Source organism: Choristoneura fumiferana, chromosome Z, assembly GCF_025370935.1.
Source record: "Choristoneura fumiferana chromosome Z, NRCan_CFum_1, whole genome shotgun sequence".
Classification (NCBI taxonomy): Eukaryota; Metazoa; Arthropoda; class Insecta; order Lepidoptera; family Tortricidae; genus Choristoneura; species Choristoneura fumiferana.
Window position 1 is genome coordinate 31,600,974 of NC_133472.1, and position 144,179 is coordinate 31,745,152.

Consider the following 144,179-nt stretch of genomic DNA (forward strand, 5'->3'; position numbering starts at 1 on the left):
AAAACAATACCATGATTGTAGTATGAATTCAGTGTCTTTTTGGTGCCAATATCAAGAAACGAACTGCACAGACTAAACAGGGCCGAAAAAGTCACATTGACAAGTAGTGTTGTTAGGAACAGTCGATATTATCGATATTGTAACAGCATAGTGTTGTGTGTTGTTTTTATCGATATATTGTCAAAAAACGGCACGCAGTGGTGCGCTTTTTATTAATTAAATGATCGAATTAAAGAAAAAAAAAGTTGTTTTTCTTAATAATAATTTATTTTCATGTCATGGATCTGTTTTTCTTTACATAGGTAAATACAGTTTCACGTTACACAAGTATTGTATTGTAGTATTGTATTGTCCGTTTTGCACTGCACAGCACTTGTGGAAGGCTATGCATGTAAATATTCCACACTGGGCAACTCCAAAGCTGAACCTGAAACAAAGTTAAATTTAGCCAGTAGCTTACACTAACTAATGCAAGATAAAATAAAATTGGTACGCACAATCCAATTTTTGTCATATTGCAGGTCAATGACCTATGTTTACCTAGACAACTTTCTTACAATTTCTTGCCTTATTGTCAAATATGTCTTTACTTGTCAAATGAATGAAATGAAATGTAAGGTGATCTTGGAAGTTGAAAATACATAATTTTGTATACCTCTGATAAACAATCTACTTGCCATGCCAAATGTAATGAAATTAATTCTGTAGTTTTTACCCGATTCTGGTGAAGCCCAAAAGGAGGATTATATTTTGACCTGTATGTATGCATATCCATTTCTATCTCCTCTAACTACTAAGCAGCTCAACCTATTTTTAACCCCTAACGCAAAAAGAGGAGTGTTATTACATGAAGTGTACCATAAACACAGACAATACAGAAAAAATGGTCAAGTGCGAGTTGGACTCGTACATGAAAGGTTGAAAGGTTCGGATTAGCCCGAAACATGTCGAGCTAAACTCGATTTAAGACGTGAGTTATCCGGGTCATTATATTTAATATGAAAGGTTCCGTAAACAGTTCAATAAAAGTTTTTCTGAAAATTCTTCTAATATAAGTTTTTTTTTTGCTGACTGTACTATATGCCCCTGGTTACCAAAGTACTCGTCAAGACGACAAACGAGTCCAAACTCGATGCAGTTGTGTTGTTTATCACAGTGTTCCTATGGTCACCCGCTAGCTTTATCATCAGATCAACTCTAAAATTCTAAATTATGCTATAAGGTATAGATTTTTATCAGTGATAGCTTACCTGTTGTATTGTCAGTTTTACACTGCGCACCACTTGTAGAAGGCTGTGCATGTAAATATTCCACACTGGGCAACTCCAAAGCTGAACCTGAAACAAAGTTTAATTTAGCCAGAAGCTTCCACTAACTTATACAGGTGAAATATAATTAGTTTGTATAGCCAATTTTTCTGTCTATTACTAATGCTCTGACCGGCAACTATACTATACACTCAAAATACCTAGCATTATTATTGATGACGAAGCAAATTAATTTATAACATATATTGTATATAAAAAAAAATATGTGCATGTGTATTGATGGTATTTATTAGGGTTATGGTTTATGGGGGCGACTGAAAAACCGCGCCTGTCAGCCAAGGGACTTTGTTCTGCAAGGTGCAGGCATAAGCTGAGTCGCTTTCCCTTTTGATAGTTTGATTGTACTTATTATTTGTTATGTACCTATGTAGAATTTGTAAACAAACTATTAAATCAATATCTTTTATTATTTTATTATTATTATTATAAGATGCAGTAAGTCAAGTTGCAATAGAGATAAATTGAAAATAAAATAAAGTGTTTACCTTGGCTGTTCTTGCCATCTTTAGGGGAAACCCTTCAAGAATTTCTTCAGAAAGAGGTGGCATGGGAAGTCCCAATTTTGGTATGGCTTTCTTCTTCAGCCGGGTTTTCGATTTTGTGAAATCTCGTTGCCAACTACTTTCACCCACTGCTTACAACTGAAATAAAATTTAATTGTGATACTATATAATACGAATTGACGTCTGCCAGCCAAATATAACCTCAACACCTATTATCAGATTTATCAGTAACTTTACTTACACATGTTCACTTAGAGGAAATCTAGCAAAGAACATTTTGTTTTCACAATGTTTTTCTTGAATACCACAAATTTCGCATCTCCTTATGTTGAATGGTTTCTTAGTAAAGGACAGCCGTGAAAATTACGGTAAAAACTAGAGTCCTGTCTCGAATAAATGCACTTTAGTGAAAGAAAAGTTAATGCGGAGGAGAAATAATCTCAAACTCAACGCTATTAACAAAACAAAACACCAAAATAAAACTGTTTTGCATTGCAACAAAACAGTTATTATGTGTGTGAAAAAAACACACAGCATTTATTGAAGAAGCGTCTATAATTTTTTATCAAAAACCATGTTAAAGAGTAAAAACGCCTTTACCTTTGTATGAAGTTACCGTTTCCTCTTGCTTGTCATACTCACACGCAGCAGAGCGCGCTGTAAAAACGCTCCCAAAAAGGCGCGCAACTGTCATCTGTCACTCATAAGTCTTCATGATCACCAGCAAGCACCTTGCTGCAATGCTGTGTGTTTTTTTCACACACATAATAACTGTTTTGTTGCAATGCAAAACAGTTTTATTATATGTGTTTTCAAAACACACAGCATTTATTGAAGACCTGTTTGATATCTGCTGGTGAAAGAGTATTATACGCTATGTGAAATATCAAAAATAAAAATCTATTAATCAATGAACATAACCATTTATAGAATCAAAAAATTGCAACAAGATGTCTAACAAACTGCAGTCTCCAAATTATCTGCAGGACATAACTCTTAAAATTAAGAAACAAAAAACAATTAGGGCCCTGGCCATAATTAACATAAAAATATAATTAATCAGAGTACTGAGTACTCAATCTATGAGATCAATCATCACAATAGGAATCTAAAGTAAAATTTTCTTCATGAAAATTTACACTATATGTCTGAGAAATTATCTCTTAGCTGATCACCATTATTACTATTATCCTCATTTCTTTCTATCCTACGACAATAATGATTGCGAAATGTTTGAGCACTTTTCCAATTTGCTCGCTTTAAAATGTCCTCCAAAGGCCTATTTTCTATAAAGCTTCTAGATGCCACAGCGGACCGTACACTTCCTGGAGGTGCATCTAGGCCTATTTCTTTGAATATACTTCTAATCCATCCACCTATTATAGTGCGGGTAGCGGGCTTAACTGCTCCATTAATTGATATAAACAGATTGGTTAATTTATTATCTACAGATCGTCTCTCTCTTGTGCTCTCAATTAATTTAAGAACATGTCGAACTGGGCAAAGCTTTTCGTCTGGGTGCTTCTTTAGTAACCAACCTGATTGTCTGCTCTTTCCACTATCTGTCTTGGAACCAAATCTTGGCCACAGCTCCAGCTCATTGTCCCTGTTTTCGAAAAAACTGTCTTCAGCAATATCTAAAAGTGTTAGGTCGTGAACTCTTCGACCAGAAGCTAACAGTAAAACTATTGCTGTTCTTCTTGATACATCAAAAAGTCTATCTGTGCTTGGTGTATCTCTAAGCCAATCAAAGAGTAACTTTGTATCCCATATTCCAACTTTCTTTTCTTGAGGTCTGGTTAAAGAAATTGCCTTAATAATCTGACGAACAAAAAAGTTTTTGCTTATTTCTTCTGGACCTGTGGCAGAGTAAGTAGCTATTGCAGATTTATGTACAAGCATTGTACGATATGCAAGCTTCTTCTCAAGAAACAAGCTAGCTAAATATCTTGCAACGTCATTCCCCAGGGGCGCTCTAGCATTAATACCATTTAAATTGCACCAAGAAAGCCATCGTTTAATAGGAACATTATAAGTGGATAATGTAGAATTTCTCCAGCTCTTCTTAAGAAGTTCCTTTTCTTCTAAGGACCAGTGAGCGACCTGGCTGGCCCACCCCCAATCTTCCATGCCTGAAGTACTATCCTCTCTACCTGGGGAGGGGCTCTGCCCGTTGTCAGATCTATAAGATTGTTGTGCAAATTGTGAATTGGGTACGGTTCTGCTAGTGCCCGAGCACGCAGATCCGCCAGCCAAAAGCACTGCATCCAGTGCGGTGCTATTACTATGTAAGTTCCCACGGCCATATTGAGATGTCTTAGTACCCGAGGTATTAGGTTGGGCGGCGGAAATACCCAAGCCAATTTGAACTTCCATGGCCGACTGAATGCGTCGCAAAAAATTGCCGACCCATCTCTGGAGTCCCATGTTACATAGCGGTCTACGACCGCGGACTCGCTGGAAGCGAACAAGTCGACTTCGGGAACGCCCCAAATTCTGAACACGGCCTCCGAGGCCGGGGGCAACAAGTGCCATTCCGGCACTGGTCGATTCCTTGATAGGCGGTCGGCTATGCCGTTGTATCTCCCGGGAGATACGCCGCCGAGATCGTGACGTTCAACTGTGACGTCAGCTCTAGAAGCTTCGTCGTCAACTCGAGTAGGGCCAGGGAACGCGTGCCCCCTCGTTTCTTATGTAAGCCACGAGGGTCCTGTTGTCTGACTGAACTAAAATATGTGCGTTGCCTAGCCTCTGTTGGTGTCGACTTATCGCGCCGTAGACGGCGTATAACTCCTTGAGGTTTGAGTGCCACGACCTCTGGTTTCTTGACCATCTCCCCGTCAGGTAAGTCTCGTTGAGGTGAGCACCCCAGCCGGTATCTGCTGCATCTGTTGTTAAAAAATGAGTTACTTCCTTTCGGTGCATCGCCACTGAGCTGTTGTCTATGGCCCTTTGCCACCAGTGTAACTCCATCTGAACTGAGCGGGGTAGAGGTTTCCTCTCTCTTGGTCTGCAATTCATTAGGTTCTTTAGGAATCTCTGGGTTTGACGGCAGTGTAGCCGCCCTTGGGGTGTTGTTAGGCTGGCAAAGTTTAGCAGACCCAAAATGCATTGAGTTTCTCTGAGGGAAGACCGAGCTCTGGTCATAATTTTGCCTATGGACTCCTTTACCTTTTGCACCTTTGATATGGGCAAGGCCATGGTTACTTGCTGTGTGTTCCACGACAGTCCCAGGTATTCCAGCTGTTGTGTGGGTGTGAGAACTGATTTTTGGTAGTTTACCTGCCAGCCTAGATTTTCTAGGGTGCTTAGAGTCTCCATGACTTGTTCGGCCAGCTTGTCTTTGTCCTGGTTTGCAAGGATATAGTCGTCTAGATACACAAGAAGTCTTATACCCCTCTTTCGTAGAAACTCTGCAATCCAATTTGACACTGCTGCAAAAGTCCGGGGGGCTGAAGACAGGCCAAATGGTAGTGCAGTTAGTTGTAGCACTTCTTGGTTGTAGTAGACTCTCAAAAATCGACGATGAGTCTCTGCGATTGGTAAGTGAAAATATGCCTGGTGCAGATCTATTTTTGTCATCCAGTCGTTCATTTGTAGGAAATCTGCTACATCCAACTGAGAAACTAACTGGAAATGCTTGGTGGCTACATACTGGTTTAGGCCCCTTAGGTCGAATATGGGCCTCATGCTTCCATCCGCCTTCTTTATCAAAAACATCTTTGAAAGGAAGCTGGAATTCAAAACTGGTGGCACCTCTAGCACTGCCTTCTCCTTCAAGTCCTTGATGATTGCAGACATCTCTGGGGAGGTTCTTGTTGTAAATCTGTTTAGCATATTTTGTGTTAGATGTTGGAGAGGTGGCTTCTTCTTGAAAGGTATCCGTCCTCTGGTTACAATATTTATAATGAATTGATTTGCGCCCAGCTCTCTCCATACTTGTGCATGCTGCTTTAAACAACCCCCCCGGAATGTCTGCCTTTGAATGTAGTCACTTCTGCTTATCTTGATTGGTGAAGTTCTTCTTGCCAGTGTAGTTGCCTTTGTTGCGAAAGTTATTTCGCTTCTGAAAGGTCTGTGAACCTCCTTGCTTGGCTTTATTGTCCTGTCCGGGATTTCTATTCTCTTGTCCATTATTTCTATTTCTCCTGTCTTGTTTATAAGTTGATGAGCGATCACGACTCTGTCCCTTTTCCTTTATATAGGAAGGTCTGTTAAGCCAAGTGTGAAAACCTCCTAGCGACTGTATTAGAGGCTGTAAGGCATCCCTGCTAAACAAGTACTCCGCGCTTGGTGGAATCTCACGCAATGAAGTTTTAAGGTTGATATTATTTACTTCCTTCAAAATCCTTTCTCTTCTTATTTCGATGCATTCACCTCGTCTGCCACAAATTACTTGCATCTTCCTTTCTGAACATTTGTGTAAAGGGGAGCCAGGTCCTAAGAGAGAAGTTGCTTTCTCAAGTAAAGATGCTGGGTTTAATTCACTGGGGTTCCTTGCCGCCCAATTGATGAGCTCCTGCAGCCCCCCTCTCAATAGTTCCTCATGCTCCAACTCAGCATTTGTTAGTCCGGCTAACATGTTCTCTGCAGAAGCTAAAAAATCTTTGGTAGCTTTGAAGTGAGTAAATTCCTCATTTACCTTTAAGGCTACAAAACCTGGAGTCGCTGAAAAACCCTGTAAAATCGACTTATATTTCAAGCCTTTCCAGGCTTGTGTGTTAAAATGCTGGAGCTTGGTAACCTTCCGAAGGCGCTCCTCATTAGCAGGTGGTACCACCTTCTTGTCGTCAGAGTCCGTCTGTAACTCACCCAATGTAAAGGTACCTGTACCTGTACCTGCACTGCAGGGGTTTACTAGGTACTGACAAGCCGCTGACGTACTAGGCTGCTCAACTCTATTATTAGAGGTAGGTGGGTTGCCCTGATTGTTCTGAGAGAAGGCCGTCAAATATTGCGGCAACTGTGTAAGATACCCAGATATGAAATTGACCTGATTGACCAAAGAATCAACTCGTGGATCCACAGGTACATAACCTCGATCGCATCTACGACGCTTATTAGGGGGAAGCGATGAGGAGCCCTCATCGTCTTCCGAAGACGACGAAGACTCACTCTGACCATCTGAGCCACTCAAGTGGCGCCGGGAATTGCGTTCTTCGCCCGAAGCAACGCATTCTTCCGACCGGTCACTAACGACGCTAACAATGTCGTCCTCCCCGCCTTGTTTACTCATTCTAGTGAGAAATATCGACTCACCTGTTATCCAACAACACTTTGGTAACACTTATACACAATATCACTATCTATTCACTCTCTTTTCTATTTATTTTGATGAAAGAAAAATTTTTTGAACATGGCGTGTGAAAAAAATTATACGCTATGAGTGACAGATGACAGTTGCGCGCCTTTTTGGGAGCGTTTTTACAGCGCGCTCTGCTGCGTGTGAGTATGACAAGCAAGAGGAAACGGTAACTTCATACAAAGGTAAAGGCGTTTTTACTCTTTAACATGGTTTTTGATAAAAAATTATAGACGCTTCTTCAATAAATGCTGTGTGTTTTGAAAACACATATAATACACGAAAATACAAACACGAAATCTCGCGAAGGCGTCCGTTCCCACGCAGCAGATGAAGGTTTGTGGGTTGCCATATAAAATTGAAAAATAGAACTAAAATTTTTTCATTTACTTAAATAAAAAAGGATATCCAGTCAGAATTATTTTTATATTGTATTATTTATCTTAGTAATATTTTTTTCCGCTTATTTTTTTTTTTCACAGCTTAAAATGTGAAGAATTGCAAATATTATAATTTAAGTGAAATCTTCTAAACACAGATCATTTCATAAATATGGCAACCAATAAGTTATTTTGGAGAGGTTGGTACAAAAAAGACACTAGCTCCATACATTAGATTTTTTGTATGGAGTTTCAACCCACTGTATGGTAGGTAACAAGCGCTATCAGGTAGCTAACTGAAGAACTAAATCTGACATAACACACACATGTACATGCACGCACACAACAAGCTTAACGTCTATAAAGCCCAGTTTAGACCTGTAAGAAAATTGCGCAAGTTGCATTACATCGCGAGACCGGAAAGCAAACGAGTTTATGGTGGTCACTTCACCTGGTCACCCAAGCGGAGCAATGTAATACAACTTTCAGAAAACAGCAATAAATCAGATAAACTTAAAAATCATCGGCGAAAGCCAGACAGCCAACATACAGCGGAAAGATGGCGAACAGCAGGGGGGGGACAGTCGCCTATACCGTACTAATTCATGTCGATAGCGCCGCCATCTCCTTTATCTAACCTAAAATAAAACAGATTGTTGTCGTTTGTTTCAGATAGATGTCACTGAAAGCTTGAGATCACAAAATTTTATTTATTAAAAAATATTTTGTCGTTGATAATTACCGCAAAAATGAACTTTATTTTCGAAATTGACAATCGTATTGTAATTTCTAATATAAAAGTCACATAATTGTATCCGCTCAGTCGTTACAAATATTTTTTGTGTAGCAACCCTCTATGTCAGGCCAGGCGTCTATTCGCGCTCAACAAGGAACAAGATGGCTACGTTGCAATCGAAACTCGTGCACATCGTCCACATAAAAAGTAAAGACAGTGCTGCAAACGGAAAATTGAGGCTGGTTTAAACTTAAGAAGACTGAATTCAAGCGGTCTCACTTCTCTTTGCAGCCCTGTTTTTAGTTTTTATGTGGTTTGAGCTGGGAAGGTTTTGCGGACGATATATCTATAGTTTTTCCATGCTCATCCAGCCTGACGGCGAATATTAACTTAGAATGCATCCTTAATACAGTAATTTCCTGGTTAAGTGATCATAACTTAGAACTAAACCTAAAGAAAACCAAAATTATGCAATTTCGACCTCACCAAAAGCAACAATTAAAAATAGATTTTTGTTACAATAATTCAATATTAGACACTGTAGACCATTTTCCATTATTAGGCTTGAATATAGATACACATATAAACTGGAAAAATCACATACAACAAATTGCTAGTAAATTGAATAGGTTTACTTACGCGCTGTACGAATTGAAAAGAACTACCGACACTAAAACTGCAACCTCCGCCTATTATGCGTACGCACACGCTTGGCTGCGGTATGGGATAGTTCTTTGGGGAAACAGCACCAACTCTAACAGTCTTTTCATTTTACAGAAAAAATGTATCAGGATTCTCGCAAATATAAAAGCACGAGTCAGCTGTCGACCATTTTTAAAAATTTAGGAATATTAACCTTATCCGGATTATATATTTTTAGAAATTTGTACATTTGTTAACTCTAACTTAACTTTCTTCTCTCTAGCTAAAGATCATTTCACCCGCCGCATAATTTACGATATCAAAACCGATTAGCTTTGCCAACCTCTACTTGAATATTCATTCCGGGCCTTATGCGATGTGCATCAAAATATATAATAAAAGTCCAGATTTAATTAAAAGCTTAAAAGGTCAAACATTTAAAACTGCACTTACTAAATACCTGTAGAAAAATCCTACTACACTTTACAGGAATTTTTAGAGGATAAGCACTAGCCAGCACTATAAGAAAGTGTACAATTATTAATAATATCTTGTGTTTTACTAAATTGTTATGTTGACTAGTTTTAGCTAAGTTTAAGTTTAAGGTACGAGCTCATATCCATATCTGCGCTCATAAGTTTAAGGTTTATTTTAATAATAGCATTATTGCAGTGCCCTTACAGGGTTTGATTCAGTATTTTGTATTGTTTCAAAGCAAATAAATGAGTTTGAGTTTGAGTTTGAAGCAAATCCAGTAAAGTAAAAGAATACCTGTGACTATTAATAGCTATACGTATGGATGATATATACATCAATGGTACTAGTTAGGAAAATGCAGACGGCGCTTCAAAACAGTCTGCATGAATGAGACGAGAGAGGGCTCTCTTTTCCCCGTATATTATACTACTCTTTGGCGAACAGACTGAATTTTTCAAGTCCGCGTTTGACACATTTGTCAATTTAGTGCTATCATTTTGTCACCAGAGGCGCTTGAAAAGGTGACGTTTTAAGTGTGCCCCCACTGCTTTCAACCAAGGAAGCCACTTCGCACAGGGTGGGCATCGTATAGGTGGGAAATGTGGCTCCACCGCGCTCCGCTCAGCAGGGCAAAAATATTGATAAATCCTTTATTAAGTGTTGATATGGGTTTACTCAAACTGAATTTTAGAATCTGTGAAAAGTTTGAGCTGTCAGGCACTGTAAAAAAGGGTTAGAAAATAAAAGATGGCAGCTGAACATTTGCGTTGTGTTTAATTAAATACAAACCATAAAATACAAATACAAAAACAAACATGATGTCAGGTGCGGTGCCTCCCTTGGTCTACGAAGGAAATCTAGGTGAGAATTTCAAACAATGGAGCCAAAGATTAAACATCTATTTGACGGCCAACGAACTCGACAAGGCATCAGAACAGCGAAAAATTGCTATTCTTTTAAACTTTATTGGGAGTAAAGGCATAACTATTTACAATACTTTTACAAAAGAAGAAAAAGATACGTTTGATTGTGTTGTCGAAAAATTTGAAAAACATTTCTCACCGAGGAAGAACCTAATGATTCTTCGAAATGACTTTTTCCTCATCCAACAAAATGGCGGAGAACGTCTCGATGAATATTTTACCAAAGTAATAAACCTTGGGCGTCAGTGCGAGTTAGGAGAACTGCAGGAAAAATTAATTGCAAGTAAAATTATTGCTGGATTGGATCATAAATATGACGACCTTAAAACGAAATTGATTTCGGAAGACGATGACAAATTAAGTTTAGATTATGTTACGACGTATCTAAAAAATGCTGAAGCATCTAGACTGTATGTGAGAGGTGAAATACAAACCAACCAAGAATCAGAAGTGTTAGTCATTCAAAACAAGAGAAATCAACGCTCATCTTCAACCATAAAAAATTGCAGGAATTGTGGCAAAACGCATCCAATCAATAAATGCCCTGCATATGGAAAACCCTGTTATAACTGTAACAGAAATAACCATTTTTCAAACATGTGCATGAAGAAAAAAGTACATCTGATACAGCAAGAGGATGAACAATTGGATGAAGCAAGCGGCTCACTGGGAGACCATTTTTTCATCGGGCTGGCCAATGTTAAGTCATCAGGAAACGAAATTACACAGAACTTTTACATCAAGGACCACCTCATTAATGTAAAAATGGACACTGGAGCAGGTTGTAACATAATCGGCACTGAGGTATGTAAAAAATTGGCTATTCCAAAAGAGGAAATTATGAGGTGTTATAAAAAAGTCATGCAATTGGATGGGAAAAGTATCAATGTTCATGGTGTTTGTAACTTATCGATAAGACATCCCAATAAAAACAGTTACATGATTGAATTCATAATTGTTGAGGGTTCGGTACCCACACTTTTAGGATGCAAAACATGTATCGAATGTGATTTTATTAGTGCAAATCACAAATTAGTAAATGTGCATAGTGTAGAACTAAAACAAAGTATAATTCCTGATTTAGTACAAAAATTAAAAAATAATTTCAGTGAGCTGTTTGACGGAGGTCTTGGTTGCCTACCTAACACAATCAAGCTGCAGTTACGAGAAGATGCAGTTCCTGTTGTACAAGCAGCACGGCGGGTTCCATTTTCATTGTTGCCTGAACTACGTGAAGAACTAGACAAAATGGAACAGCTAGGGGTTATAGAGAAGGTAACAAAACCAACTAAATGGGTCAATAGTTTAGTCTTAGTCAGAAAACCAAATAAGAAATTGCGAATTTGCCTTGACCCAAGAGCTTTAAATAAATTCATAATTCAACCAAAATTTCAATTGCATACATTAGATGAGATAAAGAGTAAAATGCAAAATGCAAAAGTATTTGCATTATTAGATGCATCAAATGGCTTCTGGATGCAAAAGCTGGATGAGCCTAGTTCAGATCTGTGTACATTTCAAACACCATATGGTAGGTACAAATATTTAAGAATGCCCTTTGGAATTTCTTCAGCCCCGGAAGAATTTTGCAGAATAATTGCGCAAATGTTCGAGAACCTAGAGGGAGTTTGTACCTACTTAGATGATATTTGTTTGTGGGCTTCCAGTGTTGAGGAATTAAATGATAGGCTAAATAATGTTCTCAAAATAGCATCTAAAAATGGCATTAAGTTTAATGAAAGCAAATGCAAATTCTTTGTGAAAGAGCTGTTGTTCATAGGACATAAATTTTCATCAAACGGTGTGACCCCGGATCCAACAAAGGTAGAGGCAGTAATGAAAATGGAAACTCCCAAATGTAAAAAAGACCTTCAAAGGTTTCTGGGTATGTGCAATTACTTATCAAGGTTCATTCCTAAGTACTCAGATATTAATCAACCTTTACGTGAATTAATGAAAAATGACAGTGTGTTTTGTTGGGAAAGCAACCAAGAAGAATCTTTTAACAAACTGAAACATGCCCTATGTAACAGCCCATGTTTAGCATATTTTGACACTAATCAAAGTATAACTTTGTCAGTTGACAGTTCGTCCACAGCGCTTGGAGCTGTAATTTTGCAAAATAAAAAACCTATTGCTTTTGGTTCAAGAAGCTTAACTTCAACAGAGCAGGGTTACTGTCAACTTGAAAAAGAAATGCTTGCAATTGTTTATGGATGTTACAAGATGCATCAGTATGTCTATGGCCGCAAAGTGTTTGTTGAAACCGACCATAAACCTCTGGAAACACTCTTTAAGAAACCTCTGTATAAGGTGCCCGCTAGATTACAACGAATGATGCTGGCAGTACAAGGATATAATTTAGATGTTAAATACAAACCAGGGCGTGAAATGTATATTGCTGACACACTTTCTCGAAGTTGTAGCAGCAATGAAACGGAGAGTAAAATACAACAGCTTATTGACAATAATATAATACATGTCAAACTGCTTCGAGAAAGTTTGCCAATATCTAATGTCTGGTTAAAGAAAATACAGGATGAGACTAAAAATGACAGAGTATTAAATGCCGTAAAATCATATATTCAAAATGGATGGCCAGAAAACCATAATGATCTAAATACAAATGTAAAAGAATACTGGACTTATCGGGATGAACTGGCAATTTTAGATGATATCATCTTGAAAAGTAATCTTGTTGTCATACCCAGTTCACTAAGGAATTATATGTTACAAAAAATTCATGAGGGACATGTAGGTTTAACTACATGCAAAACAAGAGCTCGTGCATGTGTTTTTTGGCCAGACATTAATAAAGACTTGGATAGATATGTGAATAGCTGTGCACCTTGTGCAAAGTTCACACCTAACATGCAAAAGGAACCATTGTTAAGTCATGACATAGAGCCCTTCGCATGGTACAAAATAGGTATGGATATTTGTACTTTTGACAGTAAAGAATATCTCGTTATGATTGACTATTACTCTAAATTCATTGAAGTATGTAAATTGGAGAATCTAACCAGTGATTGTGTGATTACTCATTGCAAGTCAATATTTGCAAGGCATGGAATTCCATCCTTTGTTATAACAGACTGTGGAACCCAGTTTACTTCTGATAATTTCAAACAGTTTGCTTTATCTTATAAGTTTACACATATAGAGACAAGTCCGAAACACTCACAGGCAAATGGCATGAGTGAGAGTGGTGTCAAGATTTTTAAATCCATTGTAAAAAAATGTAAAGAGGATGGCTCTGATCCTTACCTTGGCCTGTTAAACTATAGAAATACTCCGAAGCCATACTTGCCATCGCCGGCCCAATTAATGTATTCAAGAAATTTGAATACATTAATACCTGCACCTTTGAAATCTCTTAAACCTAATGTTGTTAATATTGATAAAGTTAAACATGACCAACACCGTAATTCCATTAAGAAATACTACAATAAGAATGCTAAACCGCTGTCGAGTCTATACATGAATCAAAGGGTAATGTTCAAGAAAAATTTAGACTCCCCATGGGTCCCAGGTAAAGTCCTAAAGACTTGCAGTGAGCCTCGCTCATACTTGATAGCGGATGATAGTGGACGAATCTATCGCAGAAACAGATTATATCTAAACGATAAACCTGAAATTTGTAATGAATATAGTGAAAATTTGTGTAATCCTTCAATGATTACTGACACTATTAGTAATAATGATTTATGCTGTAATGACAACTTGCCTGGTAATGCAGACATGTTGAGTAATGAAGAAAATAATGTAATAAATTCACCTCAACCCTTTAAAACTAGAAGTGGCAGAATAGTTAAGGTACCTAACAAATTGAACTTGTAATTAACATGTATGGCTAATAATTATTATCCAATTAAGAGGGGGGATGTTGATATGGGTTTACTCAAACTGAATTTTAGAATCTGTGAAAAGTTTGAGCTGTCAGGCACTGTAAAAAAGGGTTAGAAAATAAAAGATGGCAGCTGAACATTTGCGTTGTGTTTAATTAAATACAAACCATAAAATACAAATACAAAACAAACATTAAGTTTATAAACCATAGAATAAAACTTAACAGAAACTAAATCGGTCATTGAATCGTGTAATGCGGGTTACCGCTACCTTTTTCGCGCTCACCAGTTGGCGCCACTGTAGACAAAGGTCCTGCCTGAAAGTGTAGTGGTTAGATAGTTATTACGGGCGTGAAATAGTAGATTGATAACCAAGGGTGGAAAGTGACTCATTTCACCTGAGGTATTTATGTTGCTCGAACGAAGGGAAAAGGGTAATTTCACCCAAGTTAGACACTACTTTTCATTTTCGACTGTGATGAAAGTAAAAAAGTACAAACAAAATAGAATAGTAATAAATTGAATTTCGGTATTCAGTGTTCAGTAAATTGAATTTACTCATATCCAACCTCCAACGGTAGCTTTTCGACTTGCCACCTGCCACGGCCGACTATAAAAAAATTGAGTCGGTCTCTAGTATAGTCTCTATATACTTACAAAAACTGGAGGTTGAACGCCGAACGAAGAAGTTTGAACTTTATTACTTATTTATATATTCCATCTCTTTCTTTCACATTTCACGAATGACTTCCATCTCTTTCTTAACCTAACTAAAGAAAGAGATGGAATATGTTCGTGACGTAATAAAGATCAAATTTCTTGTTTCAAACGGATGTTCGGCGTTCAATCTCCAGTGTTGTATATAGGGAATGCAATCCCGACTCGAGATCGTAAAGTCGAGATCCCGCGGGATTAGAAATATCAATCCCGCGGGATCCCGAGATTTTCGAGATCTCGTCTAGTTAAAAAAATCTCATCACTGTAAACGATGAAAACTACTTCTTGGTTATAGTGAGGTTAAATAAAACAAAATATTATTGGAAACAAAAGCCTTTATCCTTTAATTTAACTAAAGTAACGCAATAATTAACAGTTTTACTAAAATAATCAAAACAAGATATAGAATACTTAAAGATTAAAAAGTAGTTATGGGTGATTTTGAAAATAACTTCTTAAAAAACAAAGTGCATCAAGTGTACTATCTGCCAACCGGCATCTAATATCCTTTGCAATGTAGCCAGCTGCTGAAAAGGCCCTCTCCGACTCAACACTGGTTGGCAACAGCAAGATTAAGCAATTATATGCAAACTGCAAATATCTCCCCCTTGTTCCTTCACACTCAAATAAATCCATTTCTTTTTTTATAACTGACTCTAATTTATCTAAGCTTGTGGATCTGGCTACATGTATGAAATCACTTTTAGACGCTCGCAGAGTTTCTTCTAATTCCTCTTGAAGTGAAGGATTACTTTGTGTAGCAGTAGAACTTAAATATAAATCCTCTGCAATCATAGAAAGTGGCAAATCATCTACTCGGAATAGTTTGTTCGGCACTGCACTCCCGCCTACCCACCCGGCCGTCCGTCCGTCAGTCAGCAAAGACTGTCAGTCAGCGCACCGCTCGCATCGCGAGTGGATGTGTGTAGCATCGCTGACCATTGCCGCCTAATCCCGTCAATCTAGAACGAGATCTCGTCATATTATGCTTCGGGATTGATCCCGAAAAATTACACGGGATCTCGCGAGATCGGGATCCCGCGAGATCGGGATTGCATTCCCTAGTTGTATATAAGCGACTTGGTCACGACGTGTATCTAGATGGCCATGCCGAAACGTGAAAACAAACTATTTTTTTTTAATAAATTAGATAATTTCTTTTCGTTACTTAATCTGAACAATTAGCATATAGGTAACCCACTTCGAGTACTGCCTTTTCGCAACGTAAAGTTTGGCAACCTGTTTCATTTCGCAAACTCTAAAACTGTAAATGTTTCAGGATTTATTTCAGGGCCATAGTGTAGAACCCTTTAGGTTAGGTTAGGTTAGTTTTATATAATCCTGAAATATTTACAGTTTCAGAAATATTAAACAGTTGGGAAATAAATGAAAAGTTCCGAAATGAAACAGGTTGCCAAACATTATTCGCCGAATCATTAGTAAACCACCTAACTTACTGGTTAGCTTGTTGCTTCTTTTTCCTTTTCGCTTAACGAGTCGGCACCGTGTTCAAAAAATATACTTACCTAATCTAGATCTAAAAATTTCATCGAAATCATTAGAGCCATTTTTATCTACCTTATTTACGAAAAATTAAATTAGTACTTTATCTCAATAAACAACAATCAATACAGGGGTAGATTTTAGGTTGCGTAACATCTCACGAGAGTTCTAATTAAGGCATAAAAGTATTAAAATGCTCAGCTACTTGTTGTAGGGTTACCACCTGTACCTGTTGACAAAAATGGTAAAATAAAAAAATGAAAAAAATAATAATTTACAGTTCTCATCCAATCTTGTAGTGTGGGGTATCGTTGGATAGGTCTTTTAAAACCATTAGGGGGTTGCAAAAACGATTTTTCGATTCAGCATTTGTTTGCAAAATAAATTCTCATTAAAATCGAGCCCTTTAGAATCTAAATAAGTAGGTGAAAAAATTTGAAAAAATTCAGGATGATCGTAAGTATATCAAACTTACAAGGAAAACTATAACGGTTAAGTTTTTTTTAGATTTATTAGTAGTTTAAGAGTAAATAGCAGCCTAAGGTTAAGGTATAAAATATACCTAAACTTGGAATATTCCGTACAAAATACGAAATCCTTAGAAAAATATTACTTAAATTTTTCGTAATGGCTACGGAACCCTCTTTCGGGTGTGTCCGACACGCTCTTGGCCGGTTTTATTTTTGATTCCGACGAGGTCTATGGCTTTTAAAAATGATACAAACTTGATAAGTTGTGCGAGAAGCACCCAAAAAATTGTCTTTCAAACATGAAAAGAAGAAAATACTGTTCATTTTCTAAAATACTGTTTATTTCCCTTAATATACTTTAATTCTTGAAAAAAAAAGTTGGCAACCCTAGCTACTTGCTTGTTATTATGTATACTTGAAAATTTTTGTACCTTACTCGTCGTGTCATTTTAGTCATATTCCAATATCTATTTCAAGCTGTTATATTTTAATCTTTATAGTAAATTAAGCGGTTCGGTTATATTGCGCAAGATGATTTTAAGTAACAATACGTACTCAATAATTTTTAACCCAAAAACAATGGGTCACCGATGTTTGCACAGCAGTCAGGCATAGCTACAGCGAAGATATGTTACATGTGGCACTCGTGTTGGCATGAATTTGTAGACACGTAGCGGGTGAAGTTGCGTTGATAACGCACTAGTGATGCACTTCGATCGATGCATTATATTATAGCGATGTTATCGTGGAACTTCATGAACTATGTAAGGCCGCAAAAGATGGCGCATGTGACCATTCTTTTACTCTAAAAAAAGCGGCATACTAGACCAACACTTGCTATGAATTTGGGATGGGCCGAATATTCGTTTTATATTCGGTATTCGGCATATTCGGCAGGTTTACCGAATATTCGTATTCGGCCGAATATTCGGCTAAATCAACGAATGTTCGGCAAAGTGGTACTCTTATTTTTACTGTATTGAGCCATGTATTAGGTGAGTGTTAAATGTGTTATTTTTATAAGGTACAGTGAGGCTTTATGTTTTTTGTTGACACTGTAGCTTTATTTTCAATACCAGCAGATAAAAAATATGATTATTTAATTAAAAACAAAATATAAGTATGTAGCTGTTTTAAGATTAAACTATAGAAAAAAAATTAGCAATTTTTATGTTTTAATCAAGAGTTGCATGATTAAACATTTCAACAAAAATGAATCATATTTCTAGTTTCTACTTAGGAATCAATTATGCCGAATATTCGGTCCGGTAAAAGTTTTACCGAACATTCGGCCGATTATTCGTATTTGGTGAAACCCATGTTCGGTCCATCTCTACTATGAATGAATGTTAAATGTAGCAATTGAGTAGTATGAATAAAAAATAAATTATTCGTCAATAAAACCAAAAAAATGTATAATAAAAACTTTAACAAAAAAAAATAACCGCCGAAATAACTGAAAAGCAAAAATAATACCTTTTTTGATTGACCTTAATCTGGGTACCAGTTTGAAGTCGGTGCCTCAGCACTAATTAGCAGTGGACCTATAGTCGTCTACCTGCATTATGGGCTTCTATCACTCCTCCTGGCTCGAGCTGAGGTGCCGACTTGAAACTAGTAAGTACTTACCTAGATTAAGGTTAAATGAAAAAGGTTTATTAAGTACTTTTTGCTTTTGAGTTTGATTGATGGTTCTTTTAAATTTAATTTCATTATAGATACAAAGCGAATCCAAATTACAATTTTAGATCTTTTAACAAACAAAATTAAATGTTTTAAGTTAGTATAAATAGGTACATACTACATAGGTATTAAATCGTTGGGAAGACCAAAAATACTCGTTTATACACTAATGCAAAAAGCTTTAGGTAGGTAAATATGAGTTATTTTTATCATTATACTATCGATCGACAGTACTAACTACTATCTTCGTTATCGATATGTTTATCAATCACAGACGCGCTCCTCACTATCGCGGCCTAGCACAACACCGTTTGTCTTTAATTCTTTTTTTATCATTTTCTTGAAGCACGACGCGAGTGTAGCACGCACGATGACTTCGGCTAACACCATAACCGTAAGTATTATATCAAAAAAATATGTTTATCATATAAAAGTTTTATCGGATCGGGTACGCGATAACTGCGTTAATTGTTGCTAGCGAAGTATCGTATTAAAAATATATTCGGATGCTGATGCGAACTGAAAACATATGTCTTAGGGAAAGCCGGTTTCCATTTTTATTAAAAAAAATCAAGTGTAGTCGTCTCAGGATGTAGTTCGAAAGACACGTGTAGGTACTTAAGTAGGCACCTAGCTTTAAAACGACCTTTGAGTTGTTAAAACTTTGGAGCTTCTAATTTAACAATTAAGCATATGGTAAAATTAGTAAGTATTCGAATACCGTTAAACGGGATTTTATGCAAATATTGGTGGCAAGTTAATTCACAAGTCTATATTTTGCTTTCCTAACCTACTTAGCTAAATAATTTTCGGAATTTTTCTTAATTTGTAGCAAAAGTGTGAGTACTAGTAGTACAATCCATACTTCCATACAAATATTATGAATGCGAAAGTGTGTATGTTAGTGTGTTTATATGTTTCTCCGTCTTTCACGTCGAAATGGAGCGACGAATCGACGTGATTGTTGGCATAGAGATATTTTATGGGCCAGACAGTGACATAGGCTACTTTTTATCCACAGGAGAGAACAGCGCGCGATAACCGAAATCCACAAAGCTAGTACATAATATATTAATATAAAGAGTACTTAAATAGCTACCTGAACGAACTAAATTAACTTACAACGTAGGGTTCCTTGTCTCATTGGACGGCGCTCCATAACTGGTACCTACGGTAGGTAGGTAGGTAGGTAGGTATAGCTATTATACCTGCATGCACTTAAGAGTCCCCTGCGTACGCTCGCATTTTCGTAAGTACAAACGTGTTTCATTCTAATTTACACAAGCAGTACTACGGATACAAACGCAACTTTGCAACTGTAATGGGAGCAGCCATACGATGCTTATAATTAGTTTTGGTTAAAATAAAATGTAACGAAAAAACGATAATGAATTTCCATTTCTTATACAAAACTTAAAATTAATGTGATTTTATTCTGTGTAGGTATACATTGAATATGAACGAAAACTAATTATATACATCAAAAAGCTGCTCACATTATACCTAGTCGCAAAGTTTTAGTTTATTTCTCTTTCTCTATATTCAAAGCATTTAACTTTAAACAACAGGTAAAATAGTATTTGAATTGAATCGCGGGTATTTACATTCGCACATCTCGTTTAATAAGACCTGTTTCAATAATCCGCCGTTAACTCTTAATAAGCATGCAGCATAAATCAGTTTCGATCCGCATCTTTGATGGCATTTAAAATCTGTGAAACGCCTATTCTATTCCTTTGCCTAGTGGAAATTTCTAAAAAATCCTTCTTGTTGCACCTCTATTACTTAAGATTATGTGCCTATACCGTGTCATACATCCTAGCGGTGACATGGTGTCGTATGGTTTTCACTCACATCAAATAAATGTACTACAAAAAACCGGCCAAGAGCATGTCGGACACGCCCAAAATAGGGTTCCGTAGCCATTACGAAAAAAAAAACCGGCCAAGAGCGTGTCGGACACGCTCAAAATAGGGTTCGTAGGCATTACGAAAAAAATAAGTAATATTTTTCTAAGGATTTCGTTTTTTATACAGAATCTTCCAAGTTTAGGTATATTTTATGCCTTAGGCTGCTATAAATTTACTCTTAACTAGTAATAGGTAATTCTCAAGCAAACTTAGCCGTTATATTTTTCCTTGAAAGACTACCATCCTGATTTTTTTCAAATTTTTCCACCCACCTGTTTAGATTTTAGAGGAGGGAGGGGGGGACGCTCGATTGTTATGAAAATTTGCACTTTCAAGTTGAATATTTAGCAAACAAATCACTGAATCGAAAAATCGTTTTACCAACCCCCTTATTTTTTTTAAAATACCTATCCAACGACATCCCACACACTACAAGATTGGATGAGAAAAAAAAAATCACCCCCACTTTACGTCTAAGGGAGGTACTCTAAAAAATTTTTTTTAAATTTTTTTATTGTACCATTTGGCGGCATAGTCTACATATATTCGTGCAAAATTACAGCTTTCTAGCATTGATTAGTTAGTTACGAGAAAACAGAGATCAATCTGTCACCGCCATACTTCCTGGCGGGCGCTATCTAAGTATTTCATATTTAGTCTCTCTCTACTAGTTCCAATGCCTGTTCCAACGTTGTCTGTCAGTCAGTCAATTAGTTACAGTACCTACCGTTATATAGGAAGAGATAGACTGTTCAGAATCGGTTAACGTTTACTAGGTTCGTATAAAAAAGGCTTTCGCTTTTATTTTAACCCTTGTTGACAAGCATTGACTTATTTATTAAAGTGGTAAGTGATGTAAGTACCTAGCTGATTAATCTTTCGCAGTGGTGGCAATGGCTGGTCCACACAAACGACATCAAGCAGCTGTGGGCCGCTCAGCCGACTTACCTGATCTCGCAAGCGGTGTACATGCTTGCTGGTGTCATCACTTTGCTGCATGGTAAGAAATTGCACCTTAACATAAAAACTTTTAGGTATTGATTGAGCGTACCTAAACTACCTATATCGCGGAATTCGCGGACGAGTAATAGCTAAGAAATATAAAGTCGCTGGTACGGAGGGACCGCCGAGGCCGTATTGTCTAACGCGCTGACGTTCGCGATCGCATTCACCATCTCTTTCTACGTTCGTCGATTCTAAGTGTTAGGAGACAATAAGGCCTCCGTGCAAACCACGTCAGCTGGGCTAATACGAAACTCGAAGTTCGTATCGTACCGTCCCTCTCGCTCTTGTATTAAATAGTATGTGTCAGAGGGACCGCACGACACGAACATCGAGTTTCGTAGTAGCCCAGCAGCTAGCAGTCTTCATTGCTGTGTGAGAGAGAGAGAGAATAGTGAAGCAGATACAGCTATGCATTTAGTGCTGCCATATTGCAAGTGGTTGCCATCTTGTAAGTTTTGTTGTAACCACACATCGCACAGCTATAGAAAAGAAGATTATTAAAAATGAGTCAATTTGTTCGACTGTACCTACATAGGATGTGTGTGTTACGACAAAAACTTACATACACTACCTTACTTAAGGAGTGTGCCTAACTATGTATGTTCTTAGTCATTGTATAGGAGTAACGTACTCGTACGACTATGTAAACAAAACATAATAAAGCATTTAATATTATTACTTCGCTGTAAGTATATTTCTTTCAGTTAAGTCTACGTAAGTAAATGGTGATTCTGTGATTTATGCCACAACTATAAAATATGAAATATCTATAAATAAGTAACGGCAGTGGACTGAACATTTTCGTGATTTTCGTTAGGTAAACCGACCCGCGAGAGTTAGAAAAGCGTGAGTTACAACTCCTCGCAGTTCGTGTACACATGCTTTGCCAAACTTGTCATTTATTTATTCATTTAGAAATGCTTACAGTTGCAAATTTACAGTGAGGAAACAAATCGCCATCACTATCATGTAAAAATTCAGGCAACTTGTTGTAAATCGAGTTGTTACGACCCCACGCCACTGATATGTACGTATACATACAGACTTCAGTAGGTAGGTACAATACCACACTCACCTGCCACAGCGGAGCGTGCAAAAATAACTGCCATCTCCTACTGGTTATAGAAATACTTAGTCTTTTCAGAATTATATATATCGACGGTAGAAAGCATAAACGCTGTAACCCACACCTTTACCAAAAAAATTTTATTGCATATTTCGATTCAGTTTTTTTTTCTGCGTCGAATGCTGTAACTCTCGTTGCTCTACGACGCTTAGAAGTTTCTGGACAGCGTAGGAATTTTTACAATTTTTGGCTATTTATGGTACGTCAAATGCTGTAACCGACACGAAAAACGAATAAAAATAGAGTCCTGTATCTTACTTCATACACGCGGAACAATATTCATCCACACGATGTCACTTACAGCGTTTAGGCGCAATAAAAAATATATCATACGTGGGTTACAGCATTTACGCTGATCGAGAATGTATTGCAGGTGAGTGTTAAAGCATTCACTGGGAATCAAAACAACTGAATACTTAGGGTTACAGCTTTCTATCAAAAATTTTCAAGGCAGTTCCCGGAGCATTAGGATAAGATTCATGACGTTACAGCATTTGAAAATGCATAATATTATTGTTAGTAGTCAATTTACATCAATTTTACAACGCTTTTATTAGCTTTTCATGTACGTTTTTTTGTAACCGACTGCTTTGAACTCGATTTTGACCCACTTTAAACGGTCAGATTTAATTTAAACTCTGTAGACTTACTTATTAGTTATTAAGAACCGATGACAATACAATAATAATAAGTTAATTATCAAACTAACACTAAATCTTCTTTAAAAAAAAACTAACAATATATCTACTAGGTACTAGACTTACTATCGCCCCACCCCGGCTTCGCACGGTCACAAATTTAAAAAAGGTCCTATACAAGGACACCTCACAAACATTTTTCAGCTCCATTTCCCGCGCAAACGGAACGCTTTTTTTAATTCGTATCTAATATTTTTTGAGTGGAATGTCCGATTATTTAGAATAATTCAAAAAGTGATCTATAAGTATTGAAATATTCTTGAATATGAAGTAATTTATTTGGATAAGGATTAAGTAATTTATTTGGTAAAGATTAGATAATATGGTTTAATTTTGGTCGGGATTTCTATCAACTTTTAAAACGTAAAAAAGTACCTGTATCTAGTTATAAGTGACATAGTTACAATACATGGACATATCGTTTTTTTCTAGATACCGATATAAGGCTTCTTCTTCAGCCTTTCTTAAACTTCTCGGTGTAGGCCTCCTTCATTTTTTTCCACTCGTCGCGACATTGAGCTTTTTCGATCCAATTTGAACCAGCAACCTTTTTACATCGTCTTTCCACCGCATCTGTGGTCTACCCTGAGGTCGCTTTTCCCCCCATGGCTTCCACTCTAGGAGACGCTTGCACCACGACTGTTCACTCCGGGCCACATGTCCAGCTCAGTTCCACTTTAAGCTCGCCACTCATTTTGTCACGTGTGCGACTTTGCTTTGATCCCGAAGCTATTTTTTTGTTTTGCGGTCCATCAGCGACACTCCTACCAGCTTCTTCTCCACTGCCCTCTGGGCCACTTGTGATCGATTGATCACGTCTTTCGTGAATACCCAGGTTTCAGCACCATAAGTGAGCACCGGCAGGATGCACTGATTAAATATCCTGGCTTTTTGTTCCGCAGAAATTTTGTTCTTAAAAGCAAAGTCCAGTTTCGAGTATGCTGCCCACATACCTAAGCCTTATTCGTCTGTGAAGTTCACTAGTTTGGTTATCTTTGCCCATCCTGATCTCCTGTCCCATCCCAGGTATACGTACTTCTTTACCTGGTCTACGGTGGTTTGGTTGATGGTTATGCTTACGGTATTTCCATCCATGTTCGTCATAATCTTGGTTTTTTCCAAGTTCATTTCCAAAACAACTTGTTAAGAGACGTCACTCAACCTTGAATCATTACCTGTAATTCTTCTCACGGAGAGAAGAACTATGTCATCTGCGAACCTTAAGTTATTCAGTCTAGCTCCTGCTATATTTAGACCTCGATTTTCCCATGCGAGTTTTTTGAAAACATCTTCCAGAACCAGAGTAAACAGGTTTGGATTAATTGGATAATTTTTCCTTTGTTAGTTCTGTTTTTTTTTCTAATAAAAGCTTGTTTTTGTTACACCTCAAGTTACATTATTAAAGTTTTAATAGTACGAAACCCTAACTTTTTCTGGTAATAAATAAGGTGTGTATGTCACTTTGGGATAGTGTAGCATTTTAATGCAGAAAAAAAAATGAAATCGGTTGGGTACCTATTTTTCGAGTTTATTCGTAAGAAACATCCAAAATTAGTATAGACTAGTATAGATATCCAAAAAAAATACAACAAGTAGTAAAAAAACTTGAAAAATCTCATTGACAAAATTGATTCCACAAGTAAGTTCAGGAGTATTTGGGATTGCCAGCAAGTAAAATAAAAAAAAAAACAAGAACTATCGAAGAAGACGCGGATTGCGAAACATATCAAGACGCATAAAAACACTTTTCCCTAAATTATTTTGTCGTTTTGATTAATTACTGTTACGATTAATCAATAATACTAAATAAAATAAGTATTTTCCATTTTTAAAGTCCCATAATATTTTGACCAGTTGCTGATTACGCTAATTAATTTTACATGGATTGGATTGATGTAAGCTGTTACTTCAATTTCATTTTTCATTTTGAGAATCTAAACCAGCTTACAACACTTTATATGATCATAAGTACTCTAAAGTGTCCAATTACGACATTTATGCTTTCCCAAAAAAATACACTTTCTACTATTTCATACATTAGTGTATTGATGTAACTGCGTTTTCGTGGTCTAAAGCAAAATATTCAAATGCTGTAACCTACCAAAACTTCTTTGCTGACTACTTTAGAGAAGATTTTTACCAAGAGAATGATAGCCTAGCCAAATATACATCATTTGTCAAAGAATGGTTACTTTAGGCCAAAAGAATCAAGAGTTATGATTTTTTTAGTAAATTTTAAAAAGTTTTTTGGCTCTGGTGTAAACTTTACACATTTTGGGTTACAGCGTTTATGCTTTCCACCGTCGATTTGCACGTTTTGTTGTGTCAGATATGGATGAATGAAAATAGCAGTAAATGTACTTATTATACGCATTTTTGTAAACAGGATATTATTGTGCCATAATAGTTTATAACAGTCTAATTTCATTTAAATAGCATAATGTAACCGTAGTTTTTAAGCTTTAATGCAAGTACGTAGGATGTCTTACTTTTTAGTTGCCTAATGGATTAGATAACATTATTATAAATATGGCATGGCTATACCCTACCAGGGTGCATAATAAATAAATTGTAAGACTTATTAGAATAAGGCCTTATGTATTTTATGTTTTTTGCCAAATAAATAAATAAATAGATATTGGTGCTGGTGACTATAGGTAGTATCAGAAAGTAGGTGCTTTTAGTCACACAATAATACTTACAAGTTAAAATGAATTGAAAAACTTTAATGTACGTTTTTGTAACATTGATGTACCTACGATCTAGAGGAAAGTTTTTCCACCGTATTTTTGCTGGAAAAGTTCGTAACTTATTTATCTTGCTTTCTCAGCTAGCTTATTGTAGTTTACTGACCCTAATTGAGAAAGCAAACGAACTTATCCGACAAAAAAATATTCACTATATCTGTGTGTGTGACGGTTACTCAATAGTAGATTATTGTCGTGGCCTGGAAGTAGGCAATTGCTGGCTGATATGAGTATTAAACGGACGAGCTTGCGAGTCCGTTTAACTAATACGAAGCCAGCAATTGCTATTCCAGCCGAGACTAATATAAAGCTTTTCTCAAAAATGGTGAATAATTCTGAAATAGAATACTTTTTCTCAAAATATATTAAAATATATACTAAAATTAATTTTATTCCAATATTTTTCTTACGTTTTTCCGCCTTTTTTCATTAAAAATAAACTGCAGGTGTATTTTTCCACCGAAAACACCACAAGCTATTTCAGACCCAATAGAAAAAGTCCGGAGATCCAACAAAATATCTGATACCGGTCATTAGACTTGGCTGTATTACGACTTGTGCCAACATTTCCATGGCCTTTTTAACTTTAAAACAAAATGTGACTGATTGCAGGCGCGCTAATTCATTATTGTCGAGTTAGCGCACCTGCAATCTTTTTTACTTTTTAATTTTTCGCTGACCATAAACTATGCACTTCAATTCAATTCAATTCTTGAAAGTATAGCTCCATCGATACTATCGATGATTCCGCCAATGTCGAGGTTGGAAAAGACACTATCAGTTAACTATGCACTTCACCTTCTGATATGTAAAGAATAATGTCAACTTTTACGGTCATTTTTGAGAAAATAGTATTTTTTTCCCGTCACAACTCTCGGGTAGGCAGGTATAAACAGGTAAATCGATACTAGTAACTTGCAAAAGATTATTTCATTAATACGAACACGGTGGTATAGGGTTGTCTGCGAAAAATCAGTCCTGAATTCCGTTTGTCGAATTGTTATGTAATGCAATTATTGTTATGCAGTATATTTATTGACATATTAAATTTAATATAAAATACGTTTCATCCATTAACCAGTTCGGTGATAAGGTCGTACTTAAACGGATCTTCTACTATAGGTACTAAAACGCGTATTATAATCAGCTTTCAGAAAAGGCGGTCGGTGGCCCTACTTCTGGCTGGCCACTGTGCTTCACGGTCTCTATTCTGACAACTTCTGGCACTTCGTTGTTCCCGAGTATGACAACTTCTGGCACTCTCAGACTCCCGTCATCCTTCTTGGCGCCAGAATGCCGTTGCACATTATCTTCGTGTGTGAGTATTACGATTGTAATGTCAAATGTGTAATATTGGATGGAAAGTCATTATATTTTTTTCTATGGTTTCCTTTCCAATGAGGGCTAACATTTTTTGTCTCACTAGATGGCGCACTGTTGCGTGATGTTTTTAAGTATGGCTTTCAAAGTCTGTTATTACGGGCGTGAAAACAAAGTTTAGATTAAAATCATATTTAACACACCTTAAAACCGTACCATAAAAATATTGAGCATGCCACATAGTGTTGCATAGTCCCCGTCCCCGTTTTGTTCGGAAAAAAGGGAGGACAAAGGTTTTCGAAAGACAAAACTGTCTCAAAACACAGACATTCATTGCCCGGGAACGCATATTTGTCATAATCAATTTCAGATATTGCAAAATATTCACAAAATGATTCTAATTATAAATAAACCCGGGTAGCTCACCCAAAAACTATGAGATTTAACATTTCGGAGACCTCACGCTACACTAGCGCCTCTAGTGGCGAATTCATACGCGATAGCCCTCATTCCTATCATGATACGTTATTGAACCAAGAGTAGGTAAATATTCACATTAGATCAATTTTTAAATCCGGAGCCACTAAACAATTAAACTAATCCCAAAATTCTACACTTGCCATTCCGTTTAATAAGATGAAGCGTCATCCTGCTGAGGCTTGGTGACCGTCCAACGTGCTTTCGGACAATAAATAAATAAGTAAATAAAATTAAAAAAAACCTTTATTTTCCGTTGACACGTACAGTCAAGTGCAAAAATAAGTATCTCTGCGAACCACTCAAAAATATGCTACTACGGCCTTATTGCGTCGGAATAGAGGTGGTACTTATTTTTGAAACTTTGAATAAGTTAATACTTTTACACTTGACTGTAGGTACACTAGTACGAATCATAGTAGTAAGTAAGTAATAAATATTATCAGTTCTATATTATTTGCATTCTTTCGGTCAATACATAGTACCTATGATAGTACTTAATGATTAATGAAGTGGCTACTCCATTAAAAAACATAGTGTTAATACCATGAGTATTCACGAATTAAATATCGATTCTAGACCCTGCCTTCATTTACCATGCCGCATACGCCGTATCGAAGCTGAACCTGCCGCGGTACGCCGAGCCGTTCGCAGTGGGCTTGGTGACTGTCCTCATCGACATCCCCTACGACATCGTGGCTGTCAAGTTCGTGCATTGGACGTGGCACGACACCGACCCCAACATCTTCGACCGCCACTACTGGGTCCCGTGGAACTCCTACTACTTCCACGCCACGTTTGCAGCCAGCTTGGTCTTCTTCTTCCACGCGATTAGGAAATGGTCCGCGCCAAAGGTCGCACAATGGGAGTCAGCGAGGTGAGTTTCTCTTGTATTTTTTATCCATTAAAATAATACTTAGGTATTGTAAAATGCGAGAGCTTGTGAGTGTTTGCGTCTGTGTCTGCACGTTTATTGATGTTTCACGCTAAAACGAATGGACTGACTTTGATGAAATATTGCAAAAATATAGTCTATATTATGGGTAACCTGAATTAGCACACAGTACCTAGGTATTATTTTTATCGCAGAACATGGCTTACCTACTTACGGCGTCGTCAGTCATCGTCATCACTCATCAGCTAGTTCGCAATAAATTAAATTTCATATGCCTCCCGAGAACGACACTAAGTACGAAGCACCCCAATTTGAGGTTTAACAGTTTCAAAACAGGCTAGATATCCAAGGCTATAAATTTTAACCTTTTCGCCGCCACTTCAAATAGGTACAAAAGACATCACATCACAATAGGTACGCCAAGCTTGCAATGCAAAATTGAACCTTAACACAACTGCGCGAAGGTTTTATTTTTGCATTGAAGTACTTAATGGACTATATACTCGTACTTATAGGTCGTTGGCGAGGAACCTGCGGGGCGTATTAATAATAATAATAATAATTACTTTATTTGCTGAATATGGGTTTACAATGGTATGCGTTTGTAACAATATATAGTTAGGATCCTTATTATGAGTCGTTGGCGTCGAAAAGATTAAACACTGAACCTTGGGCTAGGTTATGGCTTGAGATACCTACCTATTCATGGTTTCGTGATGGTTTCTAAAGAAAATAATTATTACTTGTCTATGTTTCTGTTCAGCAAAAAGACCGAGTGGAAGACGCTTGTTCTGGCGACTCTACTGGGTATGCCGGGCGGCGTTCTAATGTTCATTCCGATCTACCATCCTCTCCACGACATCCTATACATCCACTCTGAGGTCACCTTCTTCTTGCTGTTTGCCATCTTCACCGCCTTCGTACTTCATGGCCTCTTGAGCGACCGAGAGAAGACTAAAGAAAGGTGAGATGTCACTGGCTGTTTCCAGCCCAGACCTTTCAAATAAATAGATAAGGTATTTTACTCTTATGATTAGGTAAGAGTGGTAAATAATTTCACCTGCGTCGCATCTTCGCCAATAAGTACAGCATTTCGACAGCCTATCCTCTGCTTTTATTTGCGACAAAAAATGTATGTAAAAAACAAAATCTTAAATGACTAAGATTTGCTAGTTGGGCGATAATCCGTTAAGTGGATTTCCTCCCGTTTTAGATCACAAAACAGATATAGCATACTGGTTTTATATTGAAATTAATCCAAGCTCAACGTTACCGGAAATACTTTGGTATATGTGACTAAGTAAGACATCGGACGTAATGTTTTAAGCATCTTTCTCTTTATCTTTTCCTCTGTTGTAGACTGACGGGCATCGACTACGTGCTAATCCTCCAGCTGGCCATCCACTACATAATTTACTGGGTGTTCGTTGTGTTCTTCCATCCAGAGCGCGAGTGGTCCTTAGGGCTGCACGAGCCTGTTGGACCTTGCAATGAGATTGCGACGCTCACCACGCTCTTCGGACAGGTAAGGTTGATGAAATTGTGCCGTAAACGCTTAAAATCGTTACTAATTATTATCAGTGCGAAAGTTTGTGAGTATGTCTGTCTGGCTGGCTGTCTGTAATATCTGCACACTTTAACCGCCGAGCTGATTTAGATGAAACTTAGTACAGAGTTTGAGACCCTTAGGCCGCTTGTAGACGTCCGTTGTTTTCACCGGACAACAGACCGTTTTTTGCGGTGTTGTATGGCTTCGTCGCCGGATAAGTGTCCGGTGCATGTACACACATTCATTGTAAGCCATAGGTACAACACCGCAAGTCCGGCAAAAAAACGGTCTGTTGTCCGGTGAAAACAACGGACGTCTACAAGCGGCCTTAGAACGCGGGTTCAATTTTATCTAGGGAAAATTGAATACCTAAGAATATGAAATACTTGTAGGAATGAAAGCAAAATCGATAATCTTGACCTTTTCTTTATGTACCTACAGACCCTCCAAAAACGCAAATATTTCTGTCCCGAGAACTACGACGAAGGATACTTCGACTTTAGCTGCGTCGGCGGACAGAAGCCGGCCGCCGGCTCCTGGTGGTACGTCATTTGCGGGACACCTTTCCAGTGAGTATCACTCGAATTTTTTTATTTTAAAGTGAGGCAGCAGCCAATGTGAATTTACCGTTAGACCCGCCATCCACCAAGAAGTCATAATGTGAAGAGAATTAAAAAAACACCCCGTGTTGGAGTAAATAGTAGGAGACTTGTTTGAGTAGGTATCTTCTTCTATATATGTCTGTAGCTCGCAGTGTAAAGTAATATTACAGGTATTGATGAGGGTGATGGTTTCCTTTCGCCACACCCTTAGAGTTCTTGACTTGAAGGAATGACTCTTGAGCGCTAGGATGTAAGCTCTAATTAGGCCATGTAGGGAGTATAAATCAGTCTGGTGAATTCAGTGCATTATTTTTCACACATTAGTAGAGCCACCACTTTGTTCTAGTTGTATAACCATAGGTGATGTTTCAGGAACCGCGCCGAATACATCACCGTGCTGTCGACGATTCTGTTGGTGGCATCTAGCGTGTTCTACGGGCTCTACTTTAGGACCGCGCCCGCCGCTGCACCAGCAAAGAAGTTGAAAACCAAATAAAACAGAAACATCAAAGGGAAGCTTTAAAGTTCAACTTCTGAGGCAACCCCCTTTTTAGCTGGCCAAGATTTTTCAAAACTACCGTTACCATAACTACCTATTCAAAAATATCCTTAAGAATTAGGTTCAATGATCAGCCAATTTTTAATAGCGTATCACTATTTAATCACTTTTAATGATATGTTCGTTTCGAAATACAATCACAATAACATTTCTTATATATTTTTCTAGGTTAAGTTTAGTGCCAACCAACTCTTAATACCTACTACCGAAAAAAAAGGAATTATCGCTTTAGCGCTGGACTTTTCATTTTGGGTTTGCTTGAATGATGATCCACCTATTGGCGACTATATAAATATCGCAAGTTGACATCTAATGCATCATACCCTATTGCTTATTATTATTAGGTACATAGAGATAGGTACTAAGGTACGTGTGTCGCCAAATATGGTGGGTGGTCGCATTTACTTATATTCTGATTAATTAGATATATTTCACTCCAAAGGTATGCCATTTACCTACATGCATCGTTCTATAACATTCATAAAGATTTAAATTTTAGTGTCAACAACACTTATACATATGTAAAAACGGCGCGTTAAATGCACGTCCGTATCATAACTTAGGAGTAGCTTTTAAGCATTATTTCAAACCCAAATCATGTAACATTGTCGTTGATCTCTAAATTCACGCCATGTTGGATTTGAGGCAATGCGTAATGTGAATAAATCAATAAGGCAATGGATTACAAACAAAGGTATAATTTTTTTAATTGCTTATTGTGCAATCTTCAGGAAATTGCAAGTGAAAGAATACTTAAGTATTGTTATTCACTGAACGCGTTAACATTTAACATCTAAACACACAAACAACATTCAGATTGATCAATATCATTTTAATCTAATGTAAGTTTTGATGCAGTCAACACACATTTTCTTCATATTTATATTTTTATTATCTACTTTAATTTGTTTTAATTTTAAATTTATACGCACATAATTTTTATATTCGGCTAAGTGGATTTAAAACGACGATGTGAGACTAGTCAAGATCTAACGGTACCCATACATACTGATCGCGACTTGGTCGTGTCAAGGAATGTACCTTTAAATAATTAATTTTATTAACTTATTTCGTAATGTGAACGAAAACAATGTTTGTGAGTTGTGAGATTAAAAACTGTGTAATGAAATCAGATTGTTTTAATTCTGTAATCAACAAGGGAAAAAAACCTTTACAATTCCCACTCTGTGTGATGTGTACTGCTTTACACACGCCTGTGAAAGTTTGATGGTTTGATAAAAATAGCATAGCAGACTAACACAAGTCTAACCCAATTACGAAATAACTAACACTAAGCAAAAACATAGCGTTTAGTATATGATATAATACAACCCGTATCACACGAAAATAAATACGTACAAGTAGGTAGCAGTTTTTATAACTAATTTAGTCACTTTATAACAGCTCAAAACTGTTAAATACCAAACTTACATTAGCATATGATACACTACACGCTGCACACAAGTATTTTTAAATAAGTACGTTTAACAAAAACCCCGTAAAATTCATATAAGCACCTATTATATTGCAAACGACACCATGCCAGTGACAGTCTATACATCATTTACACTAACCAAAACGTTAAATTGATAAACCGTAAGTTACCGTACCTAACATGGAGGTTTGGGTGACTAACTAACTTCTTGATTAATAATGTGTTGGTAGGTACTCACAAGGAGGAAATAAATTCCTTACATTGATGATTATCTACGCGTTTTTTCATGCGGCGTCAATGCATAATCTAAAGGCAAGTCTACTTAAACATAATTGAAACTTATAGTTTATTTAAGCACATACCTTACATTACTAGATATGTTTCTATACTATTTGTTTGAATCATTATATTGAAAGAATTGGACAAGTCCCTGATATAAACAAATTTATAAGCAACAGATTCTGTCTTTGGAGCAGTCCGTGGAGCTTTAATGATCACAAAACTTTGGCGAAAGCTATGTCGAACAGTTATTTTCTTTTAAGATGACTAGCAAAAGTTCACAATCAGTTAATTCGCTTAACCGATACTTTGATAAGTCAAGAAGCCCAGGACATTATACGGTCAAATATTTTGTGCATAAGTCAGGAACCATGAATAACCCTTATGAAAATAATAAAAATATCACAACCCCTAAATTGCAGTAAAAAAAGATAACTTATATAAAAAGTCGTAGAATACCTATTTACACGAGCAACACTTGTAGTAACACGACGGTGAATAGACTTATGAGACACAGTCATATCATAAGCCGTCCGGTAGGTCATATCAAAGAGAAGGTAAGACAAATGAGGATCATGTTTTTTTTCGTACGCTCAAGGACTTTAATTCATGAGCCACCATGGAACCTTTTCAAAGGAAAAGTCATTACTTACGGTTTTCCATGTTATTTATTGCGATATGACTATCATGTTTACTGGGAAATGGTTCTAATGGTGGTTCATGAAATAGAGTCCTTGACCGTACCTGTCACATTATTAACGTAAAATAGTCGAATGTGTGTAAAATTTCGTGTGGTTAAACTTTAGTTCCCCAAATATTCGTTTTCTTCTCTTTATCGTGGCACTCCATTTAGTACCTATATCAAATAAATTACTTACATAATCAAAAACAAAGCAGATAAAAAAAGCATAATAATTCTATGCATTATGCTATATTTTTGGAGTTCAAGTAGTTTATTGTATCGCTGTCCTTGGGTGAGAAGCTTAGCTGTCTAAAAAAATAAACATTTTGAAAGTTTCGCTTCCACTTACTCGTAGGTATGTTATGTACCTGAAGCGAGTGCCGGCATTCGTTTGCAACGCCGATCAATACCTAATATTAATTTAGGTTTCTCATTTTTGACAAAATACACATGGCTACTATAATCAATCAATATTATAATGTTTTCGTAACTACTTAGTAAACTAATGTCAAGATTCAGTTTCTTTTATACATTTTCGTGACACGTGCCAAGTGTCTAATAGGTATGCATCCAAGTTTTAAGATAAAAGGTTAAGTCGGGTCAGGTCATCAATAATAAGATAGTGATAAAAACTCACTGTACTACCTAATGCTCGCTGCGGAAACAGAGGCTCGAAATCGTCAGGTGACAAGAATGTCGCGCGACACTTAACTATCACTTGAATATTTATATCAGTTGAATTAACTCAAAATGCAGCCCGATACCGTTGATGTTTTGACTTCTTTATATTAATGTCATCTCCCAGGATAACAGGATCAAAGGAATTTGGGCACAAATTTGTGCCTCTGGGAGAGGACAGGTTAATAACTTTGTTTAGCGGTTAAGGAAAACGACAGCATTGATACCTACGCCCTTGCACGCCTTACAGGACCAACTATGATATCTATACTTCAATAGTCGACTAAACATGGAATGATTATATAATATCTGCCGGACTCAAAGATGTCAATTAATAGGTACATAACCGTAAATAAGTGCAGGGCTTTCTGTTTATTAAATTAAAAGGGGATATTTATTATACTCGTATATGTATTTGATTCCAGTTTATTGACGTCTCAGAGCACGACAGTGTCTAATTATTTAAAAACTCACAACAGCCGGGTTACAATTACTTTAGTAGTCAAGTTATTGCAAGCCAATGAGGGCTATCGCGTATGAATTCGCCACTAGAGGCGCTAGTGTAGCGTGAGGTCTCCGAAATGTCAAATGTCATAGTTTTTGGGTGAGCTACGCGGGTTTATTTATAATTAGAATAATTTTGTGAATATTTTGCAATATGTGAAATTAATTATGGCAAATATGCGTTCCGGGGCAATAAATGTCTGTGTTTTGAGACAGTTTTGTCTTTCAGAAACCTTTGTCCTCCCTTTTTTCCAAACAAAACGGGGACTATGCAACACTGTGGCATGCTCGATATTTTTATGGTACGGTTTTAACGGGTAAAAATATCGAGCAACCACAGTGTTGCGAAGTCCCGTTTTGTTCGGAAAAAAAGGGAGGACAAAAGTTTCCGAAAGACAAAACTGTCTCAAAACACAGACATTCATTGCCCCGTAACGCATAATTGCCACAAGCCATAATTAATTTCAGGTAATGCAAAATATTCACAAAATTATTCTATTTATAAATAAACCCGCGTAGCTCACCCAATAACTATGACATTTGACATTTCGGAGACCTCACGCTACACTAGCGCCCTCATTGCATTGATACTAAAGTTTAAATATGTACTTCCTTTGTACCAACATTGCAATCTTAAATATTAATATAATTTTGTTATTTTTTACAATACTAATATTTTATCAGTTTATTACTCCAAATCCAAGCAAAGCTGGATTATACTGGCTATACGGCAATGAGTTTATCCACTTCTATACCGGAAATGTACACTTTATTTATTCATAGAAGTACAAACAAGTAAATTTAAAAAAGGAATCCAGACCAGATAAAGAAAAGGTAAATTACTTAAATTCGATGAAAACCGAAAGACTTATTAACACTTGGTGGTCCTTTTTGTTAAAGCTAAAAAGGGGTTTAACAGATGGGGGGAGGGGGGTGAATATTTGAAACTTATGTTTTTGCTTAATTTCGGTGAAACATTTTTGAAGTCTAGTTCATTATTAATAAACTAAAGTATAAACAACAAATGAGTGCCTTGTATCAATATGTATCAATACCCTTATATCAATCTACAAGTGAATACATACACCAGAATATAAAAAAAAATAACACCGAAATGACACAGGTTTTTTGTCCTTTTTTTCGAACTTTGTCGTCCACAGCTGAAGGGATACTCTATTGCTTGATCATTAATTATTAGATACTTGATATAAATTGTTGTTTGTACTTTCATAATAAATAAAGTTTACAATATCCGAAGTGTTTCCATACTTGTGATACCTAAAGCACTCGATACTTAAGGTATGACTTATTTATAAGTTTTACGTTATGCCATTGTATGCTTATACTAAGTTTACTCTAACAGCCATTACATGGTATCTATCATTATCAGTTATATCTTAATTACATCAACACTTAAAAACCGTATTATAATTTAAAAAATAAACATAAAGAACAAGGAGATATATGATCAAATGTTATCATTTCTGAAAAGATTTATTACCTCACTGGTCACTCCCGCGATTATATTTCTTATAGGTATCAATTATATTAAAATACAATTTTGTAAGTCGTAAGTACAGTCAAGGGCAAAGATATCGACACGGCCAAAGTTGCAAAAATATGTATACACGGCCTTAACGTTAAGTGCATAAAGTCGTATATACATATTTGTGTAACTTTGGTCGTGTCGATATCTTTGCCCTTGACTGTACAAAAGTTGAATTTTACAGTATCGTAATTTTTAATGAGACTAGGTCCAATCCAAACTGATCGACTGTTATGAGTCTGCAGCTATGCTTATCCAAATCCTGACAAGCGCTCTCCCGATTAACCCTCTAGGATATCTCACATAAATAAGGATGGAAGCGGACGGATAGCTTCAATGGAACCCCCGGGGAAAGCTTGAAAAACGATATTACAATTTGTGAAAGTTTAAATGGGAACCTAAAGTATTCAAGGCCTGTTGTTGAAGAGTTCGTCGACAACAGCGGGTTCAGCAAGCGTGGAGGTGTCGCCGACGTCGCGGTCTCCCAACGCAATCTTACGAAGGATGCGGCGCATGATCTTACCGGAGCGGGTCTTCGGCAGACCGGGCGCGTTCTGGATCACATCAGGTACGGCAAATGCGCCGATCCTCGCACGCACTAGTTTCTTTAGAGCATCCAGCAGGTCCGCGTCGAACTTTGCTCCATCTACTAAGATAACGAAGCAGTAGAGGGATTCCCCCTTGATTGGGTGCGGCTTGGAGACGACAGCGGCTTCGGTTACGCGCGGGTCCTCGCACAGCACGCCCTCCACCTCCGCTGTTGACATGAGATGCCCCGACACGTTGAGCATGTCGTCCACACGGCCGGTGACCCACAGGAAGCCGTCCTCATCGCGCCGGGCGCCTGCCGACAAAATAACCCACGCTTCTAATCGCTGAAAATATCTATTTGTACACTTAACTTATTTCTCGGATATTGTCAGGGATAATATGAATTCGCTTATCTACCATACGTAAATACTGTGTAGGTACATATCTACACTAAGTACGCGTAGTTTTACAGGGATGATTTTAACTTCAGATCTGTTTTATTTCAACGAATTCGTAATAAAAATTCTAAATTTTCACTTTGAAACTTGCACTATCCGCGAAGATATATTATCCAAGTCCATGTAAATATACTCAGTCGAGAGAATGGAGAGTCCTTGAAAATACGCCTACCTACTGATATTTTAGTTCAAGTGTAGTTCAGCTCTTAGTAAAAGTCATTATTATTGATCGTCATCACTGTAAACTACCGTTTAAAAACGATAAGTAGTTTTATTTTCTGGCACACAAAAAGCCACATATTTTCTCATATGTGTATTAAAATTTCAATATCAGTGAATGCAATTTTAAGTTTAACTTTGCTCCTTCGGCATTATAGCGAAAGGTAGGTAGTACGTTCCTTATGTTATTCTTGACGATGCTTGTGAGTGAGTGGGTCGCGGCCACCGAGTTAAGTCAATGTATGTACGGTTAACACACAAAAGGCTTAGCTATATGTAGTTTATAGTTAATATGGGTCACCTACTAACTAACGTAAATTGTAAAGTCATGGCCTGTCACAAACTTAACGATATGTAGGAATGTGAGTATCACTGACACTACATATATTAAACACAGGTCTATTAAAATTATTTATTGTCCTATTTGTAATTTAGGTAGGGCCGGATTTAGAGTTATGGAGGCCTTGGGTAACAAAGAAGTGGTGGTAATCTTGGCAATGTCCTTGCTATAATATTTAAATCACCGCGTCTTGCGACAATCGTATACAAAAATTATACACTTGGGTGATATCACTGGAAAATGTCTGTTCTAGAGACTAAATAATTTGGGCGTCAATTTGACAGTCAAGCGCTAAATATGTATCTATTCGAACCGCTCAAAACTATGCTACCACGGGTTTTATTACGTCGGGATATTTTTGAAATGTTGGATATGATCATATATTACACTCGACTGTACAAGACAATAACGGGGTATAGCATAAGTAACCGGTGCTATTTTTGCTAATTACTGGTGACTTGTGGAACTCCGACAAGCCCAGCTGATAACAATCTGTCAGTCATCAAAAAATTGATAATTGTAACGGATTAGTTAGAAAATCGATGTTTAACGCTGGCCTCTCTATTAACCGATGATGCAATGCTGTGAGATAATGCAAACACAAATTATCTCAACCGATATTGTACGCTCCAGCTGAAGAATTCAGTTTTACATAAAAAAAACAGATTTTTTATTAAAGTAATAAAGACAGATAGTTTTTGCTATAGAAAATTGTTAACTAAGTGACTATTTGCATCATGTCAGACGAAGGTCAGGTAGAGATTGGTGTGCACTGTTTCGTAAGACAATTTGACAGTAGGTACTTTACTTATTACAAGTTTTTAAGCCAATTTGCCGTGTGACAGATCATACACTATCACAAGGAAAACATAGAAAAAACATTCCTGTAGATGATTTGGTGTTCTAGCTGCTAACTGTTAACCAAAAACAATATGCTGGTAATTATTGAAGGACACAGAAATGCATGCATAGTGATACCTACGACGATTATGTGCTCCAGAGCATCAGTAGCTTTCCTAAGGCCCCGCTGTCAATACGTGAAGTCCTACCCTACTAATAATATAAATGTGAAAGTTTGTGTGTGTGTGTGTGTGAATGTTTGTTATTCCTTCACGCTAAAACTTAGATAACTGGACATCTGGAATAAACACAAGGCTACTTACTTTTTATCCCGATATTCCTTTCGGGATAGGGACAAAATCTCGAATTCATAGCCGCTGGACTTAAAGTCATAAAATTTGGGTTAGTTATTTTTAGTGCAACGTCAGTGAACACCATGATATAATTTCTGGTAATTCCCACGGGAAGTTAGTAAAATCCCGGAAATCCAATTCAACTGCCGGATCTAATGATTTACGCGTGCGCAGCCGCGGGTAAACTCTAGTTCAAAATAAATCAAACTGTGTAAAATGTTTATTCATTTAGATACCAACAACCCGCGGCGCGAGGCGCACGCACACACAAGCTGCTCAGTAACTATTAGTAACTACAGAAGCAGTACGAGTACACCTACAGTTCGTGATGTAATAAAGGACAGATTTGGACACTTACACAGCCTAGGAAAAAAACCGTCCAAGAGCGTGTCTGACACGCCCAGGATAGGGTTTCGTAGCCATTACGAAAAAATCAAGTAATATTTTTCTAAGTATTTCGTATTGTGTACGGAATCTTCCAAGCTTAGGTATGTTATATACCTTAGGCTGCTATTTACTCATAAACTACTAATAATTCTCAAGCAACCTTAGCCGCTATAATTTTTCTTGTAAAGATATATTTACTACCATTCTGTTTTTTTCCACCCAACAGTTTAAATTTGAGAGGGGGGTGGGATCGATTTTAATGAAAATTTGCACTTTAAAGTTGAATATTTCACAAACAGATCACTGAATAGAAAAATCGTCTGGGATACTCCCCAATGGTTTTAAAAGACCTATTCAAAGATACCCCACACTATAGGGTGTCGAGAAAAAAAATAACCCCTACTTTACGTCATGCGGTGTACAGTCAGCGTCATATAGTACGTAGCAGTCAAGATCACCAAATATTTGGAAACATACAAAATAGTCATTACCAGTGACTCAGTCAAAGCGGTCAAATTGTTCGAGACATCCATCGTGTAATACCGGAGCACGCACGTCGCCAAATACTTTATAAAATTCAAGCCGACATTAGTACGTAGCAGCTAAACTATCCAAAAGTATGGGACACCACAGAAAAATTGACTTTATTACATACCGTGTAAGGTCCAATGATCCTGTTAGCTTATCCTCTTTAATACAATGTGAACGGTGTTCCATTTTCAGTCTCTTCGTGCAAAATGCACATGTCAATCAAACTCTAATGTAATTATACTGGCCAATTCAAGCCATATTTAAAAGGAAATCTGTTAATCCGGAATTCTGACAATGTAAATAAAAATGTGAAAAAAGCCGTCAGGCTCCAAATGAAAGAGACGGAACGATCACTGACAAGTTGGTATTCTTTTCGGTGATTGTCAAAGTCAAAAACAAAAAGTCGAATCTTATGACGTGTTAATTTATTTCGCACTTAACTCGAGATTAAACTTTAAACCTTTTAAATAAAGCTCAGTTTTCTAGTGTGTCCCATACTTTTTGATATTATAGCTGCTACGCTACCAGTGGTGATGTGCGTGCTCCAATTTATTTGTACACGATGGATGTCCTGAGCAATTTGATCGCTTTGATTGGGTCAATGTTAATGACTATTTGGATGTTTCCAAGTATTTGGTGATCTTGACTGCTACGTACTATATGACGCTGACTACAGGAAAAAAAATATTTTTTATTTTTATTTTACCACTGTCTGCGTGACTGATATGTATACATAGCGGCTCAAAATTTGGCCCACCCTTCATAGAAAATTACCGATTCTGCTTACATTTAAGGGCCAGATTTTTTGCCGCTCAGTATATATTTGTGCCAAATTACAGCTTTCTAGTACTAACGGTCTCTGAGCTTAGCCGCGGACGGACAGTCAGACAGACGGACAGAAATGGCGAAACTACAAGGGTTCCTAGTTGACTACGGAACCGTAAAAAGTATGGCTTACCGTCGCCGGTGCAGTAATAGCCTGGGAACTTGGAAAAGTAGACTTGCTCGTAGCGATCATGGTCGCCAAACAGCGAGCGCATTATGCCGGGCCATGGCCGCGCGAACACTAGGTAGCCCTCACCGGGGCCCTCTATCACCGCACCGCTTTCGTCCAGCAGAGTTGGCTCCACGCCGAAGAAGGGGAAGCCCTAAAATAAGGGAAAAACACCTATAAGTATCTACCTACAGGGCTACTTAAGCCAGGGTATATTCATAAGATGGAAATTTAGTATGTTGCTCCAGATTTGAAGAACAACCCATATATATATATTAGGATAATACATACAGAATAAAATGAAAAAAAAAAAAATACTGCCAAATATTGTAGTTGGTGAAGGCATTGGAAAAAATTGGTAAGTTTTTTTTTAAGGTAGTTAAGTACGAGGGGAGGTCCAAAAGTTCGCGGAATGCAGAATTAGGAGGAAACATTATTAAACAAAGTTTATGCTCAGTTATAGTGAGACCCTTAAGGTAAAAAAACAAATAAAAAAAAATCTCAAGTTTTGGTTTGCGATATCGCCGAGAAAAATTATTTCGGTATAAATCAGACATTACCTTAAGGTAAAAAAACAAATAAAAAAAAATCTCAAGTTTGTCTTTTGTTTTTGCGATATCGCCGTGAAAGCAAATTATTTCGGTATAAATCAGACATTATGGAGCAAATTGAATATCGTGCCGTGATAAAGTTTCTGTCTAGGTAAAGAAAATCTCCACAATTGATAATGAATGAGATATCAGCTGTTTAAGGGGGTCAATGACCTATTTTATGACTATGATTTAAAAGTGGCAGAATCTATTCAAGCATGGCAGAGTCCATCGAAGATAACCCTCGCCCAGTAAGGCCGGTCGAAGCCACGTCCTCAGGTATAGTGCGAAAAGTCGAAAAACTCTTACTTTATTTATTGTTTGTTTGGGTCAAATCTTGGAAGCTAAATTTGAACCACTTCCAGTGGTCCGATCGACTTGAAATTTGGCATAATAAATAAAAATTTGTAAATTTTGTGACAATACAATAACCTGGTAGTGACATCTTGGTGGTCCTGCCAGGATCGTCTCTACAGGAGGGAACTCCTCAATAGTTAATAGTACCGACTTGAAATTTGGTACAGATATGTAGTTTAGACGACAATGCAAGTACAGTCAACAAAAAGTACATTCGGCAAAAAAAGCTTCTATTAAAAATGAAATTTTTAATAAAAACTTATTACAAGCATTATATTTATTTGCAGTGTAATGTAACTATGTTTGCTGGGGTGGAATTTTTCAACTCAAATTTGAAGTGGATCCGAGTGGTCCGATTGAGCTGAAATTTTACACGCATGTACAAAATTCGATGACGATGCAATATTATTATAACATGGAGTTGATCTGATGATAAAGCTAGCGGGTGACCATAGGAACCGTGATAAACGACACGACCGCATCGAGTTTGGACTCGTTTGATTTGTCTTGACGAGTTCTTTGGTAACCAGGGGCATAAAGTGCAGTCAGCAAAAAAACTTATTAGAAGAATTTTAAGAAAAACTTTTACTGAACTGTTTACGGAAACCTTCATGTACGAGTCCGACTCGCACTTGACCATTTTTTATTTATGATTACCTACCGCTGATCCAGGCTTCATAGGTGTAGCTCCTGGTAAGCTGGTGATAACGTGGCCACCGGTCTCCGTCTGCCAGAAGGTATCCGCTACGGAGCAGCGGCCATTTCCCACCAGGTTGTAGTACCACAGCCAAGCTTCAGGATTGATTGGCTCGCCGACACTACCCAATATACGAAGACTTTTCATGTCATGCCTGGAAATAAAATACTAGATGAGCATCCGCTGTTAACCTTGAAAACTACGTGTCTATATCGACAAAACTCCGAGCAGAATATAGACATTTTCAGGTTGACGCAAGCTCGCAATAGCTCGTGGGGCCCTAAATGTTGGGTGCTCTAAATTACCAAACGTTTTTTTATCTGAATGGTCCCATTTATTTCACAATTTACATCAAGTGGGACAGACACTGGGAACGAGTCTCAGTTATCGCACCAATTATTCAGTACAGCTAACCAAGGAAAGAAAGGAACACACATTATGTATATCTTCATGTCTACAAAATCAATGTTTCAAACGCCCCGAAGCTCGTGCCACGTCATCCGTACGTCATCCGCACCGCATATATAATAATGTAATGATTTCATACTAATGTATGTATATTATGTACATAAAATACATGAAATTAACAGACAACAAGAGACATAGATGTACAAAGGCGAACTTAAGTCTGAAATGGGATCTCTTTCAGATAACCTTTAATCCCAATTGTCCCGAATTATCTCTTTTAACTTATTTATGAATCAATGGCATTACCGCAAAGAGTCGCATATTGCGTATGACTGACTGATAGACAAAAAAAAACTTAGTGTCTTGTAGGCTTCAAATATTGCAAGTCAATTTTAACCCACTGCATGGTCGAATTCGGTAGAGCTGCTAGAGCTTCAGTGATAATGTATAACTCTACTCTCAAGTACCGTCGTCAGCACAAAAACTTGTTCTCTAAGCTGGCGTTTTAAGGAACTTATTTTTGATAAATTAAAAAAAACAAGCAATATTTTCATAACATACCTTAACACACTCTATGACTTGGATTTTGGCGTTTCAAAATCAAAATACATGCAACGTAATATTTCATAAGCATTCTACTTTTAGAACTTACGTACGTACGTATACGTACGTTTGGTAGAGTTTTAGACGTACTGTGCATAACAAAGTCGCGACAATACAAAATACTTAGGTAACTTATGACTGGGGTTGACATTTACAAGGACGTGACCTCACTTTACGTCACTGACAAACGTAATCAATAGATATAACCGGATCGGCGTAACCGTTGTTTACATCGATTATGTGTGACGCCCATATCTGTAATCTATCGGATGACTTCCACTTATCCCGCTACCGCCCGGTTTATATTTATGACGCAAATAATGGGCTTCGTTTCGGTGTTTGTAGGTACAGTCAAGGGCAAAGATATCGACACGGCCAAAGTTACAAAAATATGTATACACGACTTTATGCACTTAACATTAAGGCCGTGTATACATATTTCTGCAACTTTGGCCGTGTCGATATCTTTGCCCTTGACTACACTAAAAAAACCGCCAAAAAATCGTATACAAAAAAAACATAAATTTCAAATTTCACACAAATTCAATGAACTGCTGTAGAACTATATATTTTATCCTCCTGGATCCTGGAATTGATTTTGGCGATACCGGTATTTCTTCAAAAACCCGAATTAATAGGTGACTCTTAATGTGGGAAAATTAAAATGCGTATGGACATCAAGTATGGACTCAAGTGAGGACTGGGGGATCCAGGAGGCTATAATAGTGCCATGTGCCAAAGTCAGCTACAGAATTCCTTCGATGATTTATTGTTTTTTTATGAGAATGTTTCACCAGCTTACCGACTTAATCATGCATAAGTAGTTATCGTAATGATGATAATCGTAGATCCAAGAATTACAAGAAAACCAAGAATTATTATTAAAAATTCTACCAATTCGCTACACTCTTGGTGGAGTGGTCGTGGATGTCGCTTGAGGATTTGTATAGAACTTTCAAAACAACTTTCTTGGGAAAATAGTGTATTGGTTTTCCTTTGCTTTCCACATCGTTGTGCTGGAGTCCGGTGTCTGTCATCATCATCATCATGTCAGCCGAAAGACGTCCACTCCAATGCTGGACATAGGCCTACCCCAAGGCTCTCCACTCAGACCGGTCTTGTGCTTTCCGCATCCACCGCGATCCCGCGTTCTTAACCAGGTCGTCGCTACATCGTGTTGGAGGCCTAGCGACCGCTCATCTCCCGGTCCGCGGACGCCATTCGAGAACCTTCTGACCCCATATCGGCCATCAGTCCTGCGAGCAATGTGCCCCAACCATTGGCACTTCAGTTCCGCAATTCTTCGGGCTATGACGGTAACCTTAGTTCTACTGCGGATATCATCATTTCTGATTCTAAGTATTCCGCAGAGATATCCTGAGCATAGACCTCTACATAGCCCTCTGAATGAATTTGAGCTTCCTCATCGTTAGCGCCCAGCGCCCACGTCTCAGATCCGTATGTCATTACTGGTAACACACAATTGTCAAAGAATTTTGACTTTAAACACTGCGGTAATTTGGACGAAAAGACACTGCGAAGTTTCCCGAACGCTGCCCAGCCCAGTCGGATTCGACGAGACTTTCTTTCTCGAAGTTGGACCTACCTAACTGGATCGTTTGTCCTAGGTATATACATAGTCGTCAACAACTTCGAGCGTAGAGCCTCCGACTATTAAGCGAGGTGACACAACATGGACATTAGCAGTGAGCGGAATTTGCATGGCATTTTTTGACCTGTCATAGTGACTTTTCACTTATCGACTTCCGATATACATGCATATATCGATACACAACATAGGTACTAAAGAAGATTAAAAGTAGAGGTAAACAAAAGGTGGCCTTAACTTAAAGAGCGATCTCGTCCAATTAACTTTCGAGCAGATGAAAACGTGAAATATACATATGCAATGAACAATGAATGGATAGCAATTTCTAATTTAATAACTTCAGTTCAGATTTTTTTTTTTTCAATTTCATGTTGAAATTCTTGTGTTGTTATGTTAACAAGTGTTCAATTAACGTCTCTATAAAAGAAATAGATGTTTTTTTTTTCATATGTTTCAGTTTTAAACTACTTCTTTTACAATGAAATATCCATTTGTATGCGGGAAAAGAACGCTCTACATAACGTGATAAGTTCACGACAATCTAATTTAAAGTCTAATATATAGACATCATTTAGGTAGAGTCGATAAGTGAGAAGTCACTATGACAGATCAAAAAATACCATGAAAATTCCGCTCTCTGGACATTAGACATGACTTTCGTCTTGTCCATGTTCATTTTCAGCTCAACTCGGTTGGAAACTCTGCTGAGGTCAGCGAGCATAGCACTGAGGTCCTCCATGGTATCAGCCATGACTATATACAATATCGTCGGGGATTCGAAGGTGAGTGAAGTACTCGCCATTAATGTTAATGCCTCGTTCTTTCCGGCCCAGAACCTTAAAAGCATCCTCCAATGCAGCGATGAACAGTTTCGGAGAAATCACATCCTCCTTGTCTGACTCCCCGCTGCAGAGGAATAGGCTTCGTGCTCTGGTCCTGTAGTCGGACGTACATAGTGGCGTTTTCGTACAGACACTTAATTCACACGGTGTTTATACTTGTTAATAAAGAGCGCTGTGCGCACTCTATATCGGTTCCGCTAGTCAACTTTTATAGTACCCACGGGAAGATAGAGGATCTGTCCTATTTTAACCTGACGCGGCACATACGAGTAAATTACCATGACAATCATGATAATTAAATTACCGCCTTAGACTCTGTGTCTGTGTGGTCAGATATGTCTGAGATTAGACCTTAACTCGTAAGTAGGTAGGTAAATACCAATTATTTATATTGACAGCAATATACGAATATTTCAGTTTAGGCCTGCACATAGCAGTTACACAGCTCTGTTGACCCCGGGGTAAAATTTCCAAGTATTCGAAGATATTTAATTCGGTAAATAAAAACACACAAAACTGACCTTTGCACATAGTGGTCCCCAAATTTCGTAAGAGTCCTGATGGCAGTTGGTGCGGTGTAGAACTGAGAGACCTTGTATTTGTCCACCAGGGACCAGTATCGATCGTTGTCCGGGTAGAACGGCGTTCCTTCAAACTGTCAACAATACTATAGCTTTAAATAAAGTATTTAGGTACCTACCGCAGGGAATTACGCAACGCCCACGAACGAAGCCTGGGTTATCAGATTTGATTTGGTCACCCTAAGTGAAGCCCATTAGAAGAACGTCAATAAATCCAAAGGCAAGGCAAGAGCGCAAAAAGTCCCCAAGGGGACTTCTAGATTAGGTAGAAGAAATCTGTGAAATCAAACAATAACTGTAAGTACTGTATGTCTCAGATTAAGGTTAATTAATTATTAATTATTCTTGAAAATTACAAAGATTGTAAAATTTTAACTTTAAACTTGAAATCATCTCAGGTAACTACCAACATTATCTACCTATCTAAAATGTTCACGTCATAAAACAGTAAGTAGGTCATTCTGTTACATTACATTATACAGTGCTAATTACGGTGCGTATTTACTTTCATTCTCAATGCTATTACGTAGACAGATATATGGAATGACTTCCGTTTCGTATCAAGGTTGGCCATCAAGGTGACGTTTGGGATCTTTGGTAAGGCAGTGGACTCTTGTACCTAAATTGTCATAGCGAAACAATGTCAACTGAGTAAGAAGGTAGGTACACAATGGTGTTTCTGTATAGTAACCCGAAACTCTTTTTTTTAACTTGTACGCTGGAATATTTTTTCTCCAAATGACATTTTACATTGTTTGATTTGACTTTGTTTCATTTGCTCTAATAAATACGTTAATTAAACATTCGACATTTAACTTTTGGTCTTATTGCTAAACCGTTTGTTGAGTTTTTTTTAAATTATAAGTTATAAGTTAATCTTTTTAGGGTTCGTGTTTGAAAAAATGCCCCAAAAAAAAAGAATTTACTAATAATGAGGCCGAAAGAGCTTATATACCTGTGTCTACTACATTAATAATGGAGTGAAGAGGTTTATGGTCCAAGATTTGGCATTAGAAATAATAACCCACATCTGTTATTTTGATAATGACAGAATTTAAACGTTAGATAATATATTTATTTCTGTAAAAAAACAATACTAAATATGGACATAAACATAAACAAGACTATCTATCTTTATTAGTTGATCTGTCACTATCAGTCGATTAGCCTGTTATTGCAAATGTCAATTTGATGTTTCGTTTTAAATTTAACTTTGGCCATGTCTCTAGCTACTAAGGTCATCGTTCATCCACCATTACCTCTCATATTTCGTTTTCTAGATTTTTTTTACTGTACAACGGCAAAACTACTAGACCCTGGCAAAATTGTCCTCCAACGGACAGAGCCATACCCACTTGACAGTCCGACGATACCATGGTATCCAAAACCAGAATGCTTCAACCCGTCCGTGGATACTTTAGTGTCATAAAGTTTAACCTTATAGTTTTGTGCACATTATATAAATAGTAATTGAATGTAGTTAAACATTAATTTACGTCACTTATTTTTCCTTTATTCAAAACCTTGTAGTTAGAAAATTGTGAATGCGCGCGCGGCGCGTTGCGTCCGTCGATAAAAAATCCGGACGGTTTGAGGCATATTGGTCGCGCACTCCGGACTGTCAAGTGGATATTTAATAAAAAAACAACAACAACTTTGGCTTTGGCATACTCATAGGACTGATAATTGCCTCGGTGCAAGCAAATGCGACTTTAAAGTGAATATACTCTGTTTGTTAAACCAAGATACTAAGACAGTATGAAATGTCAAATGTAAAAATAATGTGACTAAGCATAGTACGAATAGTGCTGTTTTCTGATTTTGCTTTTCGACATAATTGCAAATAATCGATAAAACATAACATTTTATGGATACAACAATAAAATTTATGCTTTTAGGCAGGTCTTGCTTCGAGTCAAAATGAAAATTAAACATTCGCAATTAAAAAGTCGAAATATTTCCTAAACGGTGGCATTTTCATTAGACCCATTTTAACTTTTTTAGAATGTCTTAAGTGCCCTACGTGTCTTAGTAGGTAGGTACGTCACAGATCCGTTCATATCATAACATTTTATACGTATAACATAGGTACTTGCAGAAACATTTCGGTGATTACCGGTTGTGGCACATCACTATTTATGAGATGTAAAAAACAGTCATTTTAGTATCTTGGTTTATTAAACAGAGTATACGCTAATTGCAGCCGCATAGACTCTTTTGTAATACCAGAGGACCCGGGCGCGCCACCGGCCATTAAGATAAGGTAGGTCGTTTCTTGGAGGTCAGTAAGCCACATGCATAGATACAGAAGTATTGACGGGCACCCCCGTATATTTAAGGGTAGGCTCTGGAACAGCTACTAATATACTTACAAGCACAGATGTAGCAGCGTTCGCGAGCGGCGCATACACGACGTAGGTGTGTCCGGTGATCCAGCCGACATCGGCCGTGCACCAGTAGATGTCCTTCTCCCGGTAATCGAAGACGTAGCGGAAGGTTGCCGTCGCGTAGAGGAGATACCCGGCCGTGGTATGCAGAACGCCTTTGGGTTTTCCAGTGGAGCCGCTGTCGGTTAAAATTTTCGATGACAACTATAACAGCCTAGACGAACAAACCCGACCAGCGAGCGGCACATCAAATGTTTCTCTATTCATTGCGCAGGCGAGACGCTTCACTCATAGTGGTTACCTGATAGCACACGCAATAAACAGAAAAAACTCTCGCCGCACCGCCATTCGCACGTATTCCTGGCCGGACCCTAAGTACAACGTGATTAAACCGTACTCTGAGAAATCAAAACATTAATTAACGTCGCTCAAATGTTTAAGGTACGACACCGAAATATCTATCAACCTAAATATTAAATACAGGAAAATTACCTACTAAACTATGGTTTCATAGCGCTCACTTCCCTTGACTAGCTTAAGGTTAGTAGCACTTCCGTCACTCCATGTCCATTATAATATATAGCATATCTATGCTAATAATATCTATTATGCAAAATTCCTTTATTATCTACCTATTAACTATTGATGGATTTGATAACAAAGTTTAATAGTCATCGAACAACGAATCTGTTCTTATATGACAATGATTTGATAAACGTTTTATCAGACATTTTATTACCCAGATTGACTTAAATACCTATATCTAGCTTTGAACTACAATATTCAATTGATAGTATTATTCTATATGGTATGCGCTAATGTTTTTACAGTTTCAGATGAATAAAAAGTATAAGAAATGCTCAACGGTCCTAGCTAGGTAAGTATTAAAAGTACAATTGTATAAACTACCTAAATCAATTACTGAATCGATATGGAAATAGCGATACGATCTTATTGCGATAGCATACGTGGAACGGATATATGCAAAATTCAATTCGACTGTTGTTAGGGTCGTTAAATTGCCCTGACCTGGTGTAGAGCATGAACAATGGTTCCTCAGCGCCCATCCACTCTGGCGGGCAGATCGTAGAGTGGCCATCCATCATGTCGTGCCACCAGATGTCTCGGTCTTCGTCCCATTTATACTGCAACAACAAATTAATATTACTGAACTTACTAAGCTCATAATGGAACTGACTCGTTTAAGAAAACGACCTCTCGCAGTGTAGAGATCCGTACTAATCATACGGCTATTACCTATTCAATATTACGTTTCGGCTGTTACTTGCTGTTACCTACTCGTAAACTTGCAGTCTACTAAAACCGTGCCGTGACAGTTTTCCTTTTAAATTCCTTATATACGTACAGTCGAGTTCATAAACTTGTGGGCAAAAATTTGATCAAAAATATCTGAGCACGACTCTATTGTTAACGGCGTAGAAGCGTGTTCAGATATTTTGATCAAATTTTTGCCCACAAGATTATGAATTTACTAACATTACCATTAAGTTTTTATTAAAAATTTATTTTGCAAGCCAGCTGTTTAGCTAGCGGAGAGAGAGGGACTTGTCTGTAACAAAAAATTGCCTAATATTTCGCAAACGAATCCCTCGTTCGAAAATTCCTCTTAGCAAGCCTACAATGTAAGTATTTGAAGGACCTATCCAACAATACCCCTAACTATGGAATAGACTTCGAGCGTTCACGTGATTATAACTACCTATTTAAATTTACATAAGTAGCTCACGGGCTATTATTTTTAGAAAACTGAAATTTGGAATGAGTAACCCACTCATTCCAAATTACAGTTTTCTAACAGTAATAGCCCGTAACGGACGGACACGGCGAAAATGCAAGGGTTGCATATCCCTACACCTAAAAAATGGGATTCCAACTTACCAGTGACTTGATGTCTTCAGGTAGTTTCCCGCAAGGTGTTACCCTCGCGAGGTGGGAAACCACTACACACGTGTCGACGGTGTGGTTGTGCTTCGTCTTTGCCTTTTGCAATGCCTCGTCGCAAGTGTTTTTGAGCACGAGAAGCTTCTCGCCGCGCCAAGCGCCGTCGGCTGTCACAAGCACCTTCGCTTTGCAGCTGGCCATACGCTCTGAGAGCGAATCTGAAGAAAAGCCTGCGAACTGTGGAAGAGCTTTAACACATGACATTTTCAAGAACATTGATGGCTTATAATGAACATTTCAAAGTAATTACCACAACGGAGTGTATGGCGCCGATCCTTGCACACGCCAGCATGCAAACCACAGTTTCTAAGATCATGGGCATGTAAATGGAGACCCTGTCGCCTTTGCCGACTCCACTGTCCCTCAATGCGTTTGCAAACTGGCACACCAGGTCCATGAGTTTTCTGTAGGTGATGCGGCTGTAGTCATCGGGATGGTTGCCTTCCCTAAAAAAAGGATAGTTCAGTAGACTTGTCTAAGGTGCAACATCGCTAGCATACTAATTCACCATTTTTTAGAGTTCTCAAACGGAACCCTTATTGTATCAATTTCTTGTCAGTCTACCCGTATGTCAGTCTGTCTGTCCGTCGGTCCGTCTGTCAAAACTCTTTTTCTCGAGAACGCCTAGAGAAAACAAGCTGAAATTAATATTAAATACTCAGGTCTTGTATCGCTAGAACTATTGAAAAAAATAAAACGTCTAAGTCAAAGTAAACAAAAGAACATTCATCAATTTTATACAAATTGCTGTGAAATCAAAAACCTATAGAGTACCTATCCCATATGCAATGTGCATCTTTTATCCAACAATGACCTAGTTTTTACGGAAAGTTTAGCTAGGGTTTTCTTTTCTACATTGATCTTGCTGCTTGCCAGATTAATGCCCTCAACTATTAGCAAGTATTGTTGTTCTGTGTCATTCGCGTATAATGTTAAATCTCGAAAAAAGTTGTTTAACTCTAAATTAAATCGTTCGTCATTGTTGAATAGTGTATTTTTATCTATGGCTTTAATTTTATGTTTAAACAAAGTTTTGCGATGAATTTTCATGTTAAATGTAATTTTTGCACGTAGTGGTCTGTGGTCGGAGCTAAATTTAATTTTGTTGATAATACCAATGTTTTTGACAATGCGTTGATCAGAGCACAGGACAAAGTCGATTTCGTTCCTGATATTTCCGGCTGGAGAGACCTAGGTCCATCGTCTGTGGCTTCTTACAGAAGAAGCTTTTACTGATCTTTAAGTTTTGTCCAAAGGCGAACTGGATTAAGTAAGCGCGAGCCACCGATATTTCGGTCACCCTGTCTGTATGGCCCTATAACGTCTCCGTTATCCAGCTCTTGCCTCATGCCGACTTTTGCGTTGAAGTCACCGAGAACTATATTCCAAGTTCCTCGATGTTCATCACAAGCTTTGTTTAGAAGATCGTAATAGTCCTCAACGTCAACGACAGAGTGCGCTGATGTTGGTGCGTATGTTTGAACTAAGGTAAGTGTGTGTTTATCTGTTATCTGAAATTTAAGGACGACAATTCTGTCGGAGTATCCAATGAATTCTATGATTTTATTCTGCCATTTTGTCGCCACAAGGAAGCCCACTCCACAAAGTCCATTCTGTAATTATCAATAATTTTTGCCTGTGATTGGTCATAAGGTCCCTTTTCCTAAGTGTATAGGACTATACTCCATTTATTTTAAAATTTGAAACTTAACGGTAAAATTTGCACACTTTTTTAAATGAAACAAGAAACAACGGAACAATTTAAAATTGTGTGAACTTCTATTACTTAAAACATAATAAATAACGCTAATAAATGTACATGTAGGTATTTTTAGTCCATTTGTGTTCGAAATATCAAGAAACGTGTGTTACAATTTGACCGTTAATTCAAACCTTAAATTAAACGGAGTATAGATACTGTGTGAATTATTCAATATAAACGTGTTATCAAAATTACTCTTCAATTATCAAGATTTTAATAACTTCTAATAACACTTTTTCTTCAGTATTCTATTTTAATACAAGATTAGTAAATAAATACTCGATAATAAAGTTATTATCGTTACATACTGTAATTATTAATATATACTGAGCGGCAAAAAATCTGGCCTTCAAATGTATGTAAAAATAGGTAATTTTGTATGTAGAGTGGGCCAAATTTTATGCCGCTCAGTATATTTTGCCTGTGATTGGTCATAAGGACCCTTTTCTCAAATGCATGGGAGTCAATTTGTGATTTTTATGTAACTCAAATCGTGTATAAATAAAAAAACAAGACTTGTAGAATATAAATTAGACTTTTGTGATACTTGTGTAAATTGATTAAATATAATTTAGAAGTCACTATACGAAAATTGTTAATGTTATAGAGTAAGGTGAAAAATATAGTAATTATGAAATTTTAATGAAAGAAAATATATGTCGTTAACTTTTATGATTTTATTTCTATCTTAAGATGTAAATTCATATATCTCCAACTGTGTACAATGGTTCAGATTACAATATACCTATTAATGATTACAGTCCGAAAATTTAATTTCTCTTAATTTCGTTCTTATAAGCGACTTGCTCTAATCAAAGGCTAATTTTTCACGATCTGGAAGTCACATCAACAAAACCATCCATAATTGAGTTTCAAAAAAATTAATCACCAAAATTAGAAAAACGCTAAATTAAAAAAACGCCCGAAAAAAACGCCGCCAAAAAAGACAACTAAAAAGTAAAAAATAATTATGCACTACCTAGCTGTTGCCCGCGACTTCATCTAGGAAGAATTCGGGCTCTCGTTAGTAATCCCCTTCTTACGCCCCTTAATGCACAATGTACTATTATTACCTACTTCATTATTTGCGTAGTAAAGCGTACCTACACTTACAAACATAAATCAGTTCAAGATCCAGACGAGCCTATTCGATTTCCGTTAACGTTTAAGAGAAAAATTATGTCAAATGCAGGTCAAATGAAAATAATTTATTTAAAAAACTAGTGGCTTAACCCTTACTTTCTAAAAGATAATATTATATTAATTTATTATACGCGGTAAAACAGTGATCAAGGTTCTTAATTTGTGACGTAGGTACTTGTCATTGCCATTTGTAAATGTTACTCTTCAAGTTCGCAAATTTTACAATGACTATGGAATGGACTCAATATAGTATTTAATAATTATGTATGAAAAGGTTTTTTTTCTGAATTTGCCAAAAAAAATCTGGTAATTTTTATCAATTAACTAAGTCATTGTCGAAGTTAACGGAAATAATAATACGATGTAGAAATAGGTAGGTACAGTCACTGTCTATAAATATATTATTTCTAAACAGGACAAACATAAATCTTATTTTGCGCGCAATCAGATAGCTAAATTAAAGTAGGTAATGAAACAGTCAGGTAAAATGTTACCAAATGTTGCTTTTAATTAGTCACAGACTAATAATCACAATGTTTCAGGAAATTACGGCAGAGAAAAAACTACATGTGATTTATTTTAGCACATTATGGAATTACTTAGGTACCTACCTACAACTTATTGAATCTTTTTTTATACATAAACTATTCAGTGTTACAATATTTTGTTTCATTTGGAGTTTAAACAATAAGTAGGTTTGGCAATGTTTCTTATTATTTGTGCTGTTAAAAGTCCTTTACCCATGTAGGTACTTATGCGACAAATTTTACAACGAATAACATAAATACGCTGGAATACTTGAAGACAGTTGATCGGAGAAGACAAGGATTATTTTGTCAAAAGATACAGAACTTGAATTACAAGTGATTTAGTCGAGAAAACACGTGTAATTCAAGTCAAGTATCTTTTGATAGTCCGGACTTGGCGGCAAAACATGTACATCAATGAAATTTTGGTTAAAACTTTATCTTGGCACTAGAAATAGGCATCTACCGAGTCCAACCAAAATTTAGGCGTCGTTTAAAAAAATGCAAATTTTACAAAGTAGGCGAGTGAGGTGTCATTTTCTATGTATTTTTTGGCGCTGAATCGAATGAGACCATACATATACTACTAGGATCAATATTTTGCCAGATATTAAAGTTTTTTGTTGAAAACACAGAACAGTCTAAAAACCACTTAAGTACCAACAATAATTTCTCATCAGTAATGCTAATACTGATTGCTCTCAGTGATCCTTAGAAGTTTGCTTAAACGACATGAGTATGGGTATGGTCTTATTCAATTCAGCGCAAAAAATTACATAGAAAATGACACCTCACTTGCCTAGTTTGTAAAATTGTCATTTTTAGCTTATGCCCCTGACAATACTGGGGGGCAGGACGCCTTAATTTTGGCAGAACTCGGCAGATCCTCATTTCTAGTGCCAAGATAAAGTTATAAACAAAGTTTCATTAATGTTCATATTTTGCCGCCAAAATATGTCACTTTTCCTGTACTATAAATAAGAACTAGTGAATATTTTGCGGAGCAACAAATACAAACCGACTGTTTGTTTACAGTAAGGTCCGACCGAGACCGAGACACAAAAAATAAGTAAATTTGTTGGCTGTAGGGCGTAGCGTAACGTAATATTTTATATTTCGAGCAATACTAATACTCAAAAATATTAGCGTTTCGCTTGTTACTCTTGTTAGCGGGTGTCAGTTAGTAAGTTGCAAGCTTGCAAGTACCAGACGCACGAGCCCGGGCGAGGCGACCAATCAAAAATCCAAAGGAACGCTCGTGTCACCGCGGTAAAACGCGCACCAACATTTAAATTGAGTGCCGCCGCGAAGTCTCGGTCGCGGCCGAGAAACTCGGCTGTTTTGGGCCGAGACCGAGACCGAGATCTTGGCCCGATTTTTGGCCGAGATTTGACGAAACCGAGACCTACACCGAGATCTCGGTCGGACCTTAGTTTACAGGCATAGCATTTTAGCATATGAACAAGAAGTCTCAATTACATAGGTAGGTACTTAGTCCCACTATTGATTCAGTAAGTACCTAAGTTACAACCATGCCCTTTTACATGCATAGAGTGCAACGCTGGCGTTGCTGGATAAAATACAAAGTTGACCGAAGTTAAAATCGACTCTTAAAATGGTTATCAGTGTTAGCACCTTACCTACTACTGAGAGAGAAAAAAAAACAATAATAAAACTTACGGGACTAATTATTATCAGCAATGAACGAAAATAAAATCTACCTACCTATTTATAAACGATTGTATACGTTGTTTGAGATATAACTTGGAACATGCTAACACGTGCAGATGATTCGTAGAAAGTCGCACTTAAGATACTCGCATCGGGTAGCCCCTATTTGTTCTTTAGAACTGTACCTACTTACATTTAGTACGATTTTGAACTAAGTAAGAACTAAAACAAATGAGATCTACCCCTAGCATAAACTCGCGCAGTTACGGTTTATTTGTATAGATAGTTTCGGTTGTTGTATCCGTGACAGACATTTGTCAGATAAGTAGCTGGCGCAGTACCTACTCCATGATACGATAGCAACATGGAAACAGCATCTTCACTTTATCTGCACGCTATCTCGCTGATAACAGACGATTATTGCGATGACAAATTCGTTATTTTCTCTCAAATTGCAACAGGCTTGTGATCTTTTGTAATTTCTTACTTCTGGCTGTGATGAAGTTACAGTTGGCATCTATTTCACTTATTGAATAATCATTGTACGAAAAGACGGACAGACAAACTCATTTATAAGATAATACATTGTTTTCATCTGAGGCATGTCTTCGTTTAAAACTATTACTCTTATCTGTTACTTAAATTACTGAGATTAAGAGCGCGCAAACATTTTGTCCCAAATCGTCACGTCACGATCTCTTTCCCGAGGCCGTCTTTCGCCCGCACTCTACCACGGACCACGGTTTGCTGTGTGCGTACGATGCGAGCGTTGCAGTGCAGAAACCGTAAACACATCTTGATCGTTGTCCATTTTCCGCCGTAGTAAACTTAAGAAAAAAAAATGTTTTGATATAAATATTGTAATATCTTAACAAAATAATTTATTTTATTAGAAGTTTTTTTACTTATCTTTCCTTGTTAGTATGTTAGTTAAGTAATTAGTAGGTAATGGATACAATTTTGGAAGCTAAACTTGGCTAAATATGCGTTTTCAGATTAAGTTAAAATTTTACATACGTGTGTAAATCAGATGACAATGCAATATTATTATGCTACGAAGCTGATCTGATGATGGAGCTGGAAGGGTGGCCATAAGAACTCTGTAATAAATCTATATAACCACATCGACTTTGGGCTCGTTTGATTCGTCTTGACAAGTACTTTGGGCTTAGATGGTAACAACGGATAAAAAGTAATCATCATTGCTCATATTTTCATCTAATACCTTTAAACGAGCAATTCCGAGATCCTGAAATATATATATATATTACTATATCATACAGCGTTTTGTTTGCGACTCTACATTCGAAATTTCTTCCTTTATATTAGGCCATATTAAACCTAACATAACAGGTGTGGCCTGTAATGTAATATAAGCAAATAATTAAAACATAGATCATATTCCTCAAACTGAACAACATTTAATATTAACTAAAGTTACACTTAAGTTTTATTTATTTATTCCTCTTAATGGCGGCCATAAGGCTTGGGCCAATGTCAGTTAAATTAAAGATAAATATATTCTTCTTATTCACGTTGTACGGTGATTGTAGTTTTTGCAACTTGATAGCAAAATTCCAGAAACCACGCGGAGTAAAAAATGTCAGACACGAGAGCAATATAGAATTTTGTGATCACTGTTCACTGTTAAGGTTAATCGCCGCATAAAACACTATCAAAATTATACTTCAACTAACCAAAGAAGCATAAATACCAAAAGTAGATATCGTCTACATCCGCCATGTTCGAATGCTACAAATCGAATCTACACTTAAGTTTATTCGAAGAATCAATGTAAAGCAAAATGCTTGATGTTTGTAGCGTGCCAGGCGACGTCAGTTGGGTTCTAGAATGGCGTACATTGATATGATGGCAGTATTTAATTTGTATGAAAAAAGGAAAATTCAAACTCCATTATTTTAAACCAACTTAAAAGAAGGAGGTTATCTATTCGGTTGTATTATTTTATCCATTTTTAGGGTTCCGGAGCCAGAATGGCAAAAACAGAACCCTTATAGTTTCGTCATGTCCGTCTGTCTGTCTGTCTGTCCGTCCGCGGCTTTGCTCAGGGACTATCAATGCTAGAAAGCTGTAATTTTGCACGGGACGGCAAAAAATTCAGGATGGTAGTAAGTAAATAAATAAATAAATAATAAATATCACGGGACAATTCACACCAATTAACCTAGTCCCAAAGTAAGCTTAGCAAAGCTTGTGTTATGGGTACTAAGCAACGGATAAATATAACGGCTAAGTTTGCTTGAGAATTATTAGTAGTTTAAGAGTAAACAGCAGCCTAAGGTATAAAATATACCCAAACTTGGAAGATTCCGTATAAAATACGAAATCGCAAGAAAAATATTACTTATTTTTTTCGTAATGGCTACGGAACCCTATTTTGGGCGTGCCCGACACGCTCTTGGCCGGTTTTTATTTTTATGTTTGTTACCTCAGAACTCCGTCATTTGTAAGGTCCGACCAAGACTGCTTTTTTAATCTCGGCCGAGACCGAGAACGATAATAAAATATATTCTCGGCCGAGACCGAGACACAAAAAATAAGTAAATTTGTTGGCTGTACGAGTAAGGCGTAACGTAATATTTTATATGTAGAGGAATGCCAATACTCAAAAATATTTGCGTTTCGCTTGTTACTCTTGTTAGCGGGTGTCAGTAAGTTGCAAGTACCAGACGCACGAGCCCGGGCGAGGCGACCAATCAAAAATCCAAAGGAAAGTGCCGCGGAGTCTCGGTCGCTTTGGGTCTTCGCTCGGCTGTTTTGGGCCGAGACCGAGACCGAGATCTCGGCCTGATTTTTGGCAGAGATTTGACGAAACCGAGATCTCGGTCGGACTTTAGTCATTTGTGAACCGATTTGTTTTTTTTTCGTTTGTATAGGAATACCTTCAATTAGGTCTCATAAGCACCGAATCAGGATCTGATGATTGGATCCTAAAGAAATCGAGGGAATTATTGTAGGGACACCTATGGTAATTTGGATATATATTTAGTATTAACTCGTGCATTAGCTTTTGGAAATCATTATTTGGTGAAGTGGAACTGATGATGAAGACCATAGTTGACCATCGGAGTAACTGCGAGTACTCAATAACTAGTATTTCACAGGTAGAATTTCAATTACTTTAACACAGTTGCATGCTCATCGTAATGCATATGGTGAAATGGAACGGGTAGTGAAAGACCAGGACTCCTCAATAATGAACGTCTCTCTGTATTGGGAAAAACAATCTGTTGTAAAAAGTGACCAGCAGTTGACATTAAACTATTGTATCTTAGATGATTTACACTAAAAAGTATTTTTCACTTCTTTTTGTTGAGGCTTTGAACACTCCAGGTCATCATGTCAGCCTCATAGGTGCTCGCTCATTTTCCCTATGCAAGGGACATATTAAAAAATTGGTAAATGCAAATGGCTTTGTCAGATGTTAAATAAATAAATAAATGTTGGCTCTGAGAGCCAAGTCATCTACCTACAAAACCTTGAAAATAATTTTCTACCTGTCTGAAGTCTGTGAGCCAGCAGGAGTGATTTAAGCCCAATATATAGCTATAGTATGTAAGTGAGGTAAACAACTATAGGTCCACTCCTGCTGGCTTGTGCTGAGGCACCACTTCAGACTGGTAGAAAAATATTTTTAAGGTTTTTTGCAGTCGGTTAAATTTTTTGTTATAATTTTTTTAAAGTCGTTGGACTAATGGCGTTCAGTTTGACGAGGGTAATCTATGTTTTAATTTTTTGCTCATATTACAGGCCACACCCACATATCTCATAATCATACAAATTAATACCTATTATGTAGAATGAAATCATAGGCAAGTAAGTGCAGACTTGTAGGTACAATACGATCCAAATAATTCTTTATTGCACACTACAAATCAGTATGTACAATAAGTTACGCTAATAAGATAATAATAAGTTGCATTAATTCAGGCACAAATGCAAACTTGATCATTTTCTCGTTATAAGTTTTAAAACACAAAATTTTGCAATTTGTTTTGTAAGTTAATTAAGAATCATAATTACCCTACATTTACGTAGAACTGTAATTAATAACTGTTAAAAATGATTTAATTTAACCTCTACGAATTATGGGCCAAGCTAGAAAACTTTAAGAAGTTTTGTGAAAGTTTGCACTAACAATTTTAGAACTATACTTGGTTTGGATAGGTATTTAACTAAATGTAAATGATTTGGTACATTCAAGGATTTTAATCATTTTACTTATATATCATTGTAATAGAAACTTGACTAGTGTATATCAATACAGAAATGTAAATGTTTAGATAGTTCAATGGGGGAATTTCAATATTTTAGACACCAATTGACTTGTTTTTTTACATTTAGTTAAAAACCTATCCAAACCAAGTATAGACTTAAATATACTGAGCGGCAAAAAATCTGGCCCTCAAAAGTATGCAGTAGTAGGTAATTTTGTATGTAGAGTTGCCGAACTTTGTGCCGGTGAGTATAGGATAGGGAGAAAATTTTGGTAGCTTAGTTTTATTAAAAACAATATCATCAAAAAATTACTTCATAACATAACATAAAATAAACTACATGTATTTGCCTTGAAAACCCCCATTAGGAACAATTATTTCTGTCCATGATTTAGGATTTAATTGGCTTGTATTAGAGGGTCGGCTATACCAGGAGTACAAACTTAAATAATTCGCCAAGCATATGGAATTGCCAATATTATTCTTATTATATAGTGACAATAGTCATAGTTTAATTAAAGTGTGTTAGTCTGCATTTTACTGTTGCGATCTGAACTGGTATTTTATTTATACGTAATTGGTAGAGTCGTGTTTTCGTGTCTATGAAACATGTACTTTTTCATATCATACAATTCATACACAAGCAAAACAGGAGAAGAACAATAGTTACATAAGGTCGTGGAGTAGGCAACTGGGCCAAGAGGAGAAGTGATGTAAGGTAAGGAAAAATCAATATCTTCGCGCGCCGTCTCCGTGGTGCATTCGCTCAGCTGACTATTGATTGTATATGAATGACTAAGGCTCACCAGTAGTAAGCGATCTTTTCCCCATGGCCATTCCTCACGTTGCGATCTAGTAGGTTGAAGCAAATGTTAGTCACAGCCCCTTCCATCCATTTGACAAAAACGTTCCCCTTGGTCAAGTCGAAATTGTACGAAACGAAATTGCCGGGCTGAGCCGGAGTCTGCCAATGGAATTCGTTGGCTATTTGAGACCAAAACGTTTCAGGGTCTTCTAGAGACTGCTTATGCATCTCTTTGTATTTTTCAAAAGACGGCAAACGCGATTTTTCGACAACGTAATCGGAAGGTTCGTAAACACGCGACATCGTGGCTGATTAGTTCGTGATCGCCGCGCGGAAATTAGACGCGTGCGAACGCGGCGGGGCACTCGCGGTTACTGTCCGCCCGCCGTCCGTTTGTTTAGAGGTGGGTGGACCGGGTGGACGTTATTTCACGTCACCGTATACAGTAACTGGTGACGTGCTGAATAACCAGATCACTGGATTCACGTCAACTTCAAGCGACAAGGTGGTGATTTTTGTAACCAGCTATTTACTATTTTTGTGGTGATGCGATTTTCGCCTCAACGTTACATGATTACAGACGTCACGAGTAGCACAGAGTAAAAATTATAATCGCTTACCGGTGAAAGAGTTTTGCGCCTTACTCAGTGTAAACAGTTTTTGTAGAGCAGTAAGGTATAAATTAGGCTGAAGAAATAATAAGCTAGGTCGCTAGATGGAGCGAATTTTATAGTTTAGAGTATTAAAGCAAGTAAGTACATAAATGAATTTTATTAATTTATCTTGTCCGATGACTCAGATTAGATTTACATATGATATTAGTGGGATAGCCGGGAAATATTTCTTCCGTTCATTAACAAGTAAACAATTAACAATATCCAGTACCTACGTAAAAAATACTGACTTTATACAATACCAAAGAAACGATTCTTGAAATTATTGATAGGTATTACAGCGAAAAACGATGCTTGTGATAAATAACGTCATAGCTCAATAGCTTGAAACGGTTACGTAGCATAATATCTAAAAACAAATGTCATAAGCTTGATACGCATACGTCTAGAATGTCGAAAGCCTAAATAAATAATATTGTATAGGTATTTACTCGAAATCATTATTCTAACAAATCGTTACCCCTTAGTGTCCACATAATTACACATAATAGGTAGGTTAGGTTCGTTAGGTATCTTCAGATGCCCGAAGGGCAGACCGCCCAGAAATAGGAGCCCCGCGAAGCGGGGCTTCGTCGACATCAGGCATGGGTTGCCTAATGCTACTGAAAATATATGCAACTGATAAAAATAAACGCGAAGATTATAAAACGCTTCATGAAAAATAAGAAATAAATAATATAATCAGACTTTATGTATTTTGAACGTTATGCATAGTGAGCAGTATATATTACAAACGTTATGAATTTAGAAAGTAGAATTTTTAAATTTATGATAAAAGAAGTCATTATTATCGTACATTATGCAATTTGACCGTATATATTTTGATCGTATGAAAAACGAACTTATGACATTTGATTTTAGATGTTATGCTACGTAACCCTTGTAACAAATTACATTAAATCGTTAAATACTGAGTAGTTTCATATGTAATTCAGTTACAGTGTCTGTCACAGGAACGCGTCACTGCAGGCAGTGAAAGAAACTGGTTACTAAAATCACTGGTTTTAGTAACTAGTGACATGATTCTTGTCACCAGTTTCGTTTCGTTTCGCTCAAATCACGTAATGACCCACACACCTAGTCCGTGCCGCCGTGCTGTGCGCCTGTATGATTTGACCTTAGCCGCCGCTTTTGACGTTTGCTTTGGTTTGGCAGGTTTGGCACTCGTGCACTTGGTTGTACTCGTGCAAGAGGCCGAGCGCCGAGTGACGTCCGTATGAGCCGCGCGTGCGCGTCGATTATCCCGCGCGAACTTTGACTTGACGTTGACGGTATAACGTATAACGCGTTAACTGAGGCGTTAACTCTCGAAGGTTAACCCATAGCCTTTAATTCAGCCTGGGACATTAACATCCCCTTAGAATCATACTTTGGATTATGTTCACATCTAAACTTAGAGAAAACTAGCCAGGACGAGGAGTAAATAAAACAGGCATAAATTTAAAAATGTGTATGTTTGTGGAATCCCCTGTCAATACTGTATAAACACTATTTCAATTATACGCCAATATTAATGTGTGTATTGCTATCAGCTAAAAAATAACCAGTCTTATAGGATAAAAAACAATATGCATTAAATAGAATTACAGATCAGCTAATCGTATATAAAAATAAGTATATAATTTTCGGCAAATTCAGCACACACCCGCACCAAGCGTGACGTATCTATTTATCTAAATTGCACAACTTATGAGTTATATTCAAACTCTACTCTTAATTAAATAATTAATTTAGTATTTATTAATCAAAATTTGTTGATTATTCCAAAACTATAGATAACAGACAGGTACGTATAGAGATATTAATAATAGTCAAACACAACATTGTATCACTCTACAACTGAAGAAAACCGATCAAGTTTGTTTTGCTGTAGCAAATCAATCTCAGAGGGCAACTAAACAAAAGATAAGGAAGATTAGCACCTTTGGCTTATTAAATCAGTCCACTTCTTGTCTTACTTCATTGAAATAAAAACTGAACCACAGTTATCTGACGACATATTTTGCGTGTCACACTTTGATTTTTTGCCAAAGTCGAGTTTACCTAAACCAGTCAGTCTCGCATGTTGCCACGCGGCGGTTACGTTAACAGATGCAAAAATGGTGAAATGTGCGAATATGAGTAATTGAAATATATTTAGGCAGCGGCAGCCGACAGAATTTTTTATTTTCGACTGGAATGTGCCGTTGAAGTATTCACAAATTGTCACGCCTCAGTATTCATAAAATTCACCGTACCGTGCGTACTGAACTAACTGAATCGTGACCCACTGTGGAACCTTTTCGTAAAAAAAGTACAAAAAGTAAAGATAGTGACATCGCATTGCTTAACAAAGGAATTAACTGTGTCAATTACTGTGAGAACGTTTTACGGTGGGTCAGCAATCAAATGGGTCGACTCTTCTTACATTACATGGCTGCTAGTCACAGCCGTGAACCGCAAGATGGAGCTTGCTCTAACTCTCACTCAGGGCCAGTGCCCACTGTGGCAAAGCTTCTACCTCTCCATTTGAGGCAAGAGTTGCAATCATCCAATATGCATATGCTAGTCAATGCATCTTTGCGAGATCCGCAACAAATTGCTGCACAGACAAAATGGGTCATTGTGCCTGACAGGCTTGCTCCTGAAACAGTCACCATTAGACAATTTAAGAACCACGGATACTCTAAGAGTGATCACACTGCTCTGATATGTAATACTATCAACGACATTTTTAAAGGGGAAGCATCATCTGATAACGATGCGGTGCGGCTTTTTGTTCAAGCGATGGTTCTGGTGTTTGGCAGATCAATAGTCGCCTCTATGAGAATTAAGAATATCCTAGCGTCAGTGGGCTTGGCTTTGGAAATAGAAGTGATGATCATACGGTCGGTGACATATGAGATGGCGCTGCTAAAAACAGATGTAGAGACCTTAGCTTGCCTGGACCTGCTGGGGGTGGCGAGGGAAACCGCCAATCAACACAGTCACGCTGTCATACTGTGCAACTTTGTTACTCTTGGCTGGAAAACAGTTAACTGAGACCTCGGCAGAGGCATGGACTTGCCGGGTGGTCAGAGGCCTAGCAACGAGCATGGGCACTTCGATAGACATGGGGAAAATAGTAGCGTTCAATGTTCAAGCCTCGATCAGGTAAATCAAAAAATCAGCATGATCACTCAACTCCGAGCAGGCCTGGTACGCTCGCTCTTCGGCACCACTGGAACTGGTAATCCGCTCGCTGCTCTATCTGGAGCTATGCTAAATTTACTCTCCTGGGCAGAAATGAACCATATCCGGATGGTTCAAGATTACCTCTTCGGGAAGTATCCGGAATTGATTGCAATGAAGCAGCTCCAAGGATCTACGTTGGGAGTTCTCAGGACCGCCTGTGATTATTTGGGTAGTCTGGATGAGAGAGAGAGAGAGAGAGAGACCTTATACTAAGCTCCTATATGGACCTTAACAGACCAAAGCTCTTCAGAGAGATCGGTTCATTCTTTTAACAGACGCTGCACACGTGGTAGGATCCTACAAACATGCTACATGCTTCCTTTACAAATTATCAAGGAGATACATTGGGGAAGGCTGGTCAAGCAATAAAGAAGACAGTGACTGAATATCTCACTAAGGCTGCACAGTACACCACTACGGATCATCGGATCTTGGCAAACATGAATCGTTGTTGTCGAAAACACACATGTCGTTGTCAAAATTTTTCCCAGCCGCTGCACAGAACATACGTTAGGGTCATGGCTTATATCACGCTTATATTAAGAAAAAAAAAACGTCATACACTTTAATGTAATACGCGCATGTTCACGTACTAAACTAATTCCACAAATAGAGGATGCAGGAATAGTGACTGAACTGACAATTCAGCATTAGTTACATTACAGTTACACCGTTGATTAAGTTATTAATTCTATGACATACCAACAAGGATGCCTAAACTTGTAACAAATCATATACAAAAAGAAATAATAATGTTCAAATTTGAATGTAAAATGTTCTGAAAGTAATATATATGTCGAAACTGTCGTCAAGGTAACATCATGACCAACAACTGACCATTCGTTGCAGGTGGTAGGACCTTGTGCAAGGTCCGCCCGGATTGCTACCACCATCTTGCTCGCTAATCTTGCCGTGAAACAGCAGTGCTTGCACTGTTGTGTTTCGGCATGGAGAGTAAGACAGCCAGTGAAATTACTGGCACTTGAGGTATCCCATCTTAGGCCTCTAGGTTGGCAACGCATCTGCAATTCCCCTGGTGTTGCAGGTGTCTATGGGCGGTGGTGATCTCTTGTCATCAGGAGACCCACTTGCTCGTTTGCCATCCAGTTGAATAAAAAAAAAATCGTGATCCTTATCTCGCACATTGACACAAAGATGCGCGCATGTTCGTTCAGTTGAGCGGGATAATATATTATATGCATCTATATATGGTAAACCTAAGTAAATAAACGATCTTGCCATTCAGGCAAGCCCTCTATTCTATAAACAATAAAAAGTAAACCGTACCTGGTACACAAAACACGGCATAAAACTTTAAAGGAAGCCGTCACTTTTAGTGCGGGGTCTACGAAAAAAAAGTTCACAGAGGCCCTAGAGTTGAACACATTAAAAATAAAAAATTTAAAAGGTAAAAGTAAAAATATCAAGTAAATTGTAACTATAAGATTATTACAATAATATTTTTGTTCAGAATTCAAATATTTAACTGGATTCAAAAATATATTTGTATAATTTCATAAGTGCAAGTTAGTGCTGATCACACAACTCTATAAAAAATCCAGTTAATCATTTTTACAAGTTGTTCTTTCTTATTACGTAGTGGTATTATAAATTATTATTATACCCAAATATTAATATCGCTCGGTCAGCTTGTTTGTTTAATATCTATAGTATACTATACACACACAATACATTGCCTCAAGAGACGTGACAAGATTTCATATTTCTAAGACTATAATTTGATTCGTTCTCTGTATTCTGTTTGGAAAGAGAAAAACGCTGATATTTTTTAAATTTCGCTACAACTAATAATTAATTTATTTCAATTTTTTTAAGATGTGCTTATTCTAAAAGGGCATAACTCCAAAACTACGACACAATAGATCCATTACTTTTGTCTAGTCTGTTAAAAAACGATCACGTAAATCTGACGTAGACGTTACATAGAGACGTTGTCAAAATTATGACAGCTCCTTTTTCTGGTGAAAAAGGCAAAGGAAACATATCTATACTGTCGTAGTGTTGGCAATTTCAGCCATATTTTTTCATTTTTTTGTATTTTTTTAAATATGGAGAAATCAATTATAATAAATATTTTCCCATGTTCAGGAGGCAAAACTCTTTCGATTCCTGTAGTCATTTACAGGTGTTAAAAAAATGAAATCTTGTCAATTATAGAGTTTATGTAGTTGGATTTTACGCTACATAAAACAATTATATAGGGGAGTCGTGCCAAGTGATATTATGTACCAAAAAGGCCGCCTGCAGTAAGGTAGTCGCAATAAGGATGGGAGCATTCGTGACAAAAACTTCTGCTAATTTAAATTAAACAGTAGTTAAAAACAACTTGAACGCAATTCATACCTTTCTTTTAGATAGCATTTATAGGTGATGACCTGATAACGCTGAACATTAGGTAATTTTGATTTGTCATTCATTATAAACATAACATTATCAGTGCTATGAATACAATATAACAGAGTCAATTGGTTTGTTTAACATTTTACCTTAAAATATATTGCGTGAGCATCATGAACTATTAGACGACGCGGAACACTAGTTAATAATATTAAAGTTCAATAAATAAGTTCACTGACCGTATGCGACGCTGCCGTTTTAACATTACTAACTTTTTCTTTACTAACATTAACCATTAAATAGCTGGAACACAGCAAAAATATGATACAAAAATTGCCTATCTAGAACAACTCACCCATTCGTCACTCCTAAAATCACAGAAGTTTTCCTAGTAAATAAGGTTTCGACGCACACTCTTCTATTGAAGTTCTTTTAACTTTGGTCCCATGGCGTCAAGCCAACACCCTCTATCGTCTTCAAACTTTACACCGTAAGCACAACTGACCGCAAATTGACTCCGTGGCGACCTAACGACGTACTCTCTCTTTTTGCGAATAAGGCTACGTATCCACTAGAGATGTGCGAGAAATCTTGGAGCAAGGATAGGTAAATTAAGCGTTTCTATTGGTTCATGACAATCAGATTCCTCGCAACGCTCCACGCACATCTCTGGTGGAAACGCAGCCTCAAGCAAACAGTATGCTAGAAGAACGCGAAAAAGAGACGTTGTGGTGTACGTGCGTTCTATCTGTTCTCGCTTGCCGAGCCCTGCTAGGTGGCTAAGGACATCAGTCTCCGGCGTCGCAGCTTGCGGCCGCAGCGCTTCCAGACGGCAGTGAGGCAGTAGACGAGGGCGGCGAGCGCGAGGAGCGTGAGCGCGCGCGAGGCGAGGCTGGCGGGGGCGGCGGGGGCGGCGGGGGCGGCGCGCGCCGCCGCGCCCGCGCCCGCGCCGCGCCACGCTCGCGCCGCCGGCTCCGTGCCCTCCAGCTCTGGGCCGCCTACTGACCAGAGCAAACGTACGTCAAGTAAATCATTTTTCTCTTTTTTTCTAAACTCATATCAAATATGCTATAAAATGGTAGGCATACTACCTATATAAGTTCATGTCGTGAGAGAGTCGTGAGTCGTTCAAGTGGTGAAGTGTAGTGGTCGTGAGAGTTGCGGGAAACCGGTGGATTCAAGTGGCAACTTGTCGTTCATTGTAGCGTTCTAAAAGGGAGGCCTTTGTTCAGCAGTGGACGACTGATGGTGGTGAAAATTTATACAAAGAAAATCTTTTGTTTCTCTATTTTTTTCACCATGTCAGTTTTACTTTATTCCCGAAACAATTATATTTAAATTGCTTTGTCACTTGTTTCACCTCCCATTTATTAATTTTATTTGACTGATAAATGTGATGGATGCCATCTCCGTCTATTCCAACAAAAAAAACAGAGACGGCATCACATTTATCCGTGGATTAAATTTAACCAATGGATGGTGAAACAGGGGCTTAGTGTGTTTAATCACTAAGTGCGACATACCGATGGTCCTCGGGTCAGTGGGCGGGTGCCTGGGCGCGAGCGTCCTGGCCGCGGGCGGCGCATGCACGGCGCGCGCCGGCAGCGCGGCGCGGCGCGCGCACTCCGGCGCCGGCCGCGGCCCGCTCTCATCCGGCGCGAGCACGCGCGAGTACGCGTGCAGCCGGCCGCCCTCGGCGCGCTGAGGCAGATCTAAACACACAGTCTAATGTGAAATGGCAAACAACAGGGCGACAGATTGTTGTTCGGAGTTTTTTTGAACCCCCGAGACTTGAGACCTCTATCGCTAAGTGTAGCCAGGCGATTATTCCGTAAATATAACAGACTAGCGCCTCGCCCCGACCGCGCACGGGTACAATTTTCAAAATAATGACGTAGAGTAAATTGTACTTCGTAAAGTTTTTTATTGCTTTGATATTTTTTAATTCATACTATCTTTTGAATGGAATGTCCGATTTGAATAATTCAAAAAGTAATCTACACTACAGGTATTGAAACAGTCTTGGATATGAAATTATTTAAATAAATAAGGATTAATACAAAGGTATGAATAACATGGTCTGATTTTGGTCGGAATTTCTATATCAACTTTTAATAACCAGGGTGTTAGGTAATGAGTGGATAATCCTTGAACTACGGATCGAGGGCACTTAGGACGTTATACTAAAACTGCAATAATGAAACTCAAAGTGTAAAAAAATGCACATTAAATATCTTTCATCGGACTCGCGCACCGAGGGTTCCGTGCACATTTATAGGTATGTAAACGGGAGTCGTGTCTTGAAGATATTTCTCGATTTTTCCGAGTGATCAAAGTATCAAAGACACATAAATTATTTTTTAAAGTTTTTTATTCTGGACTATGGAACAACCCGTAACCAACCGGACTGTTGTAATTTGGCGGTAAAGAAAACACTTTTTTTTTTAATTAATTGATGCTAAAAAATCTGATATTTTTTTCTGTTAATTAGAAAGGTTATTCCAATTGATATAAAATGTTTCAAGCGTTTCTAAATTTTTCATACATTCCCCATTGTCTTGTAGTTAGGTATGTTACTTTAACTACTTTTTTACGTTTTAAAAGTTATCCCTACCTATGCATTAATCCTTACCCAAAAAAAAAACATTTCATATTCAAGACTGTTTCAATACCTGTAGATTACTTTTTAAATTATTTAAATCGGACATTCTATTCAAAGATATTACGAATTTTAAAATATCAATCCAATCAATGTCCAAACAGTGGCAAAGTGTCTATGGGCGGTGGTGATCTCTTACCATCAGAAGACCCACTTGCTCGTTTGCCATCCAGTCGAATAAAAAAAAAATCGAAAAAAAATATTAAATACAACTTAATCTACGTCGACACTCCCTGGCTTCACGCGGGTATAGTTTTTGGGAAAAGGAGCTGAAAAAAAGGGTGTGAAGCGCCCTTGAGTCCATTTTACACGTCTGTTCAAAGGAGGGTTACTTTGAAAATTATACCCGTGCGGAGCCGGGGCGGGGCGCCAGTCTATGTATATTGATGAACATGAAACTTTATGTCACTAATGAAAGAGTTCGATGTCAGATGTTCTATGACACTGGCCGGCAGAAGAATATAAATGAATCGCCGAAATGTATGTACACGCATAACTTCCGAACGACAGCAACAAATTGGATAGTATTTTTTTTTCATCTCTCCTGTTCGGAAAGTTGCGTTTTCATCTCTAGGGTGGAAAGTTTTTTTTTTAACTCGATTAGCCAGTCGAATATAATTGAGTCACGTCAATGACACTTTTTTACACGTTTCGGCATGGCCATCTAGATGCACGTCGTGACCAAGGAGCTTATATACAACACTGGAGGTTGAACCACGAGCATCCGTTTGAAACTAGAAATTTGATCTTTATTACGTCACGAACATATTCCATCTCTTTTGTTTAGTTAGGTTAAGAAAGAGATGGAAGTCATTCGTGAAATCCGAAAAAAAGAGATGGAATATATATATAAATAAGTAATAAAGGTCAAACTTCTTCGTTCGGCGTTCAACCCCCAGTTTTGTATATAACCTCCTTGGTCGTGACCAACTCGAGTTTTTTTTTATAGTCGGCCGTGGCAAGTGGCCAGTCGAAAAGGTACCGTTGGAGGTTGGATGTAAGTAAATTCAATTTATTATTATTCTCATTTTTTTTTGTATTTTACTTTCCTCACAGTCGAAATGAAAAGTAGAATGTCTGACTCGGGTGAAATTACCCATTTCCCTTCGAAGAAATATCTCGGGTGAAATGGGTCACTTTCCACCCTTGGTTATAAATCTACTATTTTGTGTTCGTCATTGTCAGAATAAGGTTTGTGTTAAACAAAATAAAAAAAAACTGAAACGTGGGCGGCGATGCCGCGAGCAACACCAAGTTTATAATATTATGACAGGATTAAATGAAGAAAAAACTATTAAATCTAGATCTACAAAAAGGTCGTCACGGTCAGTGCACCCGTTAACAGTGTCACAGGGCGTGGACGCGTTCTGTAACTTGTTCTGTGATGGACGTACCTGAGGGTATGATGTGTACGTCGCGCTGGCGATGCCTCGGCGCGGCGGCGTCCCGCAGCGCGGCAGGCAAGTGCCCCGCCAACGCGTACTGCAGAGCGGCGAGCAGCAGCCAATGGCAAGAGCGCGCCGCCCCGCCCTCGAGACACGACGAGTCGCCGTACACTACCAGCCGCCCCGCCTGTAACCACGGAACAACTGAGTGCGTGTCTCCACCAGAGACGTGCAAGGATGCGTTCCGATTAATGTGTTTGTTATGAACAAATAGAAACGCTTCATTTATCTATCCTCGCTCCGCTGAGCTGTTTCCACTAGAGATGTGCTAAGCGAGGGTAGGTTAATAAGCAATAGAAATGGTTCATGAAAATCACATTCCTCACAACGCTTCCTCGCACATATCTGATGGAAACGCAGACTTAAGCGGGTGAGCGGCGCGCGCGCCCGTGCAGCGCGCAGCGTACAATACAATACAATAGCTCATTGTACACCAGAAATAGTAAGCGATACAGAAAATAGGTACACATAGAGTAAATTCACTCACTTAGCGTACACTCATTCAGCGTACTTGTTTCATGTCAACTAATAGACGACACTTTTTAGACGACCAGATGGCCTAGTGGTTAGAGAACCTAAATACGAAGTTCGATTCCCGTGTCGGGGCAGATATTTGTATGAAAAATACGAATGTTTGTTTCCGGGTCTTGGGTGTTTAACATGTATTTAAGTATGTATCTGTCTATATAATTATATTTATCCGTTGCTTAGTACCCATAAAACAAGCTTTGCTAAGCTTACTTTGGGACTAGGTCATATCGTTTTTTGTCTTTCTAGATGGCGCCACTGTTGCGTGAGGTTTTTAACTATAAAATCATACATAATTTTCCGCTGCACTTCAAAAACTCATAATAGTACATTGTGCATTAAGGGGCGTAAGAAGGGGATTACTAACGAGAGTCTATAATGACTCGAGTTTGTAATTCCCTTACGGCCCATGATACACACAATGATTATCATCACATTGCGAGGAAAAAAATGCAAAAAATGAAATTATTTTGTGTCTAAACACTTCATAGCTCTGCAAAAGAAAGACGCTTAGAAAACAACTGAATAAAATAACGGCTACCCGCCAATACAGGGGGCTACAACAAAATTCGAAAATCGAAGTTCGTATCGTACCGTCCCTCTCACTCGTCTTAAATAATATTTGCTTCAGCAAAACGATACGAACTTCTATTTTCGAATTGCGTAGTAGCCCCCCTGATTGTCACTTTTTTCGAGTCATCTACTATTAGATAATTCTAAGCTAACTATTCCAACATGCTAAAAAAATATTTACTAAAATGTAAATAAAATTAAATTACTTACTTTTTAAAACTAGTCATATCTCCCTTGAGAAGAAAAACTATACGTAAATCCATTACTCCCCGCGGGATCAATTGAGGCCATTGTCCTTTAGTATACAGGCATGGAATAACATCATTGACGAGCAAGTGTGATGAAAAAATATAATCGTTACAGCTTCCAGCACTATTCGCCTGGACGAACCAACAGAAAACTTACGAAAAACCGGCATGATAATACTACGATTCCAACTCATGGGTATACCTTAGGCAGCTTGTCCACGGTGTCGTTGGAGTAATCCCGGGTCTCGCCCGCGGTCTGGAGCAGCCCCAGGATGGGCACGTCCACCGCGTGGGCCTCGTCATCCGTTTTTCCGGCGCCGGGTTTCTCTCCGGACATTATCTGCAACATAGAGCAAAAGCTGTTGCAACATAATGGTAGATTGTAATTTGCCAATGTTGCTAATACTTATTATCCTATTTCTGACGAAGAAAAATTCAAAAACACAAAAATCATAAAAAAATGCCTAGCCGTTTTTGAGTTGGTGTTACTAACACGACTTTGTTTTATATATACCTAGTAAGTGAACAATTGTTTTCACTGTCCCTATTTAATTTCCTCTCAATCGAAGTGAAAAGCAGAGTGTAAAACTCGAGCATTAAGCCCATTTACCCCTCGACGTAAACCCTCGCCTTACGGGCTCGGCCTCGGGTAAAATGGCTCGTTTTATGCTCTTGTTGTATAATCTACTATTAACGTATTTTTCGTTGACCCGTTTGGATAAACAGAAGCTTTATTTTCAAACGCACTCGAAATCACAATCGTTTTCAACACTTCTTTCTGACACAAAGTGTAGGACGAGGACAGAAACAGATGGATAATGCGATTGCGAACATCAACATGTTAGACAATATGGCCTCAGATCCTAATCTAAATATTTAATGCGCTCACTGGACACACGGCAAAATAAACTATGCACAGGAGTTGTAGAGATTTACAATTATATAATAGTACATTGTGCATTAAGGGGCGTAAGAAGGGGAGAGAGTCTATTAGAAGCGGAGGCCTTTTAATTACCCGAGTTTGTTATCCACTTACGGCCCGTGATACACATAATGATTTTCATCACATAGCGAGGAAAAAAATGCAAAAAATTCAATTATTTTGTGTCCAAACACTTCACAGCTCAGCAAAAGCAAGGCACTAATAAAACAACTGAATAAAATATGGCTACCAGCCAATACAGGGGGCTACTACAAAATTCGAAAATCGAAGTTCGTATCGTACCGTCGTTCACTCTCGTATTGAACAATATTAGCGTCAGGAAAACGATATGAACTTCGTGGTAGCTCCCCTGATTGTCACTTTTTTCGAGTCGTCTACCATAGATAATACTAAGAACCGTGTTAAGTTTAGAATTCGAAAGGTCTTACGGCCAGATTATTCCAACATGTTTAAAAAAATATTTACTAAAATAATTGCAAAACAATTTGATATAAATTTAAAATATAAAAATAACGAAGTTTCATGAACCGTGGCAAATTTTTATGGTGTAAAATTAGGTTATATCTAAGTTTTAAAGATGTAAATAAAACGTTGGCTGACTTGAAACCTCTTTAGTCTGAAATGACGTACTACCTACTAACTTTTTAAAACTAAAGTCATTTATTTATTTATTCAAAACAATACAATAATAGGCTTACAGTATGAAAAACCAAAACGCCTATTACGTTACATGCTTCATATAAATCAACATGGAATGGAACACAAATTAATAAGAAAGAATACAATACCTACCGGAAATAACATAACCAAAATGAACATAGAAAACGGATTTGAATACTTTACAAATTATTATTGGATAAAAACTTCACAATACTATCCAGCACAGAGTGCCAATTCTCAGCAAGTACGTCAGTATCCTGGTGCGTGTCCAGCATAGCGTTTAGCAGGGCTATTGCCCTGGCGGTGGGCGAGTTCCTGGCGCGCCTCGTGTTGAGCCCCTCTGGAGCAGTGAAGAGAGGATGGGACGGCGGTGGCCTGCTCGCACGTATTGATCGGGGATAAAGAAACGAATTCTCTCAAGAGTAGTCGGATTCTCAATTATGTTTCGCAAGAGCAGACAAAAATGTACTAATAAGTGCATTTTTCGTCTATAACGCAACGTACACAACCCAACCATACCCAGAACGAACGCAGAGGGATACAGGAATATACGTAAATCCATAATTCCCGCGGGAACAATTGAGGCCATTGTCTTTTAGTATACAGGCATGGAATAACGTCATTGACGAGCAAGTGTGATGAAAATATACATTTTAAAACTTACACAAATTGAACACACGACAACTACACCAAACTAGGTTTCATCGAGGAAATAAACTAACTAGTTAGCGTGCAATCATTAAGCTCTATTTTCATGAATCGAGATATAATATATGATAAGAGTTGCATTACATCACTGTCGATTATCAATTATAGGTAGAGTCATTCATACACACCCGAGCATTTTATAAATTAAACTTTAGTACTTCGTACCTTGCCTCGTGACTTGCCTCGCGACTCTCCGTGGATGAAAGCGTTATGACTGCGATAAATGCTAGTAGCCGGGTGGCTACTACGAAATTCAAAAATCGAAGTTCGTATCGTACCGTTCCGTCGTTCGAATTTTGCACTTCGTAGTATAGGGCCTGGTCTCACCTGACGACCCTGGTCAGAGAGGCGCGCCGTCACCAACACGCCGTGTTCCGGGAAGCTGTGGATGTGTGTCCCGCTTGCGTAGTACATCGAGTGTCCGCCCAGCTTAAACGAGCCTTCGAACACGCGGTCACCTAGCGCCACCTGTGGAAACAAACACGCACTCATTTTTAGATTTTATATGAAAAAAAAACAGGCCATGTGTCGGTCTGAGTCGCACACGAAGGATTACGCGACACCGTTACGTAAAAACCAGGTTTCATGTATGGGGACCCCTTTAATTCAATGCCTCGTTTTGATTTTGATATTTGTTACTATAGTTTTCATACTAATACACAATCTAAAAATTTCAGTTTTCTACCTGTTAACAGTTCTAAAGATTCAACCCCATGACAGGCGTATGGACAGTCAGACAGTTAGAGAGACAGCAGAGTTGTAGTAATAGTATCTGATAGGGCACGCTTTGGGTATGGCACTCGAATAACCAAGTTCTAACCGTGCGTCTCCATTCTATGACCCACTGCTGGGCACCGAACACATCCCAAAATAGATGAATATATGTGAAACTTTATTTGAAATATTAAATATGTAATTGTAAAACGCATATATACTATACGGATACACAAGGAGTTTGAAACTTACTTGATACATACTGAGCAAGTCATTCAAAGCGGGCACATTGGCACCACCCGTTTCTGGTATCCACCTGGGAACCATGGGAAAACGGCTGATTATTTACGTAGGTTGAAAAGGTACTGGAAAATTGTAGACATTAAGGGGCTGTTTCACTATCCATTGATTAGTCTTAACTAGCGGTTAAATGTGATGCCGTTTCTATTTGTTTTGTTTGAATAGACGGAGTCGGCATCACATTTAACCGTCAAAAAATCAAAATCAAACAAACACTCACATAAACTGCACAGAAATTGTAATACACATCAACATCCGCTTGACTGTATTCTAGCAGAATGCCTAATTTTGTTTTCTTATAACACCTAAATCTTAATATGGCTGAATTTCAAAATACCTTAGTCTCATAATACCTAAACTTCAAAATCACTTTCTTGGCAATACAACATATGCTTAAAACAACCAAAAGATAAAATACCTAAATTTGTACGTTGAACAGGAACTATACTAAGAGTCAATAACCAACATCAAATTTCTCAAACACCACCAGGGAAAAATAATTAGGCATTTTGCATTTTGGGTGTTTTCAGTTTAAGTTGTTTTAATATTTTGTCATTTCTGTCATTCGGTATTTTAATGAATTGTGCATTTCAATCTTTAGGTATTTAGAGAATATGACATTTTAAGTCAAAGTCATAATGAATTTCGTTCATTTTAATACAAGGACACAATTTGACATTTTAGGTATTATGAGCCCATGGTAATTTGAAAATTAGGGGTATTGATGAATAAAGTATTATGAAATTTAGTGGTTTTAAGCCCAAAGCATTAATAAATTACGTCGAACATTTAGGGGAGGGAGGGGTCAGGCGGCTTGTGACATAGGCATGAAATAATAACAATTTTCATAGCAACACGTGTGACATAAGGGGAGGGGGCCAAAATGTGTCAAAATTGGTGTGATGTATAGCCGACCAAGAAATTGATTTACTACCCCGAATTTTAGGCGCTTAAAACGTGAAAGCCTATAGTATAATCCTTATTGTTTTATTTCTGAAGTAGGAACTGCCAATAAAATTGATAAAGCAAAAAAAAGCTTGGTTGACCATATACTTAATGGATGGCCCATAATACCGTGGAACTTTTAGTATTTACGCTATGTCAAGTTTCTATTATACATGCTACTGCAAATAACAAATTCAAATTTGACCACAAAATTTATGTAAGTACTAAGTTGGATTCATTTTTTTTTCATCCCGTGCCTCTTACCACTGACGCGTGTTCTCGTCGTAAAACTTGACGTGCCGCAGCAAGGACGCGTTGTACCAATCGGCGAACACGACAAGCGACAAGCCGCCGTCGACGGCTTTCTTCATCGCCGCCATTTCTTCAGGGAAATACTCGTCCTCGGGGTCCACGAGCAACAACGCGCCGTAGAGCGACGTGTCCACGCAAGTCAACGGAGTACCTTCCGAACATTCACCATCATCATCATTAGACGTCATCGTTTAGACGACCAGATGGCCTAGTGGTTGGAGAACCTGACTACGAAGCTTGAGGTCCCGGGTTTGATTCTCGTGTCGGGGCAGATATTTGTATGAAAAATACGAATGTTTGTTCCCGGGTCTTGAGTGTTTAACATGTATTTAAGTACGTATATATCTATATAATTATATTTATCCGTTGCTTAGTACCCATAACACAAGCTTTGCTAAGCTTACTTTGGGACTAGGTCAATTGGTGTGAATTGTCCCGTGATATTTATTTATTTATTATTTATTAGCTAGAAGACGTCGACTGCTGAAAAAAGGCCTCTGCAGGCACATCTGTGCTCTTGGCTACTTTCGAGTTCTCTCGTTCAGTCATATTACTCTTTTATAGGTATAAAGAAAATACCGATCGAATATGCTTCGGAACTGGATCCTGAATGCGCTGAGATCTATATTTAGTTATTATACATACAAGCGTGCCTGTCGAGCGAATGGTGCTTGGTTGGCAGAATGACATAGTACAGTCAAATAACAAAGCAAAGAATTTCAAAGATATACACTGTCGGCTGTTAAGGAATTTCTCACGGTTGCTCAGTGCAAGTACTTCTAATAAACAAACTTCTCGTATATTTAATACTGTGTTATTATAAAAGAAGCCAGTTACCCATGACTTCTAAGTAGAATCCGTGCTCGCGTAGCCGGCGGTACATGTCCCGGAAATTGGTGTGCACATGGTCGGCGTGCCAATCGAGCGGGTCGTGTTTCGCGCGCAGATCGTCGCGCGGGAAGTACCCGCCCGGGTACCGGAGGCTGTGGAACTGGTCCCAGAGCAGCCGGCGCGAACGGGCGGGCACGGGGATCACGCGAGCCCTGGCGAACACACTGGCTAGTGAGTGTGAGCCACAAAATGACGTGCAGAGTTTATAACAAAATCAAAATACTTTTGTCTGAGTTATTGCAAATATACAAATTTAATTTAATAATTGTAATTTCTAATTATTTTTTTAATTATTATGAGTTTATGAGTCGCATCATGTACTTTAAAAAATAAACAAGTATCGCGGGAAAGTATAAGGGCAAAATAAGCGTTTAATTTAATATTTTAACAGTTTTGCTTTATTTCTTTATTAGAGAAAGAGCGTAAATGGCAATCCGTGAATTCGTAATTAATGACTCTACTCATCCACGAATTGCTTTTTCCCGGTAACTGTAATATTTTTCAATTTTTTATTTTAACTTCACTTCGAATATTTGTAATTTGAATGCTCTTTAATCTACTTCACTACAGTACAATAATGCTTTACAATTTTTGCATGACTACACAGAGCTCTATAATCACTTATTCACATATAGCTTTCATTACGAATAAGAATAACAATCAAAAGGGCTTTCGGCATAAATAAAATTACAGACGAACCTTATCGGCAGCATGAGTGTGGCATTCCGGATCGCATTGTCGCCGCTTTCATCGTGGCTTTCGATCGTAACATTCACGTGGCCCTGGCAAGAACGGTTTGCAATATGAATACAATAATTTTATACAGGTCATTTTATAAGGTACTTTCATTCAAAGTGAGGAAAAATTAGGGATGATACTGCATCCCTTCAGTTTGACAGTTGTTTTGTTTTTAAGGCCTCACCTCGACGATGCCGTCAAAGTCAGAGCCGCCTTCGAGGACTGTGAAGCTGAGAGCCAGCCATCCGGACCAGGGCCACAAGATGTGACTGAACTCCGCCGACACCGACAGCAGCGGCCCGTGGGGTAAATGCGGGTGCCAGCTCACAGCTCTCTGGGTATTTTACACAATCGTTATCATTGTATTATATAGGCTATCGAATTCACACACGCACACACACACACACACACACACATACACGTAGGCACGAACGCACACACACACACACACACACACACACACACACACACACACACACACACACGCGCACGCACGCACGCAAGCACGCACGCACACACGCAAGCACTCACGCACAACAAGTTCCCACAAGTAAAAAACTTAAGAAAGGCTTGAGACACAAGATCCATATCGAATCCCTTTGTCAACTTTGACATTTGTGATTGGTTAAATAACTAGACCCCGCTATCGGAGGTGCAATTTGGTAGGTAGCTGTCAAGTCTTAGGGATGGGTAAAATACTTTAAAATACTAACTAAATGTCGATAGTTTTTCGTTAAATTATCGTCGACGTCGATATGTCGACATTTTCTTGGGCCAATAAAAATTAAAAATGTTAATACATTATTTATTTTGTTATTAGTCCTGTTTTACAAAATAAACACGTTTAATTAAGTCTTAGACTGTCATTATCTCATTAAAGGTAAAGAAAAATCATCGACATTTTGTTAGTATTTTAAAATATTTTTACCCATCCCTAAGACTTTGAATCGGTAGCCCAACATCCTGGGGTGGGCACTAGACCATACTGGGGTGGCCACGGACCACCCGGCCCCCCTCTATATACGCCTATGCATACCAGAGGGTCCTACCCACCGACTAGACCACCGGGGAATCCAAGACAGGCTTTGATTACATTTCGTTATTTTATGTCATTTGGCAGAAGTATTTCACACAAGTATTTCGCTACTATCTTTGTATATATTTTAGTTAAAGGTTCAAAGTGAGCGACTGTTACCACGTGCCCGGAGACGCCGAGCCCGTTGACGACGGTGACGTTGGCGATGGTAGGCTGCCCGCTGTAGTACAGCGGCTGCGTGCAATAAGGCCACATGTACTGGCATTCAGTGAGGTCAATGTAGGCGGGGCTCAGGCTCGCCTGCGGCTCGTACTCTTTCAGGAACTGCGGAAAAGGTAAAATATGAATAAGATGCTGAAAAAAAATTTCACCAGTACCAATATTTGATATAAAAAGGCGTGCATACATTTCTCATACGACTCTATTTCTAGAGCCGGTAGGACATGTCAGATATTTTGGAAGCTAAGCTGTGGCAGATATTAATGCAGGTGATATTATTACATATTAAATCATCATTATCATCATCCCAGCCTACATAGGTCCCAGTTTCTTGCGGCGCATTCTTCTTGGCAATGATGGTCTTTCCGAAAGCGCTGGTAGTTTAAAAAAATGACGTGTAAAAGTGCCCATTGCGGCCTATTTACTGAATAAATCATTTGAATTTTGAATTTTGAATTTTCAGTGCTGGGCACGCACAGATCATCTCTCGGAATGAGAGTTGTTTTGTTGATACTCAATACTTTTAAGAAATTTAAATAAATAAATATAAATATTCTAAAAAATATTTCCACTGTTTTTGTTTTTTGATTCCGTTTTAATTTTTTGAGGAAAGCACTGTATCACCCTCGGCTGGAACAGCAATTGTTGGCTTAGTAATATTAAACAGACTCGCAAACCAATACTCAGCCAGCAATGACCTTATTCTCTTCTCAGGCATTAATGTACTATTACGAAGTGCTAATACTTGCCGAAGGCTATTGTTAAACAGAAGTACTTCATATGCAACGTCTTTAGTAGGTACCTGATGGCTTTTAAAAAAGATTTTGCATACAAAGATAACTGAGTAGTACGCGGGTCGAACAGTTGCCAATTCACAAATGCGCGGCGCACAGTGAGGCATCGTGCTAATAGAACGCTATGCGCATTCGCGTTCTATTAGGACGATGCCTAAGCCCTCACTTTGTCTAACATGGCCCTTTCTCATAAGTGTGACGACCACTGGTCAGTACCTGGTAGGCGCTGATGAGGTCAAGTTTCCCGTGTCCCTGCTCGAACATGTTCGCGCCGGGCAGCCGGCGCGCCGTGATACAGAGCGCCTGTTTGACGGCCGCCGGCGTCAGGTTGTGCCGAGGGACACCGCTTGCCAGCAGCGCTATGGCTCCCGCCACCACTGGCGACGCTACCGAAGTCCCTGGCCAAGATGATTGCAGCTTGAATTGATTACAGTCGAAAGCTAGTGGTCGGTCGATTCGAACCAAGTCCAATCAAAAGCATAAATATATGTACAGGTCGATTCACAAGAGCTGGCACGAATGGATTGAATTAATGAATGAAAGTATCTGTGTGTTACCGAAAAATGGGGTGACTTTTAAACCTCGAACTATACTTAGTACGAGTCTAGTTCAATTGCAAGTAAAGCACGAAGTCAAGCAGCCAACGTTTTATTTACATTTTATATCCTTATAACTTAGCTATGACCCAATTTTATACCACAAAACTTGTCTAAGCTTCATGAAACTCCCGTTATTATTTATATTTTAAATTGATATCAAATTGTTTTTAGTAAATATTTTTTTAGCATGACGTGAGAATGTGGCCGTATGTATGACTATTCGAATTCTAAACTAAACCACAGAACAAGTAGGTAATAGTACTACCGTACAAAAGGGACTCTCTCGAACAAAAGTCAAGTTTAGGTATAAATCGTTAAGTACCTACTCTTACGACTTGCACGCGAAATTGAAACTTATATCATGTTACACGAGCGTTCATATTCCGTTCCGTCGTTGACTCGAAACCAGTTTGGCGGCAAGAGCACAGGCACAGGGTACCCACTCGCCGATGAATAAAGATAACAGTGGGTATTAATATGAACTCAATAAACTACCTTTAATAAACAAGTAAATATTCCTTCTTCTTCTTCTTAAATTTAAGAGCTATGCTCTTGTCGGTGGAATAATCGCCACTCCGCACGGTCTTTGGCCAGCTGTTTGACTTCCTGATACGAGTACCCCTTAATGCACAATGTACTATTCTTAGATAATAGGTACTGTTTTATATATATGTGGTTTTCACATGGGCCAAAGTTACCCTTCATTAGGTCAAAGTACCTACCCTGACCTTACGTATCTGCAACTGTGGGGCTACTACGAAATTCGAGAAACCAAAGTTCGTATCGTACCGTTCCTCTCACATTCATTTTAAATAATTTAGCGTCCACGGAATTTTGCACTGAATATTTATTATTTTTAATGTGAAATAACAACGTTAACAACGGAGCTACCCTAAAGCCGTTGCTCACGGAACTAATCAGACATCGCAGTTTAACGCCGAAACCAGGAAGATATTACCAGAAATTTGGACAGTCATTACCAAAGGCAAAACCTACTTGTTTATATCTAGTTGTAACTGAAAGTATAACGAGTACAGCACTAACCGCTAAGCGAGCGACAACCGCCAGTCACGCTAGAACCACGCACTCCACTGCCGTAGGTCACTATGTCGGGCTTCATGCGACCATAACCCTGAAACATTATAGTCAATCGATAGCTATAATACATAAATAAAATAAGTTGCCTGTACTTCTTATTGCCTGTACTGCATTGTCGTCTAAACTACATTCCCTTACCAAATTTCAAGTCGTTGCTATTAACCGTTTTCAGGAGTTCCGTTACCAGAAAGTGTGAAAGCTGCAAACTTTGAGGACATAGGTAAATTACATGTTTGTTGTAGAGGGATATTCCTAGTTTTGGTTGATTTCAGACATGGTGCGCTGTACCAAGCAGCTTCCTGTATCAAGTTAGTTATGTAAAAGGTTGCCTAATCTATGTCATTTTCAGTTTTAAGTTTGACTTTTAGTTCTGTTCTGCTTTCCTGGTATTCCGTGAAGGCTGGCTACCCAGTCCATTTTGTGGTTGTATAAAGTTGACTGCAGTTCTACTAAAACCACCAGAAAGTGTGAAAGCTGCAAACTACGAGGACATAGATAAATTACATGTGAAGTTTAATAAAAGCCTGTTACAAAATTTGTTCTACCATAGAATAAATCTTACTTATTGCATGACATATAATATGATTCGTTCGCTCCACGGCCCCGCAATGTAAGGCAACTCGCACAATATTTCTTCAACTTACATGAGGCAGTTCCCAAGTGGTCATTCCCCGCGAGGAGAACTTGGCGATGCGATCGTCGAAGCCGATGCCGCCGACTCCTATCACGTCCATCTGGTCCGCGGGGTTGTTGAGGGTCCCGTACAGAGGCCCATCATTGCCTATCGCTGACACCATTATTACCTATAAGTGAAATTGTAACTGGATCTATCAACTTTTTAGAGACCGACACTAGCGTCTTTCGAGCGTTACCGCGGAGCCAGCCCGTTTTTTTACTAAATGTATGATTTTAAGGGGTACAAATCCACTAAAAAGTAGGAGTTGTGATAGTTTTACGACTATATTGCTGGCATTTTTTCTAAGAAAGTGAAGCACTTGTCTCCTGAGTTGCGGGACAGAACAACATACACTGAAAAAGTTGATTGACCCACCTACGTGACAAATAAAGAACCGGAGGACTTATTTATTACTTAACACCGTCTCGTCCAATTGCATTGATCATCTCTAAGCTTTCTACCAGAATATTCTTTTACATCATTCAACAGCACTAACTGACAGACAATAATCCAGCGAGAGCATATTCACTACTATTACGGAAGCTAACATAACTACTCGGTGACGTTTATTTAGTTACTGACCTTATTAGCGCTAAGTTCCCACACCTTGTCCACAAATGGATGGTCCATGAAATCCGGTCCCCCGATGCTCAAGTTCAATACGTCGATTTTGCGCATGATTGCATAGTTGAACGCGTCCAGAAACCATGACGTGTATGATACCTGGATAATAATGAAAATGTGTATCAAGAAAAAGGGTATATACTGGTATGTGAAAACACCTAGTCACAAGACTATACTGTCAAACCATTTGATTTCGGAACCCATAGAACTTTCTCACAGTAAGTATTGTGATGAATTCCCTTGTCACGCAAAGGAATGTCATTATTTTTTGTTTTTTTAAAAGGTTCCACAGCACGCGACGATTCAGTTGGTTCGATAGTACAGTCGCCATCAGATATTTCGGAGCGGCCAAGGTGATCAAAAATATCGAAACATGAACTCTAATACCCTAATAATAGTGCACGTGCCGATATTTTAGACCACCTTGGCCGCTCTGCAATTGTACATGAGTGTGTAATGTTCTTCGGTAATAACAAGATTTTTATTAACTATGAAAAAGGCATATTAATAAAATCTATGAACAATGATCAGTGGACGTAATTCTTTATTGCACATTAAATTGAATAGTGTATAAAGTCACATTGGCATAATAATATTCAAACTTTGACTGTAAATAGAAGCGTGGTCTGTGATTTAAAGATTTAAACCCATAAGCAAGTAGCATAATATTTAATTAAAAGTACAACAGACGAATTTCAAGAAAAAAAAAAAAGTCAAAGCTCCGCGGTGGGGACCTCCTATTGCGCCTGGATAAGCTGGATTAGAAATTTTATAGCCTACCTGATTATCAGTGAAGACCCTGAATATGTGGAGGTCAGCATCAGGCGCAAAGCCGAGGCAGTCCGCACGGGAAGCAATGACGCCAGCGACGAAGGTGCCGTGACCTAGTGCATCGTCCAACGAGTTCTCGCCAGTCCAGTCCGTGCGCTCGCGCACGCGACCGAAGTGAGGGTGGTGGCGAGCCAGGCCCGTGTCGAACACTGCCACTTTTATGCCCTCCCCTACGTATAGATAAGGTGAACGTTAGTAGCTGTCTTCTTCAAAGCCCAGCTTAGACTTGCGAAAACAACGGTGCAAGTTGCAATACACTGCGGCGTTTAATAACCCATTTCAAACTCCTTCACTTTTTGGCCTCTCGTAAGTAATGTATTTACCTAATACAACTTGAAAATTTTCATTTTTCTTGCAGGTGTGTAAGGGCTTTCATGGCTTGTCGAAAGTGAATTCAGTTAACATAATGTGACGCGATGCGTTTTGTAGACTTGTTTTTACTTGATTAAAGTTTAAAAGGAAGCATACCTGTGACACCAAGAGACCAAAGTAAATCTGCTTTCAATACGGATGTTATTTGGCGTGGCACCGTTCTCAGAAGCTTACGAGATGTATAACCACTCTGAAAATATCAAATGTTAAAATAACAATGCCTCAATGACATTGCCTCAATGCCTCATAAATTAAGTCCGACGCGGTCTCACACCACTATGAAAAGATTCTGGCACGTATTTTTGAATTGATATTTTTGATGTTTAAGCGGCATACCTCCCGTGGTTGCCGCAAGGAGCGCAGGGCACGGGCGCGGTGACTCCGCCAGCCCGCGTATAAGCATCCGGCCGGCCCACAGTTGTCCTGCAACCAACCACACTTATATTCAATAGTGTCGAAGTAATCAGTACACAGAGTGTTGTGTACAGTCACCTGCATCCATCTGTCCATGTGTCTCCCTATATATACTGTAGTCTTTGCATCTGTTACAGCGGAGCGTGAAAAAATATCTGACACGTCCTACCGGCTCTAGAAATCGAGTAGTCTCAGATATATATGCACGCTTTTTTGTGTCAGATGTTGGCGCTGGTGACTGTACACTTTCAAGTAGAATGATATGAACTAATCCTGGCAAATGCCATGCCAGTTTTATTTTTCAGAATGACGAATTAAATTTAAGTTGGCAATTTAAAAAAAAACTCGAAATAAGGATGTGATTAAAACTTTACTTATATTATACATAATATGTATATACTTCAGTGTTTGTAACAATAGAGATGCGCTAAAATGGGTCTGTATTAAATTAATTCGCATAAATTAATTGTCCTAATTGGAATTGGCATAACGATATTTTGCATAATTATTAATTCGCATAACTGAATACGCATAATGTATGCGTATAATGTGGATTTGCATAACGGTAAGTTGGCATAAATTTAATTAGCATAACATTACTTTGCATAAGTATAAAAGAGTATAAACATAAAATCATTATTTAAATGAAATTGTAAATTTTATTTGCAAACAATATATCACAGTGTTACATTAAGTGAAAAGTTATTGCTAAAAGTAAAATGATTATTGATTTATTTACTCAATTCAATTAGATCTGAGAACCTACGAATAAATAATAAGTCAGGAAGCGTAAGTCAGAGAAGCGTAACTCAGAACAAATTCCACACAAAAAGTGGCCATACCTAGAACCAAAACGACTTATGATTCAAATACAAATCAATTTTGAGGTTGCAAATAGACGTACTTGTTGATTGGTTAAAATTCAGAAAGAATGCAGGGATTGGTTGGCTCGCGTGATGCAAAGTCAGATGCACAAATTACGATCACTTCTTACATCTAACGTTTCAATGACGTGTCATATATTGATAACGACAGCTTCTTTTTTTAAGCGACTTAAAGGAAAAGGAGGAGGTTATCAATTCGGTTGTATTTTTTTGGTTGTTACCTCAGAACTCCAACATTTATGAACCGATTTGAAAAAAAAATCGTTTGTATAGGAATACCTCTAATTAGGTCCCATAGGCACGAAATCAGGATCTGATGATAGGATCCTAAGGAAATTCAGGGAACTCTTCAAATATTGTAGGGACACCTATGATAATTTGGATATATTTAGTAGTAACTCGTGCATTTGCTCTTGAACATATCATTTGGTGAAGTGGAACTAATGATATAAAGACAAGTGAATACCACAGTTGACTACCAGAGTTAGGCACTACTCAATAACAAGTATTTCACGGGTTTAACTTCAATTATTTTAAGAGCGTTTATGCCTGCTGAGCTGGCAACGTTGCGTTTTTATATGTTTATCTCGATTATTCCATAAAAATTGAATGAAAATTAATAATGTTGTCTGATAGAACCCTTCTTAATATATAAGTTAATGTGTCTACTACAATAAGTATTCGTGATAGACTTTTATATTCCTTAAAAACGAATTAATGTTTCATGACCGGTTTTTAAAGAAAATAAAAGTTGAATAATTATCGCAGCGCTAATAGTGGCCAAAAGTAGAAATAATGTAGGTTCTGTCATAGTTCATACTCATATGAATGTGTCGTTTACAAAGCAATTTGTGTAGACTTAACTGACTAATTTTATTAATAGATGTTTGTCTTCTTGAATTATTGAACACATTGAACACAGTCCCTATTTTGTCCTTAATTCCTCTACATCCCGGACATGTCCAGCAGATACCAACAATTTTCCTTTTGAAACTGTTTGTGGTTGAAATTTTATATTGAGTAATACACACAAAACAGGTCGTCAAAATAATACGTATTTAGCTTAGTAAGTAGCTTCTTTATGTTTTACAATAAAAGTATGACTAAACATGAAGTAAACAAACCCTGACATAAACAAAATAAAACACAATTTTTGAATAAATTTTGCTTCAGTAATTTTGTATTATAAATTAATATGTAATAGGTTTGATTTTTGTCATAATTTCGCAATTAAATTTCAAAACGTCAGAACCTCAGATCCGACAAACTTGCGGACGCTAAGTAGCGCTTGCTGATGTTGTGCACAGAGCCAATAGCGGTTTGAAAGTTAGTCATCACAAACAATTACTATGTTATTGTTGTTGTTGTTGTCGTCCTATGGTACCCCAGTGGTACAGAGGGCCTTCGTGAGACGTCGCCATCCGCTCCTGTCCTTACTATGGTTACCATTTATTTAAAAGTTAAAAAAAAATATTTTATATTGTTTTCAGATTATTTAAATCAGTGGTAAGTCATACATTTTGAGATTAAAATCTCAATTTAAAAAAAAGGTGACTAGGCAGGCATGTTCACTCTGTGGACTGGACACTTCAAATATTCAAATTCAATTTGCATCTAAGCAAAGATGAAATCAATCTACTCATGCTTACAATTTATAAGAAAAGTTCATCATCATACACACATTATCTTTGGTTTAAAAATAGATAAAATCATTTTATGTTCCATTAAAACCTGACTAGGGAGTATAAGGTTTACATGTTTTTGTGGCATCATCCTTAATTTATTTTTACGGGAGTATAGTTGGCGCTCTATTGGCAACAATTGTTAACAAATTAGTTTAACTTAGAGCCAACTGGGGAGCGAAAGAATAATATATTCCTCAACATTGCTTTTCAATCATCTATGGCAGTGTTTCTTTATCTTAACTTTGGGGCATGACCAATAAATTTTTAAACCAGCCAAATAAGTTAAGAACTGCTGATCTATAATGGCAATGGAATCATATTTTTAAAAATTTAATTGAATTTGTTTTTGCTGGATCTGCATAACAATCTTTTATTATTAGAGGGCATAGGTATAGCTTTGCATGTGACTGAATATATCAGTATTATATCTCTTTAGTAGAAAACCATGACATAAATAGAATTACAAGACTGGTCATTTCATACACATTTTGACAAAACTATACAAGATGATGGTCAGTAATACTTACCTCCCGCACATATTTGATAGTCCGCTGAACCTGCCTCTGTGCTGTGACGCGTCGCACTGCAGGGTGGTCCCGTAATGCATCAAGGGCTCTTCTGCCCCCCTCTTCCAGCAATATAACATCAAAATCACTTGGGTATTCTTTTGCTGGGTTATTTCTTGGCACAATGGTCCAATTATGCACCTGTAGAATTACATTTAGATCAGTGTCTAGTTTGCAAGCTGAGTATAATCAACTATTTAGTGCTTTACCAATGTTTGTAACAGTTGCATTAACTGAAAAAAACAATAAGGCTGATTGCCACATTGACTTGTAAATAATAATGTTTGAAGAAGCACAACCAACCCTGAACACCCAGGTGGTAAAAGAATTTCTTGGTCACCTATACATAAGTTTGTGATTTTTTTAACACAATGGAAAAAGTTAATGGAAATTAAAACTATGTGCTAACGCAGCTTTAACACTGTTTAACGCGCTTTAATGACTTTCCTATTACAAAAAGTACCGAAGTATAAAAATTTACAAGTTTGGAATTAACTTATCAATTTGTCTTTTTACTGTTAAATATGGTTTATGGTTACCCACAAGAAAAAAGGTGTAGGAAGGCAAAGAAAAAGATAAATCAAGAGTTCCTAAAACAGCAGGAAAAGGTTGGAACATAATATTCATATTGCCACAGACAAAAAAAAGTGGAAAAATTTGGAGGCTTTTACACTTGGGGAGCACTAATGTGCAAAAAAAGATATTATAATAAAATAAGTGTGAAAGATATGATTGTGTGAGTCAGATCGACAGTTAACCATTAAATTGAATGGGTGACAAAAAACAACTATGTTATGCCATTTTTATTACAGGGCCAGCCTCAGCTATATTCTGGCTTGGGTTAAAAACATGATATATAATGTTTACGCCATTAGTGCAGCTCTTGCATACTCTTGTTTATGTTTATAATATCCATCACAATTACAATTTGGAGTAAGTACTAAGAACTTACCCCAGCATTTTTTAATGCCGCTGTCACGTAGTTTTCCCGGGTAGCTCTTGGAAAATAGCCTTTAAACGTAATAATATGTTCACTGCCAACGACGCCTGTACTGTACTCGTAGTCAACACGAGAAGAACTCGTCGCATTACATGATGTATCTATATCAGCGTCTTCTTCACCGGTACAAAAAGATGAAAGTGCAAAACCAAGTAACAAGCAAGTAACAAACAAGCAAACATTCAATCCCCCCATATTATGAATGTTTTTCACAAGTGGTTACATGTTGTGACAAAAATTATCAGGTATTTATGAATGTTCGCCTTAACTGAAGTGGTTGTATGATAAAACCACTTACACCTGTGTGATCAAATGCATTTGAGGTTTTACAATAAAATTATACACTGAAAACAAATACACAGGCACTATCTACAACTGCTAATACCGCTAGGCGCTAGTGTCATGTCGCCAGCCAGCCTACTAGCTATGCTATAATATATCATACATAGCTAGCTTTCAATTTCAAGATTTTTTACGATTTCTAATTTTCTACTCTACTTCAAGTGTCACCTCTTAGTGTGTCAGGTCAGTGTCACCTTATACATTACTTTACTCTTTGCCTAGTGTGACATGACAATGAATGACATAAGGAAGATAAAATTTATTTTTTTAATCCATCAGAGCAAGAGACATATTTTTCTGTTCCTATTTGTTCGTATTCGTTATAATTTATTTAGCATCTGCACTGGAAAAATGAAAAAAAAAAATATATAAAATTAGCAACTGTTTTATTAAAATTTATCTATTTTTATTATTTATATATTATTTTAATCAATCGCTCTAATGAACTACGCGCTCCGGTTTAAGCAGGGGTAGCTAAGGGTTTAAGAAAAGTTTAAGAATCCTATCCTAAAGGTCTCGTTACCAAGCCACAATCTCCAAAAAAAATAAATAAGTATCCTAATACATAATATTTACGTCATATTTACGTCAATATTTCTAGAAAATGTCAGTTAAAATTCAAGTTTATAAATCAGCATCTTAAAGCGATGTGCTTATTTTTATATAAATATTAATTTTGTTTTCATGTATTTTTATAAGTAATTTATAATATAATTATTATTAAAAAAGAAACTATTGAATAAATAAATGGCGTACAACTTAGGGGATAGATTCCAACGAGATCCAGAATATTATAGATTTTATGATCCTGGGGCTTACCAGTATGAGGATGGCCATAAAATAACACCATCTAAATTTCCATTTCTTTCGAATACACCACGAAACACACAGAGTTGTAAACCAATATGGACCCATTCTCTTTATAATACCGATATGCCTAGGAAAATACCAAATATCACTTCAATGATGTCAAAAATCCCACGATTTCCATACGAGGCGTTCAGTGAGGAAGACCTAGAAGCAATTCTTTGTAAATGTGGAATTCAGCCACAATGTGAATGTCCAGTAGAAGAAAAGAACCAGGAGCCGGAAATACTTTGCCAGGGTCGAGTACCTAAACATATTTTCATTGGTCAACCGCCTGGCTCAAAAAAGTTTCAAAGAGTTAAGGAAGTTGAAATATCTCCTCCATTTTACGACGCTAGAGTTAATGAATCAACAGCTTTCTATCAGGGATGTAAATGGAGCAAGTGGTCAGGTAATAGAAACGTGAAATCCTTGGATGAAATGCCTGGCCCTGCACACTACTCTTTAGAAAGACAACCAACTGATATTGATTTATGCGCTGAAAAAGTGCGAGCTCACAAACGTAAAACTTCTAAACAATACAGATTTATTGAAATGGTACAACGCAGGAATATCTTAGAAGGCGCACCCAGCCCGGCGACGTATACCCCAACAGAACCAAAAGGCACCGACTTGCAGTATCTTGGCTCGAAATCCGACAGGTTTCCGATATCACAATATGACATAAGTCCGGGTCCAGCAGATCATTGGTTGAAAAGAGATTTTGATTTATCTGATCCACCCGAGAAACCAAGTCGTGCTAGATTGCCAGAACCGGCTTGTTTTGGTATGAAGGCTCAAAGGTTTAGACCTCGTAAGGAAGAAGGTCCAAGTCCAGCCAGTTATAACTCGAATTACAAACCATGTCAATTTGTGACGTGTCCAAAAACACCTTTTGGATCAGCAACAGTTAGATTCAAATCAGATCCAATAGAAGATAGCGATGAAGAAGAAAATGTTGAGGAATCTCAGAATGGGGAATCGGGTAAGAAGGAACCATGCCCATCTCCTACGTGGCAATTTAGATCAAAGACTGTACGTATGAAATTAGAAAAAAAACCGAGAAATTCCCGTTCTACCGCCATTTCCACGCCAAAGTCGAAAATAACAAGGTCATGGCAACTGCAATATATTGCTCCATTTCTGTCATCTGAAGGTAGATTTCAACCTTGGTGTAACTATATACCAGTTTTTGGGAAACAAGTAACGCCAGGGCCTTGCTATTACAATTTAGAAAAGCCCAAGTGTGTCCCAGCTGTAAATCGTGGTCCACTTTGTAGATGTCCACGCTTCCATTCGCCTTTGTTTCAATCTCCAGCCCCTAACGAATATACAGTAGGAGGAGGTGTTGAAACTATTTTAAATACTCACAATCAAAAATTAAGAAAAAATATAGAAAATCTACATTCCTTTAACTGGAAACCCCCTGTCGAACCAAGAAAGCTAACCATAGAGCAAAAAGAAATTTTACTACTTAATAAATGCATTAATTTATGTGAACCAGAACCCGAGGTAGATGAATCAACGCCTGCCCAACCGCAAGCTGATGGCACTGATAAAGATCCGTTGAAAAAACAAAAACTACTACGTTACTTTTTATATACTCATCAAATACCTGCATGTTCCTAAATATAACAATAACAAATCACTACCTACTGCTCTTTCAATTGCTCTTAATTTCGAAATGTTTTTTTTATACGGGGATTTTTATCCATTCCCATGGCCATCACAAGGGTACTACGTTACGCTATTATATTAAAGAAAATATGAAACTTATATTATAAACATAGTTAATTTTTATTTAAAGTGACAACTCAAAATTTATCAAAACCAGAGGCACAGAACAAAAAAACAGTACTTAGTAGTTTTTTTTTATTACCGTTACCATACCAAGCTACGCTACAAATACACCTTTTACTCGACTGCCCGAAAGAAGGCTATGTTTTTCGAGGGTATGTAATGTATGTGGGTATTATGTAGCTATGTCTATTTCTCTGGTCCTCGCTGCAGCCTCAACGGCTGGACGGATTTTTAACATATGATTAGACAACAATCGGAATGACATAATAGGGTATACATCAGTGCCTTTACCCGTCAATGGAAAAAATATCTTTCTGTAGTACCAATTAATTATAAAAAACAAAATAGTTTTTGTTCCCGCCAAAATGAATAGGTACGCCTGAATACGGTTTTTGTCTTGGTCCTCACGAACGACTGAAAAAAATACCTAACGTCAATGTCAAATTACAGTTGTCATTGTCAGTAATGTCAGTTTCATTAGGTCAGTTAAGGTCAGTTTACTTCAATTCAATTCAATTCTTGAAAGTATAGGTCAGTTTACTTACATTCGACCAAAGAGTATTGAAGCCTACTATCGAGCAAATGCTACCTAAAATGCTCCCTATAATAGCAGGTCCTGCTATTTTCGAGCATTATAAGGCACTGTTACAGTACGATTACTTGGAGTTAACACTTGACAGATGGGCGTGCCTTCAGTCAATTTTCAACTTTGAGGTCATAACTACAAATAAAATAGTTTTTACATAATCTGTAAACGTGGGTAGCGGTATACCAAAAATGGCTTTATTTGTATGACGTCAAAGTTGAAAATTGACTGAAGGCACGCCCATATGTCAAGTGTTAACTCCAATTAATCAAACTGTACACATCCTCGTTACTAGCATGCTTATAATCACGTAGTGATTATATACTCTTTGATCATGCTTATGAGCATGCCACTAATGAGCATGCTCATGGACTGAAGCAAACGCGTTCATACTTGCTTATTACCTTTCCCCCTTCCTCCCCGTCTCGAGCATGCCACTAATAAGCATGCTCGATAGTAGCATGCTCTCTTGCTACTAACGAGCATGTGTAACAGTGGCCTGACAGTGCCTTAAGTGCCAGCAGGGCTACTACGAAACTCGAAGTTCGTATCGTACCGCCCCTCTCGCTCTCGTATTTATTTATTTATTTTAGGAAAACAAACAGCTTGAAATAATACAAAGTATAAAACACATAAAAATATTACAGTAGCTACAACAGCTTCCACTATTAACAAGAAACATAACATGCTGCTCAGGCAAGACAAAAAAAAAACTAAATTTACAAGCACAACATCATCTTATTGTATTGAGGAACATGAACAAAGATATTAAAGATTAAATACACTTGTACTAATTCAAAAGAATTAATAAAGAGACTTATCGACAGCGGTTCCATTGCTAACATTGCCCTGCTCCTTCAAAGCAGTAGCATATTGTTGCAAGCTCATATTGAAAACATCTATATCGGGAAAATGATTGTTATGATTCATGCATGCTCGAACGAGGAGTCTGTTTCTGGCATAGGCAGTTCCGCTAAAGGGAATGGCGAATAATTTGGAGGAGCGAGTTCGTCGCTCTGGGCAACGAAGCAAAATCTTAGAAAGAAGGTATGGCGAGTCAATCAATCCATTAACAATTTTATATAAAAACATTTGGTCTTTAATTTCCCGACGCGTTTTGAGTGAAATTAGAGAGTTCTTGTTAAAATCTTTGAAAATAAATTTCATGCGTTTTATAAATTTGTTTTGATTTTTTTCAACGGTGTCTATATGTACATTAAAGTGAGGACTCCCAAACTGTCGATGCAAATTCCAAATGGGGTCTTACAAGGGCATAATATAAAAGTTGTACTGTTTTCGGGTCTTTAAACTCTCTTCCTTCACGAAATATAAAACCCAACGTTCTATATGCTTTAGATACAATTTTATCTACATGCGTAACAAGTTGCAACTCGCTGTCAAGAATTACCCCAAGGTCGTTAACCTCTGTTACCCGATTAAGACCGATGTTGTTCAAAGTATAGTTAAAATTTAAAGGCGAGCGTTTCCGCGAGTAAGATATAGCACAACACTTGTCAACATTCAAGTGCAGTTTATTCCTGCGGCAGTAAGCGCTTAATCTATTTAGATCGCTTTGCAGGTTTAGGCAGTCTTTTTCCGATTTGATAACACTGTAAATCTTTGTATCATCAGCATACAATAATACCCGAGAATGCTGGAAGCATGTAGCGACGTCATTTATAAATAAATTAAATAGAAGTGGGATCAAATGAGAGCCCTGGGGAACCCCCGACGGGATGGGTACAAAGCTAGAGGTATGTCCTTTCACGGACACCGCTTGAGACCTATCACGCAGATATGACGTGAGCCACCTTAAAAGATTACCATGTATTCCAAAGGATTCCAGCTTTTGAATAAGTACGGAATGAGAAATTTTGTCAAAAGCTTTGGAATAATCAGTGTAAATGGTATCCACCTGAAAACCATTATCCATTCCGTCCAGTACATAATCAAGAAATTCATTAAGGTTAGTCTCAGTTGAACGTTTACTCACAAATCCATGTTGTTGTTGGATTAACATTGGTCTAACGACATAAGAAAGAGTATCAAATATTATCTTTTCAAAGACTTTAGGAATGACAGATAGTTTAGAGATGCCCCGATAATTTATGATGTTATGTTTATCACCACTTTTGTAAACAGGGAAAACTATTGAACGTTTCCAAAACTCATGAATGATTCCAGAACTTAGGGAGAGGTTATATAATTTTGAAATGGGAACAGCCAGGGCTTTTGCACATCTTTTCAAGAAGATAGGATGAATTCCATCCGGGCCACAACCCCCTTTAACAACAAGTCCCAAAAGATATTTCTCAACTATGGAAGGGGTTATATGTATACTACATATTAAATAGTACAAGTAGTGTCAGAGGGACCGCAAGACACGAACTTCGAGTTTCGTAGTAGCCCTGCAGTTTCTATGGGCGTGTACACAAAAACAGGGCCGGTATTTCCATGTCGGTGTTATCCGAGCTGGGGGTTGCGCCAAAGTTCATATAAAATTGCAAATTGGATTATTGAAACTTCGAAAACGTATCTCATACAATTTTACATCCTAATGATCATTATACATTTTTATTTTAGATAATAATCATTGAAACTCCAAATTTATTATACTCATAATGTCATTCAACATAAATACCTCTATTACTACAATTTATGTATATATCATTATTCAACATAGGTATCGATTTCAGGCAGTAACATTTGGTATTATATATACATATTATAAAACGTAAGTACATTTGTTTATTCCTAATCTATCCATACATAATTGCAAGTAAATTCAAAATAAGAAACTAAGAAAAACTAAAAAGCCAGGAAAGCCAGTTAGGTTAGAATTGGGACCTTCACAAAATCTAAATGCTGCTAAAAAATGGGTTAGGTTAGGTTTGAACTGTGCCCCTTACGGAACCGAAATCCTGCCAGAAAAGTGGGTTAGATTAGGTTAAAAATGCGACACAGAACCGAAATACTTCCAGAAAAGTGGGCTAGGTTAGAACTGCGACCCTCACAGAACCGAAATCCTGCCAGAAGTGGGTTAGGTTAAGTTAGAACTGTGATGATTATATGAAGTAAGTTTATAATAAAGAAATTCTCCCAAATAACATTATGGGTATATATAAAATCTCAATGTTGACATTATGAGTAAAAAAATCGAAATAAGTATGTATCGGATTCGCGCTGTCATCGTTCATCCACCATTACCTCTCATATTTCGTTTTCTAGAATTTTTTTACCGTACAACGGCAAAACCTACTAGACACTGGCAAAATTGTCCTCCAATGGACAGAGCCATATTTTTCTAAAAAACCAACCAAGTATGCATTATCATTTAACGTTAAATCGGTTTGACAGTTGGTAACGTTACCACTTTTTAACGGTATTTAAAGCCCTGCAGTCAAGACAAGCTCTATTGTTTGTAATTGAGTCCGTTTTACGCGATGAAAGTTGACGAGATTAAAATTTATTTTGTTAGTTTTATAAAAGCTACATATTAGTAATCTGTGCAAGTATGTATCATTATGAACAATGTAGGTAGTAGTAAAAATAATTATTTTAAAAATATATAACAAATAATTTTCGGAGAAATGATGAATATGATTACAAAGCGGTATTATTTTAAATAATCGAATAAAAAATTGTATATGAAATGAGCCAATATGGACCCAGCAGAGCTACTACGAAACTCGATACTCGAAGTTCGTATCGTACCGTTCCTCTCGCTCTCGTATTAAATAGTATGAGTGCCAGAGGGACCGCACGACACGAACTTCGAGTTTCGAGTTGCATAGTAGCCCTGCTGGGCTGGGAGTGTCACCCGCTTTAAGCAGTCAAGCAGGGCTTGTTAACGTTACCAAATTCACACTATTAGTAACGTGAAATAACGGTAAAAATCATAAAAATACCTAGTACCGGTATTAAAATTTAACGTTAATTGATAACTTAACATTATTTAACGTTACCTAATTACCGTTATTTTTACCGGTAAATTTACTTTACATTGTAGGGCTTGTTAACGTTACCCAATTCACATTATTATAACGATACCGAAGTAACACTATCGGTAATTTTTGCTATGCTACCGAGTGTTGCCAATTTAGCGCGTGCATACTCGCTCGATAAATAAGGATAATCTGCCATTTAACGTTACCCAAACTTACCGGTAAATAGTAATATAAATACCGTTAAAATGATTTAACGATACTTTTGAATTAACGTTAATTTAATGAATAGCTGATAACGTTACCATTTTTTATACCGGTAAAAAGTTGTATAAGTAACGGTAAATCGTTTAACGTTAATTATCATTTAACGTTAAATCGGTTTGACAGTTGGTAACGTTACCACTTTTTAACGGTATTTAAAGCCCTGCAGTCAAGTCAAGCTCTATTGTTTGTAATTGAGTTCCGTTTTACGCGATGAAAGTTGACGAGATTAAAATTTATCTTGTTAGTTTTATAAAACAATAATATATTTTTAAGTGATTTGTGTTTCTTATTACGAAATATTTCAAGCTACATGGAGATATTTTTTTTTGTTCTTTCGAGATTCATGTATATTTTTTATAAAATATTGGCCTGAAACGTTCCTGGCGTGGAATGGAAAAAAAGCAAATGTCACCGTACCTACGCTATCCGAAAAGTACTATAGTAATAATTCATTCAATACCTATTATTTTGTTGAATTTAATTTTGCCGAATAGCCTAAAAAAAAACTTTTTGCTTCTTGACTTATTTTTAACCCATAATTTCAAGCTCTTTATTGTGACATTATTTATGTAACAAGATGGTTAGGTTATGAAATAAATGTGATAACAAATATCGGTGTTAAATATACAGGTTATTGTTAGCGTTATTACTGAAATCCTTGGGATATTGTATAAGCTGTAATAATGTCTAGGCTTGGTGCTTTGCACTTAACTAAACCTACTGGTCCCAAGCACACTGCAACTGTTATATTCTTCCATGGATCTGGTAAGACTGTTGTTTTGTTTTGACTACACATGTTAATTTTAGCCTATCTTATGTGGAAAGGACGAAAAGTCACTTTTTTCAGTAAGTACAAATAATTTACATTATTTCCAGTACTTACCTAAACAATTCGGTTTTCTTTGTGATAAGAATAAAAATTTATAAAGATGACCACAATTCTGCCGCCGAAATGCGAAAGGGCATTATTTAACATTTTGAGAGAAATGTTGAAAGTTTTTTTTGTTTTTAATTTACAAAGAAATAAAGTAAAAATAGTCTTGCAATGTAGTAAAGGCATCACTAAAAAATGGACCTTTTCATTTCAACATTTTAGACAAGCAGATACAATGTTAGGAAAAATAGGCATATTTTCTGTTATTTATGCCTTTCCATTTTAATATTCAGCATCATTTAACATTAAAAATTAAGCACATATAGCCTACATAGACCCTATATTTTTAATAATTATCACTGAAATTAACCTAAAAAGGTTAGTTAAAAAACTAAGCATTTTAACCATAACCAAATATGCCTCTGCTTTAATAAATCTAGTATCTAGTAAATCTGAAGTAGTAAATCTATCTCAGGTTTTTGTGCCCTTTGGGCTAAAACAGTATTTCCCACAGTATTTCTCCTAGAAATGTACAAAAAATCAGACAGATGCACCTTTTTTCCTGATTCTGAATATGTGTTTAACTCAATTTCACTAAAAATGTTAGTAGTGCCCCTTTTCGTTATGACGGCAGAATTTATCTTGATCTATGTATGACCAAGAACATGAAAATTCTAATTTGAAATTATTCAGGTTCTTCTTTCAATAGCTGCTTGACAGAGAAAATATTTTATCCACATTTACATTTATCTATCAGCAATAATTTGTTGTTTTTGGGCTTTATTTTATATTGCTCCACATCTAGATACAAAAACTAACATTAATATTCCCCAAACATGTATGATTGTATGGTAATACTGCCATGCTCAAGCCAAAAGGTATCTATTCAAATCAAATTTAGAGACATAGTCGAAAAACACATTTTTTTTAATCAATTTTCAAACTCGATCTTAAAGTTTGATTTTGTTACTTAGCTACCTTTTAGCTTGAGCATGGCAGAATAGGTTTTATTACTTCAGAAATTTTGTTTATTTTATTGAGACTTTTCTTCCTACTTTCATCACTGTTGACCACCACAGTGTAAACTTTTACTTACTTATTTGCTTACAATAACTTGAGTATTGTACTAAATACGAAATAAAACTTTACTAAACAAAAATAATTTCTTAACATTTTCAGGAGATAGCGGTGGAAATATGAAAGAATGGGTGCAAATAATGGCAAAGAACTTTGTCTTTCCTCATATCAAAGTGATGTTCCCTACGGCTCCTCTGCAACCTTACTCTCCAAATGGTGGTACCATGAGTAATGTTTGGTTTGATCGTGCTGGTATATCACCCGATGTTCCTGAAAAAATTGACTCACTATCTGAAATTGAAGTAGAAGTGAAGAATCTCATCCAAAATGAAAAACAACTCGGAATACCGAGTAATAGAATAGTTATTGGTAAGTACAGTATATTTTTTTCACAGTTTTCCTAAAGCACATGGTGGTAGAAAGCATCCTCACATCCTTTTTAACTGCCTTTGTGTCATTGTTGCACTGTTTAACACCAACCAAATCAGCTATTACAATTGTAATAGAATGATTGAAAAAACCTGACTGCTTTAAAAAGCTAAAAGGAAAAAAAGCAAGTCTAGTTGGCTAGAACTCTGTTAAATAACTTATAGTTCAACAGTCGGGGTCCCATTCAAAATCGTGACCGGCCCTAAAATGCAGCCTTTTCCTAAAAAGTATTATAACATGTTTGAACAGGCTATTTTATTTAAAACCCATATTGCTACAATACTTACAATTTTTTTTTAATTCCCAGTCATATTTCTTTTCACGGATGCCATATTTAAATATTATATGATATTATAACTATACAATCATCCTTTGGGCAGTTGGGTAAAAATACAATTCAAAGTCAAAATTGTTTATTGGATCTCACATTACAGGCATTAGGATGGAAAATTACAAACTAGGTATACATTATTGTTTTGTTAAGAGAACTTGATGTGTCTGAAAAGTTTTGTAAAATTTAGTTGAGTAGCAGTCATTTATTATGAGAAGATTTGATATAAATAAAAGATTATGGTCAAGCTAAATGAAACCATTTATTATAAAGCTTTCTAATTTATAGCAGCATACCACCTGTAAAGATGGTTTGAAAAAATGTTGTAATTAGCTTTGTTACTGCCACTTTGACTGCATTTTTGAATGTTGACTGCACTTAACATTATTTCTAATGGAACTATTTTGCAGGTGGGTTCTCAATGGGCGGTGCCTTAACATTGCATGCAGCCTATAGATGGGACAGAAATATAGCTGGAGCCTTTGTGATTAGTTCTTTTCTCAATAAAGAGTCTGCTGTCTACCGAGATTTGAAGGCTAATCCTAGTACTGAATGTAAGTTATCATATCAATCTATCTCTTTATAATATAGGTAGATGCTGAAGTGAAAACTTCGTTGTTTTAATATTTTTAAGGATACAGTTAGGCTGCATTTCCACCTGAGATGTGTGAGGATGTGTTGTGAGGAATGTGTTTTTCATGAAACAATAGAAACTCTTCATTTATCTATCCTCGCACAGCGCACATCTGTAATGCAAACAGCTAGGTAGAGCTTGTTTCTCAAACTATTTGATTTTTGCCCTATAAATATCACTTAATACCAAGAGAAACTTCTCTTGGGAATGTTTTATTGCAATTAGGTATATACATTATCTATCTATTCTATATATGTATATAACAAAAAAAAAATTGTGAAATCGGTCCAGCCGTTCCCGCAAAACTCGGGAACACACTCGGGTTCACAATTTTTTTTTGTTGCGAAGCCGCGGTCAACAGCTAGTTATATATAAAAATAAATCCCTATTTGCCTTGGTCACTGCATCACGTATGAACGGCTGGACCGATTTCGCTAATTATTTTTTTGTTGTGTTTGCTATTGTCAGGAGAAGGTTCTTATAAAAGAAGATTTAGAAATTTAAAAAAAAAAACTACACCGGGGGCGAAGCCGCGGGCACCAGCTAGTGTATTATAGTTTTAAAGAGTGTAATTTTAGAGTACAAGATGTTTGACGTATTGCACATAGTCACACGTCTTTTAGTTTGAAAAAAATATATATTGCAGTGCCACCTCTACTTCAATGCCATGGAGACAGTGATGACTTAGTGTATATGCAATGGGGCGAAGCAACATTCAAGGAATTAAGAGCTCTCGGAGTCCAAGGCCAGTTCCACATCCTTCAGCGATTGGGGCATCAGATCAATAAACGAGGAATGAACTTAGTGAAGGACTTTATTGAAAAACTTTTACCTGATGTTTGAGGTTAAATTTTTTGATTGACTGTAAATGTTGGGTGGGATATTATCTGTTTTTACCATTTTTTAGTTTATTTAAGCTATAACAATACAGAAATAAATGATTTTGATTTACAAGTAACATCCAAGCTTTAACCAATGCGTCTGGTAATCTCAACTCCGAGAAGTGATATATTCAGCTCCAATATCGGAACCGACTCTGCTTCTCGACCCCAACTCGTTTATTGAATCTTATTGTTCCCATTGGGGAATTCAAGTTTTATGTCAGTTTTTGATTCCATGTTGTTACATTTTGTAATTTTTTAACAAAATATTAGCAATATAAAACACAGTGTTTGTGTCCTACTCCTAGTTTTTTTTTAATGTTCAAATTTCAAAATAATGAGTGTTGGTATTTTCGATGCATGCTTTGGCATAGCGAACTGATGAGCGAGCTTGTTCTGTAGCGAAGGCTAAGCGATTCCGATCCGTCCGACTCCGTCGGTACCGAGACCGAGGTATTGAAGTACCAAATTTCCGATTTACTCGCTTACGGCTCCGTGATAGAATGATAGCGAAGTAAGTCTTGCTCGACCCAATAGGTTGATTAGAGCAGAGTTAGTAATTCCTCGGAGTCGATAAGATTTGAAATGAGTCGATAAGGGATTCGCATTTTCGCAGAGCAACATAACCGTACACTATGCTACCAGATGTTAGACACATCAAGATGAGCTCTGGTTGAGTTCGAAACGCGTCAGTGTAGTGTGGTGGTGGTGATAGATGTTTGTGTGATTTGTGCGTGTTCTTACAGTGTGGAGGTGGAGGAACTGCATGAACTCGCATATTTTGCATAAACTTACATAACTATCATAAGGTCGCGGTTGAGCAACGAAATTCTTTTAGTTCATAAAAAAATGTTGGCTTTATTGTGTCTCACACCGATCTCGTAAGGTTAAAAGGTGATCTTTAAAGGCTGGAAGTTGTGCACTAAAACGTAGACCTACTTCTGTTATCTACAGCTACCAACTTAGTAAAATAAATCATCACATCATGTATGTAAATCAATAGCTCTTGATAGCTTACAACATACCTATGTAGATACATTCTGACTATGTAATATGTGTAATGAATTTTAATTTAATCTTGAGGCAATTGTTATTTAGGATTATATTAAGTGTTAAATTACTATTAGGAAACTAACAAAGTATGTAGATTAGATATCTATTGATATAACTATTATTATCTAAATAAAATATTGGTTATAAATAAACTTGTTTTATTGTAATCTGATACTTATGGCAATATCACTTTCGAAACTATTTGTTTAACGTGAATAATAAATAATTAATGTAACAAGTAGCTTTTGCGCTACTGGGTAACTAGGTAGTAAATTTTACGATTATTCTACATATAGTAGGTACTTCATAGTTAAGTGATTATTGAGCAAGCCAATAATAAAACAAAAAACAATTCTATACTGAGCGGCAAAAATCTGTACCATCAGAATTTCACTACGATATTATTGTACCTACTGTCAACGGATTCACAAGTAGGTAGGTACAGTCACCAGCACCAATATCTGACGCAACAAGCGTGCATAAATATCTGATACGACTCTATTTCTAGGGCCGGAAGGACGTGGCAGATATTATTGCACGCTCCGCTGTGGCAGATATTAATGCTGGTAACTGTACTTAGGTATTCCAAATTTCAGCTCATTCGAAAAATTAGTTGCTGGTTTAAATAAATAATACATACCTACCTACTCGTACATACATATGTGTGAAGTTAAATTAAAGCTTTAAAACTAACACTGCGTGCACAAAATCATGCGCAAAATCATAAAAAATCTAGGCGATTGTTCTGTTTGAATGTAATTAATATTATTTTTTATTTAATACCTGCACGAGACGAGATTACAAAAGGTTCAGAATACTAATTCTCTTTTTTTACGTTTGTTCTCTGGTCATACCTACATATTTAAATTAACACTTTATTTCTGCGCAGTTCTTTGCATGGATGGATTACTTACATCCGATGGTTTTAAAAATATAATTTAACGACCTCCATTTATTGAGCTCATTGGATCATTGAGCATGGCCATTTACGCTTATGTGTAGTGTAGGTACGACACCAAAGAGTATAAGTACCTATGTAGATACGACATTTACGTTTTTAACGTCAGTCAGTAATTTCTCTATACTATATTATTATAACATAACAAACAATACTCTCAAAATACTCTTCGGTAAGCAACAAAGAGTATTAGTAAGTTATATGTTGTGGCATACTGATCTTATGATTTGTTTCAGCTGGTAAAAATAATTTAAAATAGCGCGGCAAAATGGGCCCAAAGAAAGGCAAGGATTTAACATTGGACGAAAATTATTGGCGAATATGCATCGAGGATGCTTCGCTGAATGATGAATCGTGTTCTGTTAAGGTTATAATCATGGAACCCGCTGGTAGTGATCAAGACCGCATGTACTTGAACAAATTTGAAGTATTTGCTGCTGAAGAAAAGAGATTTGTCATAAAAAATATTTGCAAAACTGAGACTATATTTATGGTTAATCAACTAGGTGGTGAGAAAAAAGTAAAAGATGATAATCTCCGTGTATTTGAAGAAGGTCAAGCATATTTGAAAGACAAGAAAGATATTCCACCAGACATACTGGCGTTGATAATTAAGCATCTCATTTTAAAAATGAAAGATGAATATCTATTTATACAACGCCAAAAACTAGAAGTGCGTGAGGGGATGCGCCAAGAGTCTTCCACTATGATCGCCAGACCTGAAGTTAGGGGCACAGTTAACGTTAAACCCCCTGCACCGCCGGAACCACCACCAGAACAACCTAAACCAAAGGGGAAGAAAGGTGAACCAGAAGTAGTAAGTCTTGTGCCTGAACCAGATGAAGGCAAAAAGTATAACACATTATTAAGGGTGAGAGGAGAGGAGTGGAGAGACAAAGTTTATGTCGATGACTTCCCTATAGATGGACCAAATCTTTACGTTGCAGTTACAGGATTCGTCGAGCCTTTCCTAGCAGGGTGCCTCGTGAAAATTGGGGTACCGTTGAAAGCTGTGGTTCAAATCAGAATTGACCCTACCTCAATAAAGATACCGTCGACGTTGTTACGGTCTACAAAAAGAGGACAAAGTCAAACTGACATTCTAACTGAAAAATCATTGAAATTCTGGGAGGATTTACAGCAACTACGTATAAACAGAGATTCTGCAGATGATTTTAAAGATACAGCATTTGTGGTTTTTTCGCCACCTTACTGGGATTCAGAAAATTTATCTGGAGACCCTGATAAAATATATGATGAATTATGTTTTCTTATGTATGACGTTCAAGATTTGACTCGACAACATGCTCATTATTTAGAAAACTTGGACATTATTAAAATTCCAGAAGAAACTGAAAATGAGAGATTTATAAAGTATTATCATCAACAAATCTGTGATTTGCCTCTAGAGTGTGTAACTACGTATTCAGTATTAGATAGTATTCTTCAAACTGTCTGCAAGAGTCAAGAAATAAGGGATCAGAGCAGTGGGACATCACTTTCAACTACTTTCACTTTTAATCGGCCTGCTCCTGTTGAAGATGATAAAGTAAAGAAAGCTGAAACTCTTGTAAACGATGTATTTAGTGTACTTTGCTTAACAGATTCGAATAAAAAAAATTATCGCCTTACCTATGGAGAAGAATATGAAAATCACAAGGATCCCATTGTCATTAACCACGGAGACGCAGCAAAATCCCAGACATTTCATTTGGGTAATATAAATATGAATAATATCGTTTTTTCAATGTTACTAGGCATGCCAGTCAATCAATTATGGCTAAATCAGGAACGTCCAGAGGGTGAACTAGAAGCAAAAGTAAATTTTCATGTGAATGTACTTTTATCCTGTTTCGATAGACTTGATGTAGAGACGGCTGAACTTTATAGGCTTCTACATATTCTAGCATGTAGAAAATTATTCAACAATAGAAGCTCGCTTAAAAAACATCACCTACCTTCTACAACAATATCGGAATTCAAAAAGGTTTATTTAAAACGTAGTGTTCTGGCCGAACCATTGCCTAAAGGCCCAACCTTATTTATCTCGAGCAGCACAACATCGCCTTCATTCCCATCGATGACCAAGAGTGAGAATATCTCGGAACTTATAGAGTCTAGTGAAGAGGACGAAGATGTGCGACGAATAAGATTTCTATTTGACTGTCCCGACATAAGCGAACTAGTTTCTGCTGCTGAAATAGCCAACGGCGAACCAATACTGAATACAATTGATGATTTTGATTACTTTGAAGACTTTACAGGAACACGCGCATTTCAAGTTTTACGTGAAGCGTTTAATAAATTCAACTGCGTTGACTATAAATATTGTGAAGTGACTGATTGCTTTGTATTAATGTTTTTTAATAGTCATGATAAAGACGGCTTAGCTCGTGAAGAATGGCGAAGTCATTTGGCGACTCCACTCTGTTTACAAGATTTTTTTGATTTCGTTCTAGAGGAACGTTACGATTGGATCAAAAATGAAGAAAAAATTTACGATGACACTCTCGCTATAAATTCCCTTACGCAATCTAAAGAAGCGGTTAATCCAAATGCATCAAAATCATGTGTAGAAAATCAAGACGTGGATATGGAACTTCTGATGGAAGGTTCTCTGAAATTCCAAGAAATTGTGAAATTGGAAGAACCAGATGAGCCAGAGCCAGATGATACTCCCCTGTCAGCCAAAAAAACTGGATCGCCGCCTTCAACGGACAGGGACTCCAGCAAAAAAACTAAATCAAGTGCAGCTACTAAAAGAACGTCATTATTGGCTCCAGTAAGTAATTCAGATAGCTCTGTTCCGATACCAAGTAAACCGTTTCAAGGTTATGACTTGGGTGACAGAAGAGTTGAAGTGTTCGGAAAAGATGGTGTTTTTTATTCTAATGACGGAACACGCGTTTCCAGTATGTACACTTTATTAATACCTAGTAATTTAGAATATGTCGTACTTAACGTAGTGCCTGGGAATGGTAATAACGAGTTCTGGGTACATAGAGCTTTAGGAGAATTCGTGACTCCCCTGGTATTAGATACTTGTGAATCTTTTAGGATAACAAGCAAAGATCAGGTGATGATAAACATTAAGAAACAAAAATACGAAGTACCTATCCCGATCGCAACGACTTCAATGACTGACAATCCAAAGATGAGGGAGAGTATGTTGAAAGAATCTTCTGACAATTTAAATGAAATGTCTCATGTATTCGAAGTAAGAACGTATCATTCTCTTTATGTTACCTGGCCCAATGGACTAATTACTGAATCCATACACGAAGAAAATTCTTCAGTTCTATCTCATATTAAACAGTACTATGTTGAACCGGTGCGCCATCTGGATGAAGAAATGCGATGTATCAGTTTGAACGGAGAGGTAATTATTTTTAAGGATTCTGGTGACATTGAAGTTTTGCGACCAAATGGTTCTTTTATAAAAATTACTAAATATAGCAAGAGAGTTGTTGTAAACGCCGATACATTAGAAGACCACAACAGCGAGGCAAGTTCAGATAAAAGTAAGAAGGGTAAAGACAAAGGTAAAGATAAACCTGCAGAAAAAGAAAAAGACAAAGGCAAGGAGAAACCAAGCAAACTATCTTCTAAGTCTTCGAAAAATCCGATTTCTGATGATGAATCACTGCCTGCTAATAAAGACCTTGAATATGAACTATTTGTTGAAGAATTTGAGATTATCGAAACGAGTGGACTCCGACAAAAGTGGATAAATGACTGCTCGTTTGATATAGAGAAATTACTTATAAGAACTGCTACGGATTATTGTTTAGGGGAGGTATTTTCTCGACGAATGGATGGAACACATATTTTGCTGAACAAAAACGGTGTTCAAATTGTTACTTTTCCCAACCACACACGGATTATCACAACGTTTACGGTTGAAGATGATGAAATATACCCAGAATGGACAGAAGAAGAAATTGAATACTTCGATTTGTTTAGTACAACTAATGTTGATGTAAATGAACTCGATACAGAAACATTAAAATCGAAAGCTTCACAGTCACAAAAGAGCTACACAGGCACTAACTACAGTGCTACCAGCAGAATAAGCTCTTCCTCTAAAAAACTTGAAGAGGAAGAATTCAAGAACCATGTCCGTAATGATGGATACATTTCAATTCAGATTACCTTCATCATTGAACATGAAAATTTTGCTACAATCAGTATCAATAAAGCGGATGAAAAAGTTACTGTAGACTCACCTAATAATACGAGTGTAATATTAGATAAAAACAATCACTACGAAATAAGTCTGGATGCGGTAACAGTTGCAAAGTTCGAAGGTGAAAATTTATTCATAGACTATGAAGCCTGCCCCGAATGCCGATCTAGCACGACATGCAAAATTAAAATATGTCATGACGAAATGTGTTCCGTTACTAAAATGCAACAACATTGGTTAAAACTGAAAGATTCGTTTTGCAAAACTGTGGTAGTAAATGAAGAGGGTTGTATAAGTTTTATGGAAGATACTGCAGATTTTTGCAATGAAAATGTTGTGCAAAGTGAAGATGCGCAGCAATACGCTGCGCGCGGTGACGCTTCAGAACGCGTTGATGAAGATCGAGCACTGGATGGGAAGTCGGAAAACTCTTATGTGTCTCATGGTAAATGTAGGGAAATGTATCAGGCGAAGACTATGCGGTTTTTTGTGCTTAGACGGTAAGATACTCTCAAACGGATTTACTTGGTGTTGTGTTAGAATAAATAAATCTGTCGCGAGTATTTATTTCCTTTTTTTACAGCGAGTTGACGTGTTCTGAGCTGGTACACCGCGCACTCTTGGAACAGTACAAAAAGGCGTGCCGCTGGCAGCCTTGGTGCTCCATCAACGAACACGACACCTTCGGAGACCATCGCAGCTTAGTCTCCTTGTTGACGCCTGTGCATCTGACTGAAACTGAGGTTTGTTGAAATGTAGACAGGGCCAAAAATCGGGCCCATAGTCATGAAAGGTACTTTATATATCGGTTTGCTTTCAGTCGCCTTGCCTCTCTCTAGCTAGGTACTTCATCAAAATTGTTAGGTTATAACCTAACCAACAAGAAGTTAGAAAACCCCCGACTTTGTCACTTCAAAGTTCAATATCTCAAAAACGGCTGGACCGATTAAAATGAAAAATGTCTAAGAACCATCGCTAGAAAACCGGCTTTTAAATAAAAAAACCGCATTAAAATTGGTCCACCCGTTTAAGAGCTACGGTTCCACATACAGACACACATAGCAGTCAAACTTGCAACACCCCTCTTTTTGCGTCGGGGGTTAATAAAATCTCCGAGTAGCTAAATTGGGGGGACAACTATTTTTAATAAATAAATAAAGGCTCTGTTGAGTAATGAATTCAATAAGTAGGTAGGTATTCATATTCGTCTCGATCACTTCATTTAAAATTACTATTCATTCATAGATAACGTTGTCTTAGATTGACCCTGTAAGCAATTATAAACCTATATAAATTTTCTTGTTAGTGGAAATAGTTAGATAGAAATAACCGAGAGTAAACATTTGATTAAAGTTAAATAGTTTAATCATTAAACTAAGTAATGAATCGAGAAAACAATATCTACGCGTCCTGAAATAGTGGTCCGGGAAAAGTAGAATTATTTTTAAATAATATAAAAGTTTTTACAATTAATTATTTTTCAGAAATGGCTAATGGAGTCTAAAATGGCTGACAAGCCTGCTTACTTGGCGTACAAGGATCTAAAGAAGGATACTGGAAAAGGATTTTACCATTGGATGCGGCCGTACCAGAGATTTGAGCCGCATCCTATGAAGCCAGCCAATGTGCTCCCCCCACGATTGCCCAGAGCATTCATATTAAGGTATGATGAAAATTTGGTTTTCAAAAAGATTTCAATTTACTTAAAGAAACTTTCAACAGGACAATTGAAGTTACTTTCTCCACGAGAAGTGGCATTCTTATTGTTTAAAAGATAATCAGAAATTAACAAAATTATTTATGAGCAGTGATGTAAAACAGTGCAATTTTTTTTTGCTGACCTTACCTACTGACATTGTCACCCTGTTACGTATTCGTAGGTACCTAAGGTCGTAGATATCGAATATCGGACTGCTTTTATTTGTACGTAGTTTATTATTTAGTAGCGTTTGATTTTCTGACGAGTCTTCAAATAGCTCAACGACCTCAGCGGGGATGCAATATACTTACGAGAAGATAATTATGTAGTGAAATATTTATAGGTTGATATTTTTAAAATACTATTCTTTTCTTTGGGTTGCGTCAACCACAATCCTTTTTCCTGTACTGTGCGTCAACAACTTTATTCATTTCATTTCATTTCATTTATTCATTATTGCTGTGTATGCCATTTTTTTGAAATATTGTATTAAAGAACCTTGCGAGTTTTATGTCTTGCCTTGCCTTTGCCTAGCCATGCCACAGTTTTGATTTGACAGTTAGGAACAGGCCGTTTTACTACGAAAGTACAAAAGTCGAACTTCGTGTCTTGCCGTCCCGCTGACGCTTATATTATTTAAAACGAGAGTGAAAGGGACGGTAGGTACTCAGGGTAAAGAGATGGTGCATGCGATCGCGAGCGCCCGCATTTTATACAATACAGCCTCAGGGGCGGGGCCGTATCGGCTAACTCATCTATTGTTCGACAGAACTAAATAATTGGTGAATACGATGGTAATTATATTATTATAGGTTCTCGTAAAAAACTGGTGACTTAAGATGGATGATTTGTATATAGTATAAATAGATAAATCAAAGTTGCATATTCGAAAAATTACTTGTCCCATATCAATTTTGTGCACTACTACATACAAAATGTCATTCTTATTAAGTTTTTTAATACCTATAACCCCCAGTATATGAGGCGGTGTTGATTCGAAATTTTCGATTCAAAATTGGCAGAACTCTAGAAAAGCAGTGGAAGGATGAAGAAAGGAACCAGCTAAAAGGCGCCAGGGAGCTGTTGAATGCCATACTCCGGTACCGTCGGGTCATGGAGTCTGACAGCGAGACACTCCTGCACGTGCCTATTGTAGACCTGCGCCCGGAGGACGAGCGGCACATTGACGACATCGTGCAAGCGCTTGCGCACAGGTTAGTGTTGGTATCTGATACAGTCAAGGTTATAAATATGCTTACATTATCAATTCATCAATCACCACCGCCTATAGACACCTGCAACACCAGGGGGATTTCAGATGCGTTGCCAACCTAGAGGCCTTAGATGGGATACCTCAAGTGCCAGTAATTTCACCGGCTGTCTTACTCTCCACGCCGAAACACAACAGTGCAAAAACTGCTGCTTCACGGCAGGATTAGCAAGCAAGATGATGGTGATGGTAGCAATCCGGGCGGACCTTGCACAAGGTCCTACCACCTGGGTAATTTCACGTTGTGTTCGCCAGAAGACTGTCTTCACACAACACACATGAATATGGTGAACATGGCGTCGTAAGGACGCCATCAGACGCCTCAGATACAATATCCTAACCTTATTCCATACCGCAACATAAAATTCTAAATGTAGAAACTTAAATAATAAAAGGTTTACATTGCGGTATGATCCCATAAGAAGGCGTACAGGTTTCATATGAACTAAAAAAAAAGTCATGACCACAATCCATTCCAGAATGTTTGATCACAGTGACCGACCGAGTGCGACGGAAGCAATAACTATTGTTGATAACTATTGTTGGTAACTGTTGACGAAATGTCGTCTCAGATTATCAGTAGGTACTTCCGGTACCAACCGGTACTATACAAGTTGCGTTAGCTACTCGTGTGGTTTTCCTCAAACGTTTTAAGCACTCTGTTTTGTCAATAACATGTAGATGCGTAACTTAATAAAGTTAATAAAATCAGAGAAGCCGAGTCTACACTGAGCGACCCCCGCGCGAGACAAGCGCATGAGGCATGATTTTGTTCGATACAGGTCTCAAATTCGCACTGAAAATGGCCATTGGAATGGCTGGCTCAGTGGAGACTCGGCTTTAGAGACCCAAGTTCCAATGAGATACACATGAGGCCAAAATCATGCAGTCGCTGTTAGTTCAGTGGATGAATTGGAATAAGCTAAAGACGGTACCGTGTGTGTGTGGCATTCTTTATAGCAGTGTTTTTCAACCTTTTTCATGACACAACCCCTTTAATATGAAGAAATATTTCGCGACCCCCTACCCGTTGTTTCTTTACATGTATTTTATTTTGTGACAAATATTATTAGTTAATATTTTCTTAATAAATATTTTTAAACTTTTTTTTACTGAAGTAGTTTTCTCAGCTACTTATAGGGGCTTCGCGATCCCCCTAAAGAGGCTTCGCGACCCCGCGGACCCACGCGTTGAAAACATTGCTTTATAGGAAGGAACCCTATATCAGACTCACTATATAGTGACAAATATGACAAAGAAAAAGTTTGTAATCCCCTTACGGCCCGTGATACACGCAATGATTTTCATCACATTTTGCAGCATTGCGAGGAAAAAATTAAAAAATTCAATTATTTTGTGTCCAAACACTTCACAGATCGGCATGGGCGTACAGACTTTTTTGCACTATGCAGGCTAATTTTATAGCAAAAATACTTGTGTTACCTCTTTGGTTGTGCAATTAAAAAAAAAACAATGCAATAAAGGATTTTCATAAAAAAAAATCTGCTCTAGAGCAGAAAAGTCCCGCTTTGTGCTGGGTATTTAGTGCGGTTATGATGAAATTAAAGCACAGTTGGAAGAAAAAAATATTCATGACGTGTTCATGACAGTAAAGAAATGAACTAATGTAATTATGCCATTATTTCAATAGACGTCAGTGCCTGGCACGTAACAACTCGATTCTCATCGGGTTGCGTAAGTACATTTTTTATGTGACGTTAGTGATGACAAGTATGTCAAACCTGGCTCCGTAAGGCGTTTCCAGAAACGCCTTATTTACCTTGGCTCGCTCCGCTCAGCTGTTTCCGCTAGAGATGCTTCCACCTGTTTCCACCAGCATGCGAGAATGGATAAATTAAGCGTTTCTATTGGTTCATGAAAAACACATTCCTCGCGATACATCCTCGCACATCTTTGGTGAAAACGCAGCCTAAGTACCTAAATACTAGGTACTTATACTAACTGCAAGGTGTTTGTATCCTACCTGTCACGCTCTCCTACTCTTAAAAAATATGACTCGATCCATACCACTGATATAGGTACTGAATACTCGTATGTTATTTATAAATTATAATTATAATCATTATGTACTATGTACCTACCTACTCCATGCCTTAGGATATACGAAGATCTAAAGAGTCGCCTGTCCGAGGACGTGCAGAGTCGCGCCAAACCCGACGTCACCACCCGCCCGCTGCCCTCCGAGGAACTATCCGTCGAAGGAGAACTTGAAGAAGGTACATCAGTCATAATCATAATAAACATACAACTTACTCGTATATACAGGTTGCACACGACTCGCGGATCATTCTCATCCGAGATTCTGGTCAATTGCCATACCTAGATTCCTGTCACCTGGGTGAGTAAGTAAATAATTCAGTTTTTCTTGTTCTGAGAGGAGGCCTGTGCCCAGCAGTGGGACGTATATAGGCTGGAATGATGATGATGATGATACCTAAGAATCCACCCGTGTTTTAGACCGACCTCGGAACTAAACGTCAGCTTCACTAAGCTTCACAAAAATATAGTATCGAGATAGACTATACGTAGAGGTAGAGTCATTCACGATACTATATGGTGGTTCTTATTACAATGTCATTAATGGCTAATTTTGACAAAATCACGCGTCTTCGTGGATGGCACTAGGTATAACTACCAGTAAACCTTCTCCTGACGCAATGTACTGAGAACTACGTACCCTAGTCCAGGGCTTCCCAAACTGATCGTCGCGATCCCTGGGTTGTTGGTAGAGCCGAGCTATGGTCACTCCAATAGTTCAAACGTTCACATTTTAAACTCTTACAATGTAACTAAATGTATGTCTACGGGAATGCCGTGTGATAAGATATCCATATTCCATAACCCATTTTCTCTATTACGAGCTTGAAAGGGACTAAATACGCTAGTGATATTCTCAAGAATTGTAGAATCTTCAGAATGACGCCTTTTTAATTCAACTCTTATCCCGTTAAAACAGATTTCATAGACGATTTCAAGATATTAGAAGAGGAACGCGAGAGCTTGACTCGGGAGGCGGAGATTGCCGAAGAGATGAGTCCTAATCTGCGACGGTACTGGCGACGCCGCGCCGAGGAGCTCAAGGAGGAAAATTTCTACTTGTAAGCTACACTAATACTATCTTGCACCTTACACATCTTTGAACTGTTAGCATTATAATAACACGTCACGTCTTATCTACCGTTAGAACAATCAACAAACTACCGAAACAAAAGTAGATAGGCTCGTCTGAAACTTCATATAGGTACATTTTATATAGCGAACGAGCTAAAACCACGGATATTTTTCGCCATTGCATCTGTCATTATGGTTCAGGTACCTTCTTCGCGAGGGAAGCGTCCCGCCTTACTTCCGCAATGTGCTCGGCGGTGCTATTTGGTGGGAGATGAACAACACCGCCGGAGAAGCGGTCACCACTGCGGAACGACGTAAGATGAAATGCGTGTGCGGCGAATCGCAGGCGCCTGAAGACGATATTGCCCCTTACATGTGAAACGGATTCGTTCTATTAGTAACTTAAATAACCCTAGAATTTCAGTCAAAGGGTGAAACTGTATCATTATTCAATTTAGGCTATAAAAAGCACTTATGAATGTCGAAAAGCTACCACTGCGGGCGGTGTTGCGGGCGCCCGCCACTGGCAATAGGTGTATCTGACACTAGTTCTTTCTTGCGGATTTTTGTTTGAAATCCTCAAAGATCAATTAGGTAAATACGCACGCACATTCAGGGACTAAATATAATTATAAATATATTTTCCTTGTTTTAACTAGCAATAACTATTCAGTATGATGGATGACTCAAATGTCGACGTGATAAGCGCGTGTCGCTGTAATATTAGTTACTTATATTAGTTAATAGTACTCGAATTAATAAACGAGGAATATTGTCATGTCATTTTACCTACCTACTACCTACCTAGGTAAGTTATTTTACCAATTTTATTCTATTTACAAATCCTATTTAAGGATGATGTGAAGTTGTTTTGTTATTTATTACAATAAATACGTAGTTTTATTAATACCTATGTGTGCTTTAAAATTTACTCTAATGCCACAACTTTAATCCTGTAATGTGGGGTGCGTTGTTCAAACTAATTTTACCCACGACGACATTAAGCATTCAATAGGTTGAATGATTCAGGAGTATGTTTAGGTACCTATACCAGTAGAGAGTTCAGCTACCGCTCATCATCACACATGATTGTGGTCAAACGCAAGTCTGGAACATTAATAGTTATTTTCACACCTCTCCTTCAGAAAAGTAACTTTTCCTCCCTGACGAGAGGGAGCAAAGTGCAACTTTTCTATTCAAGGCTTTTCTAAGTATTTTATTGCAAATGGCATTTTTTGAAGTTGATAATTGTAAAGCCACGCCATTTTCTATGCTGGTTGATCTTTAATAATATTTAGAATTAGTTTTTTTCATTAAGAACACAAGGGAGGTGTCACAAGGGTGCAAAATGGTGTATTTACGGCGAGGGCGTACATTGAATCCAGAATGTAGCGAAGAATTCTACGATCTAAATTCTAAATTAGGATCCTGAGCGAAATGAGGGATTCAAGTGTTAACGCCCAAGATGAAAATAATTTTGCTCCCGAGTGGCTCATACAACTTTTCACACCGAGCATTAAGATACTTGAAAAAAAATATTCTAATTGTTATTAAAGAACAACCAGCATAGAAAATGGCGTGGCTTTACAATTATCAACTTCAAAATTGGCATTTGCAATAAAACACTTAGACAAGCCTTGAACAGAAAAGTTGCACTTTGCTCCCTCTCGTCAGGGAGGAAAAGATTCTTTTCTGAAGGAGTGGTGTGAAAAAACAATGTTGAGCCCAGTTATGGACCTTTATATTAAAATTGTGCCAGTAGCATTACATTGCGGGGTAGTCGGGGTAACGAGTTACAAGTGACCAATTGCGTGCTGCCATGTAATAGGTAGGTATCTACAATGGTAGAGGTGGTAGGTTATCTAATGAGATATTATTAGGCTAGCCTAATCGCCACACTTATTTATTCGTATTGCAGTCCACATTCGTAAACTACTTTGAATCTTATCCTATTAAAATTAAAGTTCGAACTGCAAGTGTATTATTTTTATAGTCATGTTTTGGAGGGTGAGCAAAACAAACAATATCGTAACAAAACAACAATGTCACACGACACGTGCGTCCGCGCTTGCGCTGCTAACATTGTAGGCCTATACTACTAAGTGCAAAATTCGAACTTCGTACCTTGCGGTCCCGCTGACGCTGATATTATTTTATACGAGAGTGAGAGGGACGGTACCATACGAATACTTCGATTTTCAAATTTCGTAGTAGCCCCCCAGTAGGTACTATGTACGCAAACAAGGAGCGAGGTGTGGGGCAGCGGACGAGGAAACACATGGTAGCGAACGAGATGCACAGATATTTCAGATAATTAATTGATAATAATAATAGGACATTTTTACTCCATTGAACACTGAACAGAGGTTCAGGAATAGTATGTTCTTGTACTATTACTGCAGAGGACGGGAAAGAAAGGCTTGCAGGCCGCTTATGTATAGATTATGGATAGGTATACGAGGCTGGCAAGTTCTTTCAGGCTGAGGCTTGTATAGTGCTTTTCTCAAACATGCACTGATATAAGTAAAAACTCCTAGAAATTAAGGTTTTATTCGTAAGACAAATAAAATTGTACCAGACTTAAATTAGGTATTTCTTTCTGACATGTATTCTTAAAACGTCAAAATTATGAAAATTATCCCAAAAAAATCAAGTTGCAATATTCAGTAACTAACAAATGAACCATAGAAATTCAAGTTCTTGATTTCAGGTCGTGATATGTATGGTCGTGTATGGCCTTTATTGTGGTTAGCTGACTCATGTATCCTTAAATATAATTGATGTTTTGCATTGAAACAAAAGACTGTCGTCTTGCAGGCCTGAGGCTGTATTGCCTTACGTTTCTGACGCTTGCGATCGCAATCAAATGACAGTTTTTGTGTGCGATATCTGTCATTTGATTGCGATCACGAGCGTCAGAAACGTCCAAACGGACTTGTTCACATTTCGAACAATAAAGGAACTGCTCACGTCATCTAGGAGGTTCATCGCAGCCTAATCCAATAGAAAATGCACGATGAACCTCCTAAACGTTAGCAGTTCTGTAATTGTTCGAAATGTTAAAAAATCCGTTTGGACTATTGATGAACGCTTGGGACTATAGAAACCTGAGTTTACGGTACTTACCCGCTAAAATGTGATTCAAGGATCGTCACTGGGTCCGCTGCTGTGTACTTTGTTTAAAAATGATATAAAATACTGTTTTGATAATTGTAATTTCCTTCTGTTTGCAGACGATTTAAAAATCTATAAAATTGATAAAAACAAAGATGACTGCATTGGGATCCAAAGCGACTTGGATCAGTTTTTTACATATTGTCTGATAAATAAGTTGCAGTTAGCGAGCGACAAGTGCATGCAAATATCATACACAAAAAATAAAAATAAACTTCATTAGTTTTGATTATATGATCGATGCTTCACCAATAAGAAGAGTGATATCCACTAGAGATCTGGGCGTTGTATTTGACAATAGACAGGACTTCCGATTGCATGTTGAAGGCATGTGCCTAAGGGCCTCCAGATGCCAGTGCCCTTAGTGTAAGTTTTCGGTTACAAAATACGTCTCGATCGCGTTCGCGTTAAAATCTCAATTTGTATGGAAACACGAACATCGCAAACGTTCCGCTAGAGGCGCTGTTCGTTCGTGTTTTCATGCAAATTGAGATTTTAGCGCGAACGCGATCGAGACGTATTTTGTGACCGAAAACTTACACTAAGGGTACAGGTTTTGTTTTGAGAACCGCCAAGTTTTAAAAGAGTTTCCTCATATTTATTATTATATAAGACGCTGGTCATGCCACATCTTGAGTACGCATCTGTGATTTGGAGTCCATTCTATGCTAAATATTGTAATTCTATTGAAATGGTCCAAAAAAGTTTTTGCGGGCTATGCATAGATGCTTGACAGGGAAGAAAATACTGCTGCTACTGTAATGTAACCTATTGAAGTATTATAATAGTAGATTGATAACCAAGGGTGGAAAGTGACCCATTTCACCCGAGATATTTCGTGAGAGCGCCAATAGTTCGAGGGGAAATGGGTAATTTCACCCGAGTTAGACATTCTACTTTTCATTTCGACTGTGAGGAAAGTAAAATACAAAAAAGGAGAATAATAATAAATTGAATTTACTTATATCCAACCTCCAACGGTACCTTTTCGACTGGCCACTTGCCACGGCCGACTATAAAAAAAATCGAGTTGGTCACGACCAAGGAGCTTATATACAAAACTGGTGGTTGAACGCCGAACGAAGAAGTTTGACCTTTATTACTTATTTATATATATATTTCATCTCTTTCTTTCACATTTCACGAATGACTTTCATCTCTTTCTTAACCTAACTAAAGAAAGAGATGGAATATGTTCGTGACGTAATAAAGATCAAATTTCTTGTTTCAAACGGATGTTCGGCGATCAACCTTCGTGTTGTATATAAGCTCCTTGGTCACGACGTGCATCTAGATGGCCATGCCGAAACGTGAAAAAAAGTGTCATTGACGTGACTCAATTATATTCGACTCCGTGGCTAATCGAAAAATTAAAAAAAAAAATACTTTCCACCCTAGAGATGAAAACGCAATTTTCCACCCGGCTATCTACCCATGAAAATTAAACTTTCCGAACAGGAGAGATGAAAAGTATCTTCCCTCGAAACTAAGCATAACGTGTCGGATGCGGTAACATTGTACAACATCTGTAGAGGGCACTACAACAGTGCAGAGCTACTATCGCAGGTCAGCTTTAGAGTTCCTTCACGTTTCAGTTCTCGGTCCGTCGCCTTGTTCGCCGTCCCGTTCTCTTCCAGCAACGCTGGTCATCGCGCACCTTTGCGACGCTTGTGTAACTCTTATAATAATAAATACCTCTGTCAGTGGATATATTTGATATGACGAGACAAAAGTTCAAAAACAAAATTTATGAAACCTTAATGTAACACAGTGTACTTATAGTGTAAGTCTACATAAATCACTTAGTTATACCATATTTCTTAGTGGGGGCTCGTTAGGGAGTAAGTGAATTTAAGAGTGTATCTATTTTATAAGTAGGTAGGTACATATTGTATACATTTGCTGCTGTTTTGCTCTCCTTAAAATAAATAAATAAAATACACTTTTTTCGAGAACTAAATTCCGAGGGGGGGGGCTTACTAAAGTCTAAGGTCTTTCAGTGGGTAACTACTGAAATTGTAGTTGAAACTGGGTAAAGTCGAGTTCATACTTGTGATCAAAAATTTGATCAAAAATATCTGACTGAACACGACTGTTAACGGCGTAGAAGCGTGTTCAGATTTTTTTGATAAAATTATTGCTCACATGTTTATGAACTCGACTGTAGGTATGCCAAGCGATATTATGTACCTAATTTAATTCGGGGGGACAGAACTCTTCTTTACAATTTAATTATCTAGTAGGTATTCGGTACAATTAATTTTATTAATTCTTCTGAAGTTTTACCTACAGGTCACGCTCTTATTTCCGTGCCACGTGTAACTTTTGGGATTCCCATTTGAATTCAGTAAAATCTCGAAATTCCGATGTTTCACGCGAAGAAGCTAGTACAAAAGTAGTCTTTGATATTTGAATTATTTGAGCGGGCTGCTGCGAAATTGTCACCAAGCAGTTAGGAAGAGGCACCTATAGAAGTAGTACCAATCCGGCGACGTAGGTATCGGGTTCTGGCGTACGATTACGTATTGGTGACCGGTTGCTGACGCTCTGTTTACGAGTCGCACCGCCATGGGAAACAAACGTGTTATTTGACACTGTTTAAGACGCGTTTCTTAGTAATGTTGCAGTTCAAACTATCAACTCATGGTTGCATAAGGTACTTTTTGATCGTACAAGCGAGTTCTTAAATGTCTGAGCAAAAATTTGTTTAAAAATATGTGAACACGACTCTATTGTTAACGGCATAGCAGCGTGTTCAGATGTTTTTGCTGTTACGAGTATCATAGCTCGATAATAGAAGTAGTTAGAGATCTTCAAGTACCTACCAATCTCCACCAAATGAGCTATCAAAATGCGACTCTATCATTTTCCAAATTTTGCATGGGGAACTGTGAATTCATTTGTTAGCCAACTTAATCTATGTATATAATTCAAAGCTAATTAGTTGTCTGAAAATGAACATAGTTTACCTGGTTAAAATTAAATGTTTTACCCGACTTCCCGAAAGAGGGTTATTTCATTACTAGAGCTGTCTTGGAATTATGGGCTAATAGATATAATATTGTCAAATTCTGCCTTAGGTAGGTATGTTGATGGGGTCAACTGGGGACTATACGTTAAAGGTTGATTAGGTAGTACATTGCATATGTGTTATTTTAGGCTTACCCTTGTACCTAATTAATTACATAGAGTAGGTACCTACCTACAGTCATTGACCTCACTTAAAATATTCAGACATTATTCGTGGTTTTGAACGCGCTGTGATACCTATCTACTGGACCGCTCCTGTCACTACCTACCTTCATTTTTACATACTTATTAGCGTAATAGTATTAGGTAGGGTTAAACACCTTGGATGCGAGACCACGGACAAGTGGAGTATTTTTAATTCCTTTACATTTCCAATATAAAATTAATTAGTTGGTTACCTACAAAAAGATTGCACATTCTTTCTGCTATGAGATGAAATCCTTGGTTATGAGGTTATGAAGTACATACCTACTTAATATTTTCTATTTCATGTTTCGAGACAGAATTGGGTAATATACCTATTTCATTGTTTGTATCTATATTCTAGATTCGAAAAGTGGGACCGCTATATCGAACGAGATTTCGTCAGTAGGACTGCTTCGGGAGCATCCCCTATTGGGGCTATGCCATTGGTGCCTGTCAGCGAGAGCGGTGTGGCCTTTATTGCCAATTTGGTGCTGAAACGAATGGCGGGACGCAAAAGGTTGACGTAGGCGATTTCGTGAGTAGTTTTCCCCTCCGCTTTTTCCGGCGCGACACCGTCACGTCGGCAGCCAGTGGCGAGGTGGCGCGACGAGTGACGCCATTGGTCCGCAGTGCGACCAATGTCGGCGCCGTGCGAGCGTGTGCCCTAAGCACGAAAGGGACCGCAGGACCGAGCCTTGCCGCCGAGCCGAGCGAGCGTGAGGTGAGCGGACAGTCCGTCCGGGCCCTTACGTAGGATCGCGTGTTAACGCCATTTGCATGCACTGCCATCTGTTTGTCAACAAAACATTTTAAAGGCGCGTGCATGTGCAATCCACAAGGATAATAAGGACGTGTCACGTAATCTTTGAGTTTTCACGTGAGTAGTGGCTAAAATTAATTTATGTTTTCACGGCGCGTCAATAGATGGCGCTAAGTGTCGCGTTGAATAACCCAGACCGTGTCATTGAACCGGGCCGAGCTGTTGTTATGCCGTTGTTGTGCACTTTTATCACAGTGCGCTTGTTTTTGTTCATTTTACTTAAACTTGTTATGAGGGAGGGGTTTTTTGGACGAATTGAGGTCATGGCGTTGGCAGTCAAGCGGCACTTAATTCATCTTGTCAACAAAACTGACAACTCTTTTATATTAAATAAAACATACCTACGATGTAACTACCTCTAGGTACCTACGTTACTCTGGTACTAGGCACAGTGTTATCTCCTAGTGGACTTGTTTACGTATTTTAACTAAGGTGTAGACGTTGAGCTGATTCTACAAATACAGCTAAGTAAACGAGCTAATAGATTCTAATATGTGTCTGACTTGATTCTTATTTGTTGCAATGGCTGGCGGAGTGCTAAGTTGACATGTCAAATATTTAACATTGTTTCGTCGTAATGACAGGTTTATGCTCGTACCTACCTACCTCATCATCATCATCCCAGCCTATACACATACCACTGCAGGGCATAGGCCTCCTCTTAGAATGAGAGGACTTGGGCAGTAGTTCCCACGCGGGCCCAGTGCGGATTGGGAACTTTACACACACCATTGAATTGCATCGCAGGTTTGTGCAGGTTTCCTCACGATGTTTCCTTCACCGTAAAGCTCGTGATAAATTTCAAATGTACGTACCTATGTAAGTAAATTAGGTACCTGTCTACTTACATACCTACGGTAGGTAAGTACCTATTCAAAATAGGTACTATCATATGCATCTCATAAATCAAGTTACGAACCTTACCTTACCTAGGTACAGTCAACGTCATAAATAAGTGATCATTTTTGTACCTTGTCCCTTTCAGTAGTTTCACAATTTCGTATGGTTTTTCAAACATGAAGTGACAAAGTACAAAAGTGATCACTTATTTATGACGTTGACTGTACCACCCTTTCATGGCGTTGGTAATAGAGACTAAGCTACATATTTTTGAGACTAGTTAGGCTTGAATTACCTACAAATGTCACACTTATTTTGATCATTAGGGTTCCGGAGCCAAAATGGCAAAAACGGAACCCTTATAGTTTCGTCATGTCTGTCTGTCCGTCCGCGGCTTTGGAGCTGATGGCTTTTTCCATGTCATAGACTGCAGTTTCGTCTCAGGGTCGTAATGATGAGCCATGTTTCGTCCATTGTTATAAAGTTCCCGGTTTTGCTGTATCAGGTCCAAATCTCGACTCTAGTTTGTGTTTGCGTGTCAGTAAGCATTCTTGCATGATACCCCACGCGCAGATACCTTTTTCATACCCAAGCGTTCATGTAAAATATTGACACGACGATCCACCAAAACTAAGTTTTCGACTTTTTTGTCAATTTCTTCTGTTACTTCTGTAGTAGGTCGTCCATGGTCAATGTTCTACCACGCCTAAATTCGGCGCACCAACGTGCGACTGTTGAATACGGAGGAGCTTAGACCCTAAATCACAGAATATATAATAGTACTAACGTATAGTATAACGTAACTATTACAGAAAAGATGTCTAAGGACTGTATATCGCATGCGTACCGAAGAGTCTCTTCGAAACGTCTTTCTGGAAAACACTTCCTAACTCTGACATGCATATACATCCTAGAATTATGTTTATTTGTTAGAAATCAGCCAGAATTCTTTCCGAAGAGATCATGTAAGTTTAATGTTCGATCTCAATATAAATATGATCTTAAACTTCCCAAGATCAACAACTCAATGTTTAAAAAAAGTGCTTTAATATCAGCTATTCATGTATTTAATAATCTTCCCAATGATATAAAAAGTATAGATGATAGCACTTTTAAACGAACACTAAAAAAATGGCTAATAGAAAAGGATTTTTATAATTTAAAAGAATTTTATGCTACTTAGTAAATTGTGAATTCGACTTTACAAAGTATAAAACATTGTATGCCCGGTAACTGTTGAGACACTAAAATATTTTCACCATCTTTGTACATACACAGATTATACAATAAAGTTTTTCTATTCTATTCTATTCTGTAACGACGTAGTGTCCCGCAAATCTAAATTGACTTGGTCCGTAGGAAAAATTTTCAAACAAGTATTTGATAACGGCGCGCAGTTCAATTTTCTCCATTTCCGCTAACGTACCTACTCAATAGCATTGCAAAGAAATTACCGTATTTTTTTTTAAAACAAAAGGCAGAATTTTTTCATAGCAATCAGCTAGATAGATTAGCTTTACCTACCGGCCAGTATTTAATTTCCTAATATTGAAAGATTTTGCATCTCATTCTCACTTTATATTGAACGGCCCTCGTAACACGTAATTATTAATATTACTGTATCTGAGCGACAGAACTTCCTAAAATGCGAAAACACGCGTTTTCCCAGAGACGAGCATAAGATCAAGCATAGCATAGCATAGCATAGCTAATTCCATCGACATCGTTACAGCCGTTTCCGCGATCCCACAAATTGATTTTTGCATCAGGTTCACTTCACCTATTAGATTCACATTAGAGTTTCGGTTAGTACAGGTACGGTTAAGGAAACTGAATCACGTACCAGGGTGGAACATGTTGATATCCCATACATTGGCCAAATAAATTATAGCGAAATAGATTATGAAAAGGTACTTACAATAGGTAGGTAGGTACGAAGTTAAGACGCGATTGCCCTAATTCTCTTTTTACAAGATCTTATTAATTTAATTAAATAAATAAAAGCTTGTAAATAGAGAATTATAGTATATTAAACCTATTATACGGGATTTTTTCAACCTAATTTTTTTATTCCCACCCAACCCATTGGTCAGATAATTTAGATCCGTCGGCCGGCTTTGGTTGAGTCGTCAAGTCGCGACAGACAATAAAGTTCTTTCCATAAATCATTCATTTATTAGGGTATTTGGCCACCACCTAATACCAATAAATTTTTACATTAATTTTGTGAGCTGTTAAAATGAATTCCCTATAAATTTATACCTATGGCAATAATAAGCTTAAAAGTCACAGGGCCGATTTTTCAATCATCGAATTAATATTATCTGACGGATAACGTGTAAAGCGGCTAAATTGTAACGTCATGCATACAGTGCAACTGACGTAGTACTGTCAGTCAACTTATTTACCCATTCTATAATTTAACCAGTTGATAACATTTAACCGTTGATTGAAAAATCGGCCCTTAATTAATGCAATTAAGCAACAAGTAGTAGGTACCGGCCCATTTTTTTAAATTATTTTTATAGTAAATAGTGTTAATTACCCTATTGGTATGATAAATGGCTTGCATTTGTTTTAAATGAAAATACCTACCTACAAGTTACGCGAAACTACAGTTTTTTTGGAACTTTTTATTTTGAGTAAAACTTTGTCAAATTTTCTCGTTCGGCTGATTATAACTGCGTGCGTGTAGGTAGAACAATAAACCCCTTATTTTTAAAAGCTAGTTACATACCTGTTTTGGTCTTTGTTTGGCAACTAAAGGCAAATGTCCAATCCAAAGTGACAGAAAAAGAACGAACTTCTAGTAATAGCGTTTATAAATAAGGGGTAAAATTATACAAAACACTGTAGCATAAATCTAATAAGAATGAAAGATTCAATTTCTGTTTAAATTAGTTTAGTGAGAATTTTGCGTAGGTAAAAATCTAATTGGGATGGACCAAAAAAATAACCTATAATTTATTTTGGACAGAATAGGAATTTTAAGATACCATTTTCATTGATTTGGATGAGTATTTCTTTTACGAAATACGATGGATAGACGTCACAGTGAGACATCCACGTTCCATTGCCTTGAAAAATTCAGGTTGTACATAACATAATCTGTGGCATTACAATTGGACAAAAAATTCAAGCACGGCTTCCCTCCTTAATGAACCGTGACAAATAGTTTTATTTATTAATATTCTATCTAGTGAATACTTAAATATTTTTTATTAAAATCTGGTATTTAATTTTTTTTGTACTTACTTGTAACGTAGTGGTCATTGTAAATACTCGTATACATTATTTATTATATATTTGTGGCTCTACCTACATAGTTCACATCCTTCGGAATTGGTTCAGGTAATCACCCAATAGTTACGTACGTAGAGCCCTCATTTATTATCTCCTCTTACAGGCCGTAGGTATCGATCGACAATTTCTACAACGTGACTAGTTTTTGCATGCGTCAAAATTTGGAAAATAGCTTTTTTGGTCTCCTTAGAGGGTGAATTTCCAATAATCCGACCTTATTCCTCATCTAGGTAGGTACATCTTCCAAATATCCTCTATGGAAGGCTTCAGCTATCATCTAGCTAGGTTGTGTCCGGCTGGCTGGGCGTTAATAATAATATCAGTCAGTTAGGACTTTTTTAATAATATAAAAGCTACCTTAAAGCTCTGAAAGCTAATCTAAGCCTTGTTTTTATTAATAAAACCTTGAACATAATAAAATAAAATATCATAGGACACTTGACACCAATTGACCCAGTCCCAAACTAAACAAAGCTTGTACTATGGATATTAGGCAACGGATACACATACCTATATACATATACCTATAAACATACATACATACATATAGTACCTATTAAACATCCAAGACCCGAGAACAAACATTCGTAATATCTGTCCCGGCCGGGAATCGAACCCGGGACCTCAAGCTACGTAGTCAGGTTCTCTAACCACTTGGCCATCCGGTCGTCTACAAGGCTGAGAGGGACGGTACGATAAGAATTTCGATTTTCGATTTTCGTAGTAGCCCCCTGGTGTCGAGACAATGTGTGCCCTCCTGTGTCACTAATTACCCGTGTCCCTGTCCTCACTGGTCACAGACTTCTGAGCACGAGCCGTGAACCAGAACGAGAAAGCTTCCTGTTGGCAAAGCTTACCTTAGCTGTGGCGTGGCGTCGCAACATTCGCTTCCCATTGTTGCCTAATTTACTTTAGCGATGTCAATAAAGAAAAGTATGACCAAGCTTGTGTAGGTATCCTAACTAATTAAGAGCTGTTATATCCAAAGATCTACTAAGTCGCTCTTCTTTCACTTTCCGTGCCATAACAAAAATGTTATCTCAATGGTGCTGTAACTTAGTATTGGCGTTGCAAATACTCCTCAAAAGTCGCCATCGATTCAAGCATGAATAATGCAAATCTTTAGGATAATTTTAAGGGCAGTATTCGAACAAATAGACATACATTATGGTAAAGCTGTTAACTACGGAACCCTAAAAACGCAAGTTAGTATGGGTCCAACAATTTTCCAATTAGATTTAATCGGAAACCGTACTTTTTTGCTTAGTTCAGCAAATCGACAATCGCCTTCATAATCATAAACAAACGAGCTTCGTTTGTTTTAGCATTACAAAAAGTGTAAACAATATTTACTGTAAGTATATCATTTTTATTGAAAAACGCTTTAAAAAATTGTATCACATTATGAAACCAAAAGAATACAATACATACTACAATGACTCTTTATTGTACACCATAAATTATAGTAAGCAATACAGAAACAGGTACACGTAGGAACACAGAGAAAAAGATTACAAGGTAAGCAATAGACAGGGTATGAATATAGGTAAATAACCACGTGTCCTTGCTTTAACTGTTACTATTTTCTGTGACAGTGTTTTAAACCTACTTCAAAAAAGGAGGAGGTTCTTCAATAAAAAACACGTCAAGATCGGTTATCTTCTTTCTAATAGGTGCAAAAAAAAGAAGTGTAGGCCGTCGAAAATATCTTATGCACTTACACTATTGTGACAATTGTGATCGTGTTCAGATGTTAGTTAATGAGCAGCAGCCTTTATGATGGCAGCTGTACCTAACTGGGGCAATGAATAATGTAAAATAATGCTCTCTTTCACTTGTTAGCTCCGAAGACCACACCATCTAAAATAATTAAGTATACCTATTATTTTTCAAAAACATAAAATACATAGGCCTTATTCTAAAGTCTCTTACAATATTATGCGCCCTGGTAGGTTATAGCCAAAGTTTTATTAAAATTAGGTAAGTAATCTTATTACATTAGGCATCGTTTAAACGTACCTAAGTACATTAAAACTTAAAAACTTTGGTTACCTGAATGCTACAATTTAAATTAGAATATTAGGGTCAATCAACTTTTGTTTGTTATTCTGTCCCGTTGTCCAAGAGACAACAGTGACTGAGTGTCTTAAAAAGCGGCCAAGAGCGTGTCGGACACGCCCAAAATAGGGTTCCGTAGCCATTACGAAAAAATTAAGTAATATTTTTCTAAGGATTTCGTATTTTATATGGAATCTTCCAAGTTTAGGTATATTTTATACCTTAGGCTGCTATTTACTCTTAAAATTAATAATTCTCAAGCAAACTTAGCCGTTATAGTTTTCTTTGAAAGTTTGATATACTTACTACCATCCTAGTTTTTAAAATTTTTCCACCCACCGATTTAGATTTTAGAGGGGGGGGGGAGGGCGCTCGATTTTAATGAAAATTTGCACTTTAAAGTTGAATATTTCGCAAACAAAGCACTGAATCGAAAAATCGTCATAGCGAACCCCAAATGGTTTTAAAAAACCTATCCAACGATGCCCAACACTATAGGGTTGGATGAGAAAAAAAAATCATCCACACTTTGCGTCTATGGGAGTTACCCTAAAAAAATTTTTTGGTTTAAGTTTTAATTGTATCATTTTGTTGGCATAATTTACCTGTATATTCGTGCAAAATAACAGCTTTTAGCATTGATAGTCCCTGAGCAAAGCCGCGGACGGACAGACAGACATGGCGAAACTATAAGGGTTCCGTTTTTGCCATTTTGGCTCCGGAACCCTAAAAAACTGCTTTAATATGTGCGACTAATGTGCTTAAGAAATATTCCATAAAATAATGAGATGTAACTATGTCAAAAATGTAAGCTTGATGAATTTTAACCACAGAAAACATAAAGAAACTCGTGGTTTTAAAGAGTTGTCCAGGGGCCGTAACCATGGCAACGAGGCACACCAAGAAGTTGATCGACCCATTTACACACATTACAATAATGACATACACAGCTATAAAAAGAACTGATTGCACAAAGGGAGAACGAATGAAATGAATGAGTAAATGTCAAAGTCCTGCTGTCATTACACGACATGTTGTAGCTGTGTGAGTTATCTTATCATTCATTTCAACTCTCGTGGCAGTGGCACTAGATACCTATACTTATTTACAACCTTTTGGTAGCCGTGAGTATCAAATATAAGGTTGAAAACAAGAAATGTCTAAAGTGATACGATAATTGATAAAAATAATTTTCTGTTAAAAATTTCATTTTTAATACAAGCTTTTTTTGCTGACTGTACATGCATTGTCATCTAAACTGAATATCCGTGCCAAATTTCAAGTCGGTACTATTAACCATTGAGGAGTTCCCTCCTGCGGAGACGATCCTGGCAGAACCACCAAGATATCAATGCCAGATTATTTTTGTATTGTCACAAAATTTACATAAGTATGCCAAATTTCAAATCTATCGGACCACTGGAAGTGTTTTTTCCAAGCTTTTCTTTAGCTTGCCCTGTTTATTTATTTATTTGGGTCAAATCTTGGAAGCTAAATTTGACGGGTCCATATCGGCTCCCATAATTATTGAAAATCCGAATGTAATGTTTGTCAGAATGACCGTTTGTCATAAGTTCATAACTCTTTTGTCGGATTGAGAATTTTCTAAATTAAATACCTCCATCATTATTAGACTAAGGCTGGGCCATTTTTGTTCTCCTGTATTTTTAGCAAAGCTTAGAATAAGCACGAATAAGGGACAATGCCATTTTTGTTGTGAATGTGGTTTGGCTGATGGCACTCTGGAACCTCTGTATCCTCATTGCAGATAGTAACTAGTAGTTATCCCACCAAAAATTGGCAGATTATCGAAGAAGAGGTCCACCTACTCGTCGTGTCTCAGTCAACCTCGACACTGATTGGCAGAATTATCAAAAAAATGATGGACCCACTTTCTCCTAAATTTGAATTGAATTGAATGATTGTTTAGAATTGTTATAAAAGAAACCTAACCTTACCTATAGTTTTCTATAGGACGCCCATTAAAAATTTTCAGAAATATTCAAGGTTTCAGTGGGAAAATAATTATGACAAACGATGATTCGGACAAAAAATACGGTATGACTAGCGAAGAGTATGCGAACTTTGGCGCTCCCAAAAAAAAACATATATCACGGGGCATTATTATTTTGCCAAGTTCAATAATTACTTTTTTTTTCTTTTTTTTTTTAACCATACTTATCGTATAACGTATTTAAGTATATAAAAAAACAATTATTTTTACCTTTGGCAAAACTAATTGTTTAAAAGTAGGTATAGGGGTGATTTCTTGAAAGTACGGAACCCTATATGCGCCAACCCGACTTGCACTTAACCGGATTTTTTCCTAATGTCCGAAACGGAATTCGAACTTTTATCTTTGCTGCTGTAGCGTTGCCCAGCCCGAAGATAATGTCAGATTTATTCATGAATACCTAGCTACAACCAAAAATATGCCCGGCTGTGTATCAATAGAATGCATTTTACCAAAACAAGTAGCGTGACGCCCTGCGACGTTGCCACGCCGAGCCTCCCCTCGAAGTCGACCTAGCAACGTTGCCAAGTCGTAGAACAAATTTTGTGGCCAGCTAGATTTGGGATTTCTCGACGAACCGTCTCCTTTTCTTTTTTTACCTGCCTCTGCCCTGCCTGTTGTTAGGGCGAAGAAATTTATTGTGCGCGTTCCCTATTTGGCTCTGTTAAAGAAATAACAGTACTTAGAAACCCCTAAATTACTTACCTGACTGTAATGTTTATTACTGTGCAAGTGCTCTTCGCATTACGGTTTAATAGTCGTTGGAAAAATAAGGTTTAAGTATACCTAGGGACAAATAGCCCTTATTTAGCGTTGCTGTACTAAAATTGTCCCCTGGGGCAATTATTTAATTCATTGATTTGTGTAAATAGTGTAAAATGTAGCCCATGCTACTCGCTGCGCTGATAATACATATGTACTGTACATACCTAGAGCTTTCTATAGGTGAAGTGAAAGAGTTCAATAGTTTTTAAGTTTGCCTATTACTTAAGTACAAACAAACACATAACATACAACGAAATCTTTATACCTAATATTAATCTGATATAGAAAATTCTCGTGTCACAGTGTTTTTGACTTAAGTCCTCCGAAACAGCTTGACCGATTTTTATGTTTTTTTTTTGTGTATATTCGGTAGGGCTGAGAATACGACGTAAACTATTTTGCATACTTTTACGCGGACGGAGTCGCAGGCAACAGCTAGTTTAGTTATAGAATTTTGCTCTATGTCAGCTAATACTCAACCTGCGGCTTGCTAAACTTCTATAAATGGTCCGCTTGCATTATTGATTTTCAAACATTTTAACTTTTAATACTGTTGACAATCAATCCTGTGGCCCCGCTGCACCTGTACCATCTCTCCTATAAGTGAACACGGGGCTCGTACTAGGCCCCCGACCTCACGAGGGCCCCAAAAGTCAGTCATTCATTAAAACGAAATTGATTAAGCACCTTTTCTGCCAATGAAATTTGTATCAATACTTTGCAGTATGACCCCATCCATATTCTTTGGTGCTCGCCCCGGCACTCTCTAACTCTAAGCTCTGCGCTGCACCCACGGGCCAGTGAACCAGTATGTATTGTCATTGGCTGCACCATTCCCATAACATTTTATGGCCCAAAATAAAAAGTTAAATCTGGCTGCTCAATCTTAATCTCGCAAACGAAATCGATCTCAGAATAAGCTTCAGGCGCGCCAGATATAAGGTAAACGTACGAGTGCTTGTCACTGTCCCAATAGTTGGCATCTTTAATCGTATGTCATCAGCAATAATACCAAAGACAGCAGGGTGTCGTCTATAACATGTCGAGCCGAGCACTCGGACGTTTACCTTACACTAATAAGCTGAAATAACGAAGCACTTTCCCCACAAGGTTGTACGATTGAAACTGGGTTGACATTACTTGACATCTATTTGGCATAATTTTTAATGTCCGAAATTTTATTTATTACGCATAACAGGTTTCGTATAATTTATTTACATATACATACATAATTTAATTTATCGAACTGTTGGAACGTTCGTTACGTCAGTTACGTCGAAAACCAAAACTTCCGCAAGCAATGAAAACAAACGAGCATGTTGAACGGTTCCGCGAAACTTTCAAAGTCGTCTGATAACCTCGGTCAATGTCCTCATATACGAGTATAACTATACGCAATATGCTTTGTAGAAGAGAGCTGTAGCGCCCCGGGTCGGGGTGTAGAGGGAGTCTGCCACCCTCGATCGATCCGGTGGCCCTCCGATGTGGCTCCAACGGCTGCTTAGAGATACGCGCATTTAGGCTCTGGTGCACTTGATTTAATATCGTATTTTACTATACCTGGCCCTATCCCCACCGTGTCCATACAGAAAGCTGATACACCTTAAGGCGGGCATGCATAAGATACTTTTTATACTAGTTTAAAATTTCCAAGACATGCAATGCTGACGAAGTTGCAGGTTGCGGGTAAGAAACGGAGAGAAAATTCAAACGTTCAACCGCCGTCTATGTCTACCCTGTTCTGTTAATTCCTGTTGGTTTTGTGAAAAAACAAATTTTATTATCGGAGCTAATATGCACATCTACCAAGGTTAAAGTCATTGTACTATTTTGGAAGTAGGTAAAAATCATGTTGCAAGATTTGTTTACATAGTTACAAGTGAAGCTAAATGGGTGTTAATTTAATAATGATGTAAAAATGCCGCCTTTTGTTTTTCATACAACAAAGACTAAAGGTTCATCGTGGTTGATCTGAAGGTACTGCCACTGCTACCGATGGTCGTCTTCTTCGTCAATACCTATCTGTCAGAGAATAGAGAATTAGGCCAGATAGGCGGTTTGCATTCATAATGTAACTTAACTGCCCGTTTATTTTGATTGCACTTCAATCTTTGAGTATTTATCTAGATAAACTCCAATCAACCGACTCAACTTCAATGGAGCATGTGTACTTAATACTCGTATATCAAAGTAGGTTATATATTTGAATATCTAAAGTTAAAATACCTACTATTTAATGTATTTAATTTTTTTTTACGTAACACGCTGGATGACGTCACAGTGAGACAGCCACGTTCCATTGCCCAGAAAAAATCAGGTCGTAACATAATCTGTGGCATTACAATCTGACAATAATATAAGCAAGGCTAAGGCCTCTTGTACACACACGGTTTATCGCCGTGAAAATCCACCGTTAACATCTGCAACACCAGGGGTATTGCACGCGTTCCTAGAGGCCTGATGGGATATGGATCTGCAAGTCTACAAGCTTTCATAGTGATCCATACAACACTGACGACCGTGCCTACATGCGGCGAATTAACCGTAGATTTTCACGGCGATAAACCGTGTGTGTACAAGAGGCCTTAGGGTCCTAAACTTTGGTCCTAACCATGACAAATAGTTTTATTATATCTCTTCTTTTAGCTTCGATTATTCCTATGTTTGTTTAATGGTGTGATAGTAAATAGATATTTTTTTATTAAAATGTGATATTTAAATTATTTTATATTTACTTGTAACGTAGTAATTTAATAATTTAATTTTTAAAAATACATAGGAAATCCCAGCCTATATACGTCCCACTGCAGGGCACAGGCTTCCCCTCAGAATGAGAGGGCTTGGGCAGTAGTTCCCACGCGGGCCCAGTGCGGATTGGGAACTTCACACACACCATTGAATTGCTTCGCAGGTTTGTGCAGGTTTCATCACGATGTTTTCCTTCACCGTAAAGCTCGTGGTAAATTTCAAATGTAATTCCGCACATGAGTTTCGAAAAACTCAGAGGTGCGAGCCGGGGTTTGAACCCACGATCCTCTGCTTGAGAGGCCATAGGTCAAACCACTCGGCCACCACGGCTTCCACGGGATGGATGATGACATAGGAAATACTCGTATACATTTCGAACTTTACGATAAATGACAACTATTTAAAGCCGGGTGCGCATCATGTGATTAAAGTTCTGTTTTTGTCACTCTTTGCTATTAGGTATAAGCAGGACAGCAACATTTCAAACTGTCAATTTGCTTTAGTGTAGACCTGCTTTGGAACTGCCTATGCGACGGGATACTGCAGGGGTCAAATGAAGGTCATTACTTAAATTTTATTTATTTAATTCAGTTTATCATATTTTTAGAATTGATTTCTGAATACGCTTCACAAAGCCTATTTCTCCAAACGGTTTTCGATTTATTATACGTTGTCAAAAATTGGGACATTTTCAGTTTGTCTTTCGTTCGTTCGTTCGTGGGTACGCTTGAGTTATAGTGAGAGTTATCATGTTTTGTGGGGAATTGGCCCGATAGTTAATACCTATCTAACTAAAAAAGTCGTATTTTAAGTTTTAAGTCCGCCCATTGTGACTGTCGGGAACTACGGAACCCTACACTAAGCATGGCTCGAAATGCTCTTGATAAGTACCTATCTGAACTTTAAGTTTGGGTTTTAAAAATAAAGACAAATATTATTAGGAGGGGGGAGGGTCACTCCATACATGATTGTAATTGTAACAGAAACTTAAACAGAAAAAAAAATTTTTTTCAGCATTAATCGACGTGGCGGCACATATTTCCACAGCTATTTTTAATACTAGGTAAAGCGGAATAAATACTTTCAATCAAAATTGGTTTCTTCAACATGACCTGATTAACCGTTTTTAGGGTTCCGGAGCCAAAATGGCAAAAACGGAACCCTTATAATTTCGCCATGTCTGTCTGTCCCGTCCGCGGCTTTTCGCCATGTCTGTGTCTGTCTGTCTGTCCGTCTGCGACTTTGTTCAGGGACTATCAATGCTAGAAAGCTGTAATTTTGCACGGATATATATGTAAGCTATGCCGACAAAATGGTACAAAAAAAAACTATTAAAAAAATATTTAGGGTACCTCCCATAGACTAAAGTTGGGGTGATTTTTTTTCCCTCATCCAACCCTATAGTATGGGGTATCGTTGGATAGGTCTTTTAAAACCATTAGGAGTTTGCTAAGACGATTTTTCGATTGAGTGATTTTTTTTGCGAAACATTCAACTTTAAAGTGCAAATTTTAATTAAAATCGAGCGTCCCCCCCCCCCCCGCCTCTAAAATCTAAACAGGTCGGTGGAAAAATTTGAAAAAATTCAGGATGGTAGTAAGTATATCAAACTTTCAAGGAAAACTGTAACGGCTAAGTTTGCTTGAGAATTATTAGTAGTTTATGAGTAGGTAAATAACAGCCTAAGGTATAAAATATACCTAAACTTGGAAGATTCCGTATAAAATACGAAGTCCTTAGAAAAATATTAAGTACTTAATTTTTTCGTAATGGCTACGGAACCCTATTTTGGGCTTGTCCGACACGCTCTTGGCCGGTTTTTTTTAAACTGTATATACACTGATCTTCACAGAGCTTACCAGGTCCAATGATAACAATATGCAACTGAAAAGTAAACTACCTATACGGTCCTATGTTCCCACAACTGAACGCACACCAATGTGATCTCAAAGTGGATTTGCCTGTCCTGTCTGTCGTTGGCAAACACTACGTACTTACTCTTTGATAAAAACAGCTGGGCTCTTAAAGTTCACTGGCCGATGGGCGCTGGGTCGCACTCACACCTCCCCACACCCACACGTGCGTAAACGAGATAGACAAACACGGTCGGGCTAATAAAACTGAATAAACCGATCAAGTGCAAGTCGAACTCGTACACGAAGGGTTCAATAATCAAGACTATTTATAAATGTTACGTCAAAATTAAGGCGCGGCCACATGCAAGTCGGACGACGCTCGTTTTCAACGTCAAATCAAGTCACGTGACATATAGCCATACAGCTGAAAATGTTGAGTTATCACTGAAAAAAAACCTTCAATATCAGCAAAAACACTGTTATTTTTTTTTCATTCACTCCAATTTCTTTTATTTGTACGACTGCCACTAAATGCGATTAAGAAATCAGCTTCCAAGGCCAAGATCATTCCTGCAAGCAGCCATCTTGACGCTACTGCTCGACGCGGCGACTTGACGCTACTTTTTTGATTCGCGGGAAATTCACAAACACATTCAAAATGGGGTCACGTGACCAGATTTATCGCTGCAAACGAGCGACGAGCATGCATATGGCCGCACCTTTATAGGGAAAATCCCGGCTAATGATGCCATAAAAAACACAAATATAAACTCAAATGGAAAAACAAGGCTTTGGTCTAGCTCTAGCACTCTGTGTCCGACCCTGTTTTTTGTGTACACGCCCATAGAAACTGACGTGAGCTTCTATGGGCATTTACACGAGGACAGGGTCGATATTTCCATCCCGGTATTATCCGGGCCGGGAAAGAGTGTCACCCCCAGTCGGGACCCATTCAAAATCGTGACTAGCTCAAAAATTTCCTGTACTTAATTGGTCCCGACACCCGACACTGTTGGAGTAAGTTACATCGCCTTCACACCAGCTAGCTACATTAGTAATCTGTGTTCACAACTTCGTAATGATTTTAAAAGTCGTATACAACGATAACCCACAAAAGGGCTACACACAGAGAGCGGGCGCGGGTCGTGCGCGGGCCCTTCGTCACAAACAGCGCGCGGGCCGAGCGCAGAGTTACCAACTCTCAAAAATATTTATCCCTAAAGCTTAAGTTAAAAACCCCTAAAACTCGATTTTAATGAAAATTTGTACTTTAAAGTTGAATATTTCGCAATCAAATCACTGAATCGAAAAATCGTCTTAGTAACCCCTAATGGTTTTAATTTAAAGGACCCCACACTATAGGGTTGGATGAGGAAAAAAAACCCCTATGGGAGGTACCCAAAAAATTATTTTTCCTTTAAATTTTTCTTTGTACCATTTTATCGGGATAGTTTTCATATATATCCGTGAAAAATTACAGCTTTCTAGCATTGATAGTCCCTGAGCAAAGCCGCGGACGGACAGACAGACATGGCAAAACTATAAGGGTTCCGTTTTTGCCATTTTGGCTACGGGACCCTAAAAACCGTATTCATGCGCAGTAGCTAGTTCATTTTGGCGAGAATAAAATCTAAGTATTTTATTTTTTTAATTAATTGGTACTACAGAAAAATCTGATATTTTTTCCATTATTCCTGTCAATAAAAAAAAATCAGCCACTTTTAAAAATTTCATCCATCGCCCATCATTACATAAATTGGATTTAATTAAGTAAGTAAATAAAGTTTGACCGGGATAGGGAAAACATTTCTAAATAACAACCGCTGGGCTTAGTCATGAAATTAAGTATGTAGGTAGCTGTAGGTACGTCTGGAACTCTGGAATAACACATAGCCTACTTTTATCCCGATGTTCCCACGGGATAGGGTTAAAATCTCGAATTAATAACCGCTGGGCTTAGAGTCATGAAATTTGGTATGTAGGTAGCTGGACATCTGGGATAACAAAAGCTACTTTTTATCCCGATATTCCCACGGGATAGGGATAAAATCTCGAAATAACAGTCGCTGGGTTTAGACTCGTGAAATTTGGCACGGGTTTTTTAAATTAAAACGTAAATGAAAACCACGATGTGTGTCCCAGCAGTACCACGTCACAGTGACACCAGAGGTAGGCCAGCTCAAGAGGAACCTAACCAACCTAACATGACCCCAGTAAAAGTTGCACGGTTTTCGTGTTATTACCGAAATAAAGATTATTGGGGATACTCCCCTTTATCTTGTCATTTTTAGTACCAGCATCGACTTGGAATTATGTGTATCGAATTGTGAATAGTTACTTCAGAAGTGCAGTGTGTTATTTTGTCAGTAACTATTGTAAAATGCTGAAAAAACTTCATTAATCTTGATTTAAGTTCTCTCAAAAACATGAATTTCAAGTTTAACCATCTGCCATGAAAAAAAAATACTAGAAACGAAACAAATAAATAACGTCAATAAATTAGGCATGTTATGCAGATTCAGAAATGGTATATAATATAACACATGTGTCTTACTGCAACAACATTAGGCATTCTTATCACTGCTGATGCCATGTTACATTACCTACTATCCTACTAATTTATTGAATCAGGCGTTACTTTGCCGAGGTCCATATTAATGAACTGAAACAATCACCTACTTTGCTCACCCGCGACCTTATGATAGCTAAGTTTATACTAGAAATGTGTGTTCATTCAGTTCCTCCTCCTCCAAACTGTATAAATGCAGGGTTGTTCGAAGGACTCGCGCTGCTAGGCAGACTTGACAGCCCACACTTCAGTCTACTCGTGACCACGGCCACTGTAATGTTGCCGAAATGTCGAGGTAAATATTACTCGTGTGTGTTAGCGTAATCAGGCCCGTTGGTGGTATTTTGACTATGAGTGAAAATCGCGAAAGTTTAAAACGTTAGATAATATTATTTGGTTAACACTATAATCTGGACATTTTTAAGATCAAAGTGAACAGACACTTTCTATAGTCAAACGTATACCATCTTAGGCCTTATCTTCGCCTTCCATCAAGCGAGATTGAGGCCAAACGTAAGCCTATTAAAAATATTCTATAACCCGAATTTTTTCAATGAAATATTGTGGACTGAAGAATCGGCTTGCAAAAGGGATGGATATTTCAATTTACACAACGTCCATAGCTGGCAGACAGAAAACCACACAGACACATGAAGAACGAGAAGATTGGTCCCAATACCAACTCAAAATTAATTAGTGGAGTGGAATCCTTAATGGACAAATTGTGGGACCGGTCGAGTTGCCTCCTATTCTTAATTGTAGAAACTATTTACAGTTTTTGCAAAACGACCTGCCTGGCTTATTAGAAGATGTACCGTTGGGACTGACACGAACCATGTGGTACCAACAAGATGGTTGCTCGGCACATTACGCTTGGCTAGTCCGTGAGCACCTCATCGAAACATTCCCTGAGAGACGGATAGGTCGATTGGGACCAATTTTATGGCCACCGCGTTCCCCGGATCTAAACCCACTAGATTTTTTTTATTGGGGATGTTTAAAAGACAAAGTTTACGCGAAACCAATACGCTCTGAAGAAGGATTGCGGCAACGAGTATTCGACGCAGACCGTACCATATCGGAAGTCAGTTTACGAAAATCGAGCCGAAACGATGTTTTTTGTGCATCAGTCCATGTAAGACAATTTTAACATTTATTGTGAACTAAATTTATGCCAATAAATGAATGAAAGATAAACCTGTTTTTAACCACCCACGCAAAAAGAGGGGTGCTATAAGTTTGACCGCTATGTGTGTCTGTCTGTCTGTGCCACTGTACCTCTTAAACGCGTAAACCGATTTGAATGCTTTTTATTTTTATTTGAAAGCAGGTTTTCTAGCGATGGTTCTAAGACATGTTCTATCAAAATCATTTCAGCCGCTTTTGAAATATTGAACTTTGAAGTGACAAAGTTGGGGCTTTTCCAACTTTTTTTCGGTTAGGTTATATCCGGTTCTTTAGGATCCGGTCCTAGCCATGGAAAGGGAGACAAACATTAATATTTAGCCTTCGTGCATTTGGCAAAATAATTGTATCAGATAATAGATGAGCCATCGCTGTACACAGCATTTTTGTACCACTTAGCAGGGTCTGCTTTTGGAGTTCCAGTTTTAAGTTGGTTCGATAGGGCTTCGCGAAAGTGATAAGAATGTCTAATGTTGTTGCAGTAAGACACGTGTGTTATACCATTTCTGAATCTGCATAACATGCCTAATTTATTGACGTTATTTATTTGTTTCGTTTCTAGTCTTTTTTTTTCATGGCAGATTGTTAAAGTTGAAATTCATGATTTTGAGAGAACTTAAATCAAGATTAATGAAGTTTTTTTCAGCATTTTACGGTAGTTACTGACAAAATAACACACTGCACTTCTGAAGTAACTATTCACGATTCGATACACATAAAAAACTGTTATTAAGAGCTATCCAAGTCGATGCTGGTACTAAAAATTTCAAGACAAAGGGGAGTATCCCCAAAAATCTTTATTTCTGTAATAACTCGAAAACCGTGCAATTGGGGTCATGTTAGGTTGGTTAGGTTCCTCTTGAGCTGGCCTACCTCTGGTGTCACTGTGACGTGGTACTTCTGGGACACCCCGTATGAGACAATCTATTCACGAACAAGCGAAAGTGACAAACGTAACGAAATAGTGGATGCACAGAGTACTTTGAAAAGTGGATGCATAAAAGTTGATAAAAGATAGCGCCACTAGCGACACCCGTTAGCTCATTAGCTCATATCATTTCACATGTCATGTATTTGTAGTAGTATTGATGTAATGTAGTAGATGGCGCTGATTCGTCATTTTGTAGTAAGTTCGCGAGAGATGGCGCTTTTGTCAAGCAATTCCTTTGCCACAACACTATGCTCCTCGAAATTTGAAAATTGAAGTTCGTATCGTACCGTCCCTCTCACTCTCGTATTAAAAAGCATATCAGAAAGACGGAACGACACGAACTTCGATTTTCGTTTTTCGTAGTAGCCCCGCTGCTCTTCGCTATGCAGGGCTACTACAAACTCGAAACTCGAAGTTCGTGTCGTGCGGTCCCTCTGACACTTACACTATTTATTACGAGAGCGAGAGGGACGGTACGATACGAACTTCGAGTTTCGTTGTAGCCCTGCTGTTCATGGCGCTGTCGCGATGTGCGTTCTTGCCAGGAAATAAAGATTGCTATACGCGAGTCCAAAGTTAGGCGAACTAGATTAACAACTGAAAATATTACGAGACATAGCAAAAAAAGGCATAAGAATTTGTCGATACAAATTTGTCGATATAAGCTTGTGTGCGGAATGAAAATGTTTGTCACTTTTGGGCTTTATTTTCATAGCTTTAGACCTGAAAACGACAAAAAGGATAACAACAAAATATTATAACGTAACAAAAATTTCACAATATGTAGTTCCAAGCAAGCCGATGGCAGTCAAGTCGAATGACATATATCGGCTTGCTTTGCTTGGAACTAAATATTGTGAAATATCAATAAAACAAAATGGCGGATGGGGTCCTTCCCGATGTTCAACATTTTTTTCAAACCTTTCTAATAAAAGATTTCTTTTATTATTTCGCATTGAGTTTTTTTCTAACATCGATATTAAGTTTTATTATAATATCGATTCTACAGCACTGGTGTAACTGTGGCAACATTTCCGTGTAATGAACTGACTCCAGTATAGTCATAACTAGACGAACGTAGAAACGCCACACATTGTCTTCTTTCTTGTACTATAGCCCATAGAGGTAGGAGAGTGGCTTATTCATCTGAGGTATCTATAGCCGTATAGCGCGGGACAACAAGAAACATCAAATCACGCACGGTAGTGCATAAGGCCAAGACCATAAAATCATTATAGAAGATTGAATATTTCGAGCTCTTTTTCAATTAATAAAAAAAGTACGAAAAAAAACCAATTAATTTATCAATCTTCGACATTTCTTCCTATGACTTGAAGTATTTTCAAACGCTATCTGCGCGATCTGTGAGTTAATCATAGAATGGAAGAAATAATAAAAGACGTGTACGTACCTACCTACATCCTACCTAAGTGTCGTAAAATAAAAAAAGGAAACCATAAGCACAAGCGCACACACTGCGCACATTATGGGTCATGCACGATCATGAGTGGTTAATCGAAATCCTGTACCAATGTATCGAATCCAATCGGATCGAATAATCTAAAGGTACTTAATTATAATGAACATGTATAAATATTTTAGTACACTAGAGGTGTGAAAATGCTCTCGTAATTTAAGAGAAAGTTTCATAATTACTTAAGGGCTTCAAAACTTTGTTATACCTATAGATTGGATGACGACAAATTTTTATGCTTGTTACTTGAGCAAGTTAACTTATAATAGGTATGTGGTACCTAGGTAGGTATCTACTCACTGGAAAAACATGTGCCACTTACCGCTATAGATGCCAAACAGATTTTAATGCACGCAGGTTTTTTTTTACATTATATATATAATTATAATTATGATCATGGCACTCACTACACACAATACGTGCTACGTACTGGTCGATTGTTCTGTAATTGCATCTCCGTCGCTCTCGAGAAGAGCGATATCGTACATCGCTTCTATTTTAAGGGTGGGGGTTTATCCCATGGCGAGATTGAATCATACAAATGGTAACATATTTCCACAATGGATCGTTCATGGCTGATTAAAAAAAGCGCCAAGGCATTAGGGTTGCAATACTTGCAATACCATATAGTCACATAGGTACTTTTCGGCTGAAGAGATTTGCATCGAAGGCCAGTAATTAATTAAATCAACAACATAGGTACTTCTCTCTATAGTTCTTTCTAAAATGAAGTAAGTACAACGATATTTACAGTCGATTTTAAACAATTGAATATTTTGTAGCACAATTTTGTAAGTACTTAAGTATAGGTATTTAAATATTTCTACAACTGGATAATTAATTACACGGGCCAAACTCACTACTTATGCGAAAATTAAATGGTGTGGATTTTTAAAGTGACCGTGAAAGACCGAGTCTTGAAAATTTTATTACCTCCTATAGGAGGTTATATTATATTCACTGTACATTTTCGAACTTTATGACATCCTTATTATTAGTCGTTACGCCTCTCTAACTGTCCCTATCGTATCGTACTACTTAGTACGATAGTAGCGTAGTGTGAAAGAGATAGTAGATAGCGTTGGCCTAATAATAATATCCCGTTCTTTTTCTTTTTGTTTTAGATATTATTTTTGGTCAAGAGGTAGTTAGGATGTGTGTTTGTCTTCTTTTTAGTATACTGCGTTAAAATTTAAACCCCACCCACAAAATAATTTCAATGGATTAGGTAACCACTAAATCACCATTCCAGCCATGAGGTTTGAGTGTTAGGTACCTGTTGTAGGTACTCGTATAGTTTTGATTTGTTAGACTATTATAGGTTGAGCTAAATTCTTTAGACTGTGTTATATGAATATGATATTCAACACGTGACGTTTTTTTATGGCTCTCGTTTGTATTGTAAAAAGGGCAGTTTTATTATATTACATCGAAACCAAATTGAAATTCCACGGCAGACAGAAGGAAGGTTCCGCTCCATGGTGTTATAGAACTAATATTTTAGTATCTCCGTCTCTTTTAAGCACCCACGTTGGAATGGGATAGAAATAGTAGCAATAATAATCGCGCGAACTCTAATTTCGTCCCTCGCGCCCTTTCGTGCTGATCTTAGTAACCGGTTTTGTTTGTGGAACGGTCGTAAAATGAACCGACCAATCAGCGGGCTGGCTTTGCAGCAGGCGTTCTATTGGCAACGGGTGAGCGGTGCGGCTTGGTGCGGCGGTGAGAGGAGGAGCGGGGAAAAGCGGAGGCGCACCGGTACTGCGAGCGCGCGCAGTTGTGTTTCGTCACTCGAAAAGAAGGTTATTGTTGCAATGAGACGGGCACCAGACTATCGATAAAGTGTGTTTGTATGTCGTTTTCGTCGATAATAAGTGTTGTGTTTACTTTCACCCGTGCGAATGTCTCAATCCTTACCTTTTTGTTTGTTTTTTTCTTTTAATCATTGCCGCATGGGACGGCGCTTACGTTTCAGTTAACCCTTTATTTTGAAACGATGGAACGTTGTTCTTATGGTTTTTACACCAAAAGGTATTTTATGTTATTTTTTATTTTATGATTGCGGATTGGTGTGGGTGCGTCGCGTGTGGTACTATTTGTCATCCACACAAGTGGATCATGAATAGTAATAACAACATTGGCAAACCAAGTGTGACTGGACTGACATAATGAGTGAAGGAGAAAGGACGAAACCGTCTTAATCCTGTTTTGTTTGATGTTTGACATGTTTCCATATCCGTTTGTTCACCTTAAGCGAGTTAAAATATAAGGGTGCAGTGGTGGTATTTTAAAGGGGACTTAGTCGGTATTATTATTGCAACGCTTCGGGGAAAAGCTGACAAAGTGAGGCCCTCGCCTCGATGGTGGCAGCGAGGGGAGGGAGACGCCGTCTGTCTGCACACATGCAGAACCGGTTCGCGCTCCGACTCCCCTTGTGCTGATGCTCTCTTTCTGACACCAGTATAGGCCCTAGAAAGCCTTCTCGCTTGCACGTTTTCATTATTTTTTTGCGTCCCCTTGTGAAATTATGTTAGATGGGTCGCTCCTTCCTTTCTTTATTATTATTTTATTTATGTCTATCCCCCTAACAAATATAGCTTGCCTTACTAACTAATAACGAATGGTTCCTCTAGCGAATAACTGCAAAGGTGAGGAAACGGGTGCATCATGTTTTAATTGTAACCTAGATATATAAGAATAATCTTTTTTGGGTATTTTGTGAAACATGGATAATAAATAGATTAAAGACCTAACTGCATGTTTATTTACTTTTCTATATTTGATGAGATATTAATTTTACTATTTATCAGTCTCTTGAACTTTGAATAGATTCCCTCCTCAGAAGGGCCTT

General features: G+C 37.7%; 7 protein-coding genes and 1 pseudogene across 9 annotated transcripts; 6 read left to right on the forward strand and 2 right to left on the reverse strand.

Moving 5' to 3' along the window:
• Positions 1-9,960: 9,960 nt before the first annotated feature.
• LOC141434351 (uncharacterized) lies at positions 9,961-14,280 on the forward strand. The gene is made up of 2 exons (XM_074096763.1): positions 9,961-11,095; positions 11,401-14,280. The coding sequence occupies exons 1-2, from the start codon at positions 10,184-10,186 to the stop codon at positions 11,401-11,403; spliced, it is 915 nt and encodes a 304-aa protein (XP_073952864.1). The 5' UTR covers positions 9,961-10,183; the 3' UTR covers positions 11,404-14,280.
• Positions 14,281-18,803: 4,523 nt separating this feature from the next.
• LOC141434430 (uncharacterized) lies at positions 18,804-32,529 on the forward strand. Its single transcript, XM_074096852.1, has 8 exons — positions 18,804-18,906; positions 21,308-21,422; positions 27,146-27,316; positions 28,375-28,672; positions 29,454-29,654; positions 30,050-30,215; positions 30,681-30,808; positions 31,214-32,529. Exons 1-8 carry the CDS (start codon positions 18,883-18,885, stop codon positions 31,335-31,337), a joined length of 1,227 nt encoding a protein of 408 aa, XP_073952953.1. The 5' UTR covers positions 18,804-18,882; the 3' UTR covers positions 31,338-32,529.
• AcCoAS (acetyl coenzyme A synthase) lies at positions 32,522-61,739 on the reverse strand. The gene is made up of 9 exons (XM_074096840.1): positions 61,361-61,739; positions 51,464-51,659; positions 51,151-51,390; positions 50,281-50,396; positions 49,237-49,429; positions 46,805-46,938; positions 42,786-42,975; positions 41,142-41,331; positions 32,522-37,368 (listed from the first exon to the last, which is right to left on the reverse strand). The coding sequence occupies exons 1-9, from the start codon at positions 61,660-61,662 to the stop codon at positions 36,932-36,934; spliced, it is 1,998 nt and encodes a 665-aa protein (XP_073952941.1). The 5' UTR covers positions 61,663-61,739; the 3' UTR covers positions 32,522-36,931.
• Positions 61,740-63,468: 1,729 nt separating this feature from the next.
• S1P (membrane-bound transcription factor site-1 protease) lies at positions 63,469-90,611 on the reverse strand. Of its 2 annotated transcripts, XR_012452048.1 has the most exons (21): positions 90,019-90,611; positions 89,028-89,207; positions 85,854-85,940; positions 85,614-85,707; positions 85,095-85,315; positions 84,273-84,413; positions 83,659-83,817; positions 82,961-83,048; positions 81,534-81,715; positions 80,464-80,628; positions 79,453-79,602; positions 79,230-79,312; positions 78,477-78,682; positions 77,592-77,790; positions 76,335-76,398; positions 75,696-75,836; positions 73,260-73,397; positions 71,658-71,835; positions 69,128-69,316; positions 68,696-68,813; positions 68,581-68,605 (listed from the first exon to the last, which is right to left on the reverse strand). XR_012452048.1 is itself a non-coding variant. In XM_074096773.1 (20 exons), exons 1-20 carry the CDS (start codon positions 90,259-90,261, stop codon positions 68,376-68,378), a joined length of 3,138 nt encoding a protein of 1,045 aa, XP_073952874.1. In that variant the 5' UTR covers positions 90,262-90,611; the 3' UTR covers positions 63,469-68,375. The 2 variants fall into 2 exon arrangements, 1 of the variants encoding a protein (XP_073952874.1); XM_074096773.1 differs by lacking the exon at positions 68,696-68,813 and having other exon boundaries at positions 63,469-68,605.
• Positions 90,612-91,025: 414 nt separating this feature from the next.
• On the forward strand, positions 91,026-92,996 carry LOC141434371 (uncharacterized). The gene has a single exon (XM_074096789.1). It carries the CDS (start codon positions 91,156-91,158, stop codon positions 92,881-92,883), a length of 1,728 nt encoding a protein of 575 aa, XP_073952890.1. The 5' UTR covers positions 91,026-91,155; the 3' UTR covers positions 92,884-92,996.
• Positions 92,997-98,254: 5,258 nt separating this feature from the next.
• Positions 98,255-103,255, forward strand: LOC141434378 (lysophospholipase-like protein 1). The gene is made up of 4 exons (XM_074096799.1): positions 98,255-98,616; positions 99,905-100,171; positions 100,973-101,116; positions 101,843-103,255. The coding sequence occupies exons 1-4, from the start codon at positions 98,535-98,537 to the stop codon at positions 102,037-102,039; spliced, it is 690 nt and encodes a 229-aa protein (XP_073952900.1). The 5' UTR covers positions 98,255-98,534; the 3' UTR covers positions 102,040-103,255.
• Positions 103,256-104,206: 951 nt separating this feature from the next.
• On the forward strand, positions 104,207-121,184 carry LOC141434384 (uncharacterized). 2 transcript variants are annotated; one of them, XR_012452050.1, is made up of 8 exons: positions 104,207-108,774; positions 108,858-109,017; positions 109,759-109,937; positions 110,996-111,193; positions 113,362-113,480; positions 114,221-114,362; positions 114,577-115,183; positions 121,127-121,184. XR_012452050.1 is itself a non-coding variant. In XM_074096809.1 (7 exons), the coding sequence occupies exons 1-7, from the start codon at positions 104,357-104,359 to the stop codon at positions 114,752-114,754; spliced, it is 5,388 nt and encodes a 1,795-aa protein (XP_073952910.1). In that variant the 5' UTR covers positions 104,207-104,356; the 3' UTR covers positions 114,755-115,288. The 2 variants fall into 2 exon arrangements, 1 of the variants encoding a protein (XP_073952910.1); XM_074096809.1 differs by lacking the exon at positions 121,127-121,184 and having other exon boundaries at positions 110,996-111,187; positions 114,577-115,288.
• A 21,879-nt stretch (positions 121,185-143,063) lies between these two features.
• The window catches only part of LOC141434394 (uncharacterized), a 21,029-nt pseudogene continuing 19,913 nt past the window's right edge, over positions 143,064-144,179 (forward strand).

Bases quoted from the DNA above. Each gene is read 5' to 3' on its own strand.
- LOC141434351 (XM_074096763.1), top strand. From the start codon at position 10,184: ATGATGTCAGGTGCGGTGCCTCCCTTGGTCTACGAAGGAAATCTAGGT.
- LOC141434430 (XM_074096852.1), top strand. From the start codon at position 18,883: ATGACTTCGGCTAACACCATAACC. The intron at 21,423-27,145 runs GTAAGAAATTGC...TATTATAATCAG, and splicing joins TGTCATCACTTTGCTGCATG to CTTTCAGAAAAGGCGGTCGG. The intron at 30,809-31,213 runs GTGAGTATCACT...GTGATGTTTCAG, and splicing joins ATTTGCGGGACACCTTTCCA to GAACCGCGCCGAATACATCA.
- AcCoAS (XM_074096840.1), bottom strand. From the start codon at position 61,662: ATGTCGCGTGTTTACGAACCTTCCGATTACGTTGTCGAAAAATCGCGT. The intron at 49,430-50,280 runs GTCAGGGCAATT...TTTAACCGACAG, and splicing joins TTGTTCATGCTCTACACCAG to CGGCTCCACTGGAAAACCCA. The intron at 37,369-41,141 runs GTAAGCCATACT...TTTTGTCGGCAG, and splicing joins CTATTACTGCACCGGCGACG to GCGCCCGGCGCGATGAGGAC.
- S1P (XM_074096773.1), bottom strand. From the start codon at position 90,261: ATGGGGGGATTGAATGTTTGCTTGTTTGTTACTTGCTTGTTACTTGGT. The intron at 73,398-75,695 runs GTGAGACCAGGC...TCTATGTTGCAG, and splicing joins TCTCTGACCAGGGTCGTCAG to ATAATGTCCGGAGAGAAACC. The intron at 69,317-71,657 runs GTACGTCCATCA...CTGTGTGTTTAG, and splicing joins CGTACACATCATACCCTCAG to ATCTGCCTCAGCGCGCCGAG.
- LOC141434371 (XM_074096789.1), top strand. From the start codon at position 91,156: ATGGCGTACAACTTAGGGGATAGATTCCAACGAGATCCAGAATATTAT.
- LOC141434378 (XM_074096799.1), top strand. From the start codon at position 98,535: ATGTCTAGGCTTGGTGCTTTGCACTTAACTAAACCTACTGGTCCCAAG. The intron at 100,172-100,972 runs GTAAGTACAGTA...ACTATTTTGCAG, and splicing joins GAGTAATAGAATAGTTATTG to GTGGGTTCTCAATGGGCGGT. The intron at 101,117-101,842 runs GTAAGTTATCAT...TATATATTGCAG, and splicing joins GGCTAATCCTAGTACTGAAT to TGCCACCTCTACTTCAATGC.
- LOC141434384 (XM_074096809.1), top strand. From the start codon at position 104,357: ATGGGCCCAAAGAAAGGCAAGGATTTAACATTGGACGAAAATTATTGG. The intron at 111,188-113,361 runs GTTAGTGTTGGT...TCCATGCCTTAG, and splicing joins GTGCAAGCGCTTGCGCACAG to GATATACGAAGATCTAAAGA. The intron at 114,363-114,576 runs GTAAGCTACACT...ATTATGGTTCAG, and splicing joins AAGGAGGAAAATTTCTACTT to GTACCTTCTTCGCGAGGGAA.